The sequence below is a fragment of the Mus caroli genome, unplaced genomic scaffold, assembly GCF_978045245.1.
Source record: "Mus caroli unplaced genomic scaffold, Mus_caroli_1 scaffold_3, whole genome shotgun sequence".
Taxonomy (NCBI): domain Eukaryota; kingdom Metazoa; phylum Chordata; class Mammalia; order Rodentia; family Muridae; genus Mus; species Mus caroli.
The window spans coordinates 80,341,036-80,485,214 of record NW_028227258.1 but is presented as its reverse complement, the minus strand read 5'-3'; the positions used below and the strand labels follow the sequence as shown (position 1 = coordinate 80,485,214).

At 38.1% G+C, this 144,179-nt stretch overlaps 2 long non-coding RNA genes across 2 annotated transcripts; both read right to left on the bottom strand.

Moving 5' to 3' along the window:
• Positions 1–91,854: 91,854 nt before the first annotated feature.
• Positions 91,855–113,828, bottom strand: LOC115030649 (uncharacterized). The gene is made up of 6 exons (XR_003836251.2): positions 113,788–113,828; positions 105,235–105,420; positions 104,522–104,793; positions 101,947–102,095; positions 100,786–100,984; positions 91,855–91,912 (listed from the first exon to the last, which is right to left on the bottom strand). It is a non-coding gene; the product is annotated as an uncharacterized LOC115030649 (long non-coding RNA).
• Positions 113,829–139,936: 26,108 nt separating this feature from the next.
• LOC115030652 (uncharacterized) lies at positions 139,937–143,207 on the bottom strand. The gene is made up of 3 exons (XR_003836258.1): positions 143,158–143,207; positions 140,563–140,706; positions 139,937–140,010 (listed from the first exon to the last, which is right to left on the bottom strand). It is a non-coding gene; the product is annotated as an uncharacterized LOC115030652 (long non-coding RNA).
• Between the last annotated feature and the right edge of the window lie 972 nt (positions 143,208–144,179).

The window sequence follows — 144,179 nt, the reverse complement described above, 5'->3', positions numbered from 1 at the left end:
TATGATGTACGATATTTGATTCAATGAATCAAAATTATTACTAAATATTTGATGATCACTTGTCAGGCACTATAGATTGTATTATAAGTAACATGACCATAGATCTAATTTTTATGGCTCTAGCCATCCAAGAAAAAAAGAACTTTAAGCTAAACCTTACACAATACACACAAGCTCAACCATCAGTAAAAATACGAAAGGACAAACATGGTCCTTCGTATTACTGAAAAGAAACCCTGCTATCCAGTGGGTTTGCCAGTGAGAATGCATTATGGAAGTAAGAGTATCACTGGGATGCTATGATGACAGCAAAAACAGAGTACTGTGGGTCTACTGAGAACTGGGAAGTGAAGTGGAATGGTGAGAATGTGTGAAAGAGAGGGAAGGCAACTGACTGGCCAAGGGCATTTAGAAATAATGGTCAGAGCAAAATGCAGGGCGGAGTCATGATAGATACGTGCAGTATTCCCATCAACACTTGTCAGAAACTAGGAAAAGATCCAAAGATTACCATTTCTCATTAAAGTTCCCCTGTAGAAAAGAAACTTCACCGTCTGCACAATCTCTGCCTTTATTGCCTGTGGGATAAGGGGAATTTTCTATTGCTTCAGAGTTTTGAGAAAATCCCCAGAATGGGAGAGAAAGCATAAAATATTTATGAAATAGAAGGACTGCAGTAAAGAACACATCCCACTTCCTACTCTTCCAGAGCTTAAAAAGAATATCAATTTCAGAGTGCCCATCAATATCTTTGTGATTCTTTATTTATCTTAATTTCACATAACAGTGTCAAGGGAGAGTCTGCATTCTTGCCCATAGAGAGGTTACTATAATTTGAATGCTGAATATCTCCCAAAGGTCTGTGCACAGAATGCTTTGTCACTAGGGTAATTCTTCTAGGAGATGTGGGTCCTATTAAAAGATTCTTAATATGTTGGAAGCATGCCATCAAATAGGATTCTGCAACAAAAGTCTCTCTCTCTCTCTCTCTCTCTCTCTCTCTCTCTCTCTCTCTCTCTCTCTCTCTCTCTCTCTCTCTCTCTCTAACACATCTATTTTCGCTCTAGATTGTGAAGTGGGTCATGTAATCTGGCTCACATTTCCTGCCACTGCCACTTGGTGCCTTCATCAGACTCTGAAAGCAATGGGCCCATCTAGTCTTGGAAAGAAATTTCTAAAACCATAAGTAAAAACAAACCTGACATCCCATCTTTTACCAATCAGAATGAGTAAGATGAAAAACTCACGTGACAGCACATGTTGGCAAGGATGTGGAGAAAGGGGAAAATTCCTCCTTAACTGGTGGGTTGCAAACTGGTACAACCATTCTGGAAATCAATCTGGAGGTTCCTCAAAAAATTGGAAATAGTTTTACCTGAAGGCTCAGCTATACTGTTCCTGGGTATATACCCAAATGATGTTCTACCATACCACAAGGACACATGCTCCACCATGTTCATAGCACCCTTATTCATAATAGCCAGAAACTGGAAGCAGTACAGACATCCCTCAACTGAAGAATGAATACAGAACATGTGGTTCATTAACACAATCTAACACTATTCAGCTATTAAAAATGAAGACAACCTGAATTTTGCAGGCAAATGGATGAAGTTAGAAAATGTGATCCTAAGTGTGATAACCCAGACCCCAAAGGACATGCATGACAGAAGCCTAGCATGGTTGTTCTCTAAGAGGCTCTACCAGCAGCTGACTGAGACAGATGCAGAAACTTACAGCAACCATTGCACTGAGGTTGGGGACCTCATAGAAGAGTTAGGCAAAGGATTTGTAGGACCTAAAGGAGATGACAACCCCATAGGTAAACCAAAAATGTCAACTAACCTGGACCCCTGGGAGCTCTGAGAGACTAAACCACCAACCTAAGAGTATACATGGGCTGGTCTGAGGCTCTCAGCACATATTTGCAGAGGACTGCCATGCCTTGCTTCAGTATGAAAGGACATACCTAATCCCGTAGAGAGTTGATAGCCCAGGGAAGCAGAATGCAGGGCAGGGACACCCTCTCAGAAGAGAAAGGGATGGGAAATGGGATGAAGAACTCTGAGAAGGATGGCCAGGAGGAGGGGTAACATTTAGGATGTAAATGAATCAGATGATAATTAAAATATAAAATCCTTTTCTCTTACAATTTAATCATCTCTGGTATTTCATGATAGTAACACAAAACTAACTGACAACTGATACAAAGAGAAGTAATACCATCCCAAAGACTTAGTGCTTTAAAATGCCCCCAACTCTTCACCAGGATCTTCTGCTATTGACTACAGGTAATTCTCTTCTGCCATTGAATATGCTAGTTCCTAGCCAGGATTCAAGATTGCATACTGCTTTTAAAGAGTTGTGAATAGAAAAAGAAAATATTTTGTATCATTAGAATTTTTCTTTGGTTGTGGACTTACAACTGTTAAAAACATTGTGTATTTGATTGTTCCTGTACAATAAAACCACAAAAGTCACCAAAATAAACATTTTTAGTCCTGTTTCTATAAGTTAAAACATACTAGTTACCTGGGTGACCAGTCTCACATCCCTACAAGTTGTCTTCGAACGTCACAATCCCTTTCAGCTCCATACAGGAATAGGCTGCTTCTAACGTCATCATGTGATGCCAGACAATTGAGCATTAGCTGGAGATATCGGATTAGACCCCTGAGGGCCTGAGCATGAAATGCTCAAACGATGGCAGTTGACATCTATAAAGTCAGATTACAACAGCTTAATAGGAGGGAAGTCATTGTATTTTTGTAGCCATGTGCAGTTATAAGGTCTCCTCATATCTGTAGTGCTATATTAAGTAGAAATGTGTTAGTAGTTTATCTACACTTAAACAGAGTAGATGTTGCAAAGGGTTGAATAGTAGGAAACTAAAAATCACCAAAGGCCTTTCTAGAGATCACCTACATAATTACTTTTACAAAATCCAAACTGGTTCACAAAAGAGAAATGTTGAGACTTGGTCTTGCTGTCTATCGTAAAACTAAATGCAGGCCTCCAAGACCCAGACTCTACATGTAGCCACAAATGACTCTGTTCCCCAAGTTACATCTGATGGACAAATAAAGATGCCAGTACCCAATAGCTTGGCAGAATGAACATAAGTGGGGTTTACCTTTCTGGGTTATCTAGTCAGAGGAGAGCCATGAGGTGAATAAAGAAAATTGCAGGAGGAGGAAGGAAAAGCCACCATGAGTTAGGGTCATGAAGACATGGCCCCAAGGGCTGGCCAATAGGAATTAAGAACAACCCATATGAAACATAGTAATAACTCGGGGTAATCAGTAGAAAATTAGATTCTTATAACATAGAGGGTAGGTATCTGCCCAGCTCTTGTGCTGTTTAAGGTTTATTGTAAATATAAGGTATAATACAAAGGTAGTATGTGTCTTTTATCCAAGAAATAAATGGTCAAAGGCAGGGTAGAAACCCTAGGTCAGGATTAAATAATTTCTACAGCATGGTAAATACCCCATTTAAAAAGAAAATGGAAATAGAAACAGATCTGAGTAGAATTCTAAATGGAATCTGGATTCATATGTCTTCTTGCTGTGCTTCTCCTATAACGTCTACCAGCAAATGCCCTCCTAAAAGAGCTCAACAAAACTCAAGCAGACAACTGTAGCTTCAGAAACATGAATGTGCATTTTCACTCTGCCCCCTGAGCAGAGAAACAAGATGAATTCAATATGAATTGTTTGTTAGCAGCACTGAGGAAAGCACGGTGAATTCAAAGGAAGGTTTGAGTGTTTTAAGACCTTTGCCTAAGACTTAAAGGCACACAGATTTAATGCCTGCATTCCATTTTGCAAACTCTAAAGTGCAGGATAGTGACAGTAGCCCAAGATATCAGAATGCTTGAGATAAGACATAAAAAGAGCCACTTGTAACCCAATCTGTTATGTCAAGAATCCATGAGCTTCCCATTTACCAACTGGGAGGTGACTGAACCATTAGGAAAAAGATCCTGCCTGGTAGGAGGTCTTTAAATCTTCACATGGGTCTCTCCAAAGAATGATGGGCTTCTGGCCTGTTCAGTCCTTTACTTGCTTCCAGCTTCATTCATGAGCTAAGCAAGTTACTTGCATCAGTACATCCAGCCCTCACCAGAATCCAAACACATGGGGCTGCCCCACTTAAGAAAGGTGCCTGCAGAGGTTAACTAGAACTTCTAATTGTTTTTATTCCTTGTGTGTGTGTGTGTGTGTGTGTGTGTGTGTGTGTGTGTGTATGTGTTTGTGTGTGTGTGCACTTGTGTGTGTGTCATATAAAAATTATTTATTTTCACTTTTATTCCATTTCTTAATTTCCATGCAGAATAATAAGCGGGTTTACTTGTGGTATTTTCATATAGAATTTTATTTTGCACTTTGGAAACTGGTTATATGGTTTCCATAACAGCCATGATGTTTTTGGCTTTTATCAATACCACGAAGCTATATTTTCTCTATATTCTTGTCATAAGGTTTCCATTTGTTTACTACACATTCTAATAAACAATGTGATATTTTAGATCATCATAGTTTTGACTTAAAGTTTTCTAAGAATTGTGATGACTATTCTTTTTTCTTTTGGGGGGTTCTTTATTTACATTTAAAATGTTAACCCCTTTCCAGATCTCCCCTCTAGAAATCTCCTATCCAATCCCCTTCCCCCTGCCTCTATGAGGATGTTTCCCCACCCACCCTGGCATTCCCCTACACTGGGGCATATCTCCACTGTGAAAATGGCATATCAGAAGAAGCCATTAATAGCCATTCTGTCTTAGGAACAAAGACACAAAAGAATGAATGAATCATTAGTTAAGTCTTATATTTATTTTCATCTAGCTACATCTGACTCCCAACTCAAGAAGACAACAGCAGAAAGAAGAGAAGAAAGAAAGAAAGAAAGAAAGAAAGAAAGAAAGAAAGAAAGAAAGAAAGAGAAAGAAAGAGAGAGAGAGAGAGAGAAAGAAAGAAAGAAAGAAAGAAAGAAAGAAAGAAAGAAAGAAAGAAAGAAAGAAAGAAAGAAAGATGATAGTAGTAGATTAAGTGGGTAAAGGGTGACCCAGGATAGGAACACTAGCAATTTGGTTAGAGTTAGGACCATAATTTTAGCGTTTATCATCTGCTTTACTCAGTGACTAAGCACTGGTCTTATTCATAGAGATTGAACTTACCAGAGAAGGGGACAAATTGTACTTGATCCTCTCTTTGAGGTGGAGTATGGCCATTCAGATGAGGTGAGGTATAGCCATTCAGATGAGATGAAGTATGTACATTCAGAGAATGAGGTGGAGTATGGCCATTCAGGTGAGATGGAGTGTGGTCATTCAGAGAATGAGGTGGAGTATGGTCATTGAGATAAGATGTAGTATAGTCATTGAGATGAGGTGGAATATGGCCATTCAGATGAGATGGAGTGTGGCCATTCAGATGAGGTGGAGTATAGCCATTCAGATGAGATGAAGTATGGCCATTCAGAGAATGAGGTGGAGTATGGCCATTCAGATGAGATGGAGTATGGCCATTCAGATGAGGTGGAGTATGGCCATTCAGATGAGATGGAGTGTGGTCATTCAGAGAATGAGGTAGAGTATGGCCATTCAGATGAGGTGGAGTATGGCCATTCAGATGAGGTGGAGTATGGCCATTCAGATGAGGTGGAGTATGGCCATTCAGATGAGATGGAGTGTGGTCATTCAGAGAATGAGGTGGAGTATAGCCATTCAGATGAGGTGGAGTATGGCCATTCAGATGAGGTGGAGTATGGTCATTCAGATGAGGTGGAGTATAGCCATTCAGATGAGGTGGAGTATGGCCATTCAGATGAGATGGAGTGTGGTCATTCAGAGAATGAGGTTGAGTATGGCCATTCAGATGAGATGGAGTATGGCCATTCAGATGAGGTGGAGTATGGCCATTCAGATGAGATGAAGTATGGCCATTCAGATGAGATTGAGTGTGGTCACCGAATCAGGATGACTAGTTGTCACCACCAGACTGAGTTACAAAGAAAGAATAGGTTCGGTTGACCCACTGTGCTAGCCCAGGATCAGTGTCCTACATCTGGTGCTAGTCTTCTCACTTGCCCTAAGGACATACATCACCTCACATGGCAGAGAAGAAAGTGGACAAGTGTGTGTATGTATGTTCTTTTGTTCTCTCCTTCTTCTTAGAAAAAATCAAAATTAAAATTAAAAAAATGTCGCATTTCAAAACTCAAGTACCAAACTATAGTTCTGAATGTATATGGGCTCAACAATGTTACCTCTAAAGTTCAGATCAATAATTGACAAAGCTAAAGACAAAGAGATAAACTCAAATCAGAGTGGCACTGAAAAATATCAGAAAAATCAGTCATAGTCCAGAAAATATCAGAAACCATTGGAACTGCAAATGCAATCGGGAAAATTTCATCACTAAATTGTGTTTTGTTTTGTTTTAGTTTTTGTTTATTCGAGACAGGGTTTCTCTGTGTAGCCCTGGCTGTCTTGGAACTTGCTCTGTAGACCAGGCTGGCCTTGAACTCAGAAATCCACCTGCCTCTGCCTCCCAAGTGCTGGGATTAAAGGTGTGTGCCACCGCTGCCCAGATCATCACTAAATTTTTAACTATTGGTAAATGTGATTTCTATCAAATTCACATGAACATATTCTCGAAACTCCATGAAAGAGAAAAAATGTATTCTGCAAATGTACTCTTTTGAGGATGTTGAAGATCACAAATCTTACAGAGCAATGTCATGTTTAAATCATGACCCTCACAAAACTGACAAAACAAATTTCTAATTTTTGATGCCTAAATGTGATTGCCTTTGGTGAAAGAAACTTTACAAAGATGATTGAGGTTAAACAAGGCTAGTCCCGAATATAATGATATTTTTCTTCATAAGAAAATGAAAGTTGGAGTGCAGAGGGAGACCCCAGAAGAGGGGCTATTAGGACACTGTGAGAGGTGGGAATCCACAGGCCTCAGAAGAAATAACTGAGGAACACATACCAAATAGGCAATCATGAGCCTCTCATCCATCATGATGACATAATCACTGGGAATTTGAATAATTAATTCTGTTGAGTGTTATCCATTATTTATTATCATATGCCAAGGCTTTTCACACAATCCTAAACTTCTTCCATCTCCAAACTCTAAGCTGCACAATTAGTAACTGAAACAGAGAATTCTAATTTGATTGTTGAAAGTCAATCAAATAATTAAAATAAGTGAGGCTTATTGTAGAGCTTGCCCTGGGGGGTTAGCACTTTAGAAGAGGACTGTTTCATCAAGAACAGAAACCCTCAGAACATTCAAGTACTGTTTACAAAACTAATAACTGATAATTAAAACACTTTTACAATGATTTTCAGGGATTTCAAAAGGAATTAATTTTTTGTACATTATGAATTTCTATCAACCTACTAAAAGAGAAGTAAATTGGAAGGAAATTATTTTATTTGGCATTGAAATGGGACTTCATAATATTATTAATTGAAAGTTCCTTTTTTTTCATCCTTTTAAAGTCAGGGAATGTAAAGACAAAACATATGGCAGTGTGTGGCCACTTGATTATATAAAACTTAGCTAAAGGAATAGTGATTAGTGCTTGATCAAATTACTAAAGGGGAGGACACAGAAATAGTAACTCTGTGCTAACATAAAATGTATAGATTTTTATATACATAACATAGGAAAATTGTTTATAATCACAGAGTGCAGAAAAACATAATGCTAAATTATTCATCAGGATTAATTATCATCAGATGTATTCTATATAATATACATGAGGAAAGGAAGGTGAAAGAATTTTACATGATATCTGAACCATGAAATTAATTATTTCTTTCTGACATCTTTTGGTGGCTTTAATGTGGATCAACATTGTTACAGTAATGTAGGTATATTCTGTGTTTTAAAAGTTAGTGTGCAACATATTGTTTCATTACAGCATGCTCTCAGGACTTGTTTGTATTTGTTCTCCTTTCTCCACGTCTTTCCTCCACACCCTTCCTGCTGGTCTCTGCCCTCACATACATGTTCATCCTTCTTGTCACATATATTACAGTAAGTTTTCTTCCCACCCTTCTTTAAGGTCTTGTATTTCCTTCCTCCCTCCCACATATATACATACATACACAAATTAAAATCTAGAGTCCACATAGGTGGGAAGTGTGTAGTACCTATCTGAGTTTGTCTTATTTTATTTAACACAATGATCTCTCTCTCTCTCTCTCTCTCTCTCTCTCTCTCTCTCTCTCTCTCTAGTATCATCCATGCAAATATGATGTTACTATTTTTAATGACTTAATAAAATTGTATTGATTGTATATATCATGTTTTCTTATACATTCATATGTAGATTCAACTGTAGGCTGGCTTCACAGTTTTTGAAAATACAGAAAGGTATAATGTATAAATGTATGCTCCTCCACCCTGGCATCCTACCTTAATCTTCTGCTTTGAGCCCCTGAGTTTTACTCCCTACCCTTTTTGCAGTTCTGCTTTTCCTCCAGTATGTACTTATGAGTCTGGTTTTCAGTTATTCATTTTTAATGATTCTGAACTTTCCGTCTCTGTGAACCATAGCAAATTACTTACTCATACCACACCCCTCCTTAAATTGAGAAATTTCCCATTTTCTTCCATGGAAGAATTGGTGATTCTTTTTTCCCTTCTATGATCTGTCATCATAAAATGAAGTAATTTTCTTAGTCTTATATTTTTATCTATCATGACAATAACCCCAATACCTCGCAGAATGAGAGAGTACTTTCATTTTCCAAAATATTTATTTGAATTCCATTTTTCTTTGATGATAATTATGTTTGCCACTTGAATACAGTTGTTACCAAAAAAAAAAAAAAAAAAACCCTCAGAGTCAATGGCAGGCAATATTAGTTGGCAGGTATAATTCTCCTACTCTGTATAGTTTTTTTTTAACCACTTTCCAGTGGCATATATATATACATATATATATATATATATATGTATATATATATATTGTATATAATATAACTATGGAAAGCAAAATATAAGAAATGGATGGACCTGGAGTAAATCCTCCTGAGTGAGGTAACCCAATCACAAAGGAACTTACACAATATGCACTCACTGATAAGTGGATATTAGCCCAGAAACTTAGGATACCCTAGATATAAGATACAATTTGCTAAACGCATTAAACTCAAGAAGAATGAAGACCAAAGTGTGGACACTTTGCCCCTTCTCAGAATTGGGAACAAAACACCCATGGAAGGAGTTACAGAGACAAAATTTGGAGCTGTGACGAAAGGATGGACCATCTAGTGATTGCCATATCCAGAGATCCATCCCATGATCAGCTTCCAAACTCTGACACCATTGCATACACTAGCAAGATTTTGCTGAAAGGACCCAGATATAGCTGTCTCTTGTGAGACTATGCCGGGGCCTAGCAAACACAGAAGTGGATGCTCACAGTCAGCTATTGAATGGATCTCAGGGCCCCCAATGGCGGAGCTAGAGAAAGCACCCAAGGAACTAAAGGGAACTGCAACCCTATAGGTGGAACAACAATATGAACTAATCAGTACCCCGGAGCTCTTGTCTCTAGCTGCATTTGTATCAAAAGATGCCCTAATAGGCCATCACTTGAAAGAGAGGCCCATTGGACTTGCAAACTTTATATGCCCCAGTACAGGGTAATGCCAGGGCCAAAAAGGGGGAGCGGGTGGGTAGGGGAGTGGGGGTGGGTGGGTATGGGGGACTTTTGGGATAGCATTGGAAATGTAAATGAGGAAAATACCTAATAAAAATGGAAAAAAAAGATTACACGCATGAGAAACGTGTACTTAAGTACAAGTTACACAGTTGTACTTAAGTACAGACTAAACTAGCCTTCTGTTTGGCAGAATATATCCTCTGGTATTGTGAATAGAATAGGTTGAATAGAAACATAGAGATACTGTACGTACCCATCTCTGGACACTGAGGTGAGCTGTAGGAATAACTCCACTCAAGGGGGTTGGCAACAGTAGTGGGAAACAAATTGATTTTTAGAAAATGCTTTGAGCAAATTCAGAATTTGTCCTTTATGTGCTGCATATGGAACCATGGGTGTCGCACGTGCTCTGTGGGCATGCTACCACTGCCCCAAACTCTCAGTCCTTCTCCAGCTTTAATATTAAATTCCACATTCTTGTGAAAATTATGTCATTTTTTAACTTGGATTATGTTAAATACTTTAAAAATGTATGTAGTCATTTAAATAAACAAAATTCACTAGTTTTCATGTCTCTAGAAACCCAATGTGTGGTGTGACCTACCTGACTAACGATACTGACAACTCTCATGCTTCCTTACCATCACCGTCAATTGTCTGCTCTGTTGACTCAAGGCATGCTTCTCTGTCATTTCAGACTCAACAGGAATATGTTCACAGTCATGATAGCGCGGTGCTTAAAGATTCCACTAAAGTATCTGCTATAGATAGAAGAGTGGGTTAAAAAATCCAACATGTCTCCTTGCACGAGCCACTATGTAAAGAGTGAAACCACTGCTTCCCTAGCATGTTCTCAGGTAATGACAGAGCAGTTAGAATTGGTGAGAGCAATTCATGTCCTGGCCGGAGCTAGCTTTAGCTTACGGGGGCCTCCAGTTGACTCACTTCTTCTGCCCAAGACCATTAACTAGAAATGCTGAGGTGAGAATGCAACAGATCCATGCCCAAGACCCAGTCCATGAAAACTGTGAGAAAATACATGCTTGCTATTTTAAGCTCCTAATTTATAGCTATTAGTTACATGGTGTAAATCACTAATCTACTGTGTGATGCTCTGCGGAGTGTTTTGGTACTCCCAAGACCCTTTGTACCTGAAATTTGTTATGTGCAGCACCACACTTAGGAAACTACTGTTTGTAAGGCTCAGATCTTCAGGGAAGAAACTGCCTCATACTTGACTTTAGGCCCACATCATGTGAGCAAGCAATAAGATTTGTCAAGGTGACAGTTAAGCATAAGGAGAACTGTGACTTGATGGTGTCAAAGGAAAAATTATGCATATTGGTAGCCATGCTGAGATCCACTGTGGAGATAGAAATAGGCAGTGATTCTGTTACATTTAGTTAAACTGTTCTAAATTTCCTCTCAGAAAAAAAAAAAAAAAAAAAAAAAGAGAGCCACTGGGACCATGGAGAAATTGCTCACCAAACAAGAGCAGAAAATAGATCCATGTGGTTTACGCAGTGGACTCCGAAGCATTCTCTTCAATTTCATCAAGTTATGGCCTGGATTTTGATGGTTTGTGAGAACATGGTTTTCTAATGTGAGTCAGCCCAGATAGAAACAAAGAAGACAACAAAGCAGACTGAGGTATCCTTGGAGATGTGCTGTAGAATGCTCTCTTTAAGGGAATCTCCTGTGTGCTTTACAATTTGAAACTCATTTTAGCATGAAAAGCAGGGCCAACGACTGAGGGAAGGCAGGGTGCTAGCCTGGGGGACATGTTTATGCCAGCATCTCTTTCTTAGAATGGGAATGTTTTTTCCAGCTCCCTATAGACCTAGATGGTATACTCACCTAAGTGCACTATACTGGCTACCCCAAATAGCTATTACATCTTCTTCCTGTTTGAAAGTTCCTCCCTCTCTACCACCTCCTCCATGCCGAGTTCCAACAGAAGTCCACACTGTAGCTTTCTGAAAAACCCTGAAAAAGCAGAGGGAAGGCTAAAGAGTAACTTAACTTTTCATAAATTCAGGGGGGAAACAAAGCAAAACAAAACAAAACAAAAATAAGCAAACAAAACACCAAACAAACAAAAATAAAACAAAACAAAAGAAGTTCCCATGGGATACTCCATTGACCTCCTATTGTTACCTGCTCTCTCTAACAAAGAATCTAGGTGTTTCAGCAGATTCTCTTTCTCATAGATAATTGGTAAAGAAAGTCACAGACAATGGCAAAAGAAGCTGAAAGATTAGTCACTGCATTTTTTGGGCATCATGGTAGTAAGCCCGAGGGATGGATTTCTGTGGGTTTCTTTTTATTTTTTTAATACTTTTATTTATGTTTTTGAGAATTTCATGGAACATAATTTCATGATATTATTTCTCCCATCCAAATTCCTCCCAAATCCTCCTGTACCTCCCTAATCATCCAAATTTATGTGCATTCCTCTCTTAAAAGCCATGGTCTGAGGCTCCCTACAGATACATATTCAGCAGAGGACTGCCTGCTCTGGCATCAGTGGGAGAAGACACATAACCCTGGAGACAATTGAGGCCCCAGGGAGTGGGTAGACCTGGTGGGGACAGGGGTGGATGTGGGAAGGGGAGGGACATCCCCTCAGAGACAAGGGGGAGGAGAAATGGGATGAGGAACTGTGGGAGGGCAGACCAGGACAGAGGGGGTTGGGAGGGGCAAGGACTGGACTGTAAAAAAATAAAAGTAGTTAAACAAACACAAAAGGCAAAAAGCATAGTCACACAAAACATGACATCCAATTTGTACTGGCCAACTGCTTTTACCACGGAGCTTGCCCTGGGCTATGGTTGATCTATCCACTGTCACACCGCTGAAAAGATAACCTGACTTTCCCTTCCTTAGAGTCTATATACTGCAAATAGCTTCCTTAGGAGAGGTAGGGCTTTGTGCTTCCTTACCATTCTCCTTTTTGGGATGTTGTTTGGCTTGAGCTTCTGTGTCTCCTACGTGTTTTCATGTGTAGGAAGGGCACACTATGATGACCATTTTTTTAAAGGAGAAAAAAATGGAAGCTGCTAGGAAAAAAGGGTGTTGTACACTGTGGTATGGCAATATGAATAGTTATTCATAAAAAGGGTGTTGTACACTGTGGTATAGCAATATCAATAATTATTGATGTTACACTCACACAAAACTTTAGGAGTAAGCATAAACAAACAAAAACACCATGCATGACCTCCATATTGAACATTCTACTGAAAGCAAAGACTTAAAATAAATGCAGTAAAAAAAATATTTTAAGGTGATAAAAGAAAACAAAAAAAGTCACAATTTTACACGTCAAGAAAGTCGGTTTTCCTAAATTTTCTCTATCTTTAAATAAAACTCTGTATAAATGAAAATTTTACCCCTGCTACTTTTTTTTTTTATAATTTAGATCCATTCCTAAATTCTCAGAAGCAGAGGTGCTGGACCAATGAGGATCTGCAGCAGTGGTCACAAAAGATGATAATTCAGGTTTCATGTGTCAGGTGTGTCTATACATTCACCTCTAGTATTGAAACAAAGCCAGCAGCCATTGGCTGTGTGCACAACTAGCCAGGGCTTTCCACTAGGATAGTCTAACCTGCAAGGATAGATGGCAAGCTGCATTTGACCTTATCTTTGCACCAAAGCAACCACCATAAACTATATAATCCATATAACTACATAAAATAGATTTAAAGAAATAATAAAAATCAAAAAGTGATCCAAAAGGATGCAGCAAAAGAGAAAAAGGGAAGCAGATAAATGTAAAATAATAAAGAAAATTAAAATGCCTAAAATCCAAGTGCACAAAAATGTACTTTCTCTAATAAAAGGAAGAAACTGTCAGACTTAGTAATTATCAGGCAGTTAGTGTAACTCTGCGTTGTCCATGAGATAGTTGACTTAAAACACAAAGATACTATGATGCAAAAAGATGACGAAAATAGTCTCATTAGTATTAATTACCTAGGAAGTCATATCTTAGTAAACCTCAGATAAACCTCAATATAGAAGTATTAGGAGAAACAAGGAAAGTCATGTAGACACATTTATATGAAAAATGTTCATTTTTCTGGCTTTCTTTCTTATCTCCTAATAGATTTGTTAGCCCTATTTTAGGATTTAACTGTTTCAGTAGTTGCAACATTTCAGTATATCTTGGAAGTGGTTAAGGGAACCCCTCATCTTGTTATTCTCAAGAGAATGTTGGAGATGATGGTCCTTGTATGTTAATAACTAAAATGTGTGATAAGGGCACACTCTGATTTTAGATAGATGTAAGATATTTCTCAAATAAGGACACACACATACCCAAAAGGTGTATGGAAAAAATGTCTAGTACCACTATTCATCAAATAGTGAACATAAACTGTGTAGCAGAACTTCTTCACATTGAATTTGTAAGCAAAGTTATTGCCAAAAGATAAAAGAAAAAATTGTTTAAGAGGATAGCAAGTAAAGGAACTACACACTATGGGAGACAGTGCAAAGTAGGGTGAGCAATATAAGAATATGACCAAACCATATACCATATACCATAGAATGTCCGACCTCTTGTTGGGCATTGTTCCAAAGATGATTACATCAGCACATTGTATCAGCATGCTCATGCTCACTGCAGCTCTGCAAACAGTAGCCATGGTTTAGAATCAACCTTAAGTTCTCATTAAAAGTAGAATGTCATACTTCCTTCAAAAGGAAAATCTGTGCTCTGGAGTAACATGGATAAACTGGATAGGCATTCTCTTTAGGGAAATACGGTAGTCACAGACACAGATATCGTGTGATCTATCTCACAGAAACATACAAAAGAATGGTGCTACTAAGGCTTTGGCTATGGTGGGAATGGGTAGATTATGGGTATTATTTGATTGAACAATACAAATTTCACTTAAATGGAAGAATAAATTCAAGAAACTATTGTATAACAATGTCACCATAGTTAATAGCACTGTATGATATTCTGAAAAATTGCTCAGAAGTATATTTCAAGTATAATTAATAACCACAGAGATTACATAAGAAACAGTACGTGCTAATTAGGTGTGTTAAACTGTTTCTAGTTGTGCACATTATTTCAAAACAATATTCAATATATAATTATAAATGGATTTCAGTTAGTCAGTTAAAAATAAAAATTACTTATTTTTAAAGTGTTGGCAAGATGAGCCTAGAACATGAACAGAATAATCATAGAAATAAAAATGCTGACATATGTGAAAAAACTCTTATACAAGGAAATACAATGCAAACTCATGAGCTAATAGCTTTTTGTTTGAGATTATGACAGCTCTTAAGGATGGTAGTCATTGCTGGAGAAACTAAAAAAACATACATGCTCTCATTAACCTGGCAGCTTCTTAAGAAGGAATAAAGCTGCCTCTAACTCCAGCTCCAGGGGATCTAACACCTCCTGGCCTCTGTAGGTATTGCATTCATGAGGGCAAACCCAGGTAGACACACACAAACACACACACACACACACACACACACACACACACATTTTGAAATAAATAAGTACAAAAATAAAAGTATATCCTTCACATATTTTCTTGAGAAAAATATAAATTGCTGCACAAAATATGTAATAACTAGCCACAGCTGGGACCATCTCCTATGAATTACACATTCATGTCAATGAAAACTTAGAACTTGGGCCAATTGTTTCCGTATTAGTGGAGGTCCATTGGGGAGTTGTCTGGACTTGAATATGCAGGTTAGGGAGCCTCTTAAGTGCAGGGTGAGGAAGATGCTTCTGGTTCCCTGAGTAATGGTTATATGTCAAAGTGTGTGGTATCTACATGGTTCCACAGTATGCTCAGGATTAGATGGCGATGCGGGAAGCTAGGGGCTGCACACAATGTGTATATTTTTATTAGAAGAGAAATGTTCTCAATTGAAAACAAGGTTAAAAGCCTGCATTATTTATTGAGCCTTGAAACCGCTATCTGCCCCTTGAGAAGTTAACAGACTGTGCCTGAATGACTGCCAGGATTAAACTCTTCATTTTAAAAGTGCTATTCTTCATGAACAGCCAATGAAGTCACATACCAATAGATACAAACACTCAACTCTATTATCCTTAAAGTCATCTCATGGATTAAAGCATTACATCTATAAGAACATTCTCAAACATTGGAACATTTTTAATGACACTTGAGACAGGAGGTTGGCTTGACTTTCTGGAATTTTTATGCAAATGTATAAAAGTAAACATCCAGTCGCAATTTCCATACAAGGATGTACATGTAGAAATCCTTCATCAGGCCCTTCCCCTAACTGTGAGATCTGGGAGGCTAAAATAGAGCCTACAAGGCTATTGACTGCAGCTAAATATTTAATGTCATGTATTCATATCATTAAAATATGACTTAGCAATTCTTCTAAAATTAACTTGTCAGCATTGTATCTAATATAAAACCATCACAGAAGGAAGAATGATATGTACGTAGAATGCCCCCTTTCTAGCCATCTGGGGGTTATTAATGATGGAAACATTCAGAGAAACCTCGAGGTTTATTCTGAGAAAATGAGGAAATATCAAGAATAAATGTTATCTTTTATTTTTCACAATAATGATTAGTCTGTATTTTTCTTTGGCACGTTAAATAGCCCTTCAGCATTGCCAATTAACAGCATGCAGTTGGAATATGAATTACGGGCTCAGCTATGAAGCCCAAGCTGTGGGAGGCAACTTGGTATAAAATCTCTCATCCACAGACACAAGTGTGTATAAATAGAAAAGCATTCTAAAAACAGAAAACTTCACTGCAGGTGTCTGCTACCGGCAATGTCATGTAATAAAGCAGCTGGCATTGATCTATGTTTTCCTAAGCCCCGTGGTGTTCTGCGGGCTTATTAGCAAAGTGTGCCTTGCAGAGCTGGAAGTTTGAATGTCTTTCTCGGGGTGAGTGAGTGCCTTTCACAGTGCAGGAGCAAGGGCGCCCTTGCTTTTTCATCACTTGTTATAAACGGCTCCCAGTAGGTTCAGCATAGAAGGCAGAGCTGAGATAAAACTGACCTTAAGATTCCTGGAGGTCTTCTGTTCACGTACCTGCACAATGTCAATGTTGAACTATGGAAGCCTTCAGCTCTCAGGGTCATGGTAGGTTAATGGAACAGCTAGTGTTGGGCACAAACTGCAGTGGCTAACAGCTCTTCCTCTGTGACTCTATGGTTGCAGCCTGAATCAGTATGACTCTAAGCATAGGATGAAAGCTCCAACAAACTTCCTCCAGGTTCTAAGGTAACAACCGCAGCCTCCCATTCATTCATTCCAGCTTCAGCACTCTCATCTCAAGTAACATAGCTCAGCCCCCCCTTCTTTCTTTGATGTGTGTTGCCACCCGAAACAGGGGAGCCAAGCATGGAACGAATGCTTTTTTTTTCCTTGTCATATTATGTTGACGTTATCTGTTACAAATCTAATTATGTTAAAAGCATTTTCTACCCTGTACTCTATGTAAATATCAAACTGATTCTATGATTTAAGGCATCACAAATGAGCACACTTGGGCTAGGATGTAGCTCACTGCTAGAATAACTGGCTCTCCCGTGCAAGACCCTAGATTCAACTCCCATCACTAAACAAAACAAAAGTGAACAAGAAACAACCTACAATGTACTATGAATTGCTGGTGAATATAAGAGGAAAATGGGGATTAATACAGAGACTTACATTAAATACACTGGATAACAGCTGTTGGCAGAGAACGCAAAAAGTTTATACAAGACAATGGTTAGAAGTCAAGTTTTACCTGTCACAGGATTCGCACTGAATATGTAAAATCTTAGAGAAAAGGGAGCTTAGCTTAATTGTAGATTTCATTGTGGTCTATACAGAAGAGAAATGAAATACACTCTTCTAACAATACCGGAATTCATCCATCGGAAATTTCCTCGGAGCTCTATTGAAACAACTTATTTAACAAAATTATTTCTGTAAGCTACCCAAAAACTGACAGTTCTGACTCAAAAGGTCTAGCTAAATGGTTGAAACTGCTCCAGACATCATTGGAGAGACCCTTGAAGGAATGTGCTCCTGCCGTCATTGGAGAGGCCAGGCAGCAGATTCACTGACGAACATTGGCTGTATAGTAGGGAAGCTGTGTATGTGTGTAGGCTGGTGAGAGAGCTAGCCAAGCTTTACCCCGCCAATGTCTGTGATCCTCACAAAGGGTGCCTCCTCTTCAAGTGTTCTTTATCATTTGTTTATTTCATGCTCTTTCACTTTAGCTTCTGTTCAAATGAGAGCACAGCAGAAGTCTCCCCACTGAGTGAAAGAGACTATGAACCATTTCCCAACTACCCATCAACAAAGTGCACAACTCTCCACTGGCAGACAACAATTGAATTTGCCAACATTCCTTAATAAAATCATTATCAGTTGCTCTTATATTCAGATTTTGAGGGTAAGTTACTGGAGTGGGCTGTATGGTGCAATTTATGGGGGTGCCAATGTGGTAAACAATGAGATTTAACCATTTCACAGAGCTAGAAGGAAGATTTTGAGTGTTTTAAATGTAACAAATTGATGATGTTTGAAGTGATGTTTGTCAGATTTAGACATTGTAAAATGTATTTTTATCTATCAAAGCATCACACTGTAGCTCACTAATATGTACAATTTTATGATAGTATGTGTGAAGCTTTTTATCAATTGTAAACTGGGTATCGTAAAAACTTCTAAAAATTAGTAATGAATTAGATAATAGATTTTTTTCTAAAACCTAAGTAGAAATTATTCATGGTGTATTAATCCAAATCTGGTAATTAAATGAATCCAATTATAATGACATTCCAAACATTTAGTTCAGAATTTGCTTTATTATTAATTCCCAAGCTGGCTACAAATTTCTGATTTGGTGATTAACTCTAGAGTTGCTAACTATTCTGTCTGATATAAGTTCAAATACACAGGAACTTATAGGATATTTTTTCAAATAGAGACAGAAATCATATTAGTAAAATTTATCAAAATGCATTGTTTTAAAAGCTTTCAAAGCCCACCTAGACACTGACACACTTTCTACAACAAAGCCACACCTATTCCAAGAAGTCCATACCTCCCAACAGTGCCACTTCTCATGGGCCAAACATATTCAAATCATCATAGTAGGCAAAAATAGACTCATTTAAAATCATTCCTTTATTAAAAATGTCCCCAAACTGTCCAATTACAGAAGTAGATATTATTAACTTCAGGAACATTGTTTGGTATTCCTTGAAAATAGCACACACATAGTGAAACTTTGGTGAACAGAGGGGTAAAGAAACCCCTCACAATATAGATGTCTTCACTATGGCTCCTCATGACCATTCAGAGTGCAACATCACCGGGAAACTATTAAGCAATATAAATTTTATAATTCTATGTCTGCCCCCAAAATGTAACTCTATTTTATCTTTTAGGATATAATTGATGAATGATGTTAATAAATACACATATGTTTTTATTACCCAATCTGATAATTTATTTAACTAGTACAAAAGGTCTTCTACCATGTAAAAGACTTGAGTCTCTACAATTATTGAAACTCTTCTCACATGAGACTAATATTTTTAAATGACTTCATCTCAAGTCAGTTGCTAATGTTCTTTAAATTAACATTATCATCATCATTATTAAATGGTGTTTTGGTTACTAATTTCATGTTTTATAAACAGATTTTACTTATTTTCAATATTATTTTTATGTGCATGCCTTGGTACCTGTGTAGTGATTGTGTGGTGGTTGTGTATATTATCTCTGCTTGTATGCATTTTGGCTGTGTGTGTATGAAACTGCTGTATTTTCTGTCTTCATATGTATTCTGGTCATCTGCATGTATGCTTATGTGTATATTATGGTTGTGTATGTATGTTATAGTTATGTGCTTATAACTATATTAGCTTATAAAATATTACCACTATTCTGGATTTGATCTACAACTTTGAGGTTTCTTATTTATTTTCTGTCTTGTTCAGGTCATTAGATTGCTTTGCCAAAAGAACAGAAAGCCATTCTCATAGCTTCTATGCCTGATTCCTACTGATGAATTTCTAATTGGAGTTTAGTTTTATTAAGGAGGCCCAATTAGCTCCTCTGTCTCAAAGGAGGAGGGCTTCTAACAGTTCTGAGTTTCTGGAAGCAGGGAAGAAGGAAACAAAGGCTATGAAAGAATCAAGTAGTAAATCATAGCAACAATGCACAAACCCAAGAGGCAGAGGTTGGTAGGGGAAGGGGGAGAGGGAGAGGGAGCGTCAGGGCCACAGAGAGACAGACACAAAGGCAGAGAGACAGAGATACACACAGAGAGGAGAAAGACAGAGGGGGAGAGGGAGGGAGAGAGGGAGAGAAAGGGAGGGAGAGAGGGAAGGAGGGAGAGAGAGAGGGAGAGAGGGAGGGAGGGAGGGAGGGAGGGAGGGAGGGAGGGAGGGAGGGAGGGAGGGAGGGAGGGAGGGAGGGAGGGAGGGAATACGAAGTAAAAAATAGGTGCAAGGCAAAGTGAGTAAAGACATTATGTCTGGAAGGATTTCCAGAACAGAAATATCAAGGTAAAATCTTTCTCTTTTGAAGTCTCTTCTAGCATCTAGGAACTGGCCCCCTGTCTTAGTTAGGGTTTTACTGCTGTGAACAGACTCCATGACCAAAGCAATTCCTATAAGAACAACATTTAACTGGGCTGGTTTACAGATTCAGAGGTTCAGTCCACTATCATCAAGGTAAGAACATGTCAGGATCCAGGCAGGCAGAGTTGAGTTCATCTGAATGCTATGAGTGGAACACTGACCTCCAGGCAGCTAGGAAGAGGGTCTTAAAGCTCATGCCCACAGTAACACACTTCCTTCAACAAGGCCACACCTACTCCAACAAGACCACACCTCTTAATGGTGCCACTCCTTGAGCCAAGGATATACAAATCATCACACCCCTTTACCAAAAGAACAAGGTTTTCTGAATTTATACCAGCCTGCCATGCTCTAATCCACTTAGTGACTTCTAAGAGCTGAGTGCTTATTTCTCATACTATTTTTATATTTACAAGTTCCCAGCCTGACTATTCTAGAACCAGGACTTTAAAACCAATTGCTTCTCTCAGTTTCTCTGCTTTAAAATCAACTTCCCATAATGTTATGCTTATTTTATCCCATATATGAATTTACAAATCAAATTGTGTGTTTGTATGTGTGTGTGTGTGTGTGTGTGTGTGTTCCAGATTCTCCCCATACATGTTTGTCTTGTCTGCAGTTGTGGTGACTATTCCTGTAATTGAGGTAGGACCCAATTGCAATCTTTGGAACATTGCAGAGGCTAGAATTGGATCCACTTAGGACTATCAGTTCCAGATACAATCCATCCCATGTTCATCACATGCTTGACTCTTGCATGCTCACCTTAGGAAAACCTGAAAACAAAGCACAGAAAGGAAGGGACTTCCTCCACAATCTCTTTGAAGGACTCAGACTTGGGTAGTTACAACCAAGTTCCATCTCATGAAGTTTCCACTACCTCCCAACTGCAAAGCTGAATAAGACTTTTCATACATATTCTCTTGCATGACACTCAAGATCCATACCATAGGATATAATTTCCATGTTAAACCACAAAACAAAATGGGTCATTGTCCAGTCTATTAAATTGCCTATGCTGTATCAAGTGATAATCACGGAGTCAATCAATTGCAATGTGTGATATGGTAGCCAGTTGCCTCTCAGAATGGTCAGACCAATCACTGACTACATCTTGACTTGTACTGTATTTATAAGTGTAGAAAGTGGAGCCTCAGTCTCTACAACCCCCCCCCCCCCCGACAATGGCCAAAAAGGCCAATTTTCAATCTCTTCCATATCATTTATTGTCACTGAAACTGACAGTCTTTTCTTAGTAATAATTTGGTATTCATTATAAAGAAATGTTATTGAGATATCCACAAAGAATATTCTTATCAGCTAGTGTATAGAAAGGATAATATAAAAGAAAAGCAAGATTTACTGTTAACTAATCCTTATAAATTAAACAGCATCGAGGCGACTGGCTTTTACATTTTTATCTGCTGATAACTACAGACTATACTGCTACATGATTAATCGTCCTTTGAAAGCTTTGAGATGATTAAAGAGAAATTTCTCCAAAACTAAATTTTCTTCCACTTCATGTGGAAACTTCCGAGTTTCATTTTAATGCATAAAATTCACTAAATATGATAGTTCAAAGCAATGAAAATGAGTTCTGTAAAGAGCATGGCAATTGTGGAGAACCATAATTGGCAAGGCTCCTTTATCAATTCTCAGTTCTTTACAAACCTTTGAAAGTCAGGTAACAATACATATTCAGATTAAAAAGTAACAGACAAATATAAATTAACTATAATAATTAACATACATTGCTAAAATTATAGTCCTGGCATCTTTGAGTTACTGCAAATAGCTAAAGAAATCAACCAACATTTTGCTATCTCTTGTCAACATGCATTGTCTATAGACAGTGTTGACACTACTGCCAATCATCTGGTCACGCTAGCTGTATTTTAGGAAGACTGACTTTAGTCTACCAAATACAAAGGTTGTTTAGAGCCAGTGGTTTAAATTATCACTAGTTAGTAAAGGGACTTCCATAAAAAGGAAATGAAGTTTCAGGAAGTCCCTTTTGGACATTGTGGACTCAGAGCAATCACAATGCATAATGAGACTGTGGTAGAATTGCCTTCATTGTCAACCAGCCATCTTATTGAGAAAGGCTAGGGTTCGTTTGTATAAGATTCAATATTGCCAGAAGTTCATAAAGTATCACATGAATGTTTCTCCATTCAGGTCTTAAAAGACTGTTCTAAAGTCTAAATGACTAGCTGATTTAATTCTTAAAGTAACTTTGATGAAACAATAAAGCATATTCCTCTCTCTACTGTCTCCATCCCTGTCTTCATCCAGCTCCCTCCTCCCTGTCCCATTCCCCATATGCTTCCCCCTTCCCCTCTCCCTCTTCCCTCTTCTTATCACTTCCCTTCTCATGCCTCTTCCCTCTCCTTTCTTTTCTTCTCCCTTCCTTTCTCGTGCTTTCTTTCCTCTTCTCTTAAGAAACTTAGACTCAAACAGAAATCCCACCCACCCGTGTCCCAGGCTGTACAACTTCCTCCCAGACAAACCTGGCTTTGATGTTCTTGTCCACACTTCCAGCATCCTGACTCACCCACTATTTATTTTGAGATTTGTAGGCCTATTCAAGTCCTCTGCGGAACAAAGTTGTAAATAAACAAAGGCACTGCTACTCTGCAGAATGTCAAGAGCACAGTCACTGGCTTGTACAACTTCATATTGAGGACTACATCCTGGGGACAGACTGGTTAACCAAGCCCTGAGCTATACAAACATTACTTCAATGACATCTTTGTTGTCAAAGCAGGTTAAAATTCGTTTCACTTTGTTAAGATTGTAGAAACCCCTTTAAAGAATTTGACTTTGCATATTTGGACCTGTCCTGACAGCACAACTTGCCAAGAAAAGCTGTATGACCAGGTACCTAAAGGCTGCTCTCAGGAGATTCAGCTCAGCTTTTTCTAAGAACATTATTGGCCAAAGCCGACTTGGCCTTTCACATCTTACAAGTAACAATCACTCTTTAAATGCATGTGCATTTTCTTATACAACAAGCTTTGAAAACCCTTGTTAAAAGGTTCTACCTAATTAATTAGAATAATTTACAAGGGGTGCATTGAAATAGAAATGATTAAAAATGACAGTATATCATACAAGTTTATTTTTATTATTAAAACGTAATCACAAGAGCAAGAGTCATGGGCAGTAGCATACCATCAAACACTGGTTTTCTTATTTGGTCTAACCAGAAAAATAACAGTACAATTATTTTTGTATTATGAATGTATAAATGGATAGATTTTAATATGTTACAATTCTTTTTGAGTTGACAGATATTAATTTCTTTGCTTTGATTTTGCTGATTACATTGCTTACAAATGTTTCATTCCTAGATGGCTCAAGTTTAATCCTAACTATAGTACCAACTGAATTGCTCCAAACTCCAAAGTCACAGAGAGTAAGTTATATATATATATATATATATATATATATATATATATGTATATATATATAAAATACTTATATTTAAATTATGTATTAAAGATTAAATATATAACATTATATATTATACCCACATGCATTTGTGTGAGTACTTGAGCACATGAACACACACACATAAAAACACATCTATATATAGGCTCACACACACACGCATCATCATCATCATCATCATCATCATCTGGCACATACCTGTAACCCCAGGGATGTGTCTGAGGAAGGAAGGAATAAAAGGATCTCTTGGACTTTCTCATTTCTGGTATAGACAAGAAAAAGTAAAGCCTAGGTTACTGAGAGACCCAACCTCAAAGGAATAGATAGAAAGTGATAAGGGAGGGAACTTGGTATTTTCTTCTGGCCTGCCCTGCATTCATGCACCACACACACACACACACACACACACACACACACACACACACACACACACACACTTGTACATATATTCACATAGACATGGAGATAAAGAGATAATGTTTAAAAATAAATAAATAAATAAATGCTGGAGAGGTTTTATACTTTTGAGCAGTTGCTGCTTTTCTGGAAGACCAGAATTCATTTCAAAACACTCATACCAGTTGTTGACAGCTACTTGTAACTCCAGAGCCAGGGGATCTGATGCTCTCTCTAACCTCTGAGAATGCTGGAACTCATGTGGCCTGCATACACACATATACCAAATACATTATTTTTAAAAGAAAAATATATTAACAGAAAAACTAATAATACTGTATTATACTATCTCATGAACATGAAATCTTCCTGACTTTGTATGCTGAGAAACAAGATTGCCAATCTTGTCTCTGAATGTTGCCTGGCTATGAGATGTTTCATGGGGCATAAGGATACATAGAGTTTACTCCATGGATTTTACTGTCAAATTCACAAGTTGAAAATTTGGCAGTATTCCTGAAAAGGGGGTTCAGTGGGAACAGATAAATTCATAAAACAAAGATCAATCTTTGCAAGAAGATAAGCTTTAAGGACTTAAGTGTGTTAGAACCTCTGTTTTTCATGGTACCCTTACATGGCTTTGGAGAGACATGCAAAACTTTTTATTCTATGCATGATCAAATTCAAGGCGTTTATCAGCTTTTCAAAACCATACACAAAACCAACTGAACATCTAGACAGGAACAACTAGTATTAAAGAACAGAATACCACAAGATGAACTGTGAATATGGATGACGACTTGAATAAATCTATGTAGATTCTCAGGTATGCATGTTTCATGTAGAGCATTAGTTGCCTAAGCCAATCCAACTGTGAGGATCCTGTTTCCTGTAAGTCTTTGGACATCCACTGACTATCACCAGTCTATGACTTTGCATTTGTCAAACTAATTTGATTGCTGTCACCTCAGAACTCTCATATGACCTTTTACTACAGTCTTTTTCAAACCCACTGGGCTATACATTTCTCTAATTTCCTTCACAAACACATTCTCTACAGCCTCACCTAATGGAAGGACTCTTACTCATGTTCATCTCTCCACTTAAAAACACTGCAGTATTGCTAAGCAGAAGGGAGCATGCTCAATGCATGATCACTTTGGTGCTTTGTGAATCTAGTATGACAAGTGAATCAACATTTGAAAGTTACAAATTTAAGTTATACATGCATACATATATATACATATATATTGCTATAAACTATTATTTTAGATTCAAATATAAAATTTACCTATAAACTTAGATCAGATGTGGAAGTTATTAGAAGAATTTTTTCTAGATTATACAATTTCGTAAGCTGGCCTTAAGTGATCTTAGTTTCCTTCATGGCAAAACACTTGGAATCTGTTATGTATCATAATGTATAACGTCTTTTAAAGCAGGGCTATACCAGATGTGATAGCAGGTATGCATAACCTCAGTGAACAACAGAACATAACACACAGTGTATCATTGTGTGTTTTTGTGTTTTTATGAACGTGTGTGCATATGTTTTTGCAAATTCCTATGTGTGAGCATGTGAAAGCCAGAAGTTGACATTGGGTGTCTTCCTCGATTGTCCAAACATTTAAAAACAACTATCCAGTCGGAATGAAAGGATGGTTAAGACAGCATGAGACTTGCACTGCAGCTGTTTGGTTTGTATTTTAATTGAATTTTTCATTCTCTCTGTGATGAAATCAAGGATAACAGTTGAGCCTTCACAGAAACAGGCCCACGTTCCAAATCACCTATCCCTGAGGCTGCTTAGAAAGAGCTGTGGGCTTAGTACATTTTATTACCTTGCTCTGGCCTCAAAACTGTTCAGATAATCAATAATTTAGAAAAGAAAAAATAATAATATATTGTTTCAATATATATATTTGCATACAGAAGAAAATTCAAAGACCAACAAACACATCATTATATTTGTAATGTACATGTTTTGATTGTGTAATGATTGACTTAATTTTATTTTTCTAACATTCAAAATTTTCAGATTTATTACATTATTTTCATGACTTTAGAAAGGTGTTAATTAAACTCTTCTAAAAATATTCTTACATCAAAACATGCAACTCTTTCTTATTTTTAAAGTATTATGTCATATATTGCCAAATATTTTCCATGTATGTATAAATATTTAGGGAAATATAAGTAATACAACATTTGCTAAGATAGATACAGCTAATACAAATTTTTTATTTCCAAACCTAGTGAATCCCAAAAAATATCCTTTGGAAAGAAGTTCTCAATAGAACTAATGTAATCAGACTGGAGAGATGGCTCAGGGGGCTGGTGATTGCCAAGGGGCCGGGCAACTTGTGTTCATAGCCTAAGATCCACATGGTAGAAGAGAGAACTGACCCTTGCAAGTGCTAATCACACATACAAATAAATAAGTCATTTATAAGCTTTAAAAGAAAATCAAAACATGGCATAGAAAGCCAACACAAATGGAGCAAAAAGTAAAATGAGGGATCGGGACTGGCTTTGCTCTTACTGTTGCCTTACAGCCTTATCTTGACGACTGAATTTCAGAGCCCCTCCTCTTTTATATTCATCACACCAGTCCTTTCAACCTCAGCCTCTCTCTACTCTGCATCTTGGCCTGCCTCTCCCCTTTCCACATTCCCACCAACATCCTTCCCATTGCCTTGGGAAAGAGAAAAGAAAAGAAGAAAGAGCCTGAGGTGGCGCCATTTTCCGCTCCAGACAACCAGCCACCTTCGGGGCCAGAGGACAGGTGTCCAACCGGCCCAGGAGGCTTCTGCCTCAGGTTTCGCGGGAGCCACCTTTGTTCCAGAACTCCACAGCGGGCAGTCTGCAGGTGAGAGTGTGGACTACAGAGGCTAGCAGCTTCTGGGACAGGCAAGAGCCACAGAGCTCCTGAGGCAGCGCCATTTTCGGCTCCAGATAACCGTCCACCTTCCTGGCTAGAGGACAGGTGTCCACCCAGCCTGGGTGACCTTTGCCTCAGGATCCGCAGTAGCCATCTTGGTTTCAGGACTCAGAGGAAAGTAGTCTACACAGGGGAGAGTGTGGACTACTGAAAAAAAGGCTTCTGTGACAGGCCAAAGCAACACAGCTTCTGGGAAAGATCCTGTTTTGGGCCTTAATCTTCGGCCAGGAGGAGATCCAAATACCAGATAACTGTGCACCTTCCCTGAAAAAGGAGACCTTGCCTGCAGAGACTGCTCTGACCATTGAAACTCAGAGGAGAGAGCTAGTCTCCCAGGTCTACTCATAGAGGGTAACAAAATCACCAGAGGAACAATCTCTAAACAGAGACAACTATAACAACTAACTCCAGAGATCACCAGATGGCGAAAGGTAAACTTAAGAATCTTACTAACAGAAATCAGGAACACTCACCATCATCAGAACCCAGCACTCCCATTTCGCCCAGTCCAGGGCACCCCAACACACCTGAAAAGCTAGACCTGGATTTAAAAGCATATCTCATGATGATAGTAGAGGACATCAAGAAGGACTTAAATAACTCACTTAAAGAAATACAGGAGAACACTGCTAAACAAGTAGAAGACATTAAAGAGGAAACACAAAAATCCCTTAAAGAATTGCAGGAAAACATAACCAAACAGGTAGAAGACATTAAAGAGGAAACACAAAAATCCTATAAAAAATTGCAGGAAAACACAACCAAACAGGGGATGGAATTGAATAAAACCATCCAAGACCTAAAAAGGGAAGTAGACACAATAAAGAAAACCCAAAGTGAGGCAACACTGGAGATAGAAACCCTAGGAAAGAAATCTGGAACCATAGATGCGAGCATCAGCAACAGAATACAAGAGATGGAAGAGAGAATCTCAGGTGCAGAAGATTCCATAGAGAACATCAGCACAACAATCAAAGAAAATGGAAAATGCAAAAAGATCCTAACTCAAAACATCCAGGAAATCCAGGACACAATGAGAAGACCAAACCTACAGATAATAGGAGTGGATGAGAATGAAGATTTTCAACTCAAAGGACCAGCAAACATCTTCAACAAAATTATAGAAGAAAACTTCCCAAATCTAAAGAAAGAGATGCCCATGAACATACAAGAAGCCTACAGAACTCCAAATAGACTGGACCAGAAAAGAAATTCCTCCCGACACATAATAATCAGAACAACATATGCACTAAATAAAGTTAGAATACTAAAAGCAGTAAGGGAAAAAGGTCAAGTAACATATAAAGGCAAGCCTATCAGAATTACACCAGATTTTTCAGCAGAGACTATGAAAGCCAGAAGATCCTGGACAGATGTTATACAGACACTAAGAGAACATAAATGCCAGCCCAGGCTACTATACCCAGCCAAAGTCTCAATTACCATAGATGGAGAAAACAAAGTATTCCATGACAAAACCAAATTCACCCATTATCTCTCCATGAATCCAGCCCTTCAAAAGAAAATAACAGAAAAAAAACAATACAAGGACAGGAACCACGCCCTAGAAAAAACAAGAAGGTAATCCCTCAACAAACCTAAAAGAAGACAGCCACAAGAACAGAATGCCAACTTTAACAACAAAAATAACAGGAAGCAACAATGACTTTTCCTTAATATCTCTTAATATCAATGGACTCAACTCCCCAATAAAAAGACATAGACTAACAAACTGGCTACACAAAAAAAACCCAAAATTTTGCTGGTTACAAGAAACTCATCTCAGATAAAAAGATAGACACTACCTCAGAATAAAAGGCTGGAAAACAAATTTCCAAGCAAATGGTATGAAGAACCAAGCTGGAGTAGCCATTTTAATATCTAACAAAATCGACTTCAAACCCAAAATAATAAAAAAAGACAAGGAGGGGTACTTCATACTCATCAAAGGTAAAATCTCACAACAGGATCTCTCAATTCTGAATATCTATGCTCCAAATACAAGGGCAGCCACATTCATTAAAGAAACTTTAGTAAAGCTCAAAGCACACATTGCACCTCACACAATAATAGTGGGAGACTTCAACACACCACTTTCACCAATGGACAGATCATGGAAACAGAAACTAAACAGGGACACAGTGAAATGAACAGAAGTGATGAAACAAATGGATTTAACAGATATCTACAAAACATTTTATCCTAAAAGAAAAGGATATACCTTCTTCTCAGTACCTCATGATACCTTCTCCAAAATTGAACACATAATTGGTCACAAAACAAGCCTCAACATACACAAAAATATTGAAATAGTCCCATGCATCCTATCAGATCACCATGGACTAAGGCTGATGTTCAATAACAAAATAAATATTAGAAAGCCAACATTCACGTGGAAACTGAACAACACTCTTCTCAATGATACCTCGGTCAAGGAAGGAATAAAGAAAGAAATTAAGGACTTTTTGGAGTTTAATGAAAATGAAGCCACAACATACCCAAACTTATCGGACACAATGAAAGCATTTCTAAGAGGAAAATTCATAGCTCTGAGTGCCTCCAAAAAGAAACTAGAGAGAGCACACATTAGCAGCCTCACAACACACCTAAAAGCTCTAGAACAAAAGGAAGCAAATTCACCCAAGAGGAGTAGAAGGCAGGAAATAATCAAACTCAGGGGTGATATCAACCAAGTGGAAACAAGAAGAACTATTCAATGAATCAACCAAATGAGGAGCTGGTTCTTTAAGAAAATAAACAAGATAGATAAACCCTTAGCCAGACTCACTAGAGGACACAGAGAAAGCATCTAAATTAACAAAATTAGAAATGAAAAGGGAAACATAACAACAGATCCTGAAGAAATCCATAACACCATCAGATCCTTGTACAAAAGGCTATACTCAACAAAACTGGAAAACCTGGATGAAATGGATAAGTTTCTATACAGATACCAGGTACCAAAGTTAAATCAGGATCAGGTTAATAATCTAAACAGTCCTATATCCCCTAACGAAATAGAAGCAGTCATTAATAGTCTCCCAACCAAAAAAGCCCAGGACCAGATGGATTTAGTGCAGAGTTCTATAAGACCTTCAAAGAAGATCTAATCCCAGTTCTTCACAAACTACTCCACAAAATAGAAACAGAAGGTACTCTACCCAACTCATTCTATGAAGCCACAATTACTCTGATACCTAAACCACAAAAAGACCCAACAAAGATAGAGAACTGCAGACCAATTTCCCTTATGAATATCGATGCAAAAATCCTCAATAAAGTTCTTGCTAACCGAATCCAAGAACACATCAAAACAATCATCCATCCTGACCAAGTAGGTTTCATCAAAGGGATGCACGGAAGGTTCAATATACGGAAATCCATCAACGTAATCCAGTATATAAACAAACTCAAAGACAAAAACCACATGATCATCTCGTTAGATGCAGAAAAAGCATTTGACAAAGTCCAACACCCATTCATGATAAAAATCTTGGAAAGATCAGGAATTCAAGGCCCATACCTAAACATGATAAAAGCAATCTACAGCAAACCAGTAGCCAACATCAAAGTAAATGGTGAAAAGCTGGAAGAAATCCGACTAAAATCAGGGACTAGACAAGGCTGTCCACTCTCTCCCTACCTATTCAACATTGTACTTGAAGTCCTAGCCAGAGCAGTTCGAGAACAAAAGGAGATCAAGGGGATACAAATTGGAAAGGAATAAGTCAAAATATCACTTTTTGCAGATGATATGATAGTATATATAAGTGACCCTAAAAATTCCACCAGAGAACTCCTAAGCATGATAAACAGCTTCAATCAAGTAGCTGGATATAAAATTAACTCAAACAAGTCAATGGCCTTTCTGTACACAAAGGATAAACAGGCTGAGAAAGAAATTAAGGAAACAACACCCTTCTCAATAGTCACAAATAATATAAAATACCTTGGCGTGACTCTAACTAAGGAAATGAAAGATCTGTATTATAAGAACTTCAAGTCTCTGAAGAAAGAAATTAAAGAAGATCTCAGAAGATGGAAAGATCTCCAATGCTCATGGATTGGGAGGATCAATATAGTAAAAATGCTATCTTGCCAAAAGCAATCTACAGATTCAATGCAATCCCCATCAAAATTCCAACTCAATTCTTCAACGAATTAGAAAGGGCAATCGGCAGATTCATCTGGAATAACAAAAAACCTAGGATAGCAAAAACTCTTCTCAAGGATAAAAGAACCTCTGGTGGAATCACCATGCCTGACCTAAAGCTCTACTACAGAGCAATTGTGATAAAAACTGCATGGTACTGGTATAGTGACAGACAAGTAGACCAATGGAACAGAATTGAAGACCCAGAGATAAACCCACACACCTATGGTCATATGATCTTTGACAAGGGAGCTAAAACCATCCAGTGGAAAAAAGACAGCATTTTCAACAAATGGTGCTGGCACAACTGGCGGTTATCATGTAGAAGAATGAGAATTGATCCATTCCTATCTCCTTGTACTAAGGTCAAATCTAAGTGGATTAAGGAACTCCACATAAAACCAGAGACACTGAAACTTATAGAGGAGAAAGTAGGGAAAAGTGTCAAAGATAAGGGTACAGGGGAAAAATTCCTGAATAGAAAAACAATGACTTGTGCTGTAAGATCGAGAATCGATAAATGGGACCTCATAAAATTGCAAAGCTTCTGCAAGGCAAAAGACACCGTCAATAAGACAAAAAGACCACCAACAGATTGGGAAAGGATCTTTACCTATCCTAAATCAGATAGGGGACTAATATCCAATATATATAAAGAACTCAAGAAGATGGACTCCAGAAAAACAAATAATCCCATTAAAAAATGGGGCTCAGAGCTGAACAAAGAATTCTCACCTGAGGAATACCGAATGGCAGAGAAGCACCTGAAAAAATGTTCAACATCCTTAATCATCAGGGAAATGCAAATCAAAACAACCCTGAGATTCCACCTCACACCAGTCAGAATGGCTAAGATCAAAAATTCAGGTGACAGCAGATGCTGGTGAGGATGTGGAGAAAGAGGAACACTCCTCCATTGTTGGTGGGATTGCAAGCTTGTACAACCACTCTGGAAATCAGTCTGGCGGTTCCTCAGTCAATTGGACATAGTACTACTGGAGGATCCCACAATACCTCTCCTGGACATATATCCAGAAGATGTGCCAACTGGTAAGAAGGACACATGCTCCAATATGTTCATAGCAGCCTTATTTATAATAGCCAGAAGCTGGAAAGAACCCAGATGCCCCTCAACAGAAGAATGGATACAGAAAATGTGGTACATTTACACAATGGATTACTACTCAGCTATTAAAAAGAATGAATTTATGAAATTCCTAGGCAAATGGATGGACCTGGAGGGCATCATCCTGAGTGAGGTTACCTAATCACAAAGGAACTCACACAATATGTACTCACTGATAAGTAGATATTAGCCCAGAAACTTAGGATACACAAGATATAAGATACAATTTGCTAAACGCACGAAACTCAAGAAAAATGAAGACCAAAGTGTGGACACTTTACCCCTTCCTAGAAATGGGAATAAAACACCCATGGAAGGAGTTCCAAAATTTGGAGCTGTGACGAAAGGATGGACCATCTAGTGATTGCCATATCCAGGGATCCATTCCATAATCAGCTTCCAAAAGCTGACACCATCGCATACACTAGCAAGATTTTGCTGTAAGGACCCAGATATAGCTGTCTCTTGTGAGACTATGCCGGGGGCCTAGCAAACACAGAAGTGGATGCTCACAGTCAGCTATTGGATGGGTCACACAGCCCCCAATGGAGGAGCTAGAGAAAGTAACCAAGGAGCTAAAGGGAACTGCAACCCTATAGGTGGAACAACAATATAAACTAACCAGTACCCCGGAGCTCTTGTCTCTAGCTGCATATGTATCAAAAGATGGCCTAGTTTGCCATCACTGGAAAGAGAGACCCTTTGGACTTGCAAAGTTTATATGCCCCAGTACAGGGGAATGCCAGGGCCAAAAAGGGGGAGTGGGTGGGTAGGGGATTGGAGGGCTGGGTATGGGGGACTTTTGGGATAGCATTGGAAATGTAAACTAGGAAAATAAAAGAAAAAGAAAAGAAAAAAAAAAAGAAAAGAAAAAAGAAAAAGTTAGTTACAAATGTTTTACATAAGTCTAATTTGTAGGAATCTGAATGTTAATATGTGTTCAAACTAATTACCAAAATAACCAATAGCAAATAAATACTTCAGCTGTTCTATCCATACTAGGAGTTCAATAGTCAGCAGCAACAGCATCAAAACTGATAACAAGCCAGGCATGGCAGCTCATGCCTGCAGTTTCAGCACTCCATTTGAGAGGCTGAGGAAGAAGACTACCATGAGTTTGAGGCATATACTAACTACATAAGAAGGCACACCAGATAAATCAGTGCTATATTGAAAGACCCTGTCTCTTAAGAAACATTGGAACAAAAGAGAGAAGAAAACTTAATGCAGGGTTGTTATCTTTTTTAAAAAGGAAGTATTTTCAGGCTTAATAATTCTAGCACTTTGGAGTCTGGGGCAGGAGGATCAGGATTTCAAGTTTATCGTTGGATGCATATTGTTTCAGAGCAGCCTGGGATACATGCAAACATATCTCACAATTAAATTAAAGACTACTTAAACTGCCCTTGACACATCTTTTGGAGAAAATGTTTGTTAGCTTATCATTCTTCTTCGAGGAAATATATAAATACAAACCACAAAACAAACAAACACAACTTTGATTTTTTTTTTCAATATTTAGAAAGAACAATATGGGTTTCACAGACCACAGTAACCTATGGACTTCTCATAAACAAATACTGAGAAAGTAAGACACAATGAACCAATTACATCATTCCTTTGAAATCAAGCCAGGCTTAATACTAGAATTTGAGGCAAGAGGTTGGTTTGAAGGCAGCCTGGTTTCTAAGTAAGACTTTGTCTCAAAACAGCAACGACAGCACTAGATGTCCTGAGCCTATTCAGGTCACCAGTGTGGTGATTCATACAATTTAGTAATGAGCAGGGAAAAGAAATGGAGACTTCTAATTACTGTGTTTGCATCAGTACATCTAAGGGTAACATGCATGTGGGTTATAAAAGCCATCAAGCACATAATTAGACTGAGGAAAACTCCTTTGTTAACTTTAACTTCGCCTATCTGTTAGTAGTGATATTGTATCTGTCATGTCCCAGAATCTTGATAACCCCATGCAGCATAAGATAGCTGCAGTGAGAACTACAGAAAGCTAAGGAGCCACAGTGTGGGGAATGTGTGTAAATGACACCTGATTCTCTCCTAGCATATTTTACCCATTAAAAAAAAAAGTAAACTTGTCGCTCATAAAATAATGCTGAAATTATATGTTTTAGTCATGAAAGTCCAAAAAGAAAAAAAAAAAAACCTAAAATATTTGGTTTAACATTCAACCCCCCAGTTCTCCTGCTGAGTGAAGGTACATTTTCCTCTATTTTAGCCTCATTCCTACAGGTAAAGTGATAGAGCTGAGGTCAAGAACACTTTCCCACCAGACTAATTTTTACAAACTTCAGGGTTAAGTTTTAAAGGAAAGTACAACAGTCAAATCCAAACTTAACGCACTTCTCAGCCTCGGTGGAAGCAGGAACCCCTTTGCTTGAATACCTATCAAAACATTTAAGAGCAAGAAATTAGGAAAGTCAAAATGAGGAATTCACAGTACCTGTTCAGGGTAATTCTCCTGCAGTAAATGACAGTATTCTGAGGAAAAATACTCAGAGATGCTGCAAACAATCAGGCCAGTGTCCTCAGTCCTGATGTTGGCTCCTGCAGCACGTTATAAGACAGAAGAGAGCTGACCTATGCTGTGTTGCAGAATGTCCAAGAAAAGTAACTAGATAGAGGTTTATTTTGTCTTATTATTTTAGATCGTCAGGTCCATGAATGACTGACTGGCCCCAATTCTATTAGACATGTGGTGAGACACAGACAATACATTTTTCAGAAAAGAAGAAAAAACATAAAGGGGGATGGTAGAGGGAACATGATATCTCAGAGCCCTGCAAAACCCATCACAATGACGTCCCATGAAGTTTATCTTCTTAAATATTTCATTACCTTCCAAAAGTACCACTCAGAAGACCAAGTCTTGGACACAAGCATCTTCATAGGACATATAACATTTAAATTGCTTTAAGTTGAGTCTCCATAATTACAATTACTTCACAAAAAGATTTTTTGCTCTCATTTAGAGATGAATGAGATTTTTGTTTTTCAGCTACAAAATGATCATGAAGAGTATGACAAAAGTCTCACATGAAATCCATTAGATATTTATCGGTAAGTGGGTAGGTAATAGTCACATGATTACTACATAAACTCAATAAGGCTCAGTTTTATGAAATTTTAATCAGGAGGATGAATAAAGTTTTACCAAGAAACTATACTACCAAGCTAATGAAATAATTTAATTACTTTATCCAGTCTGAAGTACTAGGTAGCTAAAAGCAATATGGAAAAATGTTAAGCCTAAGTGTCATTTTAAATTGAAAGATACCAAGTTCAGACTACTCTTTTTTATTTCCTTTTGCTTTTGATGATACTGAAGATTGAGCCCATCATCTTAGCCATTCAGACATTCTAGGTAGAGATCACAGACTATTTTGGTTCTCAACCATGCAAGATCAAGTATATCTGTACAGACTTTCCAGTTGGACCTACCTTAGACAGTCAGATTTTCATCAGTGAAAGGTAACAGCAAAAATTGAGTAGTGGTTATAAAAATATCTATCATCCCAGCATTGGGGATGCTCAGGAATGATTGACAGTTCATGGCCAACCTGACACACACTGTGAATTTCAGGGTGTCCTGGGTTACACAATAATACTGTGTCTCTAAATACATGAATACATGTATACATACATACATACATACATACAAAATTTAGAATTTCTAGGCTATTTAGTGATCATTTTATGTTTGAACTAAGTAAGGAAAAATAGATTTAGGGCCACCTTTTCAGGACTTTGGGTGAATATTTTTATCTTGTTTTGCTACTATATTATTTTGCTCCTCCTCCTCTTCCTCCCTCCTCCTTTTCCCTCTCCTCATCCTCTGACCAAAATTCTAACTGAGCAAATGCTTACTAAATTTTCTAGAATGTGTACAGTATATATCTGAATGGAATAATTAATTAATATATTAACTAACTGCACCTATGATATAAATGAAATAAGTATGTGTGTCATTCAAGCTGCTTTGGCAAACTTCCACAATTAAGAGTATTGCAGGGAATAGAAACTTACCTCATAGTTGAAGGATGGGAAGTCTAAGATTGAGGCTGGGTTTTTTTTGTTGTGTTTTTAGTGCCCACTTCCTCAGAGAGCTGTCCAGTGTCTCCTGGATTCCAGAGCTGGTGTCATCCTAGATATCTTGGGTGCTGTGTATAGAGGTATTGATCTCAATCATGAGGGCTCTGGTGTCAGAAGCTAATCACGTCCCAAACGCTTGAGAGCCTCATACCTTGGCAGTTAGAATAAATTTGAAGTGAATGCAGATCTTGAAATAATTGCAGATAGCAGATCATATACACCTTAAATACATTTAATATAAATGAATATAAATCATTGAAAATATTAAATTTATTCACATATTATCTGAACACCAGCTCTTTATTCAATTGTGTGGTTAGAACAGACGAAAAATATTTTTGAGTGAATGTGTATATATGTATATATGTCTGTAAATTCATATATGGGCAGGTATGTGCACCTGTGCAGTGGCCAGAGGAAGCAATCATTTTTCTGCTCTACCACTAAACAATAACTCTCAGTCCACTGAGGCAAGGTTTTTCTCTGAAGCTGAAGGTAGGCTTAAGAGCAAGAAGCCCCAACAGATTCTTCTGTCTTCACCTTCCTCACACACAATGTTGAGATTACAGGCAATCACGGCCAGACTTGGCTTTTTACATAGGTTCTGGGATCAGAAATCCAATTCTCATGCTTCCATAGCAATAGCTCTTACACACTGAACCTCTATCCTACCCCTAAGAAAATTTTAGATAGAAGACAGCCACTTTTTGGTCTTTGGTTATTTCTATTCCAGGAGAGATAGGAGATATTTTCTATGAACTGTCTAGCTGTTTTTAGTAACACAATGTAGATTATATAAAGACCTTATCATTTAACATGCACCTTCTTTCTACCACTCCCTCCCCCTAATCCTCAGCATAGACCATCAGTACAAAATTATTTCTGTCTCACATCAGAGCATGTCTTCTGATCAAGTTTAAATCTGGAATGTCCTCAAAGTCTTGCATGCTAAATGCTTTCTTCCTAGTTTTTGAAACTACTAGCAAGTAGAGGAACAATGAAGAGGTGGGACCAAGAGGAATGAAACCTTTAATGGGATTTCTCCTTCTATACCTGGCCATGACATAGAATGATATGCTCCCACCGTGATGCACTGTGTTACCACCAGCCCAAAGCTGTATGATAAATAATGGACTGCAGCCACTAAAGGAGACAAACGAAACCCGCTCATCATAAATTGATTGTTCTCACATATTCCTCACAGTACTAAAAACTAACCCAACCTCTTTAAGTATGATACTTAAACATCGTTCAGTATGGAGGGAGGGATTACTTAGCAAGTTAGAGTATTCAACTAAAGTAAATGAAAGTGATTATTAATCTTTGGTCATTTAAAGTAGGAGGCACTCTTAGCCAGGAACCAAGAGGTAAGCGCTGCTTGAGTTTGCTAATGTTAGTACATAGCCAAGCACAACTACAGAATGGTTTAGGATACAGTTGAGCTGTGAATTCCACCATTGTTGAAATATAGTTGATGACTGGCAAAGCAACCCCTATTTTAGCACTCATGGAATACACTGCCATGATGTTAGTAGAATTTTAAAAGTTTAAAGAGTTGAGATGTTATGGTTGGATCTTAAATGAACCCCAAAGACCCATGTGTTATTTGCCAGCTTGGGAGCATACAGGGATATAGTGGCTCATCTAAGAGGCAGAGTCTAGTGATGGGTCTTCAAGTCATTGGTGGTTTGACTTAGAATGGATAGTGGAATCCAGGCCCTTTTTTTCCTCCTGTTTTTGAAGTGTGCATTAATCACCATGATGCCTCTCCTCAATACAGATGTCAGATCAACCCTGACAGTAGAGCCAAAAAACACAAACAAAAACAAAACAAACAAACAAAAAAATGTTCCCTCCTTCTAAATTGTTTGTCTCACGTGCTTTGTGCCAGGGACAGGAACGCTGACTAACACATAGGTGAGTTGTAATACAAAATATTTCCTAGGGAGACTCACATAAATCTATTCACCCGAGAAAACAGTCCCCAAACAAACCATAATATGGATACCACTGAAATCTGAGTTATGAACTAATGAATTTTTGGGGGGTTGCTTACAGATACATGATTGATAGGTTATTTACAGGGGAAGAACTTACTTAAAAACAACCATATCATCAAATTCCTCCCCAGCTTAAGAGAGAGCTCACAACACTTAGCAACCTTGAGTATGTACAGGCAGCAGGAGGTCAAACAAGTTGGAGACTGTCCTTACCATGTGTTAATAAGCAGCCTGGCTGGTTTATGCTGCTTGCAGCAGTTCGAATGGTCTTTCCTTGTTCATGCTAGGCTTCTTTGACAGTCTTCTTCGCAGTTCAAGTACATTCTTCTGCAGCTTTTGTTGTTTATTATGGGGTGGGGTAGATTGGGGCATAGTGAATCTTGTCAGTTTCAGGGACTTCCTGAAGCTATCTTTTTTTGTTTGTTTGTTTGTTTTTTGGTTTTTTTTTTTGTTTTTTTTTTGTTTGTTTGTTTTTCGAGACAGGGTTTCTCTGTGTAGCCTTGGCTGTCCTGGAACTCACTCTGTAGACCAGGCTGGCCTCGAACTCCGAAATCCGCCTGCCTCTGCCTCCCGAGTGCTGGGATTAAAGGCGTGCGCCACCACGCCCGGCTTTCCTGAAGCTATCTTGAGTTGTTTACCTTGTTATTTAAGGAGCTTCACCCAGAGTGGAATGTTTCCATCTTCGAAGAGGCAAGTAAATACAAGTTGCTAGTAAATTAATGTTGCCTTTATAAAGTGAGATACAGATTTTATTCAAAAAGAGAGACAAGGAAGAGAAGAAAGACAATCTATTAATGTGTACTCTTATCACAACACAAGGGAATGATTTAACTTCTAAGAACACAGTCCATTTTTATTATATATTATGACTTGTTTCCATGCTCTAATAAATATTTTTAATTTAGTTTAAAATGCCTCCTCAATATAATTTTACTTAAAATATCTACCATAGAGATCCAGTAATTATCCAAATCACAGAAAGACAGTGGATCACAGGAGACTAAAGAAGCAAATCAAAAATATCTTATCTTATACTTTCAGAAAATGTCCTTTCACTTTTGAGATCAGTTCGATATCTTCTAACCCTCACTATTAGAGGGTTCGAAACAGAGAAAAATAAAATCTTTTATTATTTTTTTGTATGGTTATCAGTATGTGTTGTTTTGTTTTGTTTTGTTTGGGGGGGGCAAAGATTTTTTTTTCTGATAATAAAGGTTATAAATTCTCAAGTAAAGAAATAGGAAGGGAGGGAAGGAGGGAGAGAGAGAGAGACGGAGACAGACAGCAACAGAGAGAGATAAAGAGGCCACTAGACTTGGCTTCAAAGAGGAGCAATAGTGTTTGCCTGTTCTGGGCATTCTTGGCAGCAATCTGGCTTCCTGTGGAAGGACTCCACAAAGCTAGAAGCCTAGAGGTAGTTTCTCTCCAGACATGCAGGAACTAGTATTTGTGTCAATAGGTTTTTTCTGTACTCTGAGATTCAATTAGGACTCCAATAGCAGCTCTTCCTTTGGTTGTTGGGTCACACTGACAAAGCTTGATCTCACAGGAAATTTAAGAGTAAGGCGAGGGCTCACAGGAGCCTCTCACTCACTGAGAAACCTCAGAGGATGTCAGGAAACAACAGAGGAACCTGGGAGTCCTACCTTGTAGAATGGAACATTTCATCATGATATTTTTTAAGGTTTATTTATTTATTATATGTAAGTACACTGTAGCTGTCCTCAGATACTCAAGAAGAGGGCATCAGATTTTGTTATGGATGGTTGTGAGCCACCATGTGGTTGCTGGGATTTGAACTCTGGACCTTTGGAAGAGCAATCGGTGCTCTTAACCACTGAGCCATCTCGCCAGCCCCCATCATGATGTTTTTTTGATATTGTTTCTGGTATGTGAGTGAGGGTAGAAAATGCTGCTGCTGTTGTTGCCCCATTTGAATTTTTGTCTCCCTGTTCCTTCTCTGTTTACTTCTGCTTCTGGTTTATTGGGGTAGCTGTGGACCTGCCATGTCACTTGTGAGGAGTCAGGAAATGGTCACTCCTGCCTGTCTCTGCCTTGGCTTCTAACTGGCTTGTCTTTCTCTTTTCTCTCCAGCTGATGAGAATATGGTAGTTTATAAGAAGAGTCACAAGCTCAGGTTTGTGTTAGGATAAAATTGAAGCTCAAACCTGCAGAAACTGAGAGGTTTTTTTAACTTGAAAGAGCAGACTCAGCAGGAGAAAAACAGGAGATGCCTGGGTGGAGAGACACACATTCCTGGTCAAGTGATGCATGTGTGTGATGACCTAATGTCTCTAACCGAACATTTGCCTTGTGCTGCATTTGCATAATAAACTACAAAGTATGTTCACTAGAAACTAAAGCCAGATTGTCAGTGTATTTTTTTAATCTACAAAATTAAAACATAGGCATTAATTTATAGACTCATAATTAATGGGTCAGTTCCCATACTTATTTGCCCATTCTTGTTGAAAAAGTGTCACAAGCTTCCACATGGAGATTGTGTACACATCTGAGCATCTAATTGGATTACAGAGTGAAAACTTTGTTCAGTGTGCTTTTTGATCAAATGGAGCCCATTTGTTTTCATTTGCAGTCCGACTTTTTATTGATTCCCTGAAATGTGATTTTATAATTCTTGTCTCTGCTCACCTCATTAAAATGCAACTTTTAAACTTTCTTCTCCAAAGTTTATGAAGACAAAGAGGCAAACGTGCAATGGGGGTTTTGTACAGCAAATCTCAAATTGGACAAACAGCATATTCCAGGTGAATTTGGAAATTCAATTCACTTCTACAGTTCAATTATGTGAGACTGTCTATTTGGAAAAGGGGTGGTGAGGGAATGTGTTGAAGGAGTGTTAAACTAATATAACTCCATCCTGCTATTTGGAAAGCATGTTGTCCAATAGAAATTGTTTGGATACAGAGTATGTTGCCTTTAAAAGTATAATTCCAAGCCAGTTGCCTACTTAATTCAATTCTGAGATGCACTGGAAAACAAAATGAACTTCAAAGAAAGTAACCACAGGCCTCTCCCAACTTTGCCAGCTCACTTTATAGGCAGCTGAGGGTTTGGACATTAAATTTCATCTGCAAACCTTAATTGGCAGCATTTAAATTATTCTCCTTATAACATTACCACTATGGAAACTAAGGCTGAATACAGCATGTGAATCATAAAACACAAAACATTGGTCTTTGGCGTTTAGCTGTTAATGCACTACAATCAAAAAGACTTCAAAAGACGAAGTTTGGTCCCTTGATCACTTGGGCTAACTGCCTGATCTTCCATATACCTTTGTAAGCCAGAAGACTGCAGAAACCCGTTTTCTGTTAATGAGAACACAGCCTGGTTCCAACAGTAAAACTTCAAACCCTGTGTGCTCTTCGAAAGTTATATGAAAACAAATTAAGTACGCATCTCTTTACCTTATCCCTCTCTTTAGCAAGCAGATGCTAGCTATCCTGCTTTGAAAGATGTATTTATCCTCTCTTATTTTTAAGATTCTTATAGCACTTGAGTTTATGGTAGCACACTATGCGCTGCCTTTTTTGCTCATAGACTTAGCCTCTTGTTCCTGAGAACATGTGCATACAAACACATCCAGGAAAGCTAGGATCTGTATCATGGTCTGTCTGTATATGTCTTATTTACATTTTCATTCTTTTTTTTTTTTTTTTTTTTTTTTTGGTTTTTCGAGACAGGGTTTCTTTGTGCAGCCCTGGCTGTCCTGGCACTCACTTTGTAGACCAGGCTGGCCTCGAACTCAGAAATCCGCCTGCCTCTGCCTCCCGAGTGCTGGGATTAAAGGCGTGTGCCACCACGCCTGGCTACATTTTCATTCTTAAAGATGCTGCTGGCATTGGAAATGTTCACTAAGATTGTTTTTTGACAGGTCACACAGATGAATGTTAGAACTTACAGTAATGCTTTGAATATCTGGGAATCATTCATTTCTGGTTAAAACTGAGAATTAGGGTTCCTTTGATAAGGGACATAATAGATATTCAAAAATGATGATGAAAAGCACAGCAACAGTCAGTATGCATTAAAACTAGGCAAGAAGAGGTGGGGGAATCTCTTGTTGGAGGTGATGGGAGGAAGCACCTTGAATCCAAGCCTCTGATTCTACATTAAGCAGGCCCTAGACCACACACAGGCAGCTTTTCTGGCATCCCTGCTTTGCATATTTATCTTCTTTATAAAGCAGATGGTAAGACAGCATAAAAAGTTCTCTTCAGCATAACAGGATCTTATAAATGAAAATCATTTACAATAGAGAGAATTGCATCAATAAAACATAAAATAGATTTAATTGTTAACATGACATTGAACTCAATCCAAAATTAAGAATCAAAAGTAAGAAAGGTTTAAGATGCCTGACTCACTTTGTAGTAGATTATTTGCTGCTCCTGAGAGACCACAGTAAGAACATACCTTCCCCCCCACACTTTTTTGGGGGGTGGGTAGCAGTAGTGTGTTGTTCATGTTTGGTCTGACCCATTAAACATTTTATGGTCTAGTTTAACTCAGAAAGATAATTCCAAATAAGGAATCATAAGGATTTATAAGCTTAGTACTGGGACCAAACATACTCTATTTTCAAGCAAAAGGAATTTCCTTAAAATGATGAATTCATGACCATGTTATTTTCATGGCCTGAGAATAATTTATAAACAAACCCAGGAATGAATATCATGTTTCCTTCTGCCCCTTTGTCGGAACCAAGAAGTTGCAAGGTCTTACGTAGAGCCTGTTCACAGATTTTTTGAAGGTAGGAAAACTATCTTTCTAAGCAAACAAGAAAATTCAGGAGCAATTAGCAAGCACAAACTAGGCCAGAGAGAAAGAGGATTCCAAATGAAGTTACCAAAACTAAGAGTTCTGTGCTGACCCTGGCTGGTTCTGGACCTTTTCCCAAAAGCCTTTGTTTTGAGTCTCACCTCATGTTCCCATCTCCTGGACATAGCTTTGTAGTCCATCACGCACTATATAAGTCTCTTTTCTTTCTTTATGTTGCTTTCTGAACTACGTGTTTCTGAGATATTGGCCTCTAGGTACTGTTAAATTGCCTGAGACTCATCATTTCAACATGATACGTCTATACTTGTTCCAATGGGAATAATAAAATAGTTTCTTAAAAAAATAGTGTATATGTATATATGTATACTTAGATGTATTTTATGGCATGATCTTATGTAGACTCTAACCTTTGATATTCCTGCTCCTGCTTCTCCAGAGCTGAGATAACAGGCATGTGCCACTGTGCTCAGCTATAAAACACGTCGTTTTTGGACCTTCTCTGTATGATAGGCATGCTGCTAGGTGTTTTGCAGACATTACATCACCAAACTGGTTAGTTTTATTTTTTTTTAAATAAAGTCTACAAAACGGAAATTATTGTCTTTACTTTGCAACCAGACAAACCTGAAATTCAGAAGAATCCAGTGAGTCCTATAACAGAAAGTTAAAGGTTTCATAGAAGACAAGCAAGACTCGCAAACTCTGAAGTTACATTTTAGCAGTGCTGGATGTCCAGCTAAAACCTTGGCCAAATGTTTCTTTTTCAAGACCTATTTTGATGTCTCTACTTTCTCACAGCAAACTTTGTGACTGCAGTGGATTTCGGTATTGCCTCTTCTGCTTTGCACTCCTTAGCGTGTCTGGATTTGATTGTTACCCAGGTAGTCTCTTGCTCTTGTTACTATAAGTGCACTCCTGGTCCCTTTCACACCTTGCATTCTTCAGTTACCACAGTTGAGAAGTCTGTTCATGAAGATCTCCATCTTGAAGATCCATGGATCACACCCGCTTGCTATTTCTCTTGTGTGCAAAACTCATCTCACTCAGTTATTTTAACCTGTTATACTTTTTCTCTGACCACAGCTCTACGCATATGTCTGATGTTTTCTTTGACATGTACTTTGCCATAATTTCCTCAAATTCATTAGGTTACAAATGGATGCACTTTTAGTGCTCTTTCTAATCCATTCTTCCTGAAATCTCCCTTCTTAATAAATTCAAACATATCCTCGTTGTCCTATTCCAATATCTATTCATTATCAGGTACTCTTCTTAGAAGATGCCATATTTCAATTAGTCATCAACTCCCATGAGTCTCTTGAGTCAATCATTCCCTTTCATCCGTGTTGCTTTTCTTTGCATGAATCCTAGAACAGGTTTATCTATTATATGTCCTGGACAATCTCTTTTTCCTTTTAATCTACTCATCTACATTTAATGTTTCATAGTATATTGTACACAGAGGACTAAAGGTATTCAGTTGCTTTTTAGAAAGAAAAAAATCAAAACTATTGAAAGACTAAATTAGTCTGATGCTTAGCAAATATTTTCTGTGAGGATTCATATAATAAGTACTAACAGTATACCATAATCTCTACAATACAGCTACACAACTCTAGTTCAACCAAAGCTACCATGCACTGTATGTAAATGAACAGGCATGGCTGTGTTACAGGCTTCATGCCACAGTTGGCCATCCCCTCACCTGGACAATACCATCTGATCCTTAAGCCTACACCCCTTGGCCCTCTCCCTCTCACATTAAGCTTCAAGAAACAACATCTACATCATTCCTTGACTTTTTGTGTTTTTTTTTTCTTGCCTTGCATGCGTGTGATGTGTCCCGTTCTCCTTCTAGATTTCTTTTAAGAACACGATGGCTCTTTGTGAAAAAACTCTTTGTTTACTTATGACATTTTTTTCAACAAGTATCCTTTAACTTCTCTCACATCAGCTTCCACATTTCTATATAATTTTCACATATCTCTCATCATCAATTTAACTTATTTTCATTTCTGACTAATTCAGGAAGGGGATACAGCTTTTATCTCATTGTTTACTAAAAAGCTACAAACACCACATCCTCCTTTCTAGATGGTAGATACCAAGATCCTCCCTTGTGGATGAAGTTCCTACACTGCTATGTATTTTCAAATTCATCTCTCCATGATGCATAGAGATGAACACAGGTGATGTAAAGAAATTGCTTAGCAAGGGAAACACTTTAGAGGCTGAGGAGCCTGTCAGTAAATCTCAGTTCTCTCAGCATCAGCAATAGAGAAATTCAAACATATACATCTATCCTTGCCTGTCATACTGAACCCTCCAAACAGACCAGCAGACATAGTCTCATTCTACTTCTTAAGAGCCTAAAATAGAAGAAAAAATTAGGCTTTCTACCATGAAGATTAAATTTTAAAATTTTGGCATCTGAAACTATAATAAGCAAAGTGAATATTTGATTAGTTGATGTTAGAAAAAATGTAAAGTAGAAAACCAGAAACAAGACTGAGAGAAAGTTTGTATAAAATGTTTTTAATAAAACCACAGTTTTACAGATACTACTTTATAAAGATATTATTTCTATTTAACAGAGCCGTGATTCTACTCTGTTTTCTATTACAGACAATATCTTATAGACACTCTTGTCTCAGACAGATGATCTTAACATGCATACAGTTAGTTCACTTGTCCTGCTTCTAAGAATAAAATACATATGTTTACACCTGTCACTGCAGTCTCAAGTCACCTAACATCAACTTCTGTAACTTACTTTCCATCAGAAGGCTGTTGCTCTTTCTATCTGTCCTAAACAATGACAAAATGATGGGGACATTGCTTTAAGAGTTCTGGTTTGGACTAAACTGTTGTTACAGTCACAATATCAGTTGAGAACTATACAATTGAGTATAACTGCTTTCTTTCAATAGTTGGTATACATAAATGCATATATTCAGGAGAACTAATGTATAAGATATATTATATCATATTATGTTATATTATATTAATATCCAGGATCACACATGTATACAATTATCTTACTAATATAATAAAACCATTTATTAGACAATAATTCATTTAGTTCTTCCACAACAGAAGTAACAGTAACAATGGACACAATGACAAAAATTTGTTATAGAGCTTACTATGCATCAAATATTCTATTAACTATTCTATAAACACAAACCCAAATTCATCCACATAAGCCATTATTACACTTTTCCTCGGATGACTAAACTGAATCAGAGAGTTTCTGCAAGCCTGTAAAAATCACAGAGTATAACGTACAGAATGCAAAGCTAGTTTGTGTAGCTTCTGCCCATGCTCTGTGGACTCTCGGTTTTATGGACCTTATTCACATCCAGGTAATGAAGATAACAAGAATAAAATGTAGCTTTAAGATTGATGCTTATTATTCTACTGCCAGTGAACCAAATTCCAATTCAAACACTAGAACCACTGGTCCATTTTCTACTAAAAACAGACTACAAATAAAACATAAATCACCAAAAATTCCTATAAAGAACGTTCTTAAAACCACCATCTTCAAGAATATCAAGCACTAAGTTTTAGGAAATAATGAATAAAGTAAAATGTATAGGCAGATTGCTCTGGCGTACAATTTTAAGCCAGATAACAATTTCTTTTGTGATGGGTGATCTTTGGTAAACTGAAGAAAACAATTTTTAGCCTAAGTGTTAGCAAGCAAAAGGAATGGATGTGGTGTTCAAAGGTGCACACAGGGATCAGTGTGTTCATTAGAACATCCTAAACTGAAAAGCAAGGCGAGCACCCTGTGTTCAGCTCTAACAAGCCATTCCTTGAGGGAAATGAAAAGCTCCCGTTTATGTAACTCGAGTGAATAATATGTTGATCACTGTTTCTGTTCCTGATAGCTCATGGTAGGATAACATTTTTTCATCCTAAACTTGAAGGAAACCTTGTACATGAGTTTTATCTGGCAGTGTAGGCTTGCTCACCTTTGGCCCTGCTCCCTTCCTTTCCTGACCTGACCACAATGTTGTGCCCCAAATGCTACCTTTGTCAGTCCTCAAAGGTGCAGGCCTCCAGCACCACATGGGTGAGGAGTCCAGACACTCTTTGTTAGTCTATGAGATCACAGCTGGCTGTGGTGAGGTTTTCCTAACCTGACAATTAAAAAAGCAAAAATACCCTCACAAATCCAAATTACTATACACACACAAAACAAAACAAAACTAAACAAAACCTCTCTGTCTTTATTTTTGTGAGCAATTCGGATTTAAGTTGATCTTTTCTCATTTTTTTTTACTGAACTAGCAGTAAATTTAACTGTGCTATGAATAGAAATTTACTTCTGGTTCTCTAATTTCTCCACTGTTCATTATGTTTTGTTTGTAAGCCTCAGTCTTTAATAGCTGTGCAGCCTCTCCAACCTGTCAACAATATGTTGATGTCTTGCTGAAATAGACTGTCAGACATTCCTTTAGATATTTTTCTCCACTGATCATCCCTGGGCCTATAATGTATTTGAATAACGACCATAAACTGTACAAGTATCATATTGGTATTTGGAAAGAGAAGACTGATCTTCACCCTTTGAGTAAATTCTGTTTGTGCCCAGGGATTTTGCTGAGAGATGCTATGTCTGTCTCATCTTTGGTAGACCTTGGAGGATTCCCACCACACAACCTTGCCTTTACTTTTAATCTTAATCATTTTTCACTATTAATACCTTGAACCTGGATGGATTCAGATATTACAGGGCTTAGACCTTGTGTAGTTTTAGGAGATCTCATAGAGGAAAATCAAAATGTCTGCCTATAAATTACGCTTTCTGCTTTAGCTCATGTAGCTGCTTTACATGGTGGCTACTTGTGACTCGTGAATTGGTAGTAACTATATACACAGTTTGGGTCTTTTATTATCTGAACATTACGGGACAATAAAGGTTGCAGCAAAGATATATTATTTTCTGAAATAAGATTCAATGAAACTTTGCTACCCTAGAGGACTCAGAGAGGAGTTTCGGGAACTTAAAGTAAGGCAGCACTTCTGACCTTGAAGATCCTGATGACCTCTCTAACCTTTCTAGTCTATTCAGATCACATTTCTTTAATCCCAGGAGCAAATAAATTTGATCATGTAACCCAGAAAAAGCTGATCTTTAATTGCTACCAAGAGAGAAGAATGTGAAATGTTTCTACTATGAGTGGACAAGGTTGGTAATTGAAAATATTAGGACAAATTTATATATATATATATATATATATATATATATATATATATATATATAACAAATCTTCAAACTGGAGACTGATCTTGCATATTTTTCACTTAAGGTGCCACATTTAGTTTCTTGAAAGAAAAGACTGATATGGCTTAAGCAGGAAAGGATTTGGCCAGATCATCTAGTGTGCCTTGGTGAGTATGGATGACCGTATGCTGAGTGAGATAAATCAGACATAGAAAGACAAGCCAACATCAAAATCATAGAATTATCTTACAGAAAGACTGTGACTAGGGGATGGGAGGTAAAGTTTTAGTGAGACAAAATGGATGATTTTTGGAGAGTCAGTCTACAGTATGGTGAATACAGTCAGCAAAACCATGTTACACAGTTAAAAATCTGCTGAGAAAGTTGTATGTGTTCTTGCAGATACCACATACAAGTGCCAACCATCTAATGTGATAGATATGTTACTTGGCTTCGCTTTGGTGGTCATTTCTCGATATATACCTATATCAAACCTTGTATGCTACACACAGTTATTTGTCAACCGTATCACAAATAAAGCTGGCAAACATGAAATAAAGATGTGAATTTTAAAAAGACCTGTTAGACCAGCAGATACTCACTGATGATCTATGTTCGAAAAAGAGACTGAGGACAACATGGGCATATTTCACAGCCTTTCTTAGTTCTCATGTTGTGCTTCAAGTTATGAATCATAATCCAAAGTAGTGGACTACTGTGTTTTGTGTCTTTATTCAGTACTATAAAGCAGAAACCACCCATTAATTGCATACACCCATTAATGACCTTGAACATTAAAGAAATAAAGCAAAGGAAGCTACTTGTCCTGTTTTCTAGACCACACTAATCTCTCTGAGCTGCCGAGGTTTAATGCACCACATGTTGTTTATATCCTTCACCGTCTTTACCCAGAACTAAATTATGAATTACACTTTGTGTAAAATTTCCTCCCAGGATCTAAAACTGAGGTGTCCAAAAATGTTCCCTTGTACATATGCAATATTAGTTGAATCGTGACTACTGCCATAATAATCAGGATGTTCAACACTGAACCAGCCAGCTGTGTGTGACTTTTGATTTTTAATCTTTGTGGACTTCACACAGGTTATGCAATTGCTCTGCCACTGCACTACAGTGACAGCCCTGGACTGTTTTAAAAATTGATATCATGTGCCTCTAGCAAAGCATCCTACCTTAAAAGAATTATTTGCATTGTGACTGGACTGATGAGTTTGATAGTATTTCAAACTCCACTATTTGCTAATGCATATTAAATAGCCATACATTCATAATACATCATTGACTTCCATTATCCTGACAACAGGCATGCCTCCATCACACTCAACACCATCCCACCTTATTGCACAAAAATAATAATTCTAAATCGAACTATTTTAAACTGAATTGGATCAATTAAATGACAACCATGCAATAATCTGCAGACTCAGAGAGTCTATGTAATAAGGATGTCTCTGAGAGACACACGGATCTCCCTAGGAACAGAAAATAGAACGGAGTCTGTGAGAAGACTGGGAGCTGGTGGGTGGGGAGTGGACCAGGAGGAATCATGTGGTGAGTTGGTGAAAAGAGAGCATAGAGGAACAGGTCTGGAATTGAAGGGCATTTGGGAGATAATGTGAAGACATAGTGCAGTTGAAACTCCCTGGAATCGGTGAGGGTGATTCTAAAGAAGACTGCTAATAATAGAGGATATAGAGCCTGAACTGTCCCTCTCTTGTACCCAGACAAGGGTTATAGCAGTGTCACTGGGACAAAAACCTACCCACAAGCCCTTCGACCTGCAATCTGACCTTCCTTTAAGATGTGCTGAGGTAATGGTGGACAGAACTTCTAAGTGTAGCCAACCAATGACTTATCCACTTTGAGGCCCACGTAGCCTACATTGCCAGGAACTGGAGACTGGGATCAGAGACCTAGGGTAGAGCCAAATATGACTGACAAAAACAAAACAATCCACAACAAAAATGAAATAATTCCTTTTTTTATCTTTTTTTAAAAATATTTTTCATTAGGTATTTTCCTCAATTACATTTCCAATGCTATCCCAAAAGCCCCTATACCCTCCCCCCACTTCCCTATCCACCCATTGCCATTTTTTGGCCCTGGCGTTCCCCTGTACTGGGGCATATAAAGTTTGCATGTCCAATGGGCCTCTCTTTCCAGTAATGGCCGACTAGGCTATCTTTTGATACATATTCAGCTAGAGTCAAGAGCTCCGGGGTACTGGTTAGTTCATAATGTTGTTGCACCTACAGGGTTGCAGATCTCTTTAGCTCCTTGGACACTTTCTCTAGCTCCTCCATTGGGGACCCTATGATCCATCCAATAGCTGACTGTGAGCATACACTTCTGTGTTTGCTAGGCCCCGGCCTAGTCTCACAAGAGACAGCTATATCAGGGTCCTTGCAGCAAACACTTGCTAGTGTATGCAATGGTGTCAGCGTTTGGAGGCTAATTATGGGATGGATCACTGGATATGACAGTCTCTAGATGGTCCATCCTTTTGTCTCAGCTCCAAACTTTGTCTCTGTAACTCCTTCCATGGGTGATTGTTTCCAATTCTAAGAAGGGGCAAAGTGACCACACTTTGGTCTTTGTTCTTCTTGATTTTCATGTGTTTTACAAATTGTCTCTTATATCTTGGGTATACTAAGTTTTGGGCTAATATCCACTTATCAGTGAGTACATATCATTTGAGTTCTTTTGCGATTGTGTTACCTCACTCAGGATGATGCCCTCCAGGTCCAACCATTTGCCTAGGAATTTCATAATGAGGCTGTTCTGCTATACTTATGGATTGGTGTCTAATGTCCTCATCAGAAAGGCTTCCTCTGTCAGCTGATGGGTGCAGATGCAGAGACTCACAGCCAAACATTGAGGGTTCATGGGAGAGTGAGCACAGGTTGCAGATCTCTGTCTTGGAGCTCAGGGAACCAGTATGAGAATGAGGAGGAGGAGGAGGAATTGTGAGAGTCAGCAGTGGCAAGGACACAGGGAGTTCATAGCCTGTGGAATCAATAAGCGGGGTCCATGGGGGTTCACAGAGACTGCTATGGCTGTCACGGAGCTGCTTTATGCATGGATCTGAGCTAGGCCCTCTGCATATGTGTAACGATTGGTGGCATGGTGTCTTTTGACACCTGACAGTGAGAGTGAGGTGTCTCTGATTCTCTTGCCTCCTCTTGGGACTTTTTGTTCTACTAGGTTCCCTCGTTCAGCTTTGATGTGAAGGTTTGTGCCGGGTCTGATTGTATCTTAATGTGCTTTGTGGAATCTACCATACTGTAGATTAACTCTCAATTGTCCCTAGGAGGCCTGCTCTTTTCTGGGTGTAGACAACTGGGGTGGGAAAACTAAGAGAGAAGAAGGTGGGGTGTGGGGCATGGAAAAGCAGACAGACGGAAAGCTTTACTCGAGTATGAAAGAAGAATTAATTTAAAAAATTAAAACTTTCATTGGAAAAGACTGACATTTAAAGTAAGACACCGATATTGCCAGTATGTAGGTTCATACACAGAACATTCAGAGAAAATTACCTGAAAACTCTGTCATCCAAAGCTGCTTTGAATGCTAATACTCTACTCTTCACCGTAGATTCTCATACGTGCCTTACAGAAATAGTAGCTTTATAACAAAATAACTTTATAACAAAATTGCAAACTGATTAGTCTAGAATGCTGTCACTTAGTGAGAAAGATATTTGCATAAGAACTAGACTCCGGCTTTGTGAAGTTGCTTTAGGAACACTTGAATAATGAATGTGCCTGGGATAATCTGTGCTTGCTAGAGGTGAGCAGAAGCTTGCTTCAGTTTCAGTTGCCACATTCTATGAGAAAGTGAAAGCTGATTTGCGTGCTGGCTATGAGCTGTGGATCTTGCACAGACTGCCTAACAAACCAGTAAAAGCACACTAAACAAAACCACCTGGCTGACTTTCATGATGTCACTAGTTCACTGTGGGAGCTCAGAGCTCTTTATAAGCACTCTGCTGCCTCCCTAGAAATTAAGCTACATAAACTACATCCTGAGTGCGGTGCTCACCCAGGAGAGTCAATTAACTATCAAAATGTATTGAGTAATATTAGGCCACCATTTAGTAAATGTATAACGTAACTGGAGAAGTTTTATGGAAATAAACAGACTCCTGGGCTTAGAACCTGTATTAACCATATGGTAACCAAGTACTTCCAGGAAGAATATATCACAATGAGATAACTTCAGAATATTAATAACTATCAAATGTATTACCTCTTATGTAATACTCATGGTAAAATTTTATTCTAATAGTACGATAGTCACATTCTAGAATATTTGCATGGCAATGCAGGGTACATTTTACTCACAAATATAGTATCTTCAAATGTACAATATTAATACAGTTATAAGATAGGAATGTAGGTAGTTAAAAACAACACAAACATGAAATTGAACATTAAATATGTGTAAAAACAATACTAAAATGTCATTATCTAGGTATGATGGCAGTTTTTTCAAGCTTTATTTCTCTCTCTCTCTGTGTGTGTGTGTGTGTGTGTGTGTGTGTGTGTGCGCGTGTGTGTATGTATGTATGTATGTATGTGCCATGTGTGCCATGTGTGCCATGTGTGTGCAGGTCCATGGAGTCTAGCACATAGTGTCAGGCCCCCTGGTGCTGGAGTTACAGGCAATTGTGAATTCCCCAACATGGGTCCCGGGAACTAAACTTGGGTCTTCTGGAAGAATAGCAAGCATTTTTAAAAGCTGATCTATCTCTCCAGCTCGAGATGACAATTTTAAAACACAATAATAATTTATTTATTATTTTTATTTATTATTAAAATAAAACTAGTATATCTTAAAGTTATTTTCATTATAAAATGGCTGTATACATATAGGGAGAAGAGATTTGGCTTTGGTTTAAAGTGATAGGATCTTACTTTGTAGCAAAAGCTGACCTAATATTCACTATGTGGCCCATCCTGGATCACACTCATAGCATTTCTCTTTCTTCTGTAGCCTGAATATGAGGGTCAGGGTGTGAGCTACCGTACATGGATGAATAGCCATTAAAAGAAACTCTGCACCAAATACAGCATCGAATACCAATAATATCTGCATAATGTTATAAAGAAAATTTGTGGTTACATACAACATGAACATCAGGAACTAATAGTATCTGTGTGATATTAAACAGATAAGCAGTAGTTACACACAACGTGAAAATACACAGTACACTGTCTCTATTACCAGGGCTTCTCAAACTGATGGTAATTATAGATGTCTTCAGGTAGTTTTTCATTAAATCTACATTCACTTGAGCATAGTAATGATTCTGCTTTTTTGAACACACAAGTTCTTAGTAGGTATAAGACTACATGGAAATCAATGTGATTTCAATTGATAAAATATTGCAGATTTGTTTCTAGAGTAGTTTAAGATATTTAACCTCAGTCTTTATTAGGCCTCCCCAGAGTCTCATTGCATGAATAGATTTACTTATGAAATCTCATAGTCATTGGCATCTAGGATATTTCTGTGATTTTTGTTTTCAGATGGCTAACAATATTGGAATACACAATGTCTGTGTCCATGCAACAGGAATGGAAGTGTGTCTAAGTGCTAGTCACTACCACCTGCCTCCCTGGAAATGCAAAACACAGCTTTTATTCTTCCCAGAATCCTTTAACGTTAAGTATAATTTGTAAACTTCTGTAGACTTTATTAATTTGATGACAAATTGTTAAAAATGTATTATTTTATGTATTCATACTTATTTTCTATGATATGCATGAGTTAAACTATGTGTTATTAACCATTTTTCTATTGTTTTGACGTGCCACACCTCAAGAAAAACTTGCTATAGTTCACATTGATCTCCATATACACTTTTAGAGACTCCAATATATTTACTTTTTAGCAAAAGACATATTCATCAACTACTTTAGTTCCTAGTAAACAATGAATTCAAAATGTATGTAAGAATGAATGGATTACTTAGTTATTTCTTTTTCCACTTTCATTATCTACCTCCAATCCTTTCCATACATCCTTCATTGACTTTCTTTCAAAGTCATGGCCTCTTTGTACATTGAAAGTTGTTGCGTGCATCCATGTATATACATATTCTGTAACTGGCTTTTTCCATAAGTAGTAGTAAGAATAGAAACCTAAGCATCAGGAAGAAATGTGTACAATAAAACAAGAATACGTGAAAAATAAAAACTAAAGGGCATATTCTAGTTCACAGATGTACAAAACACTCTAAAGAAACATGCACAAACATATGAGAACATGGCACTCAGAGGCTGACACAGACTCACAACTGCTCAATACTGAAAACAAAACAATAAGGTACATGAAATATCAGAAAAATTATTTTCGAATCCAACTCTTTAGCAAGGATTAGTGACAACACAGGGAACTCAAGTGAGCAGTAAACTGCAGTAAACAAATAAACTCAAGACCTAGGTAAGAAGAAGGTAACGCAGGAGATTGAAGTAGCAACTTGGAGGAAAACTTCTAAACCACAGAGGGGAAAATGTGGGGAAATTCAGATGCTATGAAAGAATATATCAGAAATATAGGAAATGAGTGAATCAAGCAAGCAAAAGGAAGCATAGAGAGAATGCTCCACAGCCAAGTCCACAAAGGAAAAGACATCAGAGATGGAAGGAGCAGTTGATGCAACAATCCATTCAGAAATATACAATGAAAAGTGAAGGAATTCACCAGAGTAAATGTCAGAATCCACTTTTTAGAAAGCTTTGGGAAACAGACTGTAAAGTCACGGTGCACAGGCAATTTATTCAATTAAAATATAGCTTGCTTGATTTTTGCTATAAGTTTAGAGAAATGCATTTAATATGGGTCGTGGTCCATTATCTCTTTCCAATCATCCTGTGAGCAGCATCTTCTTTAGAGGCAGGACCCCTAGTGGAAGCATTCTCTTTGCTACCGTGTTATTGCTCTTGTGTAGCGTGTAGAATAACACTGCAATCCTCTGAGAAAGCCCCCTCATTAAACACATGACTGAGTTTGCTGCTTGCTTACTTACTTCTGCAGCTTCCGGAAGTTTCTGATTATTGAGGTCACTAAGATAAAGGTTATAGCTTGTCATATTCATTTTGCTGTTGGCTCATTACAATTTCAAATTATAAGGCAAAACCTCAACACCACATTTTGTGATAAGGCAAAGGAAGTCTGCTACATTTATATTTTTCTTTTATATTTTAACTAGTTCTCTTAATTTATAGAAAAATGAAAGTTCCTTTAAACATAATGTATAACTTGATTGCCCTGATTCCATCTTGTATAATGCATTAAAAACAGCCAAAATGATTGCTATGCTAGCTACCAGTGTCATTTTGCACCTGCATTTGTGTTTGTATTCTAATAATTCTGTGTGAACAGTATGATCAAGCATTGTCATATGTTGGGAAGTGTCAGTCTTTCTTACATCATTAGTCCATAGCACTCTGGATGCAGGCTAATGCACCCTGTTAGCACAAAACATTGAAAGACAAAACAGTATGCTGCTCTCCCCCATCACCATGGTAAAGACACAACATTTCATGAGGAAAATGTCACCAGCATTTCTTACCTGGCAGCTATTCTCAGCAAGCTCAAAAAAGAAGTGGATAAACTGCTTCTTTGAGGAAAAAGAGATGTGTCCAAAATATATGGCTCAACACTCAGATTCGGAGCCATCCACTCCCCATATTTACAAAAAAATTATTAGCTCTAATACATCTTAAAGGCTGTGTTCTATCTCTTCTGCCTTGTGCTTCCATATGCATGAGAAAAGACTAAGCCACAAATGTCATGCTGTGATATGACTTGACTAATGAATTAATGGTCTAGAATAATTAAAGGCTTCCTCCTTCAAAATGGGCTTATGGGAATCCAGTTTCTTATCATATATCTTCACGTAATATTTCAAAGCAAAAAGATAGCTGAAATTTATTACAAAAATGAAGATCACATATAATTAGAAAGAAAAATTAAATTATGTAAAATTTCTATTTTAAGTTTGAAAATGATTATGGCCTGTTTTCTACTTTTAAGAATATGATATGATGTGCAGACAAGTGTATTTATATGTGTGTATACATTTACATGACTCTACTGACCTTTCTAACTGTTAGACATACATGTATTTTCAGTACATCAGCTCTATATTACTAATTGGCATGCAGTCACACACTGTGTTGTTTGGGGGTCTGACAATTAGTTCTATTAAAATGCAGAGCTCTAAGTAGCTCTAGTGAGATAAAAGAAAAGGAAATTTCTGGTTTTCTTTTGCTATAGAAGGATGGTACTAACAGAGCTTCAATACTCAGACTCTTTCTTAGGAACCAAAAAGCCGGCAAGCCTGCTAGACAAGAAAAGTGTGGAAGTTAACCACAGCAAAGGTTGTTGAGAATTCTGGACTATGTTTTTCTACAGTACTATTATGGAAATTCCGAACTCCCAGTTTCTCCATGGATAGTGAAACAGAACAACGCTTCTCCTGCTTTGCGACTTTCCAAGTGCTTGCCTGACTTTGTGAATTCTACTTTCCTGAAAGTTACAAAATCAACAGCAGAGGTACTTCAAGTGGGGCAACCTCACCTCAGTACTTCTTCCTGAATATGTTAAGAGAAGATTGAAGAATGTCATATTTCTTACAAGAGGCCACTCAAGTGACTATTTCAAGAATATATGCTGAAGAGATTCAACATTTTCTAGATATTGTGGATCTGCTAATAAAGATAAAACAGCTGAGACTTCTGCTGTGTGTCTTAGTTTGGGTTTTATTGTTGGGAAGAGACACCATGACCAAAGCAACTCTTAAAAGTAAAACATTTAATTGGGTTGGTTTACAGTTCAGAGGTTTAGTTCATTATCATCATGGTGGGAAGCATGGCAGTGTGTGCAGGCAGAACATGGTACTGGAGAAGGAGCTGAGAGTTCTACATCTTAATCAGCAGACAGTAGAAGGAGGTTGTGTACCATACTAATCAGACTTGAGCTTCTTAGACCTCAAAACGCACCTACTCAGTGACTCATTTCCTCCAACAAGGCTATACCTCCTGATGATGCTACTCCCTATGAACCAAGCATTTAAACACTTAAGTCTCTGGGGACCATTCCTATTCAAATTACCACACTGTCCCTTCAGAGAATCGATAATATAGTAAAGACCTCAAAGAGAATGAATCATCATAGATTCCTGGGAGGAAAAGTCCGTTTCTGCTGTTAGGAAAAATCTGAGAGGCCTTCAGAATAGCTAGCCAAGTTGATTGGTAAAGGCCTTTCTCTGCACAAATCTAGCACATAAAATTAGAATAGTTGTCTGTGTTTCAAATGTATGAATAAAAACACCACATTATAAGACATAAAGAAACAAGAAAAACTGACAAAAGGAAGCAAAATGATTCTCCAGGAATTAATTCTTGACAAATGGAGTTGTATGAAGGGCTAGGTCAAATAAACAAGCACTGTTGATGATTTCAGAAAAAAATGATACATCAAATAGGAATGACAAAAGAATTTCTGGAAAAAATGAGCATAAATGTCAAAATAATCATTCATGGTAATGAGGGGAAATGGGAGAACTGGAACATTATGAAGGGACAAAGATTTGATCAACCAGAAGCAAGCATCAGTGAACACCAGCAGGTGGCACTTAAAAATTCCCAAAGGAACATAGACAAGAGAATGAAAGAGAGTGGGGAAACAGCAGAGAATTAGGAAGATGCCACAATTCATGGGTAATGAATATCTTCAAGTAATGCACATGCTATGGTTGCTCCAGAAGAAAGAGAAGGTAGTGATTGCACTTAAAGGAAAAAAAAACATATTTCCTTCAACAGAGGAATGGATACAGAAAATGTGGTACATTTACACAATGGAACTTTTACTCAGCTTTTAAAAACAATATCTTCATGAAATTCTTAGGCAAATGGATGGAAGTAGAAAATATCATCCTGAGTGAGGCAACCCAGTCACAAAAGAACACACATGGTATGCACTCACTGATAAGTGGATATTAGCCCCAAAACTCGGAACACCTAAGATATAATTCACAGACCACAAGAAGCTCAAGAAGAAGGAAGACCAAAGTGAGGATACTTCAGTCCTTTTTAGAAGGGGCAATAAAATACCCATAGGAGGAGATACAAACACAAAGTGTGGAGTGAAGAAAAGGCCATCCAGAGACTGCCCCACCTAGAGATCCATCCCATGTACACTTACCAATCCCAGACACTATTGGGGATTCCAGAAGGCTCGGTGCCTGAGTGTAGGAGAATGCCAGGGCAGGGAGGGAAGAGTGGGTAGGTTGGTAGGAGAACACCCTCAAAGAAGCAGGGGGATGAGGGATAGGATAGGAGCTTGCTTGAAACTGGGAAAGGGGATAACATTTGAAATGTAAATAAAGTAAATATCCAATAAAAAAAAGGAAAAACAAGAAAGGAGAATAAGAACTGACAATTGAGTCAATTTCAGGAAGACCATCCATCAGATGTCAGCATAGTAACTGACACAAAACAATGACCACAGCAAGACAAGGCAGGACTCAACTCTCACATGTCTGTTTGAAGGAAGATTAGAAATGCAAAATTCCACCAGAGAACTCCTAAGCCTGATAAACAGCTTCGGTGAAGTAGCTGGATATAAAATTAACTCAAACAAATCAATGGACTTTCTCTACACAAAGAATAAACAGGCTGAGAAAGAAATTAGGGAAACAACACCCTTCTTAATAGTCACAAATAATATAAAATATCTTGGCATGACTCTAACTAAGGAAGTGAAAGATCTGTATAATAAAAACTTCAAGTCTCTGAAGAAAGAAATTATAGAAGATCTCAGAAGATGGAAAGATCTCCCATGCTCATGGATTGGCAGGATCAACATTGTAAAAATGGCTATCTTGCCATAAGCAATCTACAGATTCAATGCAATCCCCATCAAAATTCCAAATCAATTCTTCAACGAATTAGAAAGTGCAATCTGCAAATTCATCTGGAATAACAAAAAACCTAGGATAGCAAAAACTCTTCTCAAGGATAAAAGAACCTCTGGTGGAATCACCATGCCGAACCTAAAGCTTTACTACAGAGCAATTGTGATAAAAACTGCATGGTACTGGTATAGTGACAGACAAATAGACCAATGGAATAGAATTGAAGACCCAGAAATGAACCCACACACCTACGGTCACTTGATCTTCGACAAGGGAGCTAAAAACATCCAGTGGAAGAAAGACAGCATTTTCAACAAATGGTGCTGGCACGACTGGTTGTTAACATGTAGAAGAATGCGAATCAATCCATTCCTATCTCCTTGTACTAAGGTCAAGTCTAAGTGGATCAAGGAACTTCACATAAAACCAGAGACACTGAAACTTATAGAGGAGAAAGTGGGGAAAAGCCTTGAAGATATGGGCACAGGGGAAAAATTCCTGAATAGAACAGTAATGGCTTGTGCTGTAAGATCGAGAATTGACAAGTGGGACCTCATGAAACTGCAAAGCTTCTGCAAGGCTAAAGACACCATCAATAAGACAAAAAAACCACCAACAGATTGGGAAAGGATCTTCACCTATCCTAAATCAGATAAGGGACTAATATCCAATATATATAAAGAACTCAAGAAGGTGGACTCCAGAAAGTCAAATAACCCCATTAAAAAATGGGGCTCAGAACTGAACAAAGAATTCTCACCTGAGGAATACCGAATGGCAGAGAAGCACCTGAAAAAATGTTCAACATCCTTAATCATCAGGGAAATGCAAATCAAAACAACCCTGAGATTCCACCTCACACCAGTCAGAATGGCTAAGATCAAAAATTCAGGTGACAGCAGATGCTGGCGAGGATGTGGAGAAAGAGGAACACTCCTCCATTGTTGGTGGGATTGCAAGCTTGTACAACCACTCTGGAAATCAGTCTGGCGGTTCCTCAGAAATTTGGACATAGTACTACCGGAGGATCCAGCAATACCTCTCCTGGGCATATATCCAGAAGATGTCCCAACCGGTAAAAAGGACACATGTTCCACTATGTTCATAGCAGCCCTATTTATAATAGCCAGAAGCTGGAAAGAACCCAGATGTCCCTCAACAGAGGAATGGATACAGAAATTATGGTACATTTACACAATGGAGTACTACTCAGCTATTAAAAAGAATGAATTTATGAAATTCCTAGCCAAATGGATGGACCTGGAGGGCATCATCTTGAGTGAAGTAACACAATCACAAAAGAACTCACACAATATGTATTCACTGATAAGTGGATATTAGCCCAAAACTTAGGATACCCAAGATATAAGATACAATTTGCTAAATGCATGAAACTCAAGAAGAATGAAGACCAAAGTGTGGACACTGTGCACCTTCTCAGAATTGGGAACAAAACACCCAGGGAAGGAGTTACAGAGACAAAGTTCGTAGCTGTGATGAAAGGATGGACCATTTAGAGACTGCCGTATCCAGGGATCCATCCCATAATCAGCTTCTAAACGCTGACACCATTGCATACACTAGCAAGATTTTGCTGAAAGGACCCAAATATAGCTGTCTCTTGTGAGACGATGCCGGGGCCTAGCAAACACAGGAGTGGATGTTCACAGTCAGCTATTGGATCTATCACAGGGCTCCCAATGGAGGAGCTAGAGAAAGTACCCAAGGAGCTAAAGGGATCTGCAACCCTATTGTTGGAACAACATGATGTACTAACCAGAACCCCGGAGCTCTTGTCTCTAGCAGCATATGTATCGAAAGATGGCCTAGTCGGCCATCAATGGAAAGAGAGGCCCATTGGACTTGCAAACTTTATATGCCCCAATATAGGGGAATGCCAGGGCCAAAAGAATGGGAATGGGTGGGTAGGGAAGTGGGGGGCGCTATGGGGGACTTTTGGGATAGCATTGGAAATGTAATTGAGGAAAATATGTAATAAAAATATTAAAAATTAAAAAAAAAGAAAGAAATGCAACAGGAAATACCAGTCTCCAAATCTACATGAGATCACAGGTGAGTTTCCAGTAACATGCCCATAGCTTAGATATCAATATAAGTAAAGAATTGAAGGACAACATTGCCAACCACAGATATGATTTCTGTCTATTTTTTCAATATATTTATCTTTAATCTTTTTTTACAGTCCAGTTCTTATTTCCTTTCCAGTACCCCTTCTGATAGTTCCTCATCCCATCCTTCCCTGAACCTTTCTCAAAGAGGATGTCCTCACCCCTCACCCCCTCCCCACTCCACTCACCCCACCTCCCATTCCCAACACACCCTTCCAGGTCTCCCCACTCCCTGGGGCCTCAAGTGTCTCAAGGGTTGGGTGCATCTTCTCTCATTGAGGCCTACCTATATAAACCCTTCTTATGTGGAAGTGGAAGGGCTGTATTTTTGTTTTGTTTTGTTTTTTAGATATTTTCTTTATTTACGTTCCAAATGTTACGCCCTTTCCTAGTTTCCCCTCCTTAAATCCCTTCCCCCTCCCCCTGCTCCCCAACCCACCCACTCCCATTCTTGGTCCTGGCATTCCCCTATACTGGGGCCTAGAGCCTTCACAGGACCAATGGCCTCTCCTCACATTGATGACAGACTAGGATATCCCCTGCCACATATGTAGCTAGAGCCACAAGTTCTACCTTGTGTTTTCTTTGATTGGTGTTATAGTTCCAAGGAGCTCTAAGGGTACTGGTTAGTTCATATTGATGTTCCTCCTAAGGGGCTTCAGACCCCTTCAGCTCCCTGGATACTTACTCTGGCTCCTACAGAAGTGGATGCTCACAATCATCCATTGGACAGAGCACAAGGGCTAGGTTTTTGAAATGTTAAAAAAAAAAAAAAAACTGAGCAGTGAAAGAGAAAAGTGGGGAAGTTCAAGGTTCACTTGGCAAACCTCTATCTCCATAAATATCTACATTACAAATCATGATAATAGCAAATTACAATTACAAAGTAACAAATTATAATTATAAAGTGGCAACAAAAATAATTTCATGGTTGGGTGTCACCACAACATGAGAAATGGAGTTACAGCATTAGGAAGAGAAACATTAAGAGCAACTAGTATAGAGACTTCTTTGCCAACCCCCCATGTAGGGACAGTAAGAAAGATTGCTTCATATAGTGAGTGAGCTGTCTCCAGGCATCTGATCTACCAACCTTAATTCTAAATTTCTCAGACTTCAGAATTGTGAGAAATGGATGTCATATTGTTTACAAGCAACCCAGGTTGGATGTTTTAACAGCTGATCTAAGAGATAACTTGTCACAGAGAAGGGCAGGTGTGCTAGAACAAAGCCCTGAAATATACCTAGCTTTGGAACTGGGCTATGTGGCAGCAGCTTCCTACGTGAATGTTATAAAAGCCCAGATTACCATGAGGTTATCTTTGGAAGGAACTCTAATGAGAAATCAGAAAAGAACAGAGTCTAGAAAAGCTTCAGTCTTCTGAGGATGCTTCAGAACTGGGCTGGGAAAAGTTCAGTTGGCAAAATGTTTAAAGACCTTAATTTGATTTTTAGAACCCACACTTAAAACAAACAACAAAACCCAACAGGTATGATAATGAGAACTTGAAATAATATGAATAGGTAGATTTAAGGGTTCTCAGACTAGCTAGTCTAAGCTTAATATCAAGTTTCAGGACAATGAAAACACATTGCCTCAAGAAATCACAGGTTGAACCTAAGAAACAACCAGAGGTTGCCCTCTGACCTCCACACATATGTGCATGCACACAAATATCTGCCCACAGACAAGAAGGTGGTTACACACATGAAGATGAACACACCTTTACACAGATGAGCATACCCACACACATGTAAATACATGCATGCTGTGTCTCTGTCTGTCTGTCTGTCTGTCTGTCTGTCTGTCTCTCTCTCTCTCTCACACACACACACACACACACACACAACACAGAGAGAGAGAGAGCAAGGTAGAGAGCACTTAAACACTGTGAGAAAGTTGATAGAAATATGGATGGTAAAGGGCATTTTGGTGATGTCTCAAGAGAAAATGAGGCACTGTCTATTAGACTCTCACAGAGTGGCAATCCTTGTGGTACAGTGACAACCTGAATCAATATTCTAGTACTTTGTGGAATGTAGTTGTTCAGACTGATGAAACTGAATATTTAATTGAAGATAGTCTAATAAAATTATTGAAGATGAAGCTTGGCTTGTACTAGGGGTTCATACTGAAAGCTCATGGGAAGAGAGACATTGCTTAAAATGCATGTGTTAAGCAAAGACAAAAGTTAAAACTGTAGAAAACTCTCAGTCCATTCATATTACAAGAAGAGGAGGAGGGGCGAGGAGGAAGGAGGAAGAGGAGGAAGATAACACTGTGCTGTAGCCAAGTGGCCATTTGATAAATGAATTAAGAGGAAACAGATACCTCAAAAGAAGTCAGGCACCATGTTTAAAACGGTGGAATATAATGCACAAGTCACTGGTAGAACAGTTGTTCAGCATGCATGAAGCCTTAAGTTTGATTACTAGCACCATTTAAAATAAGAGAAGGAATGACAAACACACTGGCAAACACAGAAATCTCATAAAAACACAAAATCAGATACCAAGTTATATATATAAACAAAATGCCTATAAGGAAAGGGAAAAAGAAAGGAAGAAAAATGAAAAATAAAATGCTCAGACACATGAAGAAACAAAAACAAAACCAAACAACAACAATAACAAAAACCCTCCAAAACTACAATGGGGTTTGGCCTGGCCTTAAAAGTGGTTTGGATGCCCAATTAGACAACTTTGGAGACTACTAATTTGTCATTTATGAGTGGTTATCAATTGGTTATAGCTTCTGGGTTGGAAATATCAGCTGGACTGCTGGGCATGGTGGCGCACACCTTTAATCCCAGCACTTGGGAGGCAAAGGCAGGTGGATTTCTGAGTTCGAGGCCAGCCTGGTCTACAAAGTAAGTTCCAGGACAGCCAGGGCTACACAGAGAAACCCTGTCTCGAAAAACAAAAAAAGAAAGGGAGGAAGGAAGGGAGGGAGGGAGGGAGGGAGGGAGGGAGGGAGGGAGGGAGGGAGGGAGGGAGGGAGGGAGGGAGGGAGGGAAGGAAGGAGAAAGAAGGAAATGTCAGCTGGAAACACAGACATTATTAAAAAGCGAATTATACAAACTCATTTGAATTAGAAGCATCACTCATGGGAAACGTTAAGTTTTGCATGATTGTGTTCTTTGGCTACCATCTGTTCTTAGAGTTATTTCTGTGTGTGGGATTCACACGTCAAACGTTCTATACAAGGATGCAGTCTTAACACTGTATTCAACGTTGTGCAGGCTTGTTTCCAACAACAGTAAGCTTCACCCAGAGTAGCTATATTAGCAAAGCCAGCAAGCACGACAAACGGGGCAGCCTCCCCTGGAAGGCCAGCCAATGGTCTCTGCTCTGGGCTCATTACTAATTCTTCTCTGGATATACAGTTTTTCAGAACTCTGGATGTACTTTCTCGGGCCCTTTACTAAGTAATTTCTAGATAATTCAACTGATCAAATGATGGTCAGCCATAGGTTTATGAGGACAAGGAAATGCCAAGCAAGTAAGGAACACTGAACAGAAGCCCCTCTCCTGGCGCAGTCCACGGAGTTTTCTTCTAATGGGTCATTGTGACTGTAGTGACCTATCTTCTCCCTATTCCCCAAACTATCACATCACATGGTAAGCTACATGAGGCCCCCGGTTCAGCTCGTTATGATTCAGAGATGTAGAGCAAATAAAGGCTCTTTAAATTATGAATTCTTGTCTCATCCTTGATCTCATTGGGAAGCAGAGAGAGCAGAGTAGATTTCACTGGAGAAACTCGGTATTACAGAGATAATAAGCTATGAGAAATAACTCTAAAGATGTAGTGATAGCATTTAAAGGACGCTGGGGCTGCCCACAGGAAGGGCAAACTCGGTCAGGAAAATCCCCTGCTCCATTAGGCCTGCAGCTTGTTTGGGAGGGAGTGGTTACAGCTCCCGGGATGGCAGAGGGGGCTACTGGGGTTTCTGGGTCCACACTCAACAGACAGGAAGGAAATGAGCCAGCCTGCTGGGTGTGGGCATTCAGCCCATTAAGCAAAGCCACAGAGGAAGTCCTGGTGCTGCTAACGACTCTAAGCCTATAGCATTCAGTACCAGTACGCTTCAAGTATAACTTTCTGAAGGTGATCATAGGGCTTGATGTGAGCCTATGAGGTCACCGTGTCCACTGGGTACGTGGCTGGATAAAAAAGCCACCACAGGTTCTCACCACACACCCACATCATGTACGGAATAACGCAGCAGAAGCCAGAAGGGTAACGCCAAATCAAAACTGCTCAGAGGAAAAGAACAAAAGAGAGAGAGAAAGAAAGAAAGAAAGAAAGAAAACAAAATTTAAAAATTCCTTTTTTTTTCTTCGGCGTGACTCTTGCGCCCTCTATTGGCAAAGTAGATATCTTGCGGCGTTTACAGAGCTGTTTTGTGTTTGGAAGTGAAACTGGCAGTGTTCTCTCTGGATCCTCACTAGGGGGTCTTGGCTGACACATTTGTAAAGTTAGTCCCTCCATTTTGTAATGGTATTTTTCCTTGTCATCTTGCCCTATCAAATTTGTAAGTCGGAAATTCAGTGTCCCCTTGATGACTCTTCAGCGACTTTCTCCATAGCAAACATCTGCCTCAAATAAGCTCTCTCTTCTTTTTTCTCTCAACCTCAAACTTATGTCATTATCTGTCCTATGGACGACTGTATTTATTCCTTGTGAAGAAAGAGCTAAGTGCCTGTAGTTCATGAGACATTTCACTTGGCATTTCAGGTAGGTAGATATAATCCATTTATGTTATTATAGTTTAAACTGCACTGTAGAGGTAGAATAACAGCTCTGTCAATTAGAAACATTAGGAATTCCAAACAAAAATATTGAAATAACATGATAATCATGATAAAAATAATGATCACAACAAAAACATTCTTAATATGAAATTGCTTATAACCTGTCAGTAAGATTAGGACTAGGTAGAGACTCTCAGGGTCATCCCTTCCAAACGGGGAAAAAAATCTCTGAAGTCAAAAGTAAAAATCATTTAAGACTGTGAAGATTATCTTAAGAATAATAAACATGTGTTTGGAGGGAAGAGGGTCTGTAAAACCATCCAACCCATGGACCATATTAAGACTCAGAAAACATATTAAAGATGTAGGTATTTTCCGCAAGATCTTTGATATTATTTCCAGTGGCTCCTCATCTGGCTCCCTTTTGTGAATCTTTTCTGCTAAGCCTCTCATCAAAATCTTGTTCTCTAGGTCTCCTTTCCTATCACAGTCTTGTAACCATTCATCTTTATGTGATGTTAAGAGCCCAGTCCTATCCCCTTTCGTGCTTCCATCCGAAAGAAGATGCTCAGCCATTCTCTACTCCATTACCTTGTGCTTCACTCTGTGTACCTTTGGGGTGGAGCTCTTTCCAACTCTCTGAGTCAGCTTGCTTGCTCTCTGGTGTGCTTTGAGGCTACTTGGTGTTTTAGTTAGCTTTTCAGTTACTACAGCACAAACCTTGAGATGGACCTATCAAAAAGTGAAAAGATCTTTATTTTATCACATTGCTCTGGAGGTTCAAATATAATATCAGGTGGCTCAACTGCCCTTAGCCTCAGATGAGTGTCATGCATCACTATGGATTCGAATACTTTCTGGTCAAGACAGCAAGCAAGGAAAGATGAGAATCCCACAGTACTCTTAGACATATGCAGTCAGTGACTTCAGGAGCTTATGCTAGGCCCTGTTATTTTATTTTTAGCATTTCTCAACAGGCCAACCTGGGACCCAAACTCAAAACACATGGACTTAGCTGGGAGAAATTTACATCTAACCCACAAACTTCAAGAACCTGGTAAAGAACTGGAAAATTATAGCATTAGACAATGAGGAATCTAAGCTCCCTGCCACTAGCAAACAGTGGAGACCCTTGCCAACATGAATGAGAAGCAACTATCCCAAACAAACCATTAAGGTGAATAAAGGCCTAGACATGGTAACTGAAAGGTCATGGGAGTCTGGACTAAAGGGAAAAACCAAATACGACCCTCCTAGTTTCTAGATATTAAATAGACCGAGAGCTATTCACGTGAATGCATAACCAGTCAAAACATTCAGGCTCTCCATTGATCTGAAGTTCTCTACCAATTAAATTTCACAGGGATGACTTTAGACATTATCTAAATACCAAGATATATTTTTATGTTTTTAGTATTTTGTTTATAACAGTTATCTGGAAAGAAATTCCATGTGATATTATGATATTTTGGCACAGAAGTCACAAGGTTTGATATATGTAGAGTTCTACCTGAAAGTGCAATTATGATGTATTAAGAGTCAAAAAAACTCAATAAACTCAATAGACTCGGATAGACATAGAGACACATGCATTTAAACACACAGAAATCTCATACAAACCCAAAGTTAGACATCATAGTATCTACACAAATGGTCTGTAAGGAAAATCAAAACAACAGAAGAACAAAAGTAGGGAAGCATTAGAAGACAAGGAACCAATCACCAAATACCCCACTGAGTTTGCTCTATGTTGGCCATCTAGTGTGACATGTGTTGCCTGGCCTTAAGAGCGGTTTGAATACCTAGTGACACTTCATTGGTAAGAATTAATTTATTTGTGAGATCTTCCAGTAATAGCTTCTAAATTAAGAATGGAAAATTGTATCTACTTCCTGACTTATTCCTGGGACCTGATCAGACCCAGACCTGTGTGAGCCCTTGCCTGGTGCCATATTCTCTCTAAATTCATACATGTTTTGGTCCAGCTATGTTTAGAAAGATTTGTTCCTCAAAATAGTCACTTTAATCTAATCGCATGAACATTAAAATCTCAGCTCATGCAGGACACCTTTGGGGAGTTGTTCCTAACTGCCCAGGGTGGTTATATCTACCACACTCTTAGGAAGTATATTGATGTTGATTTTTTCCTTCAAAGATTGTTCACATGCCTGCAAGCTGGCATGAGTCTCTTAATGTACTAAAAACAAACAACACAAAAAAGCAGAAAAGAAAGAGCTAGAGTCCAGGAATAGAGCTTGCAGAAAGAAGGCTGTTAATATTGTGCAAGCTGATTGCAGAATTCTAACACTTGGAATGTGTCCCTATTTCTTTGAAATCAAACATCATATCATCTCTGAGGTGTAAATAGTAAACACAGAGACTTGCGAACAGAGTAGATGAACAGAGAGAAGAGAAAATCATCAATTGACGTCCAGCAGATGTTTTTGAAAATGTTCTTTTTTTATTTCTGCCCTTTCAACCCAGTAGTGCATGCTTGGGGAACAGATAAAACACAATATTCCAGAAAGGCTTTGTCTTCACTCCCAGTCCAGGGAACTTACTGTGGTGGTTTGAATATGTTTGACCCAAGGAGTGGCACTAATAGGAAGTAGGGCCTTGTTAGAGTAGGCATGGACTCGTTGAAGGAAGTATGTCACTGTAGCAGGGGGTCATTGAGATCTTCCTTCTAACCACTTGGGGAGCCAGTTTTCTCCTAGTGGACTTCAGATGAAGATGTAGAACTCTCAGGTCCTCTTCCACCATCCCTACATATGTCACACCGTCCTTTCCACATGGCCAAGCAGGACTCAGCACTTATCTAAAAAGACAATAAAGTAACTTCTCAAAACCATCATTGAAAGGTGTTGTACAAATAATAGTGAGTGCTTTGTTTTAGTATAAATAACTATGTGATCCTGTAGTCAAAAGTGAAAGGTAAGTAAGGTTTTGTCCACACTTTTCTGTGTGTTTCCTCATTGTGCAAATTAATGAGTGCCAAGTGTGGTTGTAGCAAATGCAACCCCAATGACTAAATATAGGATCTTCTATAGAAAGATTTCCATTTTCTTCTTACAAAGACAAACCTATAGTTTTGGAGATGCCATTTGTGAACCTGAGAAGTTCTTCTCAGAAGTTGCTTATCTGAGAGTTGTATTAGCAGTAGATATCAATTGATATCAGTTTGAATGGCAGTAGGCAATTTACATCAGTTCTCTCTGATTTTACAAGCTAACATTCATTCATTCTCTTTCTCTCTCTCTCTCTCTCTCTCTCTCTCTCTCTCTCTCTCTCTCTCTCTCTCTCTCTCTCTCTCTCTCTCTCTCTCCTTGGTAGTCTCTGACCCTTCCTGGATCTGTAGAGTCGTTTCTGCCATTAATCTTGTGACAAACATAGTCACTTTTGTTTTACATATTGTCATAGTTAGGGTTTTACTGCTGGGAAGCAACACCATGATCAAGGGAAATCTTATAAAAACAACATTTAATTGGGGCTGACTTATGGGTTCAGAGATTCAGTCTAGTATCTTCAAGGTTGGAACATGGCAGCACTCAGGCAGACATGGTACAGGAGGAGCAGAGAGTTCTCTTTCTTCATCTGAAGACTGCTAGCAGAATACTGGCCTCTAGGCAACTAGGATAAGGGTCTTAAAGCCCACACCCACAGTGACACACCTACTCCAAAAAGGCCACACCTACTCCAACAGGACCACAACCTCTAATAGTGCCACTCCCTGGGGCAAGCATATACAAACCACATCACATATTTTTCTCTAGCTCAAGTCTACTGACATTGTCCCCCTATCTATAGCATGACACTTGAAGGTGTCCCACTGTACTTGTGGATTCAGTTCCGTTTTGTCTTTCTGTTTGTTGGTTGATTGGTCTTTGTTCTCGTTCCCCTTTAGTTTTGGAAGTTTCATTGTCATTTGTTGTTGTTGTTTTTGTTGCTGCTGCTGCTGCTCCTATATGAATCTATTACCAAGATCCTCAAACAAAAAGTTAAACTTCAAAACTTATGTGTGTTTCTTCCTCCTTTAAAAAGATTTTCATTTGCTTGGTTGCTTGCTTGGTTGGCTTTGGTTGATTCCTTAACATGATTTACAGCTCTATGTCTTTACTATATGCTTTTTTACTCCACTGGAGTCCTTATCACATACTAATTATGACTACTCTTGATTCCTAGTCCAACATCACTTCAATCCCTGAGATCACACTACCTCCGAGGCTTACTGATTCTGGAAGCTATTGGATGGTTTTTCCTTTGAGTATCACTTACTCTTTTTTTTTTTTTTTTTTTGTAGAGAGTAAAGCGTAATGTTCTGAGTAAATGTAACTGTGTGGGTAAGGAGGCTTTGATAATGCTTACTAAAGGAAGTCTTCTGTAGTCAAATCTAGGTCAGGTTCTTGTGAGTCTTTGACTTTGGAATACCATCTTTGCATATGTTTCTTAGTCACTGACCTCCTACACTAAGGACACAGAGGCAAGAGTGAGCTGGGGTTGCTTGGAAAACAAAGCAAGAGGTTGGATCCAGTTGGTTTTTATAATCATAAGCCATTAGGAAGATTGGAATGCTCCTGTGTACTTGAAAAATGTTTACTTTCCCTTCTGTCTGCCAAGTGGCTTTTGATCTGATATTTACATTATGAGCCCCATTGTGTTCATAGAAATTAAACTCTCAAAAGGATGGCCATCGTGGGGTTCTTACAAGACCTGTCTACAATGCATTTCCAATAACTAAGAGATGGTAGTTCAGGTTTCCTGTTCCCATTGGTTCCTCTGATTGCCTGTACATATGTGGTTCCCTGGAGTCACCTGTCTTTCCGGTGCTAAAAGCAGTGGTTTGCTGCTCCACATCCTCACCTTTCATAAGGAACCTAGACAAGTTGTTGAAGTCTTAGCCAGCTCACTTGACAGCTTGTCAGTTTGTAAATGCTTTACAAGCTCCACACATGCTGTGAATGGGCTGTGCTAACAGGGTAATGAGCTTCTGTAGAAGAAAAGCATTCTGTAGTTGTATACTAATTCTCATTTCTTAGTGGGTCCTAGCCTGTGGAATACAAACTTTGCTTAGATTTCATAGGTGCCTTCTTCCCCATTTATGTAGAGGGAGCTAGAGCAGGCTAGAGTTGGGTATGTACCTTACCTGGAAGCTGAAAGTCTATTCAAATTTATGGCGTCTCTGTTACAATTTTAATTCTTTGCTTCTAAATCCTTATAGTTACTACCTTTTCCCTTGAGAGACTACTCTGTTCTGATTGCTCTCTTATACTCTGTGGACACTGTATTTTCAACTCTGGAAAATGATTATTTTAAAGATAGACTAGACTGTGTGTAACCTCATCAGACTTCCATCTGTGTTATGGATGTCCAATGCTGCTTTGAAGATCGTACCCTTCGCTATTCAGATCTCTTCCTCTCCTGCTTTGGCTTCTAAAGACTTCCCCCTTGCTGTGAGTTGTATTTTTCTACTTTGATAATTTTTTTAGAAACTTTTGATTGTGAGTTTACCACTGACTACATGCTTCAAGTTTCTATAAGTATCTCCACGCTTTATCCCAGAGTCCATTTATAGTGCTTGGGTATTTTTAAAATCTGTTAGAAAGAACTGGAGCATCCTCTGTCCTAGTTTTTCCCACTACTAAAAGGAAATGACAGTGTTCCACCCAGTCCCTCTTGGATTATGTTGTTTTCTAATTTGTCTGGTTAGAACCAACACTGTTTCTGATCTTGAGCCATCTTTATGATTGATAGGTAACTTTTGGTTAAAGTTTTTACACAATCTCTGGCTTTTATTCAGCTAGAGACTCAAGGGAAAGGTCTTATAGATTTCTAGCCTTTTGTGCATTATTTTCTCAGTATTCTACTCTGTCATTTCTAGCTACTTTGGTCTTTTTATAGTTCTAGTTCAGTATGCTCATTTCCAACGGACTGACACAGTCTCTTACTGTCCACTCCTCGGGGATGACTGTCTATGCTGATGTACAATTGCTGAAAAGCTTGCATTGTCTAGTTTATCAACTCGTGTGGTCATAAATAAACTTTCTGCCATTCCATTTTGACTAGAAAACTGTATTTCATAATTCAGTATGAAACTGTTCATCACTCCAGTGTTGCAAAAAAGAAAGATAAGTAAAATTGAGCCAGAACTTAAAAAATTAGGATGATAAAATTTTCATTAACTACAGCCAGTGAGATGGTTTATAGGGTAAAAGTTCAATCTTTAAGACCCACTGTTGGAAGGAGAGAATGGACCGGCCATTGTTGTCTCTGATTTCTATGTATATTTGTCATGCCATGCATGCTCTGCAAAAAAAAAAAACAGAAAGTGGTTAGGGGTTATTGACACTTGTTGCTTTACAAGGGCCAAGAGTTAAGAACTCAGCACCCAAATTAGAAGGTTCAAATGTCCTTAATTACAGCTCCAGACAATGCAATTCCTTCTTCTGGCCTCCCCTGGAACCATTACACCTATGGAGTACATATACACAGACATACCTTCACAGAAATAGAAATAAAATCAATGTAAAATTTTTACATTTCGAAAACTCTGTAAGTCAATATTTGTACAAAATTGTTCTTTCTTATGACCAGGTGTTATATCCAGGTCTAAAACTCAGGCCATCGCTTAGTCTTTAAGAAAGAATATGAAAGAGTAATGTTCTTTGTTATACTTTATAAAATGTTATACAGGTTTGAAAATGATAAATGATATAGGTAATCCCAACATAAAACAGATTAGTACTTGTTTTTCTGCCTGTTGTCTTATATATTGATTTGATACAATGTATTTCTAAAGAGGCCAATATGGGTTGCAAATTACTGTGCATCCCAGACTGACACTGAACCTGCAGCAAATCTGATTCAGCCGCCTAAGCTTTTCGACTATGGACATAGGTCGCCTGCCTGTTTCATGGTAGAATTTCTAAATCTCATGGTATGTTTCTTAGATAAATAAAATATCGAAATCATAGGACAAAATCAAATAGGAGTCAAGACATGATTTTTTATATGATTTCTATGTACTGTTTTTCAAATATTATAAGTATTTCATATTAAATAATGATACGTCACATTAATGCTGATCTTCTGAAGTATTTTGGCATTTGCATAATTTAGACTCCCTTAGACTATATAGCTTGTAACAGAAAATTTTCTGATAGGATTATTATATTGATAACACACACACACATACACACAGTGAGAGAGAGAGAGAGGGAGAGAGAGAGAGAGAGGAGAGATTTATGAGACTTTGTTTGCCTTAGTTTTTTATACTACTTGATCATATTTGAAGCTACTTATGTGAAAATACATGAAACTTAAAGTTCTAATATCAAAGAGATATATACACATATACAGACATTACTTATAGAAATATATAGGTAAAACTGGTACACAGCATACAGGAAGAAGTCATATACACAAACTAAACTGACTGAAGCAAGCATTCCACAAAATATATGGGTAACAAATTATCCCATTTTTTTTTCAACTCAAGAGATCTGGAAAATTAATCCGCATACACATATTTTTTTCTTTTTTTCTTTTATTTATTCATTTTTCTTAGGTATTTTCTTCATTTACATATCCAATGCTATCCTGAAACTCCCCCATACCCTTCCCCGACCCCCACTCCCCTACCCACCCACTCCCACTTCTTGGCCCGGGCATTCCCCTGTACTGAGGCATATAAAGTTTTCAAGACCAATGGGCCTCTCTTTCCAATGATGGCTGACTAGGCCATCTTCTGATACATATGCAGCTAGAGACACGAGCTGGGGGGGTGGGGTGGGGTACTGGTTAGTTCATATTGTTGTTCCACCTATAGGGTTGCAGATCTCTTTAGCTCCGTGAGTAATTTCTCTAGCTCCTCCAATGGGGGCCCTGTGATTCATCAAATAGCTGACTGTGAGCATCCACTTAGGTGTTTGCTAGGCTCCTGCATAGCCTCACAAGAGACAGCTATATCTGGGTCCTTTCAGCAAAATCTTGCTAGTGTATGCAATGGTGTCAGCGTTTGGAGGCTGATTATGGGATGGATCCCCGGGTATGGCTCTCTCTAGATGGTCCATCCTTTCGTCTCAGCTCCAAACTTTGTCTCTGTAACTCCTTCCATGGGTGTTTTGTTCCCAATTCTAAGAAGGGGCCAAGGGTCCACACTTTGGTGTTCATTCTTCTTCAGTTTCATGTGTTTGCAAATTATATCTTATATCTTGGGTATTCTAAGTTTCTGGACTAATATCCACTTATAAGTAAGTACAGATCATGTGAATTCTTTTGTGATTGGCTTACCTCACTCAGGATGATGCCCTCCAGGTCCATCCATTTGGCTAGGAATTTCATAAACTCATTCTTTTTAATAGCTGAGTAGTACTCCATTGTGTAAATGTACCACATTTTCTGTATCCATTCCTCTGTTGAGGGGCATCTGGGTTCCTTCCAGCTTAAGGCTGCTATAAACATAGTAGAGCATGTGTCCTTCTTATCAGTTGGAACAACTTTGGAATATATGCCCAGGAGAGGTATTGTGGGATCCTCTGGTAGTACTATGTCCAATTTTCTGAGGAACCACCAGACTGATTTCCAGAGTGGTTGTATAAGCTTGCAATCCCACCAACAATGGAAGAGTGTTCCTCTTTCTCCACATCCTAACCAGCATCTGCTGTAACCTGAATTTTTGATCTTAGCCATTCTGACTGGTGTGAGGTGGAATCTCAGGTTGCTTTGATTTGCATTTCCCTGATGATTAAGGATGCTGAACATTTTTTGAGTTACTTCTCAGTCATTCGGTATTCCTCAGGTGATAATTCTTTGTTTAGCTCTGAGCCCCATTTTTCAATGGGGTTATTTGATTTTCTGGAGTCCACCCTCTTGAGTTCTTTATATATATTGGATATTAGTCCCCTACCTGATTTAGGATAGGTAAAGATCCTTTCCCAAACTGTTGGTGGCCTTTTTGTCTTATTGACAGTGTCTTTTGCCTTACAAAAGCTTTGCAATTTTATGAGGTCCCATTTGGCCATTCTCGATCTTACAACACAAGCCATTGCTGTTCTATTCAGGAATTTGTCCCATGTGCCCATATCTTCGAGGCTTTTCCCCACTTTCTCCTCTATAAGTTTCACCATAGATTGCTTTTGACAAGATAGCCATTTTTACTATATTGATCCTTTCAATTCATGAGCATGGGAGATCTTTCCATCTTCTGAGATCTTCTTTAATTTCTTTCTTCAGAGACTTGAAGTTTTTATCATACAGATCTTTCACTTCCTTATTTAGAGTCACGCCAAGATATTTTAAATTATTTGTGACTATTGAGAAGGCTCTTGTTTCCCTAATTTCTATCTCAGTCTGTCTATCCTTTGTGTACAGAAAGGTCATTGACTTGTTATGAGTTAATTTTATATCCAGCTTCTTCATTGAAGCTGTTTATCAAGTTTAGGAGTTCTCTGGTGGAGTTTTTAGGGTCACTTATATATACTATCATATCATCTGCAAAAAGTGATATTTTGACTTCTTCGTTTCCAATTTGTATCCCCTTGATCTCCTTTTGTTGTCGAATTGCTCTGGCTAGGACTTTAAATACTATGTTGAATAGGTAGGGAGAAAGTGGGCAGCCTTGTCCAATCCCTGATTTTAGTGGTATTGCTTCTAGCTTCTCACCATTTACTTTGATGCTGACTACTGGTTTGCTGCAGATTGCTTTTGTCATGTTTAGGTATGAGCCTCAATTTCCTGATCTTTCTAAGACTTTTATCATGAATGAGTGTTGGATTGTGTCAAATACTTTCACTGCATCTAAGGAGATGATCATGTGGTTTTTTTATTTGAGTTTGTTTATATAGTGGATTACATTGATGGATTTCCATGTATTAAACCATCCCTGCATTCCCTGGAATGAAACCTACTTGGTCAGGAAGGATGCTTGTTTTGATGACTTCTTGGATTCGGTTAGCAAGAATTTTATTGAGTATTTAGGCATTGATATTCATAAGGGAAGTTGGTCTGAAGTTTTCTATCTTTGTTGGGTCTTTCTGTAGTTTATGTATCAGAGTAATTGTAGCTTCATAGAATGAATTGGGTACCTTCTGCTTTTATTTTGTGGAATAGTTTGTGAATAACTGGAATTAGGTCTTCTTTGAAGGTCTGATAGACCTCTGCACTAACCCCATCTGGTTGTGGGCTTTTTTTGGTTGGGAGACTATTACTGACTGCTTCTATTTCTTTAGGGGATATATGACTGTTTAGATCATTAGCCTGATCCTGATTTAACTTTGGTACCTGGTATCTGTCTAGAAATTTGTTCATTTCATCCAGGTTTTCCAGTTTTGTTGAGTATAGCCTTTTGTAGAAGGATCTGATGGTGTTTTGGATTTCGTCAGGATCTATTGTTATATCTCCCTTTTCATTTCTGATTTTTTTTTATTAGGAAGCTGTCCCTGTGTCCTCTGGTGAGTCTGGCTAAGGGTTTATCTATCTTTTTGATTTTCTCAAAGAACCAGCTCCTCCCTTGGTTGATTCTTTGAATAGTTCCTCTTGTTTCCACTTGGTTGATTTCGCCCCTAAGTTTGATTATTTCCTGACATCTACTCCTCTTGGGTGAATTTGCTTCCTTTTGTTCTAGAGCTTTTAGGTGTGTTGTCAAGCTGCTAGTGTGTCCTCTCTCTAGTTTCTTTTTGGAGGCTCTCAGAGCTATGAGTTTTCCTCTTAGAAATGCTTTTATTGTGTCCCATAAATTTGGGTATGTTGTGGCTTCATTTTCATTAAACTCTAAAAGTTTTTAATTTCTTTCTTTAATCCTTCCTTGACCAAGGTATCATTGAGAAGAGTGTTGTTCAGTTTCCAAGTGAATGTTGGCTTTGTATTATTTATGTTGTTATTGAAGATCAGCCTGAGTCCATGGTAATCTGATAGAATGCATGGGACAATTTCAATATTTTTGTATCTGTTGAGGCCTGTTTTGTGACCAAATATACGGTCAGTTTTGGAGAATGTACAGTGAGGTGCTGAGAAGAAGGTATATCCTTTTGTTTTAGGATAAAATGTTCTGTAGATATCTGTTAAATCCATTTGTTTCATAACTTCTGTTAGTTTCACTGTGTCCCTGTTTACTTTCTGTTTCCCGATCTGTCCATTGATGAAAGTGGTATGTTGAAGTCTCCCACTATTATTGTGTGAGGTACAATGTGTGCTTTGAGCTTTACTAAAGTTTCTTTAATGAATGTTGCTGCCCTTGCCTTTGGAGCATAGATATTCAGAATTGACAGTTCCTCTTGGAAGATTTTACCTTTGATGAGTATGAAGTGTCCCTTCTTGTCTTTTTTGATAACTTTGTGTTGGAAGTCGATTTTATTAGATATTAGAATGGCTAGTCCAGCTTGTTTCTTCAGACCATTTGCTTGGAAAATTGTTTCTGAGGTAGTGTCTGTCTTTTTCCCTGAGATGGGTTTCCTTTAAGCAGCAAAATGTTGGGTCCTGTTTCTGTAGCCAGTCTGTTAATCTATGCCTTTTTATTGGGGAATTGAGTCCATTGATATTAAAAGATATTAAGGAAAAATAATTCTTGCTTCCTATTATTTTTGTTGTTAGAGTTGACATTCTGTTATTGTGGCTCTCTTCTTTTAGGTTTGTTGAAGGATTACTTTCTTGCTTTTTCTAGGTTGTGGTTTCCATCCGTGTATTGGTTTTTTTCTGTTATTAGCCTTTGAAGGGCTGGATTCGTGGAAAGATAATGTGTGAATTTGGTTTTGTCATGGAATACTTTGGTTTCTCCATCTATGGTAATTGAGAGTTTGGCTGGGTATACTAGCCTGGGCTGGCATTTGTGTTCTCTTAGTGTCTGTATAACATCTGTCCAGGATCTTCTGGCTTTCATAGTCTCTGGTGAAAAGTCTGGTGTAATTCTGATAGGCCTGTCTTTATATGTTACTTGACCTTTTTCTCTTACTGCTTTTAATATTCTATCTTTATTTAGTGCATTTGTTGTTCTGATTATTATGTGTTGGAAGGAATTTCTTTTCTGGTCCAGTCTATTTGGAGTTCTGTAGCCTTCTTGTATGTTCATGGTTATCTCTTTCTTTAGGTTTGGGACGTTTTCTTCTATAATTTTGTTGAAGAGTCGTCTTGGTTTCTGTTAGTAAGATTCTTAAGTTTGCCTTTCGCCATCTGGTATTCTCTGGTGTTAGTTGTTATAGTTGTCTCTGGTTAGAGCTTGTTCCTCTCATAATTCTATTAGCCTCTATCAGCATGCCTGTGAGACTAGGTCTCTCCTGAGTTTCAGTGGTCAGAGCACTCTCTGCAGGCAAGTTCTCCTCTGGCAGGGAAGGTGCCTGGATATCTGGAGCCCGTAATAGGGTCTTTCTCAGAAGCTGTCCTCTAGGGACTTCAGGGGTGTCTGCTGACTCTGAGCCCAAGGTGACCCGGTGCTGGCACCAATTGGAAGGGACCTGTGACCATGGTCAGGACAGGTTTTCTGCTTCCCTAATGCTGTCTCAGGTCCCGTGCGATTGGGATGGAACAGAAGTTGTGTCCACATACACATATTTTGTGTATATAAAGAGGGCATAAATCAATAATGAGTGTCTTTAACTCCTGACTGTAAAATTAGGTGGTATTTGTAAAACAAACATGATAAATAAAATAATATTCACATCTGTATTTTTCTACCACAGAATGTTCATGGAAAATTTAGTAACAAAAAGGTAATTCCAACACTTGAAGCAGGTGTACTAATATTAACTAATAATGGTTTAAGTTCAGCTCTACTCAGTTCCAATTTTCTTCAGGGTAGAATTTAGCTTTCTGAGGCTGTAGCATTAATGGTGATTTAAATTCCATTAAGTTGTGGAGGATCTTATACTCTCAGTGTATTCAAATGAGTGCCGAACAGTCTCCTTAATTACAATCTGGATCATGAAAACAACTTGAAGTAAGGTAATAAAATGACTAAAGTCGATATCTGAGAAACTTCAGAGACTAAAATGTCTCTAAAAGAACAACAAATGAGAAAATGCTCAGCACTTAGAGTTGTGTCACAGGTGACTATCTAAATGTATTTCAAAGAATTTCTCCCAATACCTTAAAAACATATTTAAGTGAATTTTCAAAGAAATGCTTTTTTTTTCTTTTAAGTACAGCAATCACCCTAAGGATAATCTTCTGGTTTACTGTTTAAATTCTAAATGAACCATAAAAAAATTGTACTCCTGTTTTGAGCAAAAAGTAGATTCAATTGAAATTTTGAAGACATGATAGATAGAAAGTAAAGACACTTACTAAACTTCAGTCTTTTTATGTGTGTTTTGGTGGGAAAGAGATATGGGCTGAATAATTGCAGGCTTGGTCAATCTAAAATGCTTGAGCAATTGTACTGCTCATTGTTGATTCATTTAATCAATTGATATTTAATTTGGAAAGAAGCCTTGACTCTCTTTTGTATTTTTCCTTTGCAATGGCATATAAGGAATTTGAAGGACTTGTAGAATATATACTTAGTGTGACTAAGCTCCCTAGCTGTCACCTGTCTCCCAGCTCAGCTGTGTCTGATTCCTCAGTCACCTTCAGTCAGGCAAATAGATCCCCTAGGGCTGCAAGAAAGCAGAGGATTTTATCCAGCACTGTCTCGTTCTACAACAAACTCTGCCAACATCTTTTCTGTTTTTCTTTTACATGCTATTCATTATCAGAAAATAGAACATTTTGTACCAGGCTGTTTGCATATCTTATTGGCCAGAAAACTATTGTATTACCTCTTCAAAACACATCAAAAAGAAAGGTGATCATTTTCACCATTATGACTTAAATTCATGCTTAACTAACCCTGCGGCCATGGGAAATAAAAATTGATGGCATTCTGCCATTTGATTAGCAAGGCTCAGTCCTGCCACAATTAAAAGTATTCTGATGACATGAAAGTAGAAGGAAGGATTACAATGTATATTAACAGCAATCTGGAAGTAGCTACCAAAGCCTATAACAAGAAACTGAAATTTAATAACAAGAAAGTATAGAGTATTTTATCTTGCAGCATTCAGGCCTAGCTCTGCTGAGGGTTGGTTGGTGAAGAGTCATAATCGAGGAGTCTGATTTGGTTAATGATGGCAGCTGCAAAGAAACAATGCATGAAACTGATTAGAATTTTACCACACTGTAAGAGCTCACCACAGTCATTTCTGCCTTATCCTGCCTGATCTCTACAGTGTGTTAGACTATTGCTAGAGCATCATAATCCATCTCAAGATTTTCTATAAGCATCCTGTTTACAAGGAACTCTAGTGAAGTACATATTGGTGAGCCACAGAAAGAGTTTTATTTTAAAACAAAGGTATTTGAAAAAACAAAGATGCAGGACTTCATGAAAGTTATCTTGAAATTTAGAAGAATCATAGCACAAGGAAAATAGATAGTTTTTTTTAATTCTATACATGGATAAATTTCAATGAGATCGTCTTATGTTGAGAACATAAAGACTTATATTCTTAGCATTTATTGATTAAATGGAATAAGACACTTTTCACAGAGTTCAGGACACAATGTATAGAAGGTCAATCAGTATAGAAGACTTCTTATGAAATGGAATGTCTGCATTAGGATTTTACTTCTGTGAACAGACACCATGACCAAAACAACTCTTATACGGACAATATTTAATTGGGGCTGGCTTACAGGATCAGAGGTTCAGTCCATTATCATCAATGGAGGAACATGGCAGTGTCCAGGCAGGCATGGTGCAAGAGGAGCTGAGAGTTCTACATCTTCATGGGATAGCCTCTAATGGCTCCCAAAAGGTTAGGAGGAAGGTCTCATGTCCACTACCACAGTGGCAAACTTTCTCCAACAAGGCCACACCTACTACAAAAGGCCACACCTCCTAATAGTGTCACTCCTAGGTCAAGGATATTTAAACACTAGATGGAGTAAATAGAAAAATTTAGCAATAGACAGATTTTTGACTCAATTTTTTTGAAGAACATTTAGACAATGAGAATTTTCACAGTTAGGTTTGGTTGCCTGTCAAGAAAGTTTACCATGTTCATCTTGAGCAAGTTTACATGAATCTTCGCTAATTTTTGCTCATTAATTAACTTAATACATTTTGTCATTTTCATAATATGTATCAGACTCTGCTCAAACTCTTGATGTTATAGCCATGAAAAGGAACAAAGGATGTTCCTAGCCCTCTTAAAGCTTCTGTTTTCGAGGAAAAGAGATGTAAAACTAGGATGTGTTCTAAAACAAGTAACATGAAAGTGAATAAGAAAGAGAAAATGAGAATACCATTGAATAGGAGCAGGTATCAAAGGCTCATTGTACCAATGAGATCACATGAACACTCATCTGAATGATAACAAAATATCCATCATGTACTCCTGAAAAATAGCATTCCAGTCTCCAAGCACTAAGGAGTGTGCTGAATCTGTTCATAAAAACAGCAAGAAGGCAGGTGAGCCAGTCTGAGTCTAGACACTTTTTACTGCATCTAGACTTCCTTTTTTTTTTAAAGGATTTATTTATTATTATATGTAAGTACACTATAGCTATCTGCAGACACACAAGAAGAGGGCGCCAGATCTCATTATGAATGGTTGTGTGCCACCATGTGATTGCTGGGATTTGAAATCGGGACCTTTGGAACAATAATCAATGCTCTTAACCAGGCAAGAAAGAGAGAATCTGGGTCTCCTATAACAGTTTCCCAGAATTGAATGAACTTAGAAATCTTGTTAAAATGCAGCGTCTGTTGATCATGTAATGAATGAACAACAGCACAAAACAATATTACAAAAATACTTAAGTGAAGTTCTATTATCAAAGCCATAATATTGTTAATATAATCACAAACATTGGCAAGAAGGTATGAATATTTTGAGTCTACCTTTATAAATCATGCATAGCTGTACAAAACTGAGGTTAGGACACAGCAACAACAACTTGATTATATGAGGTGCAATGATTTCACAGACAGAATATGATTAGAAATGTAATTTATTTTTGGCTAATAGAAAATTAAATTCTATTTTTAGTCAAGCCTAAGAAATTTATCTTCTTTGGAAAATAAAAATGTTATCACCTTTCTGTTAAAGCTAGAATCAGCAAGCAGCTTGACTTTCACTATGCACATTATGTTTAAATCTCAGTTACTTTTCATGTAAAATAAATATACATACTATTTTACTCCATGAATTTAGTTGAGGATACATCTATGAGAATATTTTATTTAGTTTATATTTATAAAGTTAATAAAGCATAAATTTATTTTGGAGAGTTTTTATTTTAACATATATCTTTCCAAATTTTAGCTCACAACATATAACATAGTTTTAGGATACCATACAGAAATAATACTTAAAGTTCAGAGGTATATCATATTGAGACATTGCTACAAAAGATTACCCACCAATTTTAGTCACCTTTGGAAGAGGTTCTTTTGCACTTTGGTATTTATCATTTAATTAGAAATTGCTTTGGTCCAGGTGTTTTTTCAGGGAAAAAGGAAATGAAATATAGACACTGAAAACAATTTTTTTCTCTATCTTATATTTTTGGTTACTGGAAAAAAATCATCACAACTATTCAATCTTAATCAGTGGGTTCTTTCTGCTCCTTTTTCTTGTTTGTCTGAAGGCTTAGAGATTAGATATAGCTACCCTTCTGTGGTCACCATGGAAACAATTTTACAGGCTGCCATATAAGGATAGTTTCCATTTGTTTGTATTTTTTGTGCTGTTTGGTTTGGGGGAGGAGGAGTGTTGAAGGTTAATCCTCAGAATCTAACTAGAGGTTTACTCATGCTAAGAACACACATACCCACTGAGCAACACCTCCAGCTAATTAATTTAAAGACTAAAATAGTATCTGCTTCCCTTGGTAGCAGCATTGAAAGGAATCATTTCAGTTCTTAAGCAAAACCAGAATCAGCCCAAGGTCTAGTAAAGGAAGCCAACAGCACAGGACTGGGTAGAGTAACTCAGGAGCAGCAGCTGGGGTTCCTGCTGGAATACTGTAGTGTCTGTCAGGAAGGCTGCTCCATTGTCCTCAGGATCCAGCAAGAAACTTGGAAGGACTTTCATTGCATTATGCGAGTTATTTTATGCAGAACTTTGAATAATTAGCTCTCTTACAGGATAGCTGATTCTCGAGATGGAAACCTCATCTATCATTAAAGAACAAGGAAAACTGATCTTGTACCTCTTGCATTCTGTCTCCAGAAACAACTACAAGCCAAGGACCCTTAACAGATGTGGGAGCCCCAAGAGAAGAAAAAAAAAAAAAAAAGAAATTCATCAAAATGAAAATGTACTGCCAAGCAAAAAGCTTAAAAGTTTAAAACTTGACTCTTTAAAGTTGTGGAGAAAAGCAAATAACAGGGAACTCTGAAACACTTATCTTCATTTGCACAGAGACATTTTCTCACACACGTGGATTTTCTGGGTTCAGTGTTTGTCCAGTACTCACAGAGTTAAATCTTAACTTTTCCTGTATATGAGTAATTCATTAAGAACAGAGCACAGGAAGTCTCCTTAAAAACCAAGAAATATTTCTCTGTGAATTATTCATCATCAAGATATTGGGACTATTGAGGGAATATCCAAGTATGTAAATAAAAAGAGGAGTGTGTCCAGCTCCTAGTGGTCCTTGGGTAGTAAGACCACATTGAATGAGAACTTAGAATGTGCTGTCTGTGCTCTGCCATTCATTTCTCTTTTAAGTTAGAGACTAGACCAGATGGAACTATGTGTTAATTGCTGTATTTCTGCTCATTGGAGAAAACAATATCCAGCAGCATTGTTGGGCTCTTTGCATTGTATTATAAACTATTTTAACCTATTTTAAAGACAATGGTAGTACTACCAAGTATTTTACCCACTTTTAAAATCTATAATCTAAGTATATCCTGACATTTATTTTTATCAAACTGTTTTGAAGCTAATCTTACCATCTTATTCCCTTACTTGTCCAAACGTTCAATAAAATTTTTGACAGGTTTTCATCTTATACTCGTATAAAAGTCATCACTGTAGCCTTTGAGTTGCACTTGACAGTAACTATCCGAGCACCCATGTGCTGTGGCCACCTTGAGGAACAGCCTTCATTACATTTCTTTCCTATTGGAGACCCATTTTTCTCCTTTGCTGAAGAATTACGTTCAGCTCAGTCATGATGGAAATTCCATCATTCTAAATTTCACATTTGGCAGCCTCAGTGTCCAAAGAGAATTTATAAGCATCCCTTTGTACGTTATAGGTAAAATGGCAAGTCCAGAGTTGTCACAAGATGACCTGTTTTTCTTAACTCTTTTTTTTTTTTTTTTTAGTGGTTTGTGTTTGAGGCTTTCACCTCAACTGCTGTATTTTAAGATTATAGAATTTTTAAGCAGAAAATTATAGACTAAACAAGGTCTGTGTGTGTGTGTGTGTGAGTGTGTGTGAGTGTGAGAGAGAGAGAGAGAGAGAGTGTGTGTGTGTGTGTGTGTGTGTGTGTGTGTGTACCACAACATACAAGTAGAAAACAACCTACAGGAATTCATTCTTTCTACTACGTGGCTTGAACTCAGTTTGTCAGGCTTTGTAGCAATCAGCATTACCTAGACAGCCATTTCACCTGCTCAGACTTTCTAAAAAAAATATTCAAATTCCACGAAAGGAAACATGAATGTAGTAGACTATCCATAGACTTTTTTATGGTACATACCTGACAACATATCAATGATAGTAAGTGAAATGACTAACATCTCTAGTCCTGTGTGTGTGTGTGTGTGTGTGTGTGTGTGTGTGTGTGTGTGTGTGTGTGTGAGAGAGAGAGAGAGAGAGAGAGAGAGATTTAGCATTGGTCTCTGAAATTCTCATAGCAACAGTGAATACTTAAGCCCCATAAATGCTTCATTACTATCTGGTACAGAATGCTGATCCGGGAAGAAGACTCCTTTTTACTGTCAGGCTTTCCATGAAAGTTACCACTGAAAAGCTGAAGTCTAGCAAAAGGCTAAAACCCTGGGTGTGCTCTAAAGTGGAGAACTCTGACCATGGCTCCTGAGAAACACAGACAGGGAAGACCAGAGAAGTAAGCAGCAGGTGGGATGTTCTCTACCCCTTCTTTGCTCTGCACTCTGTTCACCGGACTGATACTGTGGTTTTTCTCATTATTTTCAGCCATATATCCCCAAATGGTTTCTGGCATGCCGCCCTCAGCACAGAAACCTCATAAAAACTCAGCATGGGGACAATATTAGCTTTATTATCCTTCTCTGCAGGCATGGTGATTTCAAAAGTTAAAAAAGGAACAGGCAAGGTAGAAATATGACCAGACTATAAGAAAACTGTAAAAATAATGCTACATATCTGCTGTTAGTCCTCAGTGAGCAAATACTCCCCTCACACTAGCTGATAACACTTGAAGGTGCTGACCCAGGACAGGGTGTAGTTAGCTGAGAAATATCTCCAAAGCTTGAAACTAAAACATCTGAACTTCAAGCTTCTTTGGATCTTTACTTTAGCTTATGTTAGGAAAAGCACTGGGCAGGTGCTTGCAAGGGGTGAGGGTAGGGTATGCATGTCTAGATTCTAGAGCAATGGTTCTCAACCATCCTACCACTGCAACCCTTTAATACTGTTTCTCATGCTGTGGTGACCTCCAACCAGAAACTAGAATTTAGCTACTCTTAGAATCATATTGTAAATATCTGTGTTTTCTGATGGTCATGGGCAACCTCTGTGAAAGGGGTCACAGCCCACAGTAAGTTGGGAACCCTCTACTTAAGAAAGCTGTGTGTAAATCTTAAACACAATGCTCAGCACACCCTACACAAGGTAGCAGATTTCCACTGTTATTGGAGCATACCTCCTATGATGTTCTTCTGGGTGTAATTTTATTAATTTTCATGCAAATTCTAATAAAATACATCCTCTCAATCTGTTAGTGGAGGCATCAAGAACAAACTCTTTTTTTTTTTTCCTTTTTTTTTAATTAGGTATTTTCCTCAATTATATTTCCAATGCTATCCAAAAAGTCCCCAATACACTCCCCCCCCCCCCCAGTCCCCACCCACCCACCCCCACCCCTTGGCCCTGGCATTCCCCTGTACTGGGGCATATAAAGTTGGCAAGTTGAATGGGCCTCACTTTCCAGTGATGGCCGACTAGGCCATCTTTTGATACAAATGCAGCTAGAGTCAAGAGCTCTGGGGTACTGGTTAGTTCATAATAATGTTCCACCTATGGGGTTGCAGTTCCCTTTAGCTCCTTGGGTACTTTCTCTAGCTCCTCTATTGGGGGCCCTGTGATCCATCCAATAGCTGACTGTGAGCATCCACTTCTGTGTTTGCTAGGCCCCGGCATTGTCTCACAAGAGACAGCTATATCTGGGTCCTTTCAGCAAAATCTTGCTAGTGTATGCAATGGTGTCAGCATTTGGAAGCTGATTATGGGATGGATCCCTGGATATGGCAGTCTTTAGATGGCCCATCCTTTCTTCACAGCTCCAAACTTTATCTCTGTAACTCTGTCCATGGGTGTTTTGTTCCCAATTCCAAGAAGGGGCACAGTGTCCACACTTTGGTCTTCGTTCTTCTTGAGTTTCATGCGTTTAACAAATTGTATCTTATATCTTGGGTATCCTAAGTTTTTGGGCTAATATCCACTTATCAGTGAGTACATATTATGTGAGTTCCTTTGTGAATATGTTACCTCACTCAGGATGATGCCCTCCAGATCCATCCATTTGCCTAGGAATTTCATAAATTCATTCCTTTTAATAGCTGAGTAGTACTCCATTGTGTAAATGTACCACATTTTCTGTATCCATTCCTCTGTTGAGGGGCATCTGGGTTCTTTCCAGCTTCTGGCTATTATAAATAAGGCTGCTATGAACATAGTGGAGCATGTGTCCTTCTTACGGGTTGGAACATCTTCTGGATATATGCCCAGGATAGGTATTGCTAGATCCTCTGGTAGTATTATGTCCAATTTTCTGAGGAACCGCCAAACTGATTTCCAGAGTGGTTGTGCCAGCTTGCAATCCCACCATCAATGAAGGAGTGTTCCTCTTTCTCCACATCCTCGCCAGCATCTGCTGTCACCTGAATTTTTGATCTTAGCCATTCTGACTGGTGTGAGGTGGAATCTCAGGGTTGTTTTGAGTTGCATTTCCCTGATGATTAAGGATGTTGAACATTTTTTCAGGTGCTTCTCTGCCATTCGGTATTCCTCAGGTGAGAATTCTTTGTTCAGTTCTGAGCCCCATTTTTTAACGGGGTTATTTGATTTTCTGGAGTCCACCTTCTTGAGTTCTATACAGCAAACCAGTAGCCAACATCAAAGTAAATGGTGAGAAGCTGGAAGCAATCCCACTAAAATCAGGGACTAGACAAGGCTGCCCACTCTCTCCCTACCTATTCAACATTGTACTTGAAGTCCTAGCCAGAGCAATTAGACAACAAAAGGAGATCAAGCGGATACAAATCGGAAAAGAAGTCAAAATATCGCTTTTTGCAGATGATATGATAGTATACATAAGTGACCCTAAAAATTCCACCAGAGAACTCCTAAGCCTGATAAATAGCTTCGGTGAAGTAGCTGGATATAAAATTAACTCAAGCAAGTCAATGGCCTTTCTGTACACAAAGGATAAACAGGCAGAGAAGGAAATTAGGGAAACAACACCCTTCTCAATAGTCACAAACAATATAAAATACCTTGGCGTGACTCTAACTAAGGAAGTGAAAGATCTGTATGACAAGAACTTCAAGTCCCTGAAGAAAGAAATTAAAGAAGATCTCAGAAGATGGAAAGACCTCCCATGCTCATGGATTGGCAGGATCAACATTGTAAAAATGGCTATCTTACCAAAAGCAATCTACAGATTCAATGCAATCCCCATCAAAATTCCAACTCAATTCTTCAACGAATTAGAAAGGGCAATCTGCAAATTCATCTGGAACAACAAAAAACCTAGGATAGCAAAAACTCTTCTCAAGGATAAAAGAACTTCTGGTGGAATCACCATGCCTGACCTAAAGCTCTACTACAGAGCAATTGTGATAAAAACTGCATGGTACTGGTATAACGACAGACAAGTAGACCAATGGAACAGAATTGAAGACCCTGAGATCAACCCACATACTTATGGTCACTTGATCTTTGACAAGGGAGCAAAAACCATCCAGTGGAAAAAAGACAGCATTTTCAACAAATGGTGCTGGCACAACTGGTGGTTATCATGTAGAAGAATGCGAATTGATCCATTCCTATCTCCTTGTACTAAGGTCAAATCTAAGTGGATTAAGAAACTCCACATAAAACCAGAGACACTGAAACTTATAGAGGAGAAAGTAGGGAAAAGCCTCGAAGATATGGGTACAGGGGAAAAATTCCTGAATAGAACAGCAAAGGCTTGTGCTGTAAGATCAAGAATCAATAAATGGGACCTCATAAAGTTGCAAAGCTTCTGCAAGGCAAAAGACACCGTCAATAAGACAAAAAGACCACCAACAGATTGGGAAAGGATCTTTACCTATCCTAAATCAGATAGGGGACTAATATCCAATATATATAAAGAACAAACTCTTAAGAGTTCTTCCTTTTCAGTTAAAACTTCCTGGTGCAGGCTGAGCATGCCCAGAGGCAATTCTGTCCTTCATTTTAACTTCTTAAACATGTTCCATGGATTTGAGATATTGGGGTCCCAAATGTGTCTGCTATCCTCCCCTCTTGAATTATGATCTTAAACCAAGCATACGGGGGGCTGTATTCCTAAGCATGCTCACTTAGGAGTGCATTTATCTGACATTGCCTGGATCTGGCCCTTACTGTTTGCTTTCTTTCTAACAGGGTCCCAATCTTCCAAACCTTCTACACAGCTTCACTGCACTCGAGGGCAGAGGTTCTCAACATTCCTAATGCTGGAACCCTTTAATAGAGTTCCTTATGTTGTGGTGACCTCAAGCCATAAAAAATTACTTTGTTGCTACTTCATAGTTGTAATTTTGTTATTGTTATGAATTGTTAATGTCAATATCTGTGTTTTCTGAAGGTTATACGTGACCCATGTGAAAGGGTTGTTGGAACCCCACATGTTGAGAACCACTGCTCTAGGGTTTATCTACTCCATAGCTCCAACCTCCAAAAACCATTTTCTAAAGCCTGTTAACCACATGGTGTGCTTTATCAGAGTCTCCTACGCCAATGTCCTAACTACTTGCTTACCCATAGATTGGCCAGTTCCATCTAAAATATTAAATTGTGGGTATAACATTGTTCAAAATACTTCTGTCATCTGTTTTATCTTCATTAGACTTTTGAGTGATGTCCCTGATTTTCTTCTAACATTGGGAATTTGCATTTGTCCCATTTAAGTAAGTACTACACATTTAAGAGGCTTACTGATGTAGAACTATTTTAATGTATGTATTTAATGCCATAAGTTTCCCCCCAAAATAAATTTTTTATGAATTGTCATTTTTATTACATAATATTTTAAAATTTGTTTTCAAAATTCTCCTTTGATTCACATAGTCTTAGACATAGTCAAACTTTGGTCCACTAACTGATAGATTGGTTTTTGTTTTTTGAGATTCTATCAATTGTGTGTGTGTGTGTGTGTGTGTTCCTCTGGAGCTTCATCTATAGACAGTTGTGAATCACTGGATGAGACAGAACTGTATTCAGGTCCTGCAGAAGAGCAGCAAATACTCTACCACTGAGCCATCTCTCCAGCTCTGACTGCACTTTTGAGGTCATTCAAGAAATGGATACACTCAATGGTATAATCTTGAGATATAACATGAATTGAATAGGGGTAAGAATAATGTATTATTTACTTAAAACGTTCAAAGAGAGCAAGGTCTAAAATTGTCAACATAGGCAATGGTAACTTTATGAAGTGATAGACTTGTTATTTGGCTTGTTTTTATAATCTCTGAGATTTGCTGTTTTTATATAGCTCTGCATGAAATAACAACTTAAAACAAAATATCCCCTTGGGTTCACAGTTTCAGAAGATTCATCTCATTTTCACCTTAATACACATTGTGGAGTCCTTTGTGAGGCAGAACATTTTACAATTAAGCATGCGATTGACAACAAGCAACAATGCCCTAGTGTGTATCCATAGTAACCTACTATAACTTTGTATAATATATACTGATACACCTCAATTTATACACCATTCATCAACTTCTAAAATGATCCAGTAAGGACCATGTGGAAAACATGTTATATTCAGACCATAACAGTAATATAGATATATACCAAAAAAAGTGTATCAATTTATAAATATTTATATGCATGTAGGTATATGTAATGGTATAAAATATTTAATAGTACCAAGGAAAAGAGCAGACCCACTGAATCATAATTACAATATGAGATGTAATTTCCATAGTTTTCTTTGTAAATTTTGCTTTAAAAGGAGTCAGTTGCAATGCAGTGAACTTAGTAGAGTTCTCTGAATATGACTCTGGCAGCTGACACTGGAGAGCAGTGTGCCACAGGGTTCTACAGTTTTAGTTCTCTATGGTTCAACTTCTACTGCTAGGAAATGATGTTGTCAGACATCCTGAAGTATCACTTTGCTGACAATTACTTAGTATGTAAAATACTTGGGCAGTCTGCTGTAACATATGCTGTAGTATATTCCAGTTGTCCAGTAAGCCATCCACCTTATCACCATTCTAAATACACAGAGTAAGTAGTGTTTTCTTGATTAAGTTTTAATTCGTTTTTAAATGCACAAGTAAATTTGACTTGGAATTTAGCTGAGTCTTCCCATTGGGAAGGAATAAAAAAGTACTGTCCATTTTTCTCTTAAATAAATTAAGTTTTTAAATGTCATTTTAAAAGGCTTCATAGGACAGGAAAAAAAAGAACAATGTTAATAATCTTTTTTCTCTGAAGTGCCATTTTCAGATATATCACACATTAAGGTAGTGTTGATGATATTTCCGAAGACATTGAATTTATTGTAAAACATAGCATCTAAAACAGACTATCTCAGAGGAAAAATATCTGAAAATCTGAAGCTTTGAGTGTGGAAGCACAGAGAAGAGGCCTCAAGTACTCTGTCATAGGTTCTAGAATCACACTGTCCATGCAACAGCTACCATAAGTTGCATGTGGATAAGTACATCTCAGTTAAAAGTTCAAATTAAAATCTAATGCAACTTAAAGAATCTTCTCCTTACTTGCTAGACACATTCAAGTGATCATTGTATTGGTGAAGACAGGAGCTTCATTTTGAGAGAGAGAATAAAATAGCACAGAAACACTGAAATTATTCATGCAATTGCTAACAATTCACTACTCGATGGACTCTAGCAAAAAAAGTTCCCGTCTAAGGATAATTGTGATTGGAATAACACAGGCTTCCTAGCTTTATGAGGCTATGGCAGAGCAGTCTTTCTGTCTTATAGACAATAGAGTTATTCAAAATAACACCCATTAGATCCCCATAGGAGTCAACTCTCTGCATGAGTCAGCAGATCTTACTTTGCCAGGAAGCTCAGGACATCTTCAGTTTCACCAGGGATGTTTGCAGCTTTCTGGGCTGACAAAAAAAAAAAAAAAAATCAGAAATAGAATCTGTGCACACATATTTATTGTAGCCATCATTAAGAGTGACTCAGCAACCTTGGAGGTAGAAGCAGCCCAATTCCTTCCAGCTATATTTTTTGGAGTTTGATGTAGGTCTTGTGTTCCTGTGAGGGTAACTGAGATCTACTAAGATAGTCTCATCAGTGAAATAGAAATCCAATTAATGCTTACAAACAAGCATTTGATGATCCAAGTGAAACACAATTTTGATAGGAATAAGAGTTAGGTAAATTTACTTTGAATCAGATTCACCTTATAAGGAAAAATTCTATATTTGACTTTCCTGGGTAAGAGCCTGGTCTCCACAGGATGTGATCATGTCTCTATCAGCCCGGGGCCCCCTAAGAACAGACTTAATTCCTTATATAGCTACTCATCACCTGAAGTGGCGTGAAAAAAATAAAGGCTAAGCAGAAGGGGCAGGGAGCTAGCTATATACCCCATGCTCCAAATAGCCTCTAGGATCACCTCTCCACCACAGTTTCTTAGAATTTCACACTTTAGATGAGTTACCAAAGGGATAGTGGGTTTCCAAAGGGGAAACCAGGAAAGGGGTAACGGTATAACATAATGTAAATAAAGAAGATATCTAATTAAAAAATTCAAAAAAAGTATTTTATATTTTTGTATCAGAGGTCATCCTGCAAGCACCAATTCTCTCCTTCTACCCTTCCTAGAACCGAACTCATAATGAGGCTGGGTGGTAAGCCTTATCATGGTCTTAGGTTCTATAAGAAAACAGGTTGAGCAAGCTCTGTAAGGAAGCCAGTAGACCAATATCCCTCTATGCCCTCTACATCAGCTTCTGTCTCCAGGTTCCTGCTCTGTCTGGGTTTCTGCCATGTCTTCCTTCAACAATGAAATATGGAAATATAAGTGGCTTGATTACTCACTGAGTCATCTTTCCAGACTCCTTGATAAGTGTCTTTGTCTCCTCTGTTGAAAATAGTGACTAGGCCTGACTTTGGCTAGACTAATAAATACATAAATGGCATGATGTTAAACTTCCATATAAGAAGGAACACAGTGATATGGAAATTTGACCTAACGCCTGAAGGTTCGCCTGAAGTAGTCCAGCAGAAGACACACATATACTATTTATAAAACACTCAGGTTTTTCAGATGGTCTTTAAAAGGCCTGAAAAGGGGTCTCAGGATGACTTCCTGTGTGTGTGCTTGTGTGCTGTTAGACCAGAACAGATGGAGGGAGCACACACTCCTGAGGAGCACTGTTGAACTATAATTTAACATCCATCAGTGTCTTCTAGAATTAGAGACAGCAGACACAGAAGAGAGGTTGTAATCTTCAGTCAGTTGTCATTTAAGAATACCAGAAATCCCCTTCCATTCCAACAAAGTTCTAAAGTAATGTAAAACTGCTCCTAACCTTCTTATGAAAATGTAACAACTCCTCATTGAGGCAAATTTATTTTATCTCACTTCACTAGGCTTGATCTGAAGTAGCTGTCATTTGTGATGTCTGATGACCAACAATTCATAAGGAAAGAAACAAAAGAAATCCAAAGGAAGTCAATCATTTGGAAGCCCACTTAGTATTCGGTTTTGGATCACAAAAACAAACAAACAAACAAACAAACAAATAAAAAAACAGCATTAGTGGGAGGTACTCTCAGACTAGGATTCCATGGGTTAAATCTGTGTGGGTGACATTTTATATGATACAGTATAATATAAGGAAAGACTAGAGCCTGAAGAATATATCTGCTCCTCTGGTGGGCAGCCAAGAAAGTAACCAAATGGAGTGACTTCAGTTGTTCATACCCTGAGTTTGCCAAAGGAAAGTAGTGAAAATGAAGTATTAATATTCCATATTTTACTCACTTTCTGCAGGCTATGCTGCCAGGTTCTCATGGTTAGTATGGTTGCTATTCTTTAAGACTCACAAATAGCAGTGTCAAGTGTGAAATTACAGTAGAGAAAATAAATATCAAACCATCAAAATCTGTACCCAAACACAGAGCATTTTTTCTATTGTCTTCTCTAATGGGATGAAAAATATAATTTTATCTACACATAACTCTGTAGGCTCCTCTTATTTTTATGTGGATTATTTGTCCATATTTTCTACTTGGGATTTTGCTGCAGGAATTCATGTTGGCATTCCTGGAAAATTCTACTGGATAAAATCCCATGTTCCCAAGTGCTTATTTGGCCCTTAAAAGTTTGTGGTGAAAGTATTAATTGTTCACATTGATAATATGTCACTGATCCCACTTAATTTGGGTATCCTTTTTCAATGATTCTTAGAGTTTGAAGAAGACAGATGGCTAAATTATCTATTGGGGGCTATACCTCTCGGGTAGATATTGTTTACTTCCTAGTAAACCATTCACTTAGCAGAAGTCAGGATTCATTTCATGATTTCTGCATCATTTTGATATTTTTCTTAAATACTAATGTTTTTAATTTAATTTATTATTTGTTCTGAGGTTAGGTATATAACACAAAATTTCCATAAACTCAATTTTGGGAGTAGCTACCACTATGGGTACTGTTGGGCCTACTCCAACCATTGAATGAATTTGAGAGAGAAAGAGGCAAAGGAGACTAATAGAGGATGAAGGAGAAGTGAAGAGATGAACCAACTTCGTTTTTTTTTAATTAGATATTTTCTTTATTTACATTTCAAAGGTTATCCCCTTTCCTCATTTCCTCTCTGAAAATCCCCTATCCTGTCTTCTTCCTCCTGCTCACCATCCCACCTACTCCTGCTTCCCTGTCTTGGCATTCCCCTACACTGGGGCACAGAGCCTTCACAGGACCTCTCATTGATGTTCCACAAGGCCATCCTCTGCTACATATGCAGCTGGAGCCATGGGTCCCTCCATGTATGCTCTTTGGTGGGTGGTTTGTTCCCTGGGAGCTCTCGGGGTACTTGTTGGTTCATATTGTTGTTCCTCCTATGGGGCTGCAAACCCCTTCAGCTCCTTGGGTCCTTTCTCTCACTCCTCCATTGGGCACCCCATGCTCAGACCATTGGTTGGCTATGAGCATCCTCTTCTGTATTTGTCAGGCATTAGCAGAGCCTCTCAGGAGAAAGCTATATCAGGCTCCTGTCAGCAATAGTTGTTGACATAGATAATAATGTCTGGGTTTGGTGACTGTGTATGGGATGGATCCCCAGGTGGAGCAGTCTCTAAATGGCCTTTCCTTCAATCTCTGCTCCACACTTTGTTTCTGTAATTCCTCCCATGGGCATTTTGACCCCCTTCTAAGAAGGACTGAAGTAGCCACACTTTGGTCTTCTTCTTGTGCTTCATGTGGTCTCTGAATTATATGTTGGGTATTCTGAGCTTCTGGGCTAATATCTGCTTATCAGTGAATGCATAACATGTGTGTTCTTTTGTGAATGGGTGACGTCATTCAGGATGATATTTTCTAGTTCCATCCATTTTCCTAAGAATTTCATAAATTCATTGTTTAATAGCTGAGTAGTACTCCATTGTGTAAATGTACCACATTTTCTGTATCCATTCCTCTGTTGAAGGACATCTGGGTTGTTTCCAGCTTCTGGCTATTATAAATAAGGCTGCTATGAACATAGTGGGGCATGTGTCCTTATTACATGTTGGAGCATCTTCTGGGTATATGCCCAGGAGTGGTATAGCTGGGTCCTTAGGCAGTACTATGTCCAATTTTCTGAGGAACCACCAGACTGATTTTCAGAGTGGTTGTACCAGCTTGCAATCCCACCAGCCATGGATAAGTGTTTCTCTTTCTCCACCTCCTTACCAGCATCTGCTGTCACCTGAGTTTTTGATTTTAGCCATTGTGACTGGTGTGAGGTGGAATCTCAGGGTTGTTTTGATTTGCATTTCCCGATGATTAGGGATGTTGAACATTTCTTTTAGTGCTTCTCAGCCATTCAGTATTCCTCAGTTGGGAATTCCTCTTTTAGCTCTGTATCCCATTTTTTACTAGGATTATTTGTTTCTCTGTAGTCTGAAACAAATAACCCTATTTTAAAAATGGGGTACAGAGCTAAACAATAAGTTAGACTCAAGAGATCCTACTTCTTTACCAACAATCACAGTCTAAGCAAAGCAGCTGCACTCTGAGGACTTGAAGCACACTGATAAAATCATCTCTTATAAATGCGCCTACTTGCCAGCTGTTAAATTCTATTAAAATGCCCCATCCATGCTGTCTATCTTGAATTTTTTCTCTTAACAGCTGCAGATGATAGATAGAAGCCCAGATGTATTCGGGAGTATATTATGTAAAAGAAAACATAACATCATTTATGTATACTCCCAATTTAGAAGACAAAGAAATGTTTAAATAATCTGATGATATATTGCAATGATTAATTTAACATATTTCCTTGGTATTAGAATCCCTGTTCTTGTATTTTAGGATACAAAAATGCACCTAAAACAATGTACTATATCTAAATATGTACTTGAAGACATTTTAGAAGTCCCACCCTAAAGACACTTAAAGGTCACTTCAGAATGACTAGAATGTTTGGAAACAGAACAAAAGAAAGCTTTGAGTTTTAGAAGTGATGGACAGGTCTATAATTCTTAGTTTTTTTTAGACACACACACACAAAAATGTAAAGTAGCCAATGCAAGCTCCTTGAATTTACAGATGAAACATTAATGCAGCTCCAGGGAAGAAACCTGAATGTCTTCAGTCTTCCAGATAAAAAGAATGATAACAAGTACACCTGCCAGGTGACAAAGACTGTGAAGTGATTAATGTCACAAGGTTGAAAGATGCCATTAAGGACAACATGTGTCAACCTGAGAATCTAAAAGAGTGTGTGCCGGAAATACATACATTTCATCCATTTGCTTAATGCCAAGTTAATATGTTTCATGAAACTTGAAGTCAATTTGCCTTTAAGCAAAAATTCCTCAAGAGATTTTGCACCTTTAGCTTCAGAATAAAAAGATTTTGAAGACTCCAGCCTGAATTTTAGTAATTATTTGGGTGGTATTTATAGAATAGAGGAGAGAAATATTTGTTTTGCCTTTTACATATGAGGTTGGTACCGTGCCTCATTTAAACCACATTGTTCTTTGACAAATAGCTTGTACCGATTGAGGAATGAAAGACTGTCAGAGCAAGGTGTGAGCAAAGCTCATTCCTTTCACCTCTCTCCTCATCAATAGACCTTGCATAAGTGAGGGAAAGCACATAGGGTGAAGAGTTCATGAGAATACTGTCACACGGACATGTACAGAACTGAAGGAGATTCTTAGAAGGCCTGATCCTGGCCTTATTGAGACTCCAGCAAGCTCTAGAGCTACCAGAACACATCTCCAGTAACGTAACCAATCCTGAACTCACTAAGTTGGCTTAATGTAAATGCCCCTACTTTGTTTCTCCTCATCTAGGCTTGCAAGGTCTGTAATTTAGAAATCACCTTTGATTACCTTGATGTTCTTTGTGTCTGTAACACAGATAATTTTAGTAATCTTTTGCCAGTTTCCTAAAGATAACATTAGGTAGGCTCATCTTTTCTTAAATTTACTTTCTCAATGTTGTCTCCTCCTGCCAGAGTTTTTCACCAACTCCTCTATGGCTTTAAGACGGTGTTCCTCATCCACCTCCCACCTACCCTCACCCACATCCCACCTGCTTTCACCCACCACATACCCACCTCACCTCACCTCACCTCACCTCACCTCACCTCACCTCACCTCACACACTTCCCAGCATCCTCCTTCCCTGGGGCATCAAGTCATTATAGAATTAGGCCTCTCCCACTGAGGCCCAACAAGTCAGTACTCTGCTACATATATTCCTGTGGGCACTGACCCGCCTGTAAATGCTCTTTGGATGATGACTTATTCTCTGTAAGCTCCCAGGGGATCCAGGTTAGTTGACACTGTTGGGTTGCATCTTAACAAATCTTTGACCTGTGACCTTCTGAACCAAAGGCAAGTTTCAGTTAAGCCTGCCCCTTTGAGGCCTCATCTTCAGAAACGCTTTGGGTTCTCCATTCTACTAGCTTGGATCTCTTTTTCCCTGTGCAGTGCTTATACCTCATTGCTAACTAAATGAGATTCTTTAAATCCATTGTAAACCCATCCTTACTGAAGAAGCAGTTCTGTAAACTTAATTGAAAAATACATGGAAAGAGCAATTCTCAACTGCATATGGAAAAACAAAATACCCAGGATAGCCAAAACAATTCTCAACAATAGAAGAACTTCTGGAAGAATCACCATCCCTGATCTCAAGCTGTACTACAGAGTAATAGTGATTAAAAACTGCATGGTATTGATACAGAGACAGGTTGATCAATGGAATGGAATCAAAGACCCAGAAATAAATCCACACAGCTATGAACACTTGATTTTTGACAAAGTAACCACATCCATACAATGGGGAAAAAGAAAGCATCTTCAACAAATGGTGCTGATCTAACTAGCAGACTGCTTGTAGAAGAGTGCAAATTGATCCATATTTATCCCCTTGTACAAAAATCAAGTTCAAGTGGATTAAGGACCTCAACATAAAACCAGATACACTGAATATAATGGAAAAGAAAGTGGAAAATAGCCTTGAATGCATTGGCACAGGGGAAAATGTCCTGAATAGAACATCAGTGGCTCAGGTTTTAAGATCAATGAATGACAAATGAGACTTCATGAAACTAAAAAGTTTCTATAACACAAAGGACACTGGAAAAATCAGCAACCTAAAGATTTTGAAAAGATCTCCACTAAACCTACCTACATCTGGTAGAGGGCTAATATCCAAAATGTATATAAAACTCAAGAAGCTGGACTCCAAAATTTTCCAAATAACCAAGTTAAAAAATAGGGTACAGATCTAAACAGAGGAATCTTGAATGGCAAAGAAGCACTTAAAGAAATGTTCAGCATTCTTAGTCACTAGGGAAATGGAAATCAAAACAGCCCTGAGATTCTATCTTACACCAATTAGAAGGGCTAAGATAAAAAACTCAAGTGACAGCACATGCTGGCAAGGATGTGAAGAAAGGGGAACTCCTCCATTGCTGGTGGGATTGCAAACTGGTACAACGACTTTGGAAATCAATCTGGTGTTTCCTCAAAAAATTGAAAATAGTTCTATCTGAAGGTCCAGCTATACCACTCCTGGGCTAAATGCTACAGCATACCACAATCACACATGTTCTTCTATGTTCATAGCAGCCTTATTCATAATAGACAGAAACTGGAAGCAACCCAGATGTCCCTCAACCAAAGAATGGAAACAGAATGGAACACTATTTGGCTATTAAAAAAGATGACGTCATGATTTTTTCAGGTAAATGAATGGCACTAGAAAAGATCATCCTGGGTGAAGTAACCCAGACCCAAGAAGGCATGCATGGTATGTGCTCACTGATAAGTGGATATTAGCCCAAAGTACAGAATACACATAATACAACCCACAGACCATAAGAAATTTAACAGGGAGGAAAGCCCAAGTAAATATGCTTCAGTCCCATTTAGAAGAGGGACCAAAATAATCACAGGAGGCAGAGGGAGGGAAAGACCCATGTGGGAAAGAGTAGGGGGGGTGGAAGAGGGGTAGGATCAGGTATGAGGAGGGGAGACAGGATAGAAGCCCAGAGGGCAAGGAAAATGAATGCAAATATGTGGCTTCTGGAGTGGGGGACAGGGTGAACCTCAAGAAAGTCCCAGAGACCTGGGATGTGAAATGATCTTGGGAAATAACGGGGTTGACCTTAACTGAAATGACAAGAATAAGGAGATAGAGTCTGAAGGGATCATTTCCAGTAGATAGACAAGGCACCCAGTGGAGAGAAAGGGTCACCAAACCTCCTTCAAAAATGTTGATCCAGAATTGTTCCTGTCTAAAAGAAATACAAGGACAGAAATAGAGCAGAGACTGAAGGAAAAGCCATCCAGTGACCTTGGAATCCATCCCATTGGTGGGCACAAAATTCTGACACTATTATTAATGCCATGTTGTATTTACAGATAGGAGCTTGGCTTGACTGTCCTCTGAGAGGCTTTACCAGCAGCTGATTTAGACAAATGCACATACTTCCCAGCATCTATTGGACTGAGGTGGTGGGAATCCTATGGAAGAGTTAGGGAAAGGATTGAAGAAGCTGAAGGGAATTGCAACCCCCAAGGAAGACCATCAGTGTCAACTAACCTGGACCCCTGGGACTAAATCACCAACCAAAGAGCATACATGAGCTGGTTCGAGGCATTTGGCGCATATATAGTAGAAAAATTGCTTTGTCTGGCCAAAGTGGTAGAAGATGCACCTAATCCTATAGAGTGATGCTCCAGGGAAGGGAATTCAGGGGAAATTGTGGTGGGGATGGAGGGAGGGGGAGAACACCTTTCTAGAGGCAAAGGGGAGGGGAGATGGGATGAAGAACTTTGAAGGGAGAACTGAAAAGGGGGGCAGCATTTGGAATGTAAAGAAATAAAACAACTTTTAACAAAAGAAAATACACTTAGCCAACAATCTAATGTAAGACTTTGGAAATACTGTGCTACTCACAATGTAGAAAGCTCTAACTTGGCTCTGTTATTACAAGAGAAAAAATTTACAAGTAACAAAACGGTTTCCATAATAGAACCTTGAAAAGTAATCAGTTGATATTTGAAACATGATAATACTAAATGGCGGTAGTCCATTGTACTTGCTGTGAATGACTAAACTTGTCTATCAACTAGAGATTAATGCCTAAATCTCTTCTTAAATCCCAATCAGGAATAGGAAATTACAGTGTTAAACAAAACTTTATTTTCATGGAAAAATATTGCAAGTGGCTAACTTAATGTTTTCAGCATGTATTTTGAATTTTTAGCTCTATTGTTCAACAGAGATGTCTCTTACATTATTTTCAGGCAGATCCCTTAAAATGAGCTTAATTCTTAAATTTGTAATTATAGTGAGAGAAGCTGATCAGCAGTCCACAATGTTGCAGGGTATCAGCCAGTCCTCAGCCTCAGTAGATAGATGATTGCATCAACGTTGGTCAGGAATCTTCCTTCAGCCAAGGTTTCCCAGGATGCCTTCTTCACTGTATCTAAGCCTGTTAGTAAAGTCAGAGCCACATTTAGTTTGACAAGAAAACCACTAAGATGTTGGATAAACTATCTTCTAATTATTAAAAGATTGAAAGGATACATGTAATTATAACATTGGACTGAAAACAAGGTTTTGTGTTTATTTCACTAGAACAATCCAGTGGTATAACACCCCCCCCTTCAGTTCAGTAAGAGATAGTAATGAAAACTTTAATTCCACAAGTCAATTTGTCTCCGATGAATTTATGGACGAAACAGCTGTTCCTGCTGGAGCATTTAGGGTGTTTCTCTGCTGATGAGTTGCTGTCTCCATGGCAAGGGATGCCTTAAAACAGCCTTAGTTATAAACGGCTTTGATGCTCCATAATATTTTAAGTGGCTTCTCAAGCCTCAATCAAGATAGCTTTAAGTGAGGGAGTCTATCCTTCTCTAGGCAATGATTTGTGCCTGTGACACAAATATGGCACAGGGTTACCATATTGCTCCTTTAGGTTATATATAAACTGCACTTTTATAATATCATTTTTCTTACTTATGAAAACATAAAATTTGAGATTTCAGGAAATCAAAAGGAGGACATGTCTCAGATAAACTAAGAGCGCATGTTCATTACTGTCTGATACTTACATGTCCCAACTGTCAACATTTGCCTCTTGATTTTCTCAAGCCCAAAAGTCCTAGGGATGGGAGCTGAGAGTCAAGAGTTACTGTCACATTTAGTGTTGAGCATTGGGTAACACAGAGTGTCTGCTATGCACTATGGTGGTTTCTTAATTGTCCACTGACTAATGAAGCCAAGAGGAGGGACCCAAAACTAGGAAATCCACTGGAAAGGAAAAGAACAGTCCCTTCTGAGAACCACACTTTGAATTTTTCTTCTTAAATTTAAAAGAAACAAAAGAAAGTTGAGTGCATCAATTATATACCCAGTTGTCGCCCTGACAATAGGAGGTAAGACTATAAATACCTGCACTTCTCTGTGAGAGCTCACTGGTAGATTTCCATTTAAACATCACTCAGCCATAAGCTTTGTCAGCTCATTCTGTCCTCACATGTTTATTCACCCCATGATTTGGAAAGATGAAAACAATCGTCCAGTGTCCCAGACCATCCCATCTGCAAAGTTGCAAAAATTAAGAAACAGTCAGATGTCAGGCCACATGTGTGTTTCCAGCAACTATTTTCAGACACCTTTAAAAATACATAAAGCCAGGAAGGAAAGGGGCATCCTGGTTCCTGGCTCAGCCCTCAGTATTCTGAGACATCTCAGAACAGAATAAAAGATAGTGTAAGGTTATCCTGTGAAGAGCATCCAAGAAAACCAATGGAAAGCCCTGGCACCATGAATTTTTTAATTAGAAAATTAAGACACTAGTCTTTTATTAATCCAACAACAAGAAAAAGAATCCAGGGTAGATAAGTGGGGACAGACAAGGGCCCCACACTTAGAAAACGTTCTCGCTAGTTTTAACAAATTAGGAAATGTAAAAACAAATTCCAATGTTTTCTTAATTTTAGAGAATCTGAATGTTAAGATTGTTTTAAGGTTTTGTATTTTATTTTATTTTATTTTACATATATGAGGCTAGAAGAAGTGGTCAGATTCTCTGGAAGTGAAGTTACAGATGGTTGTAAGCCACACATAGGCTCTGGGAACTAATCCTGAATCCCCAGGAAGAGTTGCAAATGCGCTTAACCATTGAATCAGCTCTCCAACTCTCAATGTTAAATTTTAAGTTCAAGCTTCTAACCATATAAAATATACAAAACACAGAGACCTTCCATGATCCATCTAGTATATTGGAAAGTGTCCGGATTTTAGAGCACAAAAACTGGCATGAGACAGTCTTTGTCATTTCATATTGCCAAGATCCTAGAATCTCCATCCAGTGTCTTGGGTCTAGTTCTTCCTTCTGTATTGTATGTGGTTCTGATGAGAGAATCATAGCTGTGTAGCAGAAAATTTGAGCTAATTATAATATATATATATGTGTGTGTATATGTATATATATACACATATACATATATATACTCATATATGCAGCATATATATCATATATACATATAGCATATGTATATATGATCATTCAAATTATATATATGTATATATATATATATGAATATACATGCATACACATATACATATAAGTCCTTACAGATCACATATTTTGTTAGTTTCTTGAGGATTTGGTGAGATAAATATTTCAAATTTATATAGGATGCATACAATTATCTTAAAGAACTCAGGATGTCAATCTTAAGATAACAAAGATCTGTAATTTGGTGATGATACATGTTTATATAATAATTACATGCATATTATATAATATCTAATTAGATTATGTAAATATAATTTTATATAATAATTATATATAATATGAGAGAAATTTCTTTCAATTAAGAAAGCATGTAAGCCTTTCAATTTTGGATTTAATAATTTAAACTTTGCCTTTTCAAGCATGAAAATTCAATAGCTACTGGGGCACTGTTTCTTTAGGCAAATCTGGATTAAATCTGAAACTGCTTACCTCTTAGGTTCCCAGGAAGACAGGGCTAAAATGTCATGCATAGTGTTCTATTGAGGGATTGATAATGCTGATAGAATCAGATTATTATTTTGTGCCCTGGAGCAAGTCATCTTATATTTTCATATCTTTTCTCCCTGGGAAAATGGCTGTCAGTGTATGTTCATTAATGGAAATGCTGTAAGCAGCTATGGAGCTTGCTTAAAGCAAGAATTTTGTTCTTCCCTGATAAAGAACTCATGACAAAAAGACCTCTCTCTCTCTCTCTCTCTCTCTCTCTCTCTCTCTGTGTGTGTGTGTGTGTGTGTGTGTGTGTGTATGTGTGTGTGTTGGTGTGTGTATGTGAGGGGTATATGTGTTTTTCTGGCTATTGTGAATAGAACAGAAATGAAGAAGAACGAACAAGTATTTTTGTTGTGAGACTTGGAACCCTCTGAGGGTCCAAGGACTGACAAATCTCACATGATTGACATATTAAACTTTAGAGGTTAAAAGTAGGATCAACCTCACTGATTTTCATAGCCGAAGCTCCCACCAATAATGAATAAGTGTTCCTCTTTTTCACACATGTACCAGCATTTGTTTTCATTTGTTTTCTTCAGTTTAGCATGAGATCAAATGATGTCTAAAATTAGACTTGGATTTCATTCACCTTATGTCTAAGGATGTTGAACATTTAAACAAAATATTTTATAGACGTTTATGCCACTGCTTTTGATGCTTCTGTTCCATTCTGTGGCCTATTTTATAATTTGTTTGCTTGTTTTCTTGGAGCTTGTTTTTGAGGGGTACTTTTTGTTTGTTTGTTTGTTTGTTTGTTTGTATATTTAGACACCAATATTCTGTCAGATACAGTTAGTAAAGTTTTATTTTGTTTTGTTTTGTTTATCTTCTGTATGCTGGAGTTTCACTCAGTGATGATATCCTTCACTTTACAGAACTCTCTAACTTTCACAAGACTTCATTGTTCAGTTATTATTTTCTATTCTAATTGAATCTTACTCAGAAAGTATTTACCTGCTCCTCTACATTTCAGTGTACTACTACTTTCTTCACTCTCAGGTTTCAGACAGCCGGTATTATGCTGAAGTCCATTGATACATCTAGGTTTGAGGTCTGCTCAGGGTAAAAGGTCGAGACCTATTTTCATTCATGTATGTGGCTATTCCATTTGTTCAATGTCATTTGTCGGAGGTGCTTTCCTTTCACCAAGAATCTAGTGGCTGTAAGACTTTTAGTTAGAGCCTCAATTCTGTTCCATTTTTCCCAACATGGTTGATGTGATCCATCTGCAATACAGACATGCCCTAGATTTCAGTTTGTTCTGACTGGAATACAGACATGCTCTTAGTACATACCTTTAATCCCAAACAATGACAGGATAGTTAGTTCATAGTAGAAAACAGCCACATTTGAAAGTGTCATCTAAATAAGGGACAGGCAAAGTGACAAATCAGAGAATGATTTGACAGATTGAATCAGAGATAGAATGACCAACTCACAGGAGAATATCAGAGGAAGAGAGGTTATGTAAGAGCAGCAAGACAGAGAAAAGAGTGGCGTGGTATGGTGTGATGTGGTGTGTGGTGAGTGGTACGTGTAAAAGGTACTTTTACCAGGGCAGTTTTACAGAGACAGGTTTCAGAGAGAACAAGCCAGATACAGATGGAAACAGAAGGAGCCAGAGAATGAGAAGGAGGCAGAAGATTAGAACATACTGACAAACTTACTGAGGCCAAGCAGAGCAATCCCATTAGAAGCCGAGAGATGTCAGTTTGAATTAGTCAGCTTGGAAGATTAGATTGTATAGAGACTAGAAGCCTCTTAGGCTTAGTGATAGAACAGAGAAGGAAATGCTCTGGGCTCAGCCTAAGCTGTGTATTCGCAGGGTTTGGGTATGGCTTTCTTCATTTTATCTGAGGAAATAAAAGCAACATTTACAGTATATCACATACATGTGGTATGAATGTGGTAAGATGAATGATGAAGCAGAAAGGGCCAACTAGATGGGGAATGGTACTGCATTGTAGAAATGGAAAAAAGAAAAAACTAACCTAAAGATTTAAAAAAATATATGAAAACCTAGTTGGAATTTCCTAAAATATATGCATACACATATAAAATGAGGTTAAATAGAGTTAACCTGGATATGTATGGGGATATTTCTATTTCTAGGTGTCATAAGCTATTTTTAAAAAAAGTACCCATAGTGCATTACCTACCTTCAAGTTGTTGGTAATGTCTAAAAAAGAAATTATGATAAGAACCCATGATAAATGCATGCAGCATTTATTGAAAACACTATGAAGACCAGTGGTGAAAATAGGAAGATGAAATTTCCAAAAGTAATCCAGAAATAAAATGTTGTACATAAAAGATAGGTTCTAAAAACTATCTTCAATATAAATGAGCTCCCAAACAAAATTAGCAGTAGGAAAGAAACCAGCTAAAGACTAAAAGAAACAGTATTATTTACGAAAGTTTAGCAGCAATTATATTTTAAAAAGGAAGGGTAATGTGTTACTTCAATGTTGTTTGAAGCAGGGATTAGCAGAGATTATCCTCAAAGCTCTACCAAGAAGGAAAAGATGTGTTAACAAAGAAATCAAAAGAATCATAATCTTCCAAAACACTCAACAACAAAAGAAAACACATACAAAAATAAAATGAAAAGACTCCAAGTACAAAACAAAATCTCATAACTATAAAAAGCAAAAATTTACAACACAGAAGACCATAAATCCCTATAAGTAAATAAAAATCATTTATCATTCTTATTTAGACAAAAGAGTTTTTTTCTTTGATAGAACAACAAAAAAAAGGAATATACTCTCTCCTTTCTACCCAATATCTATTGCTCACTAAGCCTCAAAGGAAATAGATTAAAGAAGTAAAAATAGCCGAGAAAATGCATTCCAGACAATATGTCACTAAGCAATACCAAAAAATCCACAAAATCATAATAATGATGACTTTTCCTGCATGGATTGAAAAGTTTTCTCGATTCAGATTTTAAATTTTCAGACTGTAACAATAAAATATGTAACTCACTGAGATATAATTAATATGCTTTTCTTGAAATGTTCATAGTTTTATATATTAACATAATAAAGAAAATGTGATGTGGCTACAGAATGGCTATTTCAGCATAGATAGAAGAGTCATGAAATCCTCTCTTAGCTAAGGAGCTATTGGCAATTTATGTATACTGGGTGAGGAAGAATCAATGTCTAGTCCAGGGCAGCCCTTGACAGAACCAAGATCCACTGAAATGGCTCCAGAGCAAGGACCCAAACTCAAATCTTGAAACCATGTAAAGTCAGATCTAGCATTATACATCAGTAATTGCAGCATTTTTACATGAGGTTTACAGGCCAAGGGTAGAAAATCTCTGGAATCTCCTGGGCCAAATGTCCTGGGAATCACAGGAAGAGAAAAAAAAAAGACCCTGTTAAAAAGGTAGAAAGAAAATATGGACACCTGAGTTTGTCTTTGGACTTTTACACATGCTCTATGGCATGCATGTGCTTAAACTCAGAGTAAACACACACACACACACTCAGACAAACACACATACCACATAGAATGAAGAAAAGAGGGGGCACACTATTTAACCAACTAACTCAAAAGTTAACCAAAGAGCAATAATCCCCCAAATATCAAAAGGATAGTTTGGTTCAATATATTACAAATATAACCACAGATGAATGTGAATTATGAATATCACAATAACTCTCAAAAACATGAAAATCATATAGAACTGGAAATCCTAGACAATGGTATTATACACATCAATGGAAATTATAAGATGCAGGTGCAATCACACACTTTTGAAAAGCCATCAAAGAGCTAATGTTGCAAAAACTTCTAAAACTGATCCATGCACAGATAAATCTAAACTGATGATTGATTCCTCCATAAAAGAGTCAAAATATGTAATTCACCCTTCATCTCCCAAATACCTGACACAGATTAATTTAAAGCCAGCGCTGCAAACTGTCATGAAGTCTAATAACTTTAATGCTGCTCAAATTATTGCAAGGCTTATAAACACAGTCAATAGCATGAAAATCTTCATGTTGAGAATTAAACCTTTGTCAATCCTGTGAATATGTGGACAAACACACAGAGAATATAAACAAGCTCTCCTAAAATTCTATGTGAATTCAACTCAAAGACAGAAACTGATACTTATGTCAAATGCAGAAAGTATCAGAAGATAGTTTATTAAGAATCAGAATATTACTAAATATGAAAAACCACTTATGTTTCATTCTTCTGAGAGATGAAGCAAAAATCAACAGATCATCCTGATGCATGCCGAAGTCATCTGACATAGACTACAAATGTATTATTATTTCAAAAACCCAATACATGACATCAGAATGGATACCACCTCTCTGTATGCCAAACATAAATACACATACAGCCATATAATCTGTACAGTAGTATTCTTGTTCTATGGGAAGCCATGAATAGACCTCTATTTTTTCAACATTTTATACTTTATTGTATCAAAAATTAAAATGTGCTGAAAAAGAAACACTAAGTTCTTCCCAGTATAGTAGTCAAAAAAAATCTTACTTTGTAATTAAATAAATATGCAGAACTAAGTCTAAGTCTTCCTATAGCAACTTCAATAATCTCATCACAAGACAAATACTTTCTGATCAGAAGGCTGCATTATGTTTTTGTTTCTGATATATTTGAGAACCAGAGTGGTGGTATAAAGGTTAAAGCCAGCACCTAGGTATTAGAGACAAAAGGAATGCAGGTTTGAAGCTAGCCTGAGGTACATAGTCAGAGGCTGTCACAATCTATCTCTATCTCTATGTCAATGTATATCTCTATGTCTATCTAATCTATATCTAATCTAAATCTATAATAGTATGTTATATATTACTATATACCATATGTTATGTACACAATATAATATATATGTATATTTTTAAATGTATACATACAAATCTATTCTTTTTTGGACATTCATAATAAAACATTTTCATTTCCAAATCAGGCAAATTCCTATAGATCCTGATGACACAAGACATTTCTCATTCTATTGCTATTTCAAACACTACCCCTTCTTTTAAATTGTCTTTAAATAATCAATATTTATATTAAATATTTATCAGAAATTTAACATAACAGAAGAAGAATTCAAACTATTTAATTCTTATAATTCAAGAAATTTAACAAATGCAGCAAATAACTTTCATTCTCACGATGGCTACTGCTCAGCTCTCACACCACCAGAACACTGAAGGCATCTAAGAACACAATTTTCCCTTCACAATGAGCATGAGTCACTGGTGATGGTGAAGAAACTTTTTGCTACTTCTGTCTCATGTATAACATACTTGAGGGGCTTGTTTTCAGAGAGCTCTTACATAGCTCTCTATTTAGATGACCTCAGTTTAAAAATTCTCTGGGAAGACAAAAAGTGTCCTGGTTCATTACATATTATTAAATGGATTTAAGGTTGTTTTGAAACTTTGGAAAAGAGATACGTAAGAATATTTGAAAATTTACCTCCAGATTAAAGACTCATCTTTACTCATAGATAGATAGATAGATAGATAGATAGATAGATAGATAGATAGATAGATGAAAAAATGTAAAATATCACTTTCAAGATACCATTCTAGTTATTTTTCATTTTTGTATTTAATTGTTATTTTCAGCCAACTTATTCTTTACATATTTTCTAATAGTAAAAATATGACAGAAATAAATGCAACAGGCATTCATATTATTCATCAAAATTGATCTATTTTTAATACTCTACTTTCTATCCTGAGATATTTAGAAGTTGGTTGTTCTGAAATATAATTGGCAAATGGGTACCTTAGGCAGGCTCAAGCCAAAGTGTGCCCCTGAGTAATTCTGCCATACAACAGACCTTATATTAAAGAGGTTTATTGGGGAGAAGGAAGAAGAATAAGAACCTGGGAAAAGGGTAGAGGCAGGCAAGAGTGTATATAGACAGGTAGACAGACTTGGAGGGCAGAGGGCGGAGAGAGTCGCAGCATGGGACAGTTCCTTATGTATGCAGCACACATCTGTTACACCTGGTGACTGCAGGTCATGTCATAAGCAAGTGCTAGGTCCCTGAGGGCAGGCTAGCAGAAACGCCTGGATGCTAACACTGGTACTTTAGACTCATTTAAAGACACAATCACATACAAACATTTATACCTAAGTACCTGGTGTCTATGTCCCAAATGAGAGCATTTTCCTTAATAAAAATGTAATGTGTCGGGCTGGTGAGATGGCTCAGTTGGTAATAGCACCCGACTGCTCTCCTGAAGGTCCGGAGTTCAAATCCCAGCAACCACATGGTGGCTCACAACCATCCATAACGAGATCTGACTCCCTCTTCTGGATTGTCTGAAGACAGCTTCAATGTACTTACATATAATAAATAAAGAAATAACTAAATCTTAACTAAAAAAAAAAATGTAATGTATCTATCACACCCATGACACCTAACATAAATATGACAATATGACCTCGTATACTAATTTTTATACTTACAATTTTCTACTTATCTCAAATTTTCTTGAGAGCCAATAAAAACTGGCCCACCCAATGTATATGTTTATAAATTTACTTCTTTCAATACTAAAATAGGAAACTAAATCTGTTTTGGAAAAAAAAAACTGGTATATGCATGCTAAGATACTTAAAATACTTTGAGAATCCCAAAGATAGAATAGTGAATTTTGAGCAGAGGGTGAGCAGATTTGACTGTGTTTTAAAATAGGGTAGAGCTGATGACAGATACAGGTGGGGTCCTGCATATGTCTAGTGGAGAAACAGAGAGCAGGGTCAGGAGACCATGGCACTTATGCTAATGACTGAGGAGTTCGGAGGCTCTCAGAACCTCAGCTGTGGAAGGGAATGATCTACTATTCCAGTTCCATTATTATCTGTACAAATAAAGTGAAAATTTTTAGCTTTCCTTTTCTTGATACTACAGACATCCTGTTCTTTATTTTATCTCTTAATACTTTTAAGGCACAGTTAGAATGATGGTGAGAAGCATTGTTTCAGAGGAGAGGTTGGCTTTCAAGGTTGTAGCATTCAGCACTTACTCTTCTCCCTTCCCCCAAATAACTGTCCTTTACATCAGGTCTGTTGCTTGGTGTCATTACTCAGGGATGCACCTTGATAGGTTCTTTCACATCCCTATTCTGTTCACAAGAGATGGCAGTCTTCATTTAACTCCAGTTAGCCACACAGAGAACTGTAGAGCTCTGTTGCTGCTGAACCGCCTCTCAAATGAAATCTTGACAACAGATTGAAAATTACAGGAGACTCATAATCAAAACCCAAAATGAGACAGTGAGGAGAGGCAGACATTTGTAAAGCCCCGAAGCACATCTGCCGCCCTTCCTGAAACACCTGGCTGCCCCTGTAGGACTTCCATGAAGGCTGGGAGAACACAGAAATAGCCTGATAGAGATCTAAGTCTGTATACGCTGTGAGGACAAATGATGCAGAGGCAATGGCAGAGGAGGTTCTGAATATCACACAGCTCTTCTATGTGTTTTTCATAGAGGGCAAAGACTGCGGTGTAATAGGGGATGGGCTTGATGAGAGATGCAGAAGCAGATGTCCTGCCTGGATATTTAAGGAGCTCCTTGTTCCATGTGCCCTTATTTTTCATTCCAGTAAGATATCCAGGGCAGAGATAAGCTATCATTATATGCAGTGCCTTAAACATTAAGATTCAATCAAATCTTCCCAAGATGGCATCTATTTCTATTAGTTTTTGAAAAATATCTTCATCCAGATTTCTTGCTGGGATAACACAGCAAAAATAATGCTGAACCTACAGTCTACTCTTTTAAATAGTTTTGAAATTACAGAGATTCCCTTATGAGGGGGTTACACAAATAGCACTAAGAAATGATATTAAAACTTAATATGAAGCCTAAACTTAATAGGAATCCATTTTGTGAGGCAGAAGTCTACATTCTAGCATCCATCATCTCAGATAGAAAACAGAAATATTTTTTTCTAGGCTACAGGATTCACTATGGGATAGTACTCATGCCTTCTCCATTGTTGTAGACTATGTAATGGCAATGATTTCTTCATCTAGGTCCTAAACTAGAGCAGACAGGTTTATCCTTCCTAGGTTACACTAAAGAGGAAAGTGTCATGGTCCTGTGCAGAGCTCCTTCTGTCTAAGAGAGATACAGCAGGATGACAGGAGGTATAAACAGCCCAGGGCACTACGCATCTGACCTGCATTGCTGTTACCCAGTGACAAAAGTCTTTCAGCAGAACAGTTGTGAGACTGCTCCACAGGGCCATTTGAGAGCAATGGGCACTTGCTGGTGAGAAGCTGGCTTTGAATGCTTGTTCAGGGAAGACAGAAACTCTTTCTTCACGATGAGAATGGTTGGGGAGGAAGGTGCACTTCAAAAATAGTCAAGTTTGCTCCTAATGACCTAATTAGTGGAAATGCAGTGTAACCTGCTCATGAATCTGGAATTCTCTAAAAAAAGGAAAACCTCACATTAGAAAAGGAAAAGCAAAGCTTAATACCAATTCAATTAGCAGCAGCAACAGAAGCTAATTTATTTTAAAAGCCAAGGGCAATAATTTATGATCCTGTTTGTCGAAGTGGCATTTCAAATATGTATATTCTTTCAAATTGTATGCAGACCACATTTAGACTTTTCATGTGGTGCTTTATCCAAATGTCTCTGTGAAAGGGTAACTACTAAGAAAACTCATCTCAAATACCAATATTAAAAAATTAAATCAACATATATTAAAGAGATCCTTGTCCAGTGACCATAATCTCCTTTGTACAGCATTGTTGCATGGGTTCAGTCTCTCTTGGAAAGGATACACATCCAAAAATGTCTTTGTGCTGACACACATTCTATCATCCAGTACAGTCTATGAGGCTCCAGTTGCTATGGCAACTGCTTTCTTAGAAGATCTCTTGCACATAGTAATTTTCTGGCTTTTTCCATTCCAGTTAATGCAATGCTGTTTGAATAATATTGTTAGACCTTCTCTGTTCTCAGAAAGGGACAAATCAAACTATTTACACCTAATTTTCATGTCCAGGAGCATTTATTATTTTGAAATTTCACTGATACATTAGTTTAATTTGAACCTGCCTTGAGAATAATTAAGGAGAACAATCACAGAAAGTGAGCTGCTCTAGCGCGTAGTGCAAAAAGACTTCAGCAATTTATTATTTTCTTCAAATTAATGATTACGTGCCCAGCAATTGCTACTAAATGCTTGTATAAATTTCATCCTATTTTAGTTTGGCACTGACATAAATATATCCATATTAATTAATTGAGTAGAATTAAAAGTCTAAAAGTCAAGTAAGCATTACAGTAAATTGATTTTCAAAAAAGATACCAAGACAATTCAGTTTTTTAAACAAGTGATGCAGGAAGCAGTCTTAAGTGAACAAAATAATCAAACTCTATCTCCACCTTGTTTCCCATGTACACTGGAATTCAGAAGATTGTACACATAAATGTAGAAATTAAAATTATAAAATACACTAAAGAAAACATGGTAAAATATTTATGATGATTAAACAAGAGTTTTCCGAAGTGACAAGGCAAAGCATTAATAAACAGACTTCATATAAGCCTAAAAGATCGATACCACAAAGGGCACGATCAGGGTATAGTAAAGGTAGCCTCTAGAATGGGGAGAAAGATTTTGCAAATTTTATGTATGAAAAAAGACATGAAGAATTTCTTCAAAGAATTAATAGAAGGGGCCAATTAATATGTATTTGTGGCTTTAGAAAAGAATAAGTAAAAAACACAAGGAGATACCATTACATAGTCAGAATTGTGGCTGGAGTAAACCTCATAGACACTGTATCAGTTATTAGTAAGATGTAAAGTAGACATAATGGTGATCTATTTCAGATGGGCACAGATGTTAATTTGCCACTCTAGGGAAAAAAAAATTCTTAAAGCGTAGAAATTAAGGTCCTGGGCTATCAACCAATTCCAATCCTGTATATATATATAATAAAATACATATACATATATATATATATATATATATATATATATATATATATATATATATATAATAAAATACAATCCCTAAACTCTTATACACAAATGCTCACTGCAGCATTAATTATCATATTCAAAAATAGACCACCCCAAAGATCCATCATTGGGTGAACAGATAAACAAATGATTTGGTAATAAAAATGAACCTTGAAACAATTGCCAAATGAGAGAAGACAGTCATAGAGAATGACATGTACCTACCATTTCATTCCTCAGAAATACTCAGTAAAGGCAAATCCTTGAAAACAGAAAAGGAGCTTGTGTTATCCAAAAACGGAGGAGAAACAGAAGCAAGTGTCATTGGCAAAAGCATGATGGACAAGTGCTTTATGTATTCATTCTAAGGTTTGTACTATCATCATGACAATGTATGTGAATAATGCATTATTGTGGCAGTAAATAAATTCTCCTATTTCCATAATATTCACACACAAATAAGAAAACCCAGTTGAGAATACTTGTAGAAAGCAAGGCTAAAAGAAAGGCCATGGATATAAGCAGGAACCATGTGTAAGCTTTGATCCCTCTCCTGTAATGCTGAATTACTCTTCGTTTCATGCATCCACCTTTCCACTAAGGAGAAACAAAGGAGAAACAAATGTATTGGTGCATTCAAAATTTAGGAGAAGTGAACCACAGTCTTCAATTATATATCCTGAAGTTTGCTTCCTTCACAAAATGTATAATTCATTAAGTATAAGAAAATAAGTCTCAGGAGGAAAAACTAAAAACATGTTGTTCACCAGCTTCATATAGTAATATGATTTCATTAAATATTCACTACTTTCTTATATGGTTAGCATGTAAAAAATACAATGGTGTTTTCTCACACTAATATTTGTTCATATCTCTCTGTGATGCAGATGGTTTAAGGGGGGAAAACTAATTATTATTAGGAAAAAATTAAGCTAGAGAAAGGATGGCATGAAACTCTCAGTGACTCAAGGCTGGAAGTAATCATATTCAATCACCAAAAACTGTGTGTGGGAGCATCTTGTATTCAAATATATGGGTAAAATATTGGTAACATGAAGGGGCCTGAAATGCATGGTCAATAGTTTACAGATTAGGACTCTCTATAAGTGTATTTTTAATAACATGATTATTGAGCAATGATTCATGTTATAAAATGCATTAAAAAGAGAAAAGCTGCTGAACTTGCAAAGTTCATAATCTGTCCTGCACAGTGCAGCTTTATTCCGGCTGTTAGATACAGTGTGAACACAAATAATTATTGTACCAAGAAAGAGAAGAAACTATGGACTTCATGCCTTAGATGGAAACATTTTATCAAAAGTGATGATAAAATCAGGCAGAAACAAACTAGATTCTTTAAGTTGGAACAACAAAAGTCTAGGTTATCGTATCTTGAGGATAAATCATCTTCTAATCTCAGCCATGAGAATTATACAATATATTACCCCTGCAACAAGCTTTGTTCAAATTTCAGACCCGTCTCCTTTATTAGCTATGTGACTTTCGAATGGACAATTCAAAGATTCCATTTCCTTATGCTGATGGTACAAAGTGTGCATAGAATATTTAGAAAGTGTTCTTTTTTTTTTTTCTCTGCGTGACCTCTGACTCTGAAAGAGCACCTATCCTTCCTTTCTTCTGATTGTCTCCTCCATCCTTAAAACTCTGAGAAGACTAGAAAATTAAACTGATTTTAGCAAAGTTAAGTTTGAATATTCCAATATATATTGGGTCTATATGCTGAGTGTTTCTAAGAGTACAAGTTGTTTAGTACCTCAAGGAGATGGAGAAAGAAGAGCAGGGAAAGAGAATAAAGAGGACACACTGGAGAAACAAAGAAAGAACTAAGCAACAAATACCACCTCACTACAGCGATCCTAATCCTCACTCTTACAGAATTTCTTCCCCCTCTTCAGCAATGATCCCTGAGCCTTCAGGAGAGGTTGAGTGATACTGATGTGTCATTTAGAGTTGATTAATTAACAGTGTTTTATTCTCTATAGGTTTAATAGTAGTGGGTATCTCTTTATTAATCTCCATCTACTGGATCAAAAGGGAGCTTCTCTGATGAGGGTTTAGAGAGGCATTAACCACTGAATATAAAGTTAAGATTTTACAGGTTAGTTTATTACTGTGTCTATTGACAACACCATTGCACACACGAATTCACAGTTCACAGACAACCTGCACAAGGTTAAGAGAGATAAAGTCCAAGCGTGAATGGAGGATGAGCTACCAAACATTTACAGTTTTCCAGGCTAAAATCATGTTTAGACCTATTTCCAGTTAAAATGACAGCTCCTACACATGCATGCAAATAATAGTATATGGACTGAGTTGGTTATAAATACAATTCACTTATATGGATTTATATTATATATAAATAAATATGGATGTGAATTTTATCTATAACATATATAAAACATATTTATACATATAAGAACATATTTGTAACCTATATTACATATATAAATATATAATATAAAAATATATAAAAACAATGAAAGGAAAAGAAGCTATGGATTTGAGAGAGAGAAAAAAGAGGTTCATGGGAGTTGTTAGAGGATGAAAGAGGAAGGGAAAATAATGTAATTATACTTTAATCCAAAAATTATTACTTTTAAAAGTGTCCTATAGAACCAGCTGCTATTATGCATGGGAGAATATTTTATCATATGGTGTTGGTGAAGGAGTATGGCAAGATATATATTTTTCAGCTCAGGTATGGGCAAACAAAAAGCAAACAAGCAAGGGTGTATGAAATGACAATGTAAACAACTCAAAGCAACTTATAAGGCTTATGTTTCAGTAAACCAAACTGTAGGATAGGAAGTTCCTTAAGTGAATGATTCAAAACTATGGTTTCAAAGAACCTTGTAGGTTGCCATGAATCTTCATTAAAATATTTCAACTTAATGGAATATATTAAACTAATCATCCAGAAATACCATGCTCTGGTTCAAAGCAAAACTTGTGCATTTTCAAGACTTATTTTTAGAATAATAAAATAAAAGGTAACTTTTACTACCTTTATTTTATGTTATAGGATATATGAACTAACTCCTCGTGCCAAGCCCTACAAGTCAAATGTAAATGGGGGTAAAAGGTGGGAGACAAATAGTCTCCCCCCTCTACCCCCATCATGTCCAGATAGTCTTGGAGAGGAGCTGTGGGTCTGTGTACCAGAGGCTTTGCACGGAGAACTCTGGCCCTGCCTGGTGTGAGAATTCCAGCGAGGGGAAGGCAGGGAGGGGAAGTCCCTTCTGCCAGGTCTGCAGCTGCAGTTGGCTCCACCTTGTCTCTGCCATGCCTTCCAGGTTTAAAGATTTCTCCTCGCTGCCCTGCACTGAGTCAAGCAGGGCTGGGCCAACAACCTACTGACTAGTTAGTAAGGAGTGCAGCAGAGCTTTAGGCAAGCACTCGGGGAGAGCAGACCTTTTCCAAAATGTTACAGCTCTTAGAACAGAAGGCTCAGATGATGGAGTAGTTCTCCCACACTTTTAATCCTTCCGGATAGGGTTTTTATATACAGCTTTGGGGTGGGTAAGGGTCTGAAAACGAATGCTTCTCATTGGTTTGGTTTGAGAGCTTTGGAGAAACCTTATTTGCAAGTGGGAGGGCTTGGTGCTGCTGGGGGGGGGGGCGGCTGTAGGAGGCTGTAGCTATGTGACAGGAGGCAGGAGACAGGAACCCAGGAGGCGTGGCTGAACATTTGTCCTCCCATGCAGGTGGAAGTCACCGCCTATCTGGTCACCAGGGTTCCAGACCTTTGCTCAACCGGGAACCAGGCTGTCAGTGCACAGCCCACTGCTGCACAAGAAGCTATATCACCTGTGTTGATAATCATGTTAACTCTGAAACCAGCCTTGTAAATTTACTCTCGGCACTCCCTCTCTCTAAACAAACTCTTCTCAGTTCAAGGCAGGACAGGATATGATTCTTGCGTCTTAAAGATGTTCCCTTTCTCTGCCCCGCACCCGGCTTGTATATGGACTTCACTGCTTATTACTGTCTTCTAATTATTTCACATAAATCCCTGCCAAAACCCAGAAACGGTAGATCAAAGCTCATGAAGAATAGAGGGGGACATCTGCAGACTATGAAGGCTCATGTGAACAATTTTACTTTGTGTGTGGATGTATTTGTGTCGATGCATGTGTATGCGTAGAAAAGTGTCCATGTGCATATCAGTCAGAGGACAGCATTGCCTTCTGTTCCCTAGGCACTGTCTACCTTTTACTTGAGATAGGTCTCTCATTGGCCTAGAAATTTGCCGAGTAGGTAACAATTAGTTTCTAGGGATCCAGTGCCTCTACTTCACAAACTGTCATCTCTCAGGCGACACTTGTTTGCTGCTGTGTCTGGGGTTTTAGACAGGGTGTGGGGATCAGGACTCTGGTCCTTATACTTGCAAAGCCAGTATTCTCTCTACTGAGATGCCTTCCCACAACAGTCTCACTTTAAAGTACAAACTTTTGTCAGCTGTATTTGGTGAGGAAATTGAGTGAAACGTGATAACTTCACCCGTTCCAATATGATACTTGAAGACAAAACTGATACAGCTTTTACAAAATTCTCAACTCAAATTTCAAAACCAGAAAGGGACAAACTGCACACTCTGGTCTGGTGAAAGTAATGTAGTTGAATTCCAAAAGAGCCGTGAGTACATAAAAACATTTTCAGCCATCATGCTGCTTAATCTTTTGTTCCGTTGAAGATATTTATATAAATTATGGTAAGCAAAGATAAGATAAAACTTACCACAGTCATGACTTTTAGTAGAACAGTCTAGAGTTAGGTGATCATCACTGCTATTCAGTTCTAGAACATTTTCAGCATACAGAATGCAAACTGCATCCCAATTAAACAGCAATGACTCGTTGCCTCCCTAGCCCTTGGTCATCTTTGGCACACTTACATTTTGTCTGAGTTCCTCCATTCTGGGCACCACACTTAAGATTGATATAGAATGTGTCTTGGTGTCTAGTTTATTTTCCCCCATATGGTTTTCCCAAATGTTGTAAGTTGTTTTTGTAATGTCCACCACAGGTCCACAGAGTGAACACTGATCCTCCATCCCATAGTGCTATTAAGAGGTGATGGACTCCACAAGTGGTAGAACCTACAAAGAGGAAATTAAGACATTGTGGATGTGAACTAGCAGGAGATAGTGAGATCTGACCTTTTCTTTCTTCTTCATTTTCTCCCTAGCAAAACCGTGACATAACCAGCTTCCTTGGATATGCATATATGTGGGGAGCCATTCCGGACTTCCTTGCCAGCCGGATGGAAATCTACTCCAGGTAGTAAACAAGCCCATGTTTGGTGGATGGCCCGCCCTTAATCCCTGATTGGCTGAGCAAGCCTGCCTGGTGAGGTGATGTGACCTGTGGTGATTGGTGGGGGTGTGGTTGTGGCTGGAGTGGAGAAAAAAACTTTTAACCAGAGAGGCTGGGGGATTTGTAAAGAGAAGCTGCTTGGGTAAACTGCTTTAAGAAGAACCGGTGGTTGTGTCTTTCTTGCTGGTCAAGTAGGACGAGACACATATACAGAGTTCTGTTTGCCTGAAATACAAAGAGCCAACCTATTACACTTAGAATAAAAGCTTTTTTTTTTTAAGTTGAATTTTCTAGGTATATATATATCCAAAGGTCATTCATATGGAGCATGCTTCAGGATTTTATTTATTTTGATGGTTGAACTTTATAAAGTAGTTTTATTTGTAAATACTTTATTTTTGTCAACAGACAGAATCAAGGGCCCCATGCATGCTATGTAAGTGAACTACTACTGAGTTATATCCTCAACCCTCTCTTGCAAATATAAATAAACTATATATACATTATCTGTTGTAACATTTAATTATTTTCCTACATTTTAAGCAAGAGAATTTCAGCAGGCTGGACAGAAGTTCAGACTACTGATGGACATCTATACCTTTTTAAAACAGGGCCTCAGGACCATTATCTTAGAGTCTCTTGTACCAGCTAGACAACAGTTTCTTCATGGTTGGCTCAGTTATTTGAAGTTAGTCAACATAAAGTCCTTTATCTTTCCTTTGTTCTGTTTCTTCTTCCTACATTCAGCTTGGTGGTTTCTATAACAATGGCCCTATAGACTCATATATTTGAATGCTTAGTCATCAATGAGTGGCACCATTTAAAAGGATTAAGAGGATTAGAAGGTGTGGCCTTATTGGAAAAACTGTCACTGGTGGTGGACTTTGAGGTATCAAAGCCTGCCTGCATGCTACCATGCTCCCTGCCATAATGATAATAAACTAAACCTCTGAAACTGTAAGCAAGCCTCCAACTAAATGCCTTATGTCATAAGACTTGCCTTAGTCATAGTGTCTCTACACAGTAATAGACCAGTGACTAAGACACTTGCTTTTAACCAATTCTTCAGAAAGTATTTCTACCCAAACGAAATAGTAGGCTGAACAGGAGAAGTCTTAGGCCTTTTTAAAGAAACTGGCTCAGTAAGGGTCATGCTCTTTAATTTCCTTTCAATCACATGGAATATTAGATAACTACTGGCTTTAATAAAAATGAAAGCTAAGGTTTGCTATGCACTAGTTAATCACATTTGCATTATCTCTGTTGATCAAAAGAAAATGAAGTTTTATATCTACTTCAATGCAAGTTAAGAAAGTATAGCTCTAACATAAATTCTAAAAAAAGAAAAACCCTTTATGTATTTTAGAGTGTAAATTAAAGCTGAGAAAATTTCTTTAAGATTTGTTTTCTCCCCATAAAATGAAGTTTCCCACTTTTGCTTGAATCAATCTTTCGTCCTCATGGGAAAGCATAGGTGAAAGCAGACTGGGAAAGAAAATGGTCTCTAATCACAAGATGCACAAATGGGCTTTGTTGCTGGACAGATAATGGTAGTAAGTTCCTACTAAATATTGCTCACAAGGACAGACAATAAATACATATTATATATATACATATATATATACACATACATACACACACACATTTTATATATGTACATATATGTCTGTAAGCATATATTTATTTTAGATACAATGTACAATTTGATTAATTGTCCAAGATCTTTAATTTTCAACTAATACACACGTCAATTTACATTCTTTCTTTTTTTTCGATTTATTAGTACACAAACCACAAGTGAAAGAATATTTATTTATTTATTCATTCATTCATTCATTTTGTCAGTCATTGAGAATTGTTATGGTTAAACTATTAGCATTCCTTCTAGGCTCTGCCCAGCAGTTGCCTGGCAACAGTCGAGTAGATCTGGCTTGCTATAAAAGGTGCTGTTTGGCCCCTCCTCTCTTTTTTACTCTTTCTCTGTACCTTCTCTTTCCCTGACTCTCTTCTTTCCCTTATCCCCTTTTCCCTCTCTCATGTTCCTCTTCCCCCATCTCTCCACTTGTTCCTGGTAGCCTCTCACCGCCCACCCCCCACCCCCCTGCATGTGTGTGTGTTTGTGTCTGTGTGAGTGTCTTTCTCTGCCTCTACTCTCTTCTCAATGACTCAATTCCTGTCCCATGCCCCAAATAAACTGCATTCTACACCATATCAATTCTATGGCTCTTACCTCAGGGGGAAGGAATGCCTCAGCCCAACGAAGTGCCCCTCCCACATCATCATGCTGTGCTCTACAAAACATATCCTTGCCCCTTTTTGTAAAACACAACAAACACCAATCACTTGTGAAGAAGTGATTTAGCAATTACTTCCATCAAGATGCATGGCAATGATCAGTGACCTCATCTTCTTCAAATTCAATTACAATAAAGAATATAGCAAATGCCAGGAACCAAGAAAGGTTTGCTGAATTATTCAAACCTTATTAATAGCATCTACTGGATAAAATTCATATGTCCTCAGCAAGCTCTTATAGTTATATGGTAGTAGTTATGAAAATGCACACAATCCATGTAGAATATAAAAGCTTAATCAATTGTAGTTGCTCTCAGAGGACTCCTCTGATATGTGAGAAGCAGTAGTAGATGCCATAGACTTTAGAATGAGAAAGTGTGGCAGGCCATTCTCTCAGCAACAGCTTGATGATTGTTAAATACGGCCCTGATAGTGCCATGCTGAAGACAGGTACATATTTGAAACAATTATTTTTATATACACACTACTTGTGCATACATAGAGACATTTCCCTCTATCCTTTCAGCTCCACATTTTCAAAATCAACTAATCATGTTTCAAAATCCTCAGAGGATATGCAGTTTTATATAAGGGATTTAAACACACAGCTGTTGTCCTTGTTTTTGATCTTGTGCCTTCCTGTAAGCAACCCCCACCCCTGACACTCACACACACAGTAACATTATCCTGACGCATTTCATAGTTGTATAATGTACAACTCACCTGGCTTATCTTTTTATTGTGTCACTTACTTTGTAGTCAACTTCAGTTTGACAGAGATAAACTGGTAACTTGTTTTAAAAACAAAATCGCAAACATTGAAATTATCAAATAAAGACTGAGGTGAGAGCCTGCTAGCTCACAGAAGCCGAGAAAGCACCCAGCTGATCTTCCTACTCCCTAACCTCAAAGAAGGAAAAAAAAATGCTCTGATCCTTTCCCATGTTGTCTTAAATATCCTTCATCTCAAAGACACTCCCTTCTCTTTCCTGGGTTTTCTAATGTTCAGTCCCTGTCAATTGGTTGCTTGATCTGCCTCTTAGCCTAATGTTGGCTTTATTTAGCTCTTGTTTACAGAATGCTCTTGGTTTAAAGGTGTGTGCTAAGTCTGAGCCACACCACAATTACTTGTTTACAGTAAACAGGAAGCTCTTAGGGTAAAGCTGTGTTCTAGGGCTGAGGCACAACACAAGAAACAGGTTTTTTCAGTTCACAGTCTTGGGGTTAACAATGTAATTAAATGCCATGCAACAGATAACTATCTTCATATATAGTTATTCATTATCCTTAACTCTTTGCATCTGACAGCATTTGTTTTTCCCAAATCTTCAGTGAAACCTTTGTTTCCCTTTTGTTCCAGAGCCCATCATCTCCTGTCTTCAAAGCTTGTCTTTCCATGTGAGAAGTGAGCCAGTGCTCTGAGACCTTGTCCACTGTTCTCTGAGTACTGAAGGCCATTCTGACCCAGTAGAATATATCTTAGGACAGTGTCATGTGACAGTGGAAGGGACCATGCTTCACAAGGACTCAAGGTGGCTTCTGCTTGGAGGCAGGCACTGGATTTACTGCTGAGCATTTCACACTGAGCATTTTAACAGTGGCGTTCCTCAAAGAAGGAAGTTGGCTTTTCACATTCCACCTGAGATTGTTAATCAATCTTAGAGGAAGTCTTGGTGACCATACCATGAGTCAGCACAGGGAAGAGTGGCACCAAAATACTGCTTCCATCTCTCAGGAGAAGTGAAAACTCAAAGAAATAACAAAATTATTTTTCTTGTCCAAATTTAAACAAAATAATCCTTGTTGCCAAGAAATATAGCTCAACCTAAACCATTTCTTCTACCAAAAAAAAAAATGTAGTCATTAGTCATTGTCTCAACATTAATAATCTCTATATTTACATGAAAATGAAGAAAAATGGGAAAACCTCTCTGGTTTTAAAAGAACAATATTTTACCTAAAACTGGAATTAAATGATGTGAAGGAATAAGAAGAAGCACGCACTCTGCTTAATTCATCAATTCCGTGACAAGCAAAGCTGTGCTGCTGTGCTTTCAGGATTGGTTTATCTCTTAGTCAACGTCTCATGGGAGAGCACAAAGGATGAACATCTAAAATAGATTCTTATTGCGACAGAAGACTTGCGGACAGAACTTTGCTAAAATTTATATCCAACTGTACAGGCTAGTTTTGTGTCAACTTGACACAGGCTTGAGATATCACAGAGACAGGAGCTTCAGTTGAGGAAATGCCTCCACGAGATGCAGCTGTAAGGCATTTTCTCAATTAGTGATTAAGGAGGTAGGTCCCCTTGTGGGTGGTGCCATCTCTGGGCTGGTAGCCTTGGTTCTATAAGAGAGCAGGCTGAGCAAGCCAGGGGAAGCAAATCAGTAAAGAACATCCCTCCATGGCCTCTGCATCAGCTCCTGCTCCCTGACCTGCTTGAGTTCCAGTCCTGACTTCTTTCAGTGATGAACAGCAATGTGGAAATGTAAGCTGAATAACCCTCCCCTCCCCCCCAACTACTTCTTGGTCATGATATTTGTGCAGGAATAGAAACCCTAACTAAGATAGCAACTGTCCCCACAAAGCCTATTGGTAAAGCTGTTGGGAGGTGCTAAAACACAATGGATATAGTGGAAAGATTTTTAAGGCACCAAGAGTATTGAACTGAACATTGAGCGCTCGCTCTCTCTCACACACTCTCTCTCTCTCTCTCTCTTTCTCTCTCTCTCTTCCTCCTGGCTGCTGTGACCTGAGCAGCTCCTCCACCAGGCACTGTTGCTGTGTGGTACTGTGCCACAGGTCCAAATAAAAGGGTGAAGAGAAGATTAGAAACCTCTGTAACTGTAAGCCAAAAGAAGCATCTCATACTTGTAAGATTTTTATCTCATGTATTTTGTTCCAGTGCCTGAAAGCTTAAAGAAATAGTCAGCCATATTGGAAAGACCCTTCTACACTATGTGGGGCAGAAGCCACAAGCCTCATGAAGCATGTGAGGCCACAACAGCGTACTGAGTGTGACAGAAAACTGACTTGTAAGTTTATGTTATTTTTTAATTTCACTATGATTTTCTGCACTGCTCAGTATATTTCAAGAGAATTATTTAGAACTGAACAATGTCACGTGGTATGCAGATCATTGAGTTCATTACAGTTGTCATGGAAAAGTCTCATGCATAAAGGTTTCCTTAAAGTAATGAGGTGGAATTCATCCCTTTCTATACTATTGAAAATAATGAAAAGCTTCCATGAATGTGAGAAAGCAAGCAACACGGAGTTAATACAACAAAATGACTTTTCTAAAACAAATTAAGTTTGACTTTTAGCAGACACATAAAAGTATTAAAATGATGGATATCAGAAGAAAACTTGTGATATTCAAATACATGCACATGTTGTGTGATATTTAAATAATTTTAAATATTTATCTGCTCAAACATACATTATTTCTTCAGGCAAGTATAATGAAATAGGGTTCTTTCTTCAAAATAATTACATATGCATACATATGTGTGTGCATATATATATATGTATATATATATGTATATATATATATATATATATATATATATATATATATATATACCACTTGGCACTGTTTTGTTCTTTATCATTTCTGGTAAGAGCCCAGCTGTTAATCTTGCTGCCATCAACTTGTCTCAGGAAGAAATTTGATTTTATCATTCTCAGACTTTGGTATTTTGTAATATTTTCTAATAATAATTAATAATAACATAGAGAGATAATATATATTATTATTATTATTGTTAGTTAATTTGCAATGCCATGCTCTAGAGCACCAGAACCCACTTCAAATATCAATCATAGCATTGTATCAGTTGATAAATCTCCCCATGCTTCTTTCCTCTTCTTGTACCAAATGCTAACTACTAGTCCATGAACTTTAGCGTTTTCTATGTCCATCCACATTATTGAGAACAATATGATTCTATCACTTTTATCTGTAAATATTATTTCACTGTGTGTCACATTTTTCCTCTAAGTCATCAGTTAGTGGATCATCTCTGACAGTAATAGTTCTGACAACACCAATATTTTTAATCTCAATATAGGATTATAGAGACCATGCAACAGCACAGGGAAGAAACCATCAGCAACTATGAAGATAAGTCAAATGAAATGGTTAAGTTTAAGGAAGTGAAAATAATAAAAAACTAATGAACAGAGTTTGAGAAACCATGAGGATACAATCATGCATACCAACATTATCCTAATGACTGGATCTAAAAGTTATCATGGCTACAGATGTTCCAAATTTTATAAAAAGAGTAAGTTTACCCATTAGAAATTATCAAAGTCTAAGAAAGTTAAACCCCAAGTGCTCTTCCCGAGACAAATTGATGGCAGCAAGATTAACAGCTGGGCTGTCACAAGTATAAAGAACAAAACCGTGCCAAGTGGCATTTTAAAAGTCTTGAAAGGCAGTTAAAATGCCAAGCAAAGATTGTTTAACTAAGGGGAAAAAAAAGATTCTTCAGAAATGAAATTGAGATTGCCCAAGTTGAAAAGAAAAGAAAAAGAATGAAAAGCTGAGAGACCCTGCTAATGGTCATTCTCTACAGGAAACAGAAGGGTAAACCTCCAGGCTGAAAGAGAAGGGCAAGAGATGGTGGTTCAAAGCTACACAAGTAAATAGCATGTAAATTTAACCATATACATCATATACATAAGTATGGCCTGCAAATCTCTTTCCACTTTCCAGATGGAAGAATGTAGTCTTACCCCCATCCTTATAGCAGACCACCTGCTGTGATGCTCCCTTTCTGTTCTCCACATCTAGCACATCACACAGATTTTCTACTTTATTATTTTTTCAATTTTTTATTATTTTCTTCATTTACATTTCAAATGCTATCCTGAAAGTCCCCTATACCCTCCCCATGCCCTGCTCCCCAACTCACCCACTTCTGCTTCCTGGCCCTAGCATTCCCCTGTACTGGGGAATAGAACCAAGAGCCTCTCCTTCCATTGATGGCCTACTAGGCTATCCTCTGCTACATATGCAACTAGAGACAAGAGCTCTGGGGGGGTACTGGTTAGTTCATATTATTGTTCCTTCTATAGAGTTGCGGACCCCTTTAGCTCCTGGGGTGCTTTCTCTAGCTTCTTCTTTGGAGGCCCTGTATTCCATCCAATAGATGACTGTGAACACCCACTTCTGTATTTGCCAGGCACTGGCATAGCCTCACAAGAGACAGCCCTACCAGGGTCATGTCAGCAAAATCTTGCTGGCATATGCAATAGTGTCTAAGTTTGGTGGTTGTTTATGGAATGGATCCCCAGGTGAGACAATCTCTGGATGGTCCTTCCTTCTGTCTCAGCTCCAAACTTTGTCTCTGTAACTCCCTCCATGGGTATTTTGTTCCCCATTCTAAGAAGGAACGAAGTATCACACTTTGGTCTTCCATGTTTTTCAAATTGTGTCTTGGGTATTCTAAGATTCTAAGCTAATATCCCCATGAAGATCTCAGAAGATGGAAAGATCTCCCATGCTCATGGATAGGCAGGATTAATATAGTCAAATTGGATATCTTGCCAAAAGCAATCTACAGATTCAATCCAATTCCCATCAAAATTCCAAGTCAATCCTTCACAGAGTTAGAAAGGGCAATTTGAAAATTCATCTGGAATAACAAAAAAAAAAAAAAAAAAAAAAAAAAAAAAAAAAAAACCTAGGATAGCCAAAACTATTCTCAACAATAAAAGAACCTCAGGGGGGATCACCATGCCTCACCTCAAGCTGTACTACAGAGCAATTGTGATAAGAACTGCATGATAATGGTACAGTGGCAGACAGGTAGATCAATGAAATAGAACTGAGTACCCAGAAATGAACCCACACACCTATGGTCACCATCCAGTGGAAAAAAGACAGCATTTTCAACAAATGGTGCTGGCTCAACTGGTGGTTATGTAGAAGAATGTGAACTGATCCATTTTTATCTCCTTGTACAAAGCTCAAGTCTAAGTGGATCAAGACACTCCACATAAAACCAGAGACACTGAAACTTATAGAAAAGAAAGTAGGGAAAAGCCTCGAAGATATGGGCACAGGAGAAAATTTCCTGAACAGAACAGCAATGGCTGGTGCTGTAAGATCGAGAATCAACAAATGGGACCTCATAAAATTGCAAAGCTTCTGTAAGGCAAAAGACACTGTAAATAAGACCAAAAGGCCACCAACAGAATGGGAAAAGATCTTTACCAATCCTAAATCTGATAAGGGACCAATATCCAATATATACAAAGAACTCAAGAAGCTGGACTCCAGAAAATCAAATAACCCCATTAAAAATGGGGTACAGAGCTAAACAAAGAATTCTCACCTGAGGAATACCGAATGGCAGAGAAGCACCTGAAAAATGTTCAACATCCTTAGTCATCAGGGAAATGCAAATCAAAACAACCCTGAGACTCCACCTCACACCAGTCAGAATGGCTAAGATTAATAACTCAGGTGACAGCAGATGCTGGTGAGGATGTGCAGAAAGTATATACAGCAAATGATGTTCTTATGTTGATGTCCAAAACTTAAAGTGTTATTTTAATATGATTTCTAACCTTGCCAATTTACTTAATGTAGTTTGGTTGGATTTCTGTGAAAATTATCTTCCAGGGTAGTATTTGATTTTTCCTTTCTGGGGTTGGGGTAGGGGAGTAACTAACTTCACTACAATTAGTATGTATAGATCAGAATTTTATGAAAATGCAGTGTGCTACCAGTATGATAATTTAAAAGCATTTAAATGAAAGGCACATAGATAAGATTCAAAATTGTTACTGCTTTGATCGCCGTAGCTTCTAGAACCCACTTTCTTTTCCTGATTTCAAAACAGAGGAAAAATAAAATTAAAAATTGGTGAAAAAAACAAAACAAAACAAAAAAACAAAACAAACAAACAAGCCTAAATAAGAAAAGCTTATCCAAAAAGCACATACAGTCTGTAACCAGTTGACAGTAGACAAGGAAAGCAGTTGAGAAAGGGCTGTCATGATCCAACAGATAGTATGAACATACGAGAGTATCCACACAGCAAACAAGGAATTAGGACACATTAAGATGGGAGTTTGACCATTTGGTCTACAGTTGGGGCCACCTCCTTATGGCAGAACCTTCAGGATGTATCACCTAGCTGAAAAACCATAGGTCACTGGGAAATGGTACATAGGTTACAGCCCAGGCTTCTTTCTGACCTAGGAAGCTCTATATTCATGATGTGACCACCCACAAATTCCCACCCAGAGGTGGCACTCCTAAATCACAACTTCCTTGAATTCTGAGCTAAAATGTGTCTGTGTACCACATTACTCCTTGTCATTGATTAGGGCTACAACAAGGAAAAGAATTAACAGAGAAAACTTTAGTATCAAGAATTAGAGTCACTGCTTCAGTAAACCGGATTATGTCATGCATAGGCCTTCAACGCTGGCTTAAGGAAAGGTTATGAGAAGAGTGGCACTGTGGGCTGAAGAAACCATAGACTGCTATAAGCAGAGTTTAGCTGGTGGGGACTGTAGAAAGCCAGAATGTGCATGTGATGTAACAAAAGATGTTCATGAGGTTTCAGATGGGAACGGGATCTGCTGAGGACCAGACAAGTGGCTATTTGTTGTGTTCTGAAACAATGTCTGCATATGTGGGGCTATGCGTTTGTCCTGACAATTTGTATTTTGTGTAAGTAGAAAGTTACCGACTGAGTTGTTTGGGTATAAGAAATTTTAAGGTAGCTTAATACTCAAGCTGTGGCATGTACAAAAGCAGAAATATCTCAAAATTCGAGGCCAGCTGGCATGCTCTAGGATTAGATGCACATACTAAGCAAGGCCAATGATTTTAACATGAGAATAAAACCCATAAATCTTTGAGAAGAGAAAAAGGAAATGGATCTTCATGACCATAAATGAAAGTTTAGACAGGACAATAGAGGCAAGAGCAAGAAAAGACAGGTAATGGGGATCTCATCACAGTCAAGACCCATGCTATGCCAGTAGATGTTATCAAGAGAAGACAAAAGCCTACAGAAAGAGAAAGATACTGAAAACTCATTTATCTGATAAAGGTGTGTCTGGTAATCAGAATACCTGTGACTCTGTTCCAATTCAATAGGAAAAACCAAACCCCAGGATCTTCCCTCAACTGGCCCTGGGAGTCAGATGCATGGCTTTCTTAGAAGATACACGATGCCATGAAACACACCAAAAGATTTACCAGCATTAGACATTTTAGAAATGTACATCAAAACTACTTTGAGATACTATATACAATTCCCAAAATGTGTAAAATTATAGCAACAATGTACATAAATCTTTCATATACTGATAGCAAGGTACAAAATGTTTTTGCTCTTACAAAAAGTAATTACACAGTAATACACACACACATATATATATATACACATACACACATACACACACACACAATATATACATATATATACATATATACATATATGTGGATCCAAATATAAATATTCTTGACTACTACTAAGAATAGCCAAGAGACCAAAGAATGCAATTGTTATACCAAGTGACAAGACCATTATGATATATATAAATATGCAGTAATATTAAAGCATGCAGAGAATGAAGGGGTCTCCATGCCATTGTTCTGATGAGCCTTAGATACATCGCACTAAGAAAAGCCAATGACAAGATGTAATGTCTTGTATTATTTCATTAATATGAAATAGCATTGTAATGTCTTGTATTGTTCCATTAATATGACAGAGCTGCAGCAGATAGACCCACAGGGAGAGAACACAGACTGGTATTTCAGAACATGGGAGAAAAGACAAAGAAGTGACTGCTTAGTAGTTTCCTGAGAGCTTTTGGTAGGTCAGTAGTGGGTAACCTGGGAGCGAAACATTCCCACACTTCTTGCTCTTTACTTCTCCAGAACATTCTGAGCAACTTATTTTCCTGTAATCTAATTTTTCCATCCCCAAATTTAAATTCGCATCGTTTGCAGACAATTAAAGTACCTTTCAACTAGGTAGAAATAGTAATTAAGCAAAAATTTGAATATACTAAATAAATGCCATTCTATTGTAACCTTGATATGATTAAATACCTTATATATATTTTACTTCGATATAAATTATAAAACTCATATTGAGAACAAGTTCATTAAATTTATAGGACATCCTGTAACCAATACATTTGAGTGCCCAGGCTCAGAGGTTCTGTTTTATAATTATAATTATAAATTATAATTATAATTATAAAAAGCCAAAGCTTTCCTTTGCACAAACTGATCCAAAAAAATGTGTTTCCTTCCTAAGCACTGTTCTCTTGTGCTTGCGGGTTTAAACACAGTTCTGTTTTTAAGGTTTCATTCTGTTTGTGACCAACAATAAGCTTGGCAAAAATTCATGTACTTAAGTTCAAGGAGTTCTTGCTTTGTTCTACTTTGCTCTATCCTTATGTTAGATCGCAACTAATTCACTGAAAAGATGCAAAGGCAGACAAGCATTGGCTTCCAGTGTTGCATGTGTCAGTTTGTTCTTGTTATTGATGTTTCTTAGCCTAGCACAGCTTTATCTCTGTTTTCTAAACATAGCAAAACCATAGCTTCCCTGCCTCTCTTCAGACTCTCAGCAAGCATATTTTTGTAATAATTTTTAAATGACAAAAATAACTGAGTGTGTGTTTTGCCAGTTTGGTAAAGCAAAAATGCACAATAACATACCACAGCCTGTCAAATTATGCAGATTTAACAGTGGCAATTACGTGTTGACAGATCCAAGGGCCTCATCGAGCAAGACTAATGGAGATCTGCCCTTGGCAGTTTGATGGCTCTTCACTGAGGGATCTCAAATGCACTCGACCTGCATCCATTCAACCTTACAAAACCAATTTTGATGATGCTATGTCAAGGTTAGCATTGTCCCAGCAGGCAAAGAATTCTTGACACTTTCATGAATTTTCGTCCCATTTAATTGGAAAACAGAGTAGTTGCTTCAGCCAACAGGTTTTTTTTTTTTTTTTAAATCAGGCCAAGGTTTTTGGTGGATTAGTGGCCTGAAAACTAACTATCACCCCAAAACTGCTTGCTCTTAATCTTCCCAGGGACCTGCTTAGCATCTCTTTGCCATCCTTTTTAGTCTTCTTTAAATTACAAACTGTGCTGTACGTCCTCCTCAAACCTCGGCCTCACCACATAAACCTTCATTCCCTGCTTACCAGTCTTCATTCCAAGTAGACAAACTGGAGAGAGAGCTGTGGCCTCTGGCAATCAACTACCCTTGAGCATGCCCATGTTGGCAAATAGCAATCCTCTTAAGTATCTCTTACTTTTTGTATCCTTGAGAACTGATTTACAGTGACAGTACACTGTATTTCATCTTTGCTTTCTTACGGTTCCCATAAAAAATATATATTCCTTATTGAAATCATTAAGCAATTAACTGGACACATTTGGGGTGTGAGATTATTATTATTATTGTTTGGTTGCTGGAATTGAATCTAGCATCCCATAGTAAGCAAGCAGTCTACTGTTGATCTATATCTTTAGCTACAAAATGGGAAATGGAAGTGAACAAATAAATATATGAAAGTATCTATAATCCTATTACTTCAAGATTACTAGTGGGAATAGAAGCAGACCACTATGATGGAATGTCTTCATGGCAGTAAATCCTGTTCTCATCTGTGTCCTTTTTAGGATGCCTGCAAGAGGCAAAGTCCACACAGATCATGGGATACTGAGATGAAACATGCTGCCCACCTTCAGGCTACCCAAAGTCTAGGCAGAGAAAAGCAGAAAAGATGTTTGAGTTGCTTCAGCTAAAGGCAGTTATGTCTAAATCTATAAATTCTTAGAGCCAGCATGTACTGTTGCATGATGAGCTATAAACTCTGTATTTGGCAGTGTTGAAATAGCACTTCCATCTTCCCCTCTTATCTGTCTATCTGTCTATCTATCTTATCTATCTATCTATCTATCTATCTATCTATCTATCTATCTATCTAATCTATCATATATATATATATATATATATATATATATATATATATATCATCTATGTGTCTCTCCCTGACCTGTAATTGGAACATGAATGTCCCCTAGGGACCTAGTGTTTGCTGCAGTGGCAGTTCACCAATCTACTGAGAATTAGTAGATGTTTTAGGAAGTTGCCTAAAAGGCAGCTCATTGGTATGCCTTAGGGAAGTTCTGGGAGCACAGTCTTTCCTCTCCTTAATTTTCTGGCTGACCTGAAGTGAGCAGCTTACTCTAATATGTGTTCCAGACCTTCATGTACTGCCTTCTAGACTGAAACATTTAAATCTGAACCAAACTAAACGGTCACACTTTCTAATCTGTTTATTTGAGGTGCACACCACAATAAAGGAGTGACTATAAATAGGTTGTATTAAGGACAGCTACAAATCTTAGTTGTGATCATTTTTTCTGCCAATATAAAACAACATAAACAAACAAACAAACAAAATACATGTTTAGGAGGATCTATCATCTCATGGAACTCTGCAGTTTGTAAAGCAACTGTATTTAGATGCACCCTCTTCTAAGTTGAGACAAAGCTATGCTAGATTTTATTCTCAGCATGGCCTTTGCCATTGTTCACTCCATTGTCATTCTCAGTATCTCTTTGATAATTTTTTTAAAAAAAAATCATTGACAACTTATGTTTACACGAGCCACACAACCAGTTTTCTCAAGATTGCAAGTACAAGACTACAAAATGGAGACTCTTCATTTAGGAGAAGCTGTGGCTATGCTGATCAGTGAGGAACTTTGGTAGCCTGGTAGATTGTCACTTCTTACATGTATAAAGTAATGGTAGGAGAAGATGTGGCTCCAAGTAACACCAGAGTGTGATCTTAAGAAAGATGAGTGAAAAGTCACTAGGCATGGTAGCAAACCCCTGGGAACTTAGAAATCAGAAGCAGAGCCAGAAAGGTTCTGAAGCCTAGGCTATCCTGGCATACCCTATGAGAATCAATTTATTTCTTTCTTATGGAGTTCATGTATTTTTTGACTGTCTCAGATTTTTATATTAGTTTTGGTCTCAACAAAATTTTGTGTCCAGTATAGAAACAGGCATCTAGAAACTGCTTCACTGAAAAACACTGACTCTTCCTGTGGTGGTTTGAATATGCTTGACCCATGGGAACTGGCACTTTTATGAGGTGTGGCCTTATTGGAGCCAGTGTAACCTTGTTAGAGGAACTGTGTCATTGTGGAGGTGGGGCTTTGAGGTCTCATTCCTATACTCAAGTCTGGCTAGTGTAAGCCACACCCTTCTCCTGGCTGTGTGCAGAAGACAATCTCCTTCTGGTTACCTCTGGATCAAGCTGTAGAATTCTCAGATACTTCTCCAGCCCCATGTCTTCCTGCACACTGCCATGCTTCCCACCATGATAATAATGGACTAAAACTCTGAAACTGTAAGCCAGTGCCAATTTAAATGTTTACCTTTATAAAAGATGCCTCTGTCAATGTGTCTGCTCGCAACAAGAAATACATAAGACCCCTTCTGGGGGGTTAAGTGTTGGAAAGCAGGAGAAGTTGCTTTCATCTCTGCCTTCCTTTTGTGTGCCGCCTCCTTGGCTGAAATCTCACATTTATATAACTGTCTTAAACATACAGTCATCTTGCATTCCTGGCATAACAAAGACATGAAGGACACACCACCCCTCAGGTGCAGGTAGTTTATCCATGAAGGCAAAGGTGCATCCAGTAATAAAGGGATCATCTCCTGAAAATGACCTTGTCTTTTTAAGCAATAGGAACTTCGCAGAATTGTGTTGCAGAACCATATCTGAAACAGTTCAATGAGGCCATACCCAAGAAGCACAATTCGAGCACCTGTTTTTTCCTCTACTTAATCAATCCTGAAGATTGTGGCAGTAATTCATGGTAGATGAGGTTTAATGGGCCTTTTTATTACTAAAATCTTCATTTTCTGTAGTCCAACCATTATGTTTCTGTAGGAGAGGAAAACTTCATATGTACAGAAAAACCACTGCAATTCTTGTATCTCACTTGAGATATGTCATGCAGGCTGCCAATGCTTTGGCATGATGGCATGCTGAGAACCAAGATTTCATTGAAGTCATATGATACAATATGGGCAAGTACTTCCAGAAGTATACTGAACTCATTATGCATTTTACTTTCAATTAATTTGTGGTCATAGTCCTACTAAAATTTGATGAGTCCCTTAGTGATCACCAGATGATAATGAGACTATCTGGGTCCTTTATTGGGGTTCCTAGTCTCATTAAAATGATAATTTAAGAAAGGATTAAAAAGAATCTAGAATAGTTATATTGTGTGAAATAAAAACACCCAGAGCAGGTGTACTGGCTGGTTTTATGTGTCAACTTGACACAAGCTGGAGTTATCACAGAGAAAGGAGTTTCAGTTGAGGAAATGCCTCCATGAGATCCAGCTGTAAGGCATTTTCTCAATTAGTGATCAAGGGGGGAGAGCACTACTTGTGGGTGGTACCATATCTGGGCTGGTAGTCTTGGGTTCTATATGAAAGCAAGTTGAGCAAGCCAGTAAGAAACATCCCCCCACAGCCTCTGTATCAGTTCCTGCTTCCTGACCTGCTTGAGTTCCAGTCCTGACTTCCTTTGGTGATCAAGAGTGCTTTGGAGGTGTAAACTGAATACACCCTTTCCTCTCCAACACACTGCTTGGTACTGATGCTTTGTCCAGGAAGAGAAACCCTGACCAAGACAGCAGGCAAGTGGCACATCTCAGCAGGTACCTGGAATAGTCAGGGGGTTGGGGTGAAAGTCATGCCATTTGAGTTACCAGTGTAGAGGTAAGACACATGGTTGCAGACAGCCACTTGGCAGGGAATGGAGATCCAAGAAAGAGTAAGGAATCCCAAAGTACTGGGAAAAACAACCCTCCTGGGCATATATCCAGAAAATGTTCCAACGGGTAAGAAGGACACATCCTCCACTATGTTCATAGCAGCCTTATTTATAATAGCCAAAAGCTGGAAAGAACCCAGATGCCCCTCAACAGAGGAATGGATACAGAAAATGTGGTACATTTACACAATTGAGTACTGCTCAGCTATTAAAAAGAATGAATTTATGAAATTCCTAGCCAAATGGATGGACCTGGAGGGCATCAGCCTGAGTGAGATAACCCAATCACAAAAGGACTCACATGATATGTACTCACTGATAAGTGGATATTAGTCCAGAAACTTAGAATACCCAAGATATAATATACAATTTGCAAAACACATAAAACTCAAAAAGAGCGAAGACCAAAGTGTGGACACTTTGCCCCCTCTTAGAATTGGGAACAAAACAACCATGGAAGGAATTACAGAGACAAAGTTTGGAGCTGAGACGAAAGGATGGACCATCTAGAGAGAGCCATACCCGGGGATCCATCCCATAATCAGCCTCCAAACGCTGACACCATTGCATATACTAGCAAGATTTTGCTGAAAGGACCCTGATATAGCTGTCTCTTGTGAGGATATGCCAGGGCCTAGCAAACACAGAAGTGGATGCTCACAGCTATTGGATGGATCACAGGCTCCTAATGGAGGAACTAGAGAAAGTACCCAAGGAGCTAAAGGGATCTGCAACCCTATAGGTGGAACAACAATATGAACTAACCAGTACCCCCCCACACCCGGAGCTCATGTCTCTAGCTGCATATGTATCAGAAGATGGCCTAGTCAGCCATCAGTGGGAAGAGAGTCCCATTGGTCTTGCAAATTTTATATGCCTCAGTGCAGGGGAACGCCAGGGCCAAGAAATGGGAGTGGGTGGGTAGAAGATTGGGGGAGGGTATGGGGGACTTTTGGAATAGAATTGGAAATGTAAATGAAGAAAATACCTAATAAAAATAATAATAGAAAATGTATACTTATATTTTGACAAACCTCTAGGGGAGAAAAAGTAATAAATATAAAGGAAAAATTGGGCAGACTAAATCCAAACTCAGAATGTCTCCTAAGGAAAACATTGGGAGAATAGGAGTTCTGGAAAGAAAAAGTAAAACACCTCATCAATGGAATGTTTATTTCAACTAATTCTTTAGCATGGCTTAAGATGAACCTGGCTTCTTAGGTATGGTCCCGAGGACAGGCCTAATTAGTAAGTTAGCTTTCCACCCAAGCCAGTGATTCCATTCTCTTGATCAGTAGAATGCTTCCTATAATAACTCTTTAAGATTGTGCTAGCAAACATTCAGAAAGTCTCAGTATTGACCTACTGCCAAGGACCAGCCGAGCTCAGTCATTCTGTCCTGAGGTCTAATCAAGGTTAGACTAAGGAATTTTTGGGTCACATAGTACATTGACCAGGGAAGATTTTTACAGTAGAGGGTTGAAAATGCTACCCTTAGGGAATGCTAAAATCACATTCTGAAAGCCCCTCCTACCAAGGTATGAAAGACTGGTGGAGCTAGTCGGGCACCAGACAATGGCCAAATCTGCCGTTATAGTATTCCTTTCTTTATCTTCCTAGGATGAGACACACCACCCATTCATCTCATTTAATCAAAAAAAGAAGAATGTTGATCATTCCATGATCTTTAAAAACATTGACAATTATAAAACTTCATGCTATACTCCATTTCCTGAAGCTGCCAACAAGCGACTGGGATATGACCTTCCTCTGGGTGATTGCTGTAAATAAGGGCAATTTAAGATGAAGGTGGTTCCACCCAGAATGTCTGGCAGCTTTTATTGAATAGAGTCAGGCTTTCATGGGCTGGGGGAGGGAGTCATTGAAATGGATTACTGTCAATGAAGGAGTTTATTAGATGACTTAATAATGTAGATTAAATTCGTAAGTGATTTCTCACACAGAGCATTGAAATGTGTCAGTTAAATGCATTACAGATAGCCTCATAGGCACTGAAATGTGTTGGCATCACATTAGGGAAATAATATTCAGTACTTCCTCTTGGAACAATTTTACCAAGAGGCTATCCAAATTTGAGTTCTCCAGTTCTTCCCTTTCTGTACAGTTTATGGTTTCAGGCTTGTTCATGGGCAGTCTCTTGTATCTATGTGTCCTGCCTCTAGTCCATGTGTCTCTCCCTATGCTTACCTGACACTGGAGTCCTTATTTCTGTATCTGAGTCATCCCTATAAGGGCTTTGCTCTGTGCTTATGGAACAGGGTACTCTGTGGAAATATTCAACAAAATCTCTCAAGGGAATAAATTATTTATTTCAACTAACCTCAACTGACCTCAAAGACCTCAATACTACAAACAGATCATATCAGTTACTATGCATAAATTGTTTTCTACATTTATGATAGATGCTTTTATAAGACTGTTTTGACCTATTTACAATAAAAATGATTACTGTAGCATACATACATATATACATATATTTTTACATATATGTACATGTATTGGTAGCTACATAAGGGGTATGAAATAATACATAGTATACAATTAAGGCTATGCATTAATTTAGTTAGCAAAAGTTGATTACACCTAAAATATAAGACAAGTAAGTTTAGCTGTTGTATTTTTCTCTTAAAGATGGGTAAAATAAATGAGCCGAATGCACAGCAGGGTATCAGGCTAAGTCTTAATATATATCAATGTGTATTATTAGTCAGTGAGGTCCAGTCTCTTAGATGTAAGAGATAGTTTTACAAAATTGTCTACCACAGTCATTAATGCCACGAAGAACAGAGAGACAACAGCATGAAGAGTTGAGGCTTCAGCCTCAGAAACAGACAGCATAGTAGGGGCTCTGAGGGAAAGAATCAGAGCCCAGTGAAAGTAGTAGTCTATCCTTAATGGCTTCCTAAACATATGAGATGCTTTACAACAATATCTTGCAGCCATGCTCTCTGACACTCAGGTAGTACTCCCTTGAATATTCCTCACTCCCAAGGTGAGAAACCCTAGTCCCTGGGGGTTTCTGTTAGCAGGTACCTGGCATCATCTCTGAAAGAATGTTGTCATGGATACTGTGGCCAGGACAGAGGCTGGATTGACATTGCATTTGTACAGATAGAAAGCATGTGCAAGGGCACAAGTTATTATTTGTCATATAACTTATTCCTTTAAAGTTAGAACTAGCCAAACAATCCCCATTAAATCCTGTTCACTCATCACCATGTCTGAATATAATATGGTGACCCCAACCGTCCAACCCAACCGTCCCACCATATTGTGATGTGGCCTGCTTTGCTTCTGAGAACACATACTTCCATTTTCAAAACAAATAAAACAGTGCTCATCATAAATTCTTTCATTCATGATACCAAAATTTTGGGCACAAATAAGACTGACTTTCCCAATCCATTCTTTATGAAAGAGTCATAATATCTGTCTGACATGCACAGACCACCTATAGCTCTATCCATATTTGCTTACACTTCAGATCACCTTTAATTCTATCTCATCAATACCCTTAAAGCAAAAACTAGCTTGGAAGCACCAATATCCTAAGGTTTATTTTTATTTATTTTTATTAGATATTTCCTTTATATACATTTCAAATGCTATCCTGAAAGTTCCCTATACCCTCCCTCCGCCCTGCTCCCCTACCCACCCACTCCTGCTTCTTGGCCCTAGCATTCCCCTGTATTGGGGCATATAAAGTTTGCATTACCAAGGGGCCTCTCTTCCCAGTGATGGCCGAATAGGCCACCTCCTGCTACATTTGCAGCTAGAGATATGAGCTCTGGGGGTACTGGTTAGTTCATATTGTTATTCCATCTATAGGCTTGCAGACCCCTTCAGCTCCTTGAGTGCTTTCTCTAGCTTCTCCATTGGGGGCCCTGTGTTCCATCTTATAGATGACTGTGAGCATCCACTTCTGTATTTGCCAGGCACTGATATAGCCTCACTCACACGAGACAGCTATAACAGGGTCCCTTCAGCAAAATCTTTCTGGCATTGTACAATAGTGTCTGGTTTTGGTGGCTGATTATCAGATGGATCCCCAGGTGGGGTAGTCTCTGGATAGTCCATCCTTTCATCTTAGCTCCAAATTTTGTCTCTGTAAGGATTGCAAGCTTGTACAACCACTCTGGAAGTCAGTCTGGAGGTTCCTCAGAAAATTGGACATAATACTACTGGAAGATCCAGCAATACCTCTCCTGAACCCAGAAGAAGTTCTAACTGGTAATAAGAACATCTGCTCCACTATGTTCATAGCAGCCTTATTTATAATAGCCAGAAGCTGGAAAGAACCCAGATGTCCCTCAACAGAAGAATGGATATAGAAAATGTGGTACATTTACACAATGGAGTACTACTCAGCAATTAAAAACAATGCATTTATGAAATTCTTGGACAAATGGATGTACCTGGAGGATATCATCCTTAGTGAGGTAACCCAGTCACAAAAGAAGTCATTAGATATACACTCACTGATAAGTGGATATTAGCCCAGAAACATAGAACACCCAAGATACAATTTGCAAAACACAAGAAAATCAAGAAGCAGGAAGACCAATGGGTGGATACTTCATTCCTCCTTAGAATAGGAAACAAAATATCCTAAGGTTTATTTGCATTGTGAATTATACTGTCTATGCAAAACTCTTTAGGGACAGGTATTGGCTTTCTGGGTAGGAAATGGAGGTAAGCCTGGTTTGGTGACACAATATTTGAAGGATATACACAAGTCTGGTCACCAATTGGGAAGGACTCAGTACTAAGGTTTGGGAGCACTGGTAATCAGTATCAGTGTTAGGTCACACCTCCTAAGATGTGGCTTCACAGATCAGACCAACCTGAAATCTTTCTTCCTCCAAGGCCTTCTAAGGGAGTTGTCAAGGCATCTTCTATGATGTTTCCCTTGCTCTTGCTGCTTAGGATCAGAAGCAACATAACTGAAGCAGGTGGCTTTGAACAACTTATTAACTATGTCAGTTGTCTTGTAAGGGACCCATCCATTCCCTTGGGAACCTAGCTATAACTAATAGCTATAGTTGGACTGGAGGCTGTCACTTGAAGGACAATTGAGCTCTATGCCTCCCTGTTGAGCCACTTCTGTTCTTCCTCCTGGTTTTATCTAAGACAACAGTTCTAATTCCTCTCACATGTATTTGCTGCTGTAAACTTATTTAAAACAAGAATTCTTTCAAATTAACATTATTTAGATACTCTAGTCTTTATATTTTCTTCTTAGCAGCTATTCTGATTCTTGGCTTTATGACATCACTCATACATTTATCCTCCCGCCCAAATCTTATCCAAGTCCTATTAATGCTAACTCAGTTCTACTCTTTCCTGTTGGTACAGTATTCTTAATAGGCACATGCACTCTATAAGTTAAGCAAACCCTGACCCCACTCATAGCACAAGCAGTGATTGCCCTATGTTCTGCCTAGTGAAAACTGCCATGTATTTTATTTACCTTTTTAAGGAGGATAAAGGAAGGCCAGATGTCCCTTTCCATGTGATACAATGAGCCAGCTGACCTCTAGTTTTCATATAATCCCATTTGTCTGACAGCGGCATCCCTCCAGTGTAGTGAGAGTGGACAACTCCTAAGGATCAACTGGAAAGGATGAAAGAGACAAGGCATGAGTTCCTAGAAAATCTCATCTAACTCATGCAAAATTGTGAGCATTCCTCCCCTTTCTTAGACCATCCCTCCTCTGATTTGCTTTGAATCATAGCACTGATTCTCTCTGTAATTTTCATATGATAAAGGGTTGAGAAATTGATGGGAAAGTTATCCTCACACGATTCCTACTCTGGTCCAAGAATAAAAGCCTTATTCATCACTCGGCCCCTCAACTGATAACATGTCTTATCATGTGTACTAAAATTCTAATATGTAAAAAAGGCCTAGTTTTGGGTGAACTGCTAATATTTTATCCTAATAATACAGATTTGTAGTGGAGGAAAATTTATTTTGCCCTTTCTTTTCAGACCCCTTCACTTAGAAGGTATAAATTACAAAACAAGAGAAAAACAAACAGTAATGTCTCAATACCTTGGATTAGTCAAAGTTTTCTAAAGGAGTGGAACTGATAGAATACATGTATATATATACATACATACACACTCTGTACATGTGTGATTTATTATAGCAAAGAAAAATGCATGGCTATGTAGATCAATTAGTGGTTAATCAAGAAAAGTACAGGAAACAGAGTGAACTTTGCCAAGCAGGTCTAAGCTTGTCATTGATAAGCATGTCAGAGAGTTAGCATCCTTCTGAAACAAGGTGGCACAGTCTCACGGAGGGGATAGCTGTAGATATCACTTAGAAAAGAAGAGCTTTTTCTTTTTGTTCTGTGTCTGGTTGTTTTTCAAAATAATCAGTTCAAAATTAGTCTTATGCCAAAAAAAAAGCCTATCTTGGGCCGATGTTATCTGGTCTCTTGAATTACCTCTTGTATTTTGTCACTAGACAACCATTTTCAGGAGGAATGACTGGAACAGTTTTCTCAGTTACTCCAAAGAAGCAAGGGGCCTAGCAGCAAGGGATGAAGGGAGAGAGTATGTACTAAATGTGTATTAAGTGATGGATTAATAAGCAAAGCTGTCTCTGCTTTGTTGGTACTTTCATATTTACAAGGTTTGTTTTGAATGATGGCTTTTACTCATAAACAAAAAAGATGACATGTTTTGCTCTCTATTCAAAAATGGATATTATACTAGTGATTAGCTCAAGGAATTGCAACAGAATTAATGTAGGCTTCACAAAATTTTGACCTTTTCTTATGGGCTTCATCTCCATCATGACACACGAAACTTACTGCTAATAGTATGTGTGTGTTTGTCATGCTTTCTTTAAGCATGTGTCTGTCTTTAAGACAGCCTGAGCACTAGAATGGCTCCTGCTATAACCATAAAAGAGTCTCTCCTTTTCTTCCTCTCATCCTCTCAGCTTCTCTGTTAGATCAAGGTAGTGCTTCCCTGTTTACCCCAGGAATCTCACAAGAACAACATACAAAGTGACTTTAAGTATATCATATGGAATTTTGTGTCAAGTTTAAGGGCACATCTTAGTCCTCATTAAATGAAGTAACTTTCCCAGTGGAAAGGGCATTTGTCTTCTTTCTAAGGCTTTGCCTACAACCTAACGTGGGGCTTGAGCAAAGCAATTGGTTTCTGTTACAAATTTGAGTCACTTCACTTCAAGGAATCCTAACATGCAGCAAGGCCTATGGGATCCTAATGAAGCTATTCTTTGAGCCTCATGTTCTCTTGTTTCTTTTATGAATTCACTTTATACTAAAGAGGAAAAAAATCAAGGGAAATGCCTTCATTCAAAAAAGAAGGCTTGGAGCCTGAGCCTCGACATACTGAAAGGGAGCTAGTGACCACCACTCAAGGTTAATCTCTAACAGGTCTCCCAACTCCTTTAGCACAATTATTTGAATTAACACAAGAAACAGGTTTGGTAAAACTTATTGATTTTTCATGGTCAAAGCAATTAAATGTTCAGCCAACTACTTTATATGAGTTTCAAGTCAAAAATGCCCTAGTTGTTATTCTGACAGCCACAAACATCTGTGCTCAGTACATTTTACTTTACCGTATGATTTTACCCTTTTCACACCAGGCAACGGACTGGTAAGAAAAAGATGCAAAGTTAATAAAAGCCATGTGAGACTTCATACTGTCCATGGTGATTAACTGACCACCAGTAGAAAACCTCTGATCCAGATCAATTCTTTTGAAACTACACTTCAATGAATTAATTAAGTCAATTATTTTTAAAGAACTTTCTCCTAATAGGTTATAGAATTTGTTAATGTTTATTATGGGAATAAGGTCTACTTCCTTTGCCCATATCCATGGGCATTGGTATGAATATGATACACTTCTGTTGGGGGGGGTCAATTGATTTTCTTAATTATCAAAGTGTCTTTCTGAAGATTAAATTACTTTGATGGACAACAAGTTTCCAAAGATTGACTTCAATTCCAGATATCCCATGATTATTTTAATATTGCAATTAAGGGGTTCAATTTGTTGTCATTAAACCTCTTACCAGGTTTTGAATGGCCAAAGTCAATTATTCAAACTGTAGCCTTTGCATCTATGGAGAAAAAATACTCATGAATATTTGGAAGAGAAGTCTTTTTGCCATCTCTCTAGATGCCAGTTTGAGAAATTTTCAGTTAAGCTACAAAGAATAAGCCTTGAGAAGGGCAAACATGTAATTTGTTTTTATAAACAAACCACTTTAAGACTGAAGGGGATACTGTTAATAACTCAGGATAATGGACAAAGATGATGACCCAAGACATCCTGAAATTTACCATCACACCATCATAGCCATCTCTTCTATGAAGTTTTCAGGCTAAAGTCCAAGTTAAAGAAAATAAATGATGTAAGAATTTTCTATGACCATGATAAATGACAGATGATGAAAACTTAATAATAAATCAATTTGAACAGCAAACTTAATAGTAAATCTCAGAATATTGGGAAACAGGAACTGGAGAATTGGCCCAACAAAGGGCATTTATTGCTCCTGCTGACCTGGATTAGTTTCCAGAGTCTATTTTGGGGACCTCGCAACCACCCACTATTCCAAATCCAGGAGATCCAACAATTCAGATCACCTGGGTCACACATTTTATTCATAAATGCTGAGAAAAGTGTTTATATGAGTTTCCATGATACATAAACTCTTAGAAAACTGCATGTTATTAATAATTTGCAAAAAAATACAATATTTTTATGATGGTATGTCAAGTGCTGAGATAAGATTGAAGGTCCCACAGGATTCAGTGTTCTCTAAGTCAAAAGACATGGCAGCAGAAGTAAAAGAAAGACAACAGAAATCTCAATGCTTCCATTGCAGGAAATACTTTTTATTTTTTATTTTTTATCTTTATTAGACATTTTCTTTATTCACATTTCAAATGTTATCCCTTTCCTGATTTCTCCTCAGAAAAGCCTCTGCTTTTCTCACCCTCCCCCTGCTCACCCCCCCACCCCACTCCTGGCCCTGGCATTCCCCTACACTGAGACATAGAGACTTCAAAGGACCAAGGGCCTCTTCTC